Here is a 128,058-nt window from a genome sequence, read left to right as displayed (position 1 = left end):
CTCATCTTCGCCCTCTCGGCGCTGGGCAACGGGGCGGTGGTGCTGGTGATCGCCTGGCACCGGCAGCTCCGCACGGTCACCAACGCCTTCGTGCTGTCCCTGTCGCTGTCGGAGCTGCTGGGCGCCCTGCTCTGCCTGCCCCTGGCCTTCCTCAGCCTGCTCAGCCGCCCGCCCGGCGCCTGGCTCTTCGGGCAGCGCCTTTGCCTGGCCAGCGCCGCCCTCCACGCCGGGCTGGGCATCGCCGCCACCCTCACCATGGCCCTCCTCTCCTTCGACCGCTACTGCGCCATCGTCCGCCAGCCCCGGCACAAGATGGGCCGCCGCCGTGCCGCCCAGCTCCTGGCCGCCGTCTGGCTGGCTGCCCTGGCCCTGGCCGGACCCTGGTACGGGCTGGCGGGCGAGGGGCAGCGGGAGGCCCGGCCCGGGGCCTACCGCTGTGTCTACGTGCTGCCCTGGGGCTCGTCCCGGCTGGGGCCGCCCTACGGCGCGGCCCTCATCGTGCTCTGCTACCTCCTGCCCTTCGCCCTCATGTGCTTCTGCCACTACAACATCTGCCGGGCCGTGCGGCTGGCCGAGAGCCGCGTGCGGCCCCTCACCACCTACGGGCACCTGCTGCGGGCCTACGGGGAGATGCGCACGGCCACCACTGTCCTCATCATGATTGTCTCCATCATCTGCTGCTGGGGGCCCTACTGCATCCTGGGGCTGGCTGCTGCTGCCGGCCACCTGCCCTTCTCACCCACCATGGATGCTGTGGCCAGTGGGATGGCCTGGGCCAACGGTGCCATCAACCCTCTCATCTATGCTGCCCGCAACCCCAACATCTCTGTGCTGCTGCGGCGAAGCCGTGAGGGCGGCTACCGGACTAGGAACAACGTGGCGGCCTACCTCTCGGTCCCGGGCCGCCAGCTGGAGCCCCGGAGCCGGGCTGACCGTGTCCGGGAGCGCTACGTCAATCGGCACAGTGGACCCCCAGGCAGCGCCCCGTCCTCCTCCAGCCCAGCGAGTGGGGGAGAGGTGGCCATGTGGGCCTGCAAGAACCCCGCTGTACTCTTCTGTCGGGATGGGCAACCAGACACCGTCTCTGAGGCCACCTTGCAGGCCAAAGCGGACACCGTTGACACCAGCCTCTGAAGGGATGGGAGTCCGGGATGGAGGCATTCGGCCCTGGAGCTGTTTCCCTGAGGAAAAGCGGGGAGCCCAGGCGCTTGGAGCCCTTTGCAGCCAGACTACCAGGAAATGGGACTGCGTGAGCCACAGAGTAATTTCTCCTCCATTGTGTGAGCTCTGATTTGGTGATCTGGTCTGCAAGCAGTGAGAGCTCCACAGGGAAAGGAAGTCCCCCTTCCCTTTCAGCAGGCCTGATACACTGGAGATAGCTGCTGAGCCCAGCCAGCACAAGAACTTGACTGCAAGAAGGAAACAGTATTTGCTCCAGTCCTGCAGAAAATGCCACAGTGAAGCTAAGAGACAGACACACAAATACAGCCCCAACCGACTGACTGTGTGAGCTGGTTGTTAAGTGCCAAAAAAGCAATTGAAAGCTGAGCACTGGCAGCTGGAAGACACTCTGAAAACACCACACTGTGAAACTGCATCATGGCGGTTTTGTTGCTTTAACCCATTATGTGTGGAAGTGCTGATAGTCAGAAAGTCGTAGACTATAGGACAGGCTAAAAAAGCAATCTGTTAAGATTTTTATTTTTTTTTTAACTCCCAAGCATAACAAAACAGTAATTGTTGTGAAAGGGAAGCTGTATACCAGGAGGGGAGGAAAAGAAGATGAAACCTCACCTGTCAGAATTTCAGCAACTTTTTTTTTTTTTTGCAGGTACAGTCTGCTTAAAATACTATGAATATGAGAAATGAGAGTTCATCAGGCAGACTGAGGAAAAGCGTGTGGGCGTAGACTATGGTATTGCTGAGTTTGTGGACAAGGTGTGTGTTTTCTTTTTGAGTTCATCCAAAGTGTCTCACATCTCTAATCATGTTTAGAGGAGCCATGCGAGAGAGGTGAAGGGAGAGGTAAAGCAATATTGTGTGCTCTTCGTGTGCTCTTAAGCATGTGAGAATGTGTATATGCAGAGAACATATTACTGTATTAATGGCAGCAATCCATCTGGAGTATAATATTTTAAAACCAGCTCTGTTTGCCATTGTAAAAAAAGGAAAATAACACAGTGGAAGTGTGATTGCACAGCACAAATTCATATGAATTTATCAGTATAAATTTTTGTCCGAAGGCCTAAAGCCTTAAATGAGTATTTTGAATCAGGAACTAAGATTGGGCCTTCCTTTATCTTTGTCAGAGTTAAATGTGAAAGACAGGCAATGTTTTTCCTTGTACAGGCTTTAAAAATACAATGTTACAGTTTTACGGGCTTTCTCAACTGTTTGTGACCCAAGTGAATATAGTATTATTATTTTGTAAGTAACTGAGACAAGAAATAAACTTTGTCTTTTATGCAGAAGATGAAAGTGTCTCAGCCTGGCATCATTCTCAGCCCAGCCTTGAGAAGGGAACTTCTGTAAAAAATTGCCAGATGAATGATAGTAGAGAAAGACCTAATTGTCTGTGAAATTTGAATGCAGCTGTTTTTCATGCTGTGAGCATTACCGTAATTTTCTTCTGTGATGCTCCTGGAGTCCATGAGGAAAAGATTTGACCCTTGGCCACCTCTCAGCACTGATACTTTGCCCTGCAGATCCTGGATTTTGCAAGTTGAGCAGTGTATTTGTACTGTTCAGAGCGAAGCTGTACAGAAAAAACACAGCTTTTCACAGAAGCTGTTTGACAGCAAGTGAACACTAGTGACTTGTTAGAAGGGTAGGACAGGAATTTCTTGCATACCTGCCCTTCCGCAGCAAGATATGGCTAGTGTAAAGTGAAAGAGGTGGTTGTGAATGATGACATTAGATTTAACTCTTACCTAAGTAGCTGACAGGTGGTAACAAGGAGATTGGTGCTGGCTAACTTGCCATACAGAGCATGCTGGTGTTTGAACAGCTTCAAGAGCTTTAGCCTCAGTTCCACTAGTCGCCACCTTTTGTATTATCTATAGAAAACTTTACAATTCAGGAGTTGGCAAAGAAAACCTGTGGCGTTCTGCCTTTCCAGAAGGGACGTTTCTCCATGAGTTGTAGCAACAGTCCTTAGAGTAAGTTCCAGTGCTCTGTAACGCCAGGAGGACAGAAGCAAGGAAAACTGTCCAAACTCAGTACTCATCAGCCTTGTGTAGTACGGACAGCAGGCAAAGGCAGGCCGCTTGTAGTTCATGTGTCACCTGCAGAACAGCACCCTAACTCCGATCCTCTGGCCACGGTACCGCTGGCATGTTTGGCGTGTATCCTTATTGTGGTTTGAAGTCCGTGTTGTAGGAGAAGGGATGTCACCAGTTTTAGTTTGACTCCTCTGCAGCTCTGAAGCAGAGCCTGTACTTTGACCAGAAGTGATCATTTAGAGCCTTCCTGTCTTTAGCACCACACAGATTTACAGGGGGTTTTTTTGCACTTTTTGCATGCAAAGAAGAGCTTTCTCTGCCAATTGGAACAAACTTGGTCAGAGTAGATGAACTAAGGGATAGTTCTTGGGTTAAGAAAATGTGGAAGATGAAGGTCCAGCACCGCTGTGCCTGACGTGGTGTGCTCCTCAGTGCTGTCTATGGCTGCCTTGATCTTACGGCAGAAAGCCCCTGAAAAGGGCAGCCCTGCTGCCCTCGGTGCTCAGCTCTGGCCACCTTCCCAGTCCCTTCTACCCCCACAACTCCAGCTGACCCTCGCTAACCAGCTCAGGCACTAAACAACAGAAAACCACTGATTCCCACTCCTGCATGCTGGGTGAACTTTCTACTGATTTAATGCCCTGACCAGCATACCACAGGCCAGGTAAGCACCTTTGTGGCAGTTCCTCCTGGCAAGGGCAGGATTGGGGATGCCAGGCCTGAGGTCGATCACGGGAACTGCACCAGGAGTGAACTAACACGACTTTCTAGGAAGGTGGTAGTGAAGCTGTAACAACACATTTTTTCAACATATTTTTAACAAGAGTATTTAAACATTTTTCAACATATTTTTAAACATTAGTCTTGTGTGTGAAGAGCTGAATGAGGGCAGCTGGCTGTGGTCTTTGAGCCATCACAAATTAACACATTTCTGTCAAACACTGGCTTGGGCGGTAGCACGGGGACATTCTTGACCAGATCCTTTTTGACATGGACCTGCTGCAGCTCTAATAGAGAGCCGGCCTGTGTTTTAAAGCTATGCCTGTTCTGTACTCCTCATAATCATAGAATCATAAAATCATTTAGGTTGGAAAAGACCTTTAAGATCATCGAGTCCAACTGTTAACCTAACACTGCCAAGCCCACCACTAAACCATGTCCCTCAGTACCACATCTACACTTAAATACCTCCAGGGCTGGTGACTCACCCACCTCCCTGGGCAGCCTGTTCCAATGCTTGACAATCCTTTCAGTGAAGAAATTTTTCCTAATATTCAATTAAACCTCCCCTGCTGCAACTTGAGGCCATTTCCTCTTGTCCTATTGCTTGTTACTTGGGAAAAGAGACCTACCCCCACCTCTCCACAACCTCCTTTCCAGTGGTTGTAGAGAGTGATAATGTCTCCCCTGAACCTCCTTTTCTCCAGGCTAAACAACCCCAATTCCCTCAGCTGCCCCTTGTAGCACTGTTCAACAAGTTAGGTATATGCGTCTCTACAGTCATGTTTTTAAAAGTACGTTTTAAAAAATACAACCAAAAGGTAAAGTGTCTTAAATAAATCACAAACAGCAGAGAGAGAGACACACACAAAACACAACAAAGCCTGCAGGCTGCCTGCCAAAACAGTACTTGAAATGCTGCTGTGTCCCAGCTGTGTTAAAGGTTGCTGCCTCTCGCCAACAGTGCAGAGTGGGCAAGAAGGTCTTGGCCATGCTTTCACACAAGCCAGTGTGTCAGTCTTTCCTTGTACCTCACAATAACTCAGTATGTTCATCTAGGAGAAGGAAACCTGAGGTTTACCTCGCTCTTTTACTCTAGCTCTGAAAATTCTGCCCATGGTTGCAGCTGCTTGTTCACGGGTAAGAAAACATTACAGGAGGTGGCTCCTGGCCAAGCCACTATGGAGACATCAGCTCCTCATCTCTTACATGCCCGTGCTGGTGTCACCCCACTTAGAGATCCTCTTTCTTTGGGCTGAAGGAGAACTCAGAAGGCAGCAAGACACCGAGGGTTTAGACACTGCAAAATTAGCGCTGAGGCTCCAACCCTCCAGCCATAGCTCTGCAATACTTCTGTCCTTCTTCCTCCCTTGAGATAAGCCTGGATACAAGGTGAACTGCAATGTCATTTGCAGAAGGGCTCTGCAAAGGATGTTGGGACACTTTTTAGCACCCCAGTTCAAAAATCGCATGGGTTATTCGCTGCAGGATATTCTGCATAAGAGAGATAGCAGTTCATATGATTCAAAGACCAGTTCAGCCTTGGATACCAGTGGCAACGTTAGTCAAAGCCAAATTAAATTTAGTCCTTGGGCTCTTTAGTCCCTCGTTGGCTTTCCAGCATACTTACCCTCAGTTTAAGAGTGCCATACTATCTGGCAGTGATACGTATGCCACTGGTATAACTAATGCTTCATATCTTAGAAGGAAAACATTAAGTCTTGATGAATGACAAGCATTTTAGAAGGTACTGTTACAACTGGAGTTGATTAAATCATCAGTTTCATTCAAATCATTATTTTCCACTCCCTTCCTAATCTCTGGATGAAGTCTTGGTTCAAAGCAAATGCTTTGTGCATAACTTATGAACTGCAAACAATTAGCAATTTGTAAGTGACAACTTGATGGGCTGTAATAGCTGACAATAATCACCAGAACTGGAATAGCTCATGTGAATGAGATCCCCCATTCCTGCTTCTCTTTCAGCACTGGTGTTGGTTTGTGTATCTAGTAGACGCCATCAGAGACCTGAGCAGCCAGCATGGTTTTTCTGCTAATGATCCTAAGAAAAGTCTCCTTCTGTTAATGAGAGCAACTGCTCTGCCTTCAGGACTGCTGCATCCCAAATAAAAGCATTCACAGTAAGGGTTGTGACCAATGCAGTGCAAGCCCTAAGTGTACCTCTCTGAAATCTAGTTTCATCCTTAAACTCAACATGTGCTGCTCTTTGGAAGGTTTGTTGTAGAGACTGAAATGAATAATTTGGAAAGCGTGTCAGAAAAGTGGAATTTTGTGCAATGCTGCAAGCTCTCTAGAGCTGCAAAAGCTGCAGCCCAGATGCCTGATGGGATCAGTCCTGATGCTGGCAGGGCACTTAATTCAGTGGCAGAACTGCATCTTCACTCTAGCTACATTTGTATTTTTATATGGTGACTCTGATTACTAATAATAAATGGGTGCACCTTTAGATCTGCTTGCAAAGCATTACACAGCCACAAGGTAGTAACTAAGCGCCAGAAGAATAAAATGGTCCCAAATCCTGCAGGAGGAGTAGCACTCAGTGGGATCCAGGCTTGGGTGACCCCATGCCCAGCTGTGCTGTGCTGCTTTGCTGCTGCAAGCCATGAGCTTGCCAGGACCAGTGACTTCACTGGGGCTGGGTATGGGAGCTTGAGGTACTATCCATTCCATGGGCAGCCCTCTTGCTGTTCCCAATTTGCAAAGGAGCAATGGGTTTCTAATGCCATGCTGCTAGCACCACACTAGTGTCTTAAGCATCTACAGTCACCCCAGCTGAAGTGCTTGGAGAACAGCTCTGCATTTCTAGATACTTTTTCCTAGGAAATCACTACTGTGAGAAGCAGGAGGAAAGGTGACATGGAGAGACAGACTGTAAATCCTGCTCAGTGGCATGAAATGGATGAGTCACTGGGGAAATCAAAGTGAAAGTAGCAGAAACCCCAGGGTGCAATACCAGGGCCTGCATTAGTCTAGCTGGGGAGTGATGGATGATCTGCTCAGCCAAGAAGACCCCAGGAGACTGTGACTGAAGCCAGAGGAGATTTAGCAAGGGGGGCTCAAAGGCGAAGGGAATGCCGACACAGCATGATGTGTGCTGGGGGTTGGCTCCTGCACTGGATTCACTCGCAGAGACGCCCTTCTCACCAGGCAGCTGTGCCAGAAGGAAGGCAGGTAACGACACCCTCCAGCATTTCTGTCCTGAGGAGCTGGCAGCACTGTGCCAAGAAGGTCCTGGGCCAGGCTGGCATGTCTGCACAGCTCTGCCCTGCTCCTGTCCCATCACTGTGGGCATGGCCACTCTGTGCTCAGCTCCACACACCTCAGAGGTGGGTTTTTGGTTGAGCCTTAAACCCATGCTCTTCTAGCGCAATCTTTAATAGCCACAACCAAAGAACAATCAGTGCATTTGCTGCAGGGATCATGGCATTCATCCTGCCACCCCAACTGGAGGGGACGTGTTTGTGCTTGCTGCTCAGGCAGCAGTCAAGCCCTTGAAACCTCGCTTGGGCTGTTTGTACTGGGTGAAACAGCACACCAGTGTGCCCACAGCCTTCTGGGGTGATCGTGAAAGATGAGCTGGATCAGTCTATGATTCAGCAGAGGAAGTAAATTCACTCTGAGAGGAGCCATTTTTTATTTGTGCTATTTCTTGATTTGCTGGCGCTGAGCTCCTCCAGGTTCAGCTGGTTTAAAAAAGGCAAACACTGGTGGAAGCCCACAGAACTGACCGGGGAGCAATTTCCAAATACTTGGGATCCTTAGTTTTATGCATCCATTATTCTTGCCTTTATAAACTATTTTCAACCTTATCTCTTACACAAATAGTCAGCTCAGAAACTAATAGAGCATCTAAAGGGATTCGTAAACTGAAAAAAAAATTTTTAAAGCTTTGCTCTGATGAGAGGATCGCACCCTTTCTCAGAGGGGATTTTATTGTTGTGTGCACTAGAGGAGTTAAAGGTGTTTGCAAACCTCAGTGCTTCACACATTGTCTGCTTTCTTTTCAGACATGGGGACACCCTCTCCTCCTTGCCACCATAAGGAGAAGCAGAAAGGTGGAGCAGGGGTGGCTCTGGGGAGGTCAGTTAGGAAAATGACACTCTTCAGCTTCCGGGGTGAAGATCAGGAGTGGAATTATTCAGTGCTGCCCTTCCACATCTGGAGGAACATCCCTGTTTCTCCCAGGGCCCAGAACAAGTCTGGCTGAAGGCAGCAGGAATCTCTCCACCTGCTTCTGCCTGGAGTACTGAGCCCAGGCTTAAACAACGTATATGCCCAGGGGCTTGACCAGAGGGCTTCTTCACTGAAGGGTGCATGCTCAGAGCAGGTGGAAATTGCCCCCAGGTTGGGGTGCATGTGGGTGCTGGCCTGGCTCCTAGGTGAGGCTGACAACTAGCCCACCCCAGCCCACCACAGGGGAGGGCAGCTGGGGAGGTGCTGGTGCTGCAGCTGGTAAGGAATGAAACCCCCTGGATGGGTCCTACAAATTAAAAACCCTCAGCGTCATAGACGTGGGCAAAAACAGCAAGATAAATTTCTCTTAAATCACTCACCCAGCAATTCCCTCACAACCATGTAGATGTAATTTGCCTACCTGACCTAGCAACATCCTCTGAACTAATCTCAGCATCAGGGGAAAAAAAAAAATGCTCTGAGTAACCAGGTCACTTAATTCTCTGGTGAAATCTAATGTGCCGCAGCAACTGTGCTCCTCTGACCTGTGCCTGTGGCTTCTGTGCTCAGTCTGGTGCATTTTACGGAACATTTGGTAATATGCCGTCCCTGAGGTCACATCAAGCTTTGAATGGAGCGTCTGAATTGTGGATTCTTTCCAGAAAATGGAATTCAAATGTTGATTGCCCCCAGCTATTAAATTGGAAAGATTTGCCATAGAAACTAGGTCTTGCCTGAGTGCTTCACACTGATTTCACAGTAAAAAGGGTCTCAGGCAGAGACTGGGAGCTGGGCGAAGCACCAGGCTGGGGCTTCCTCATCTTTCTTCCTTGGGCCCAGGGGATGCTCTGCACAGAGCCTGGCAAAGTAAAGCTATGTGAATGTACACAAGCACAAATTCAAGCGGATGGAAAAGCTCCCGGTACCCCGCAGCACCCAAAGCCCAGGTAAAGCTGCAGTCACCGTCCCAGTCTGGCTTTGCTTACAGCAGCTTCCTGGAAAACCAAAGGGATGGATTAGGCAGCAGGAACATAGCTATGTTGGCCTGTCCCTTGTCCTCCAGACTTCTTGTCATGGTGCCCAGGATAAACCTGGTTTAGGGCAGCTCTGCTTTCCGTTGCCCAAATATACAGTGCATGTGTCCTACCCCTCCTGCAGAGCCATGGCTGAACTGAGAGCACGGGCATGTGAGCAAAAGCTGGAATATGGGCCAGTAAAGAAAATGGAAATATGACAATTCAGTGACTTATCTTCACAGAGCTGCCCTGGGAACCGGGAAACTCTACCTTAATGCTGAGTTCATATAACATCACAACAGAGTTCAGGGAAAGCTGGGTTTTTGGCAAGGGGAACCTGCGTGGAACAAACTCCCAACACAGACCCCAGTGTTGGGACACGTCCTGGGGGACACGGTAGTGGGGCGGGCCACTCTATGCTTTCAAAAGCCGTGGAAGTAAGCTCAGATGACCCATGAAAGTATTTTGAGTTAGTTTTTCTTACACATACATGCATTTGTGTTGCCTGAAGCTCAGGCAGTGCCAAAAGTTGCAGTGAAGCCACACGTTGTGACCTTTGGCTATTTGACTCAAATTATGGTGGATAGCATTAAAATTATTCCTCCTCAACTACATTGGGGGAAACATATATAAAATTTAGCATTTTGACTATTCCACAGCCAGAGAACACTGAACAGACCACAGTAGAGATCTGGCAGAGGAAAGCAAGAGGCAGGATTGATTTTGTACTTAAGACAGCTGTAAAAACATGAAGTCTGGAAGGTGCCAGCAGATGGTGGTGCTGCTTTTTCTGAGGCTCTGCTGGGGCCCAGCAGCACAGGGTCCTGGCTTTCTCCCTCGCTCACCAGCACACACTCATCAGGCTGATTTAAGGCTAAGAATAATATAAAATGCCCAGGGGTTTCAGGTTAGAGCACCTTTGGTTAAAAGGGAGAACTCTCTTTTTCACATGCATATATTGCAAGACCCTGAGCGATGCCAGGGAGAGAGCTCAGAGGAGAGATGTCTGCAGGATGTGCTGCAGGAGAGGGGATGGGGACAGGGATAGTGCTGGCTCACAGCCTCCCTCCTGCACCCATCGGCCTTCGTGTCAGCTTGGTCTCTCCCGTCCACCCCAGAAACACAGCTGGAAGGACATGGTCACCCCACAGCACAGGCTGGTACAGAAATACCCAGGTGCTTTTATGGGGTTTTGTTGCTATGCTGGTCTCTGCATCGAGGGGTGAGTCTGTTCTGGGGTTCTCCAGCAGTGCCAGCCCTGCACGAGGGCCACGGATCTCCTGATTGTGCTATGCGAGATCGTGATTGGCAAAGTGCAGTTTTCCCCCAGAACAGCTGCTTGAGCTGTGACACAGGCACTGGCACTGGGGACAGAGCCAGGTCCAGCCACAACACAGGTGGGAGCAGGACTGGCAATGTCCCTGCTTTGCTTACCCTTTCCCGAGGGTCTCCAGGAGGGACGTCAAAGCCTGACAGATCCATCGGTCCCATTGTACGCTCCCTTGGGAGTAAATAAATATTTTTGAACATGAAGTCCAGCAAGCTCCTGCCGACCTGGCACCCTGCAACCCCTTGCCAGTGGCACTGAAGCGGCAGTGCTGCCAGCAGTGCCGGGAGCCTGGTGTCTCCCCGACGAGCTGTGTCTGCCCTACTTGCTGAGCTGAGTTTTGCATGCAATGCCGTGTCTGCATCAGGTCATCGCCCCAACCTCTTGACTCATCTTTTCCAAGCCGGGGCGTGATGCCAAGGATAACAGGTTGAGTGCGGGAGGTGACACCTGACACTCCTCGCTCCAGCGGGACTCCCAGTCGCCCTGGCTTTCGGCAATGGGAAAGCTGCTGGGCTGGAGTGAAGCACAGCCAAGGCTGGCTCAGCAGGTTTGGTGCCACCAACCCGGGTGGCCCCATGGGGCAACTCCTCTGGGAGCGCCACACCCCACAGCTCCCCTGGCACTGCCAGGTCTGGCCCATCCAGCACACCCTCCTTGTGGCTTTAACTGGAGGGAGAAGCCAGGATTTGGGGCACAGAAGCCCTTTTTCAAGTGAAAACCTGGACAGCCAGGCCATCAGTAGACGAGCTCCTGGTGACATGGGAAGAAATTTCTACTGCCAAGAAAACATCTCTGGTGTGTCTAGATAGGCTTGCTAGAGGCACACTGGCCAGCCCAGCCAGCACTGGCTTGGCTCTGTCAGCTGGTAAAAGGGAGACGATCCGATCCCACGATGCAAACTGGTGGCTGCCTCAACGTAGACTTCTAGAACAGCTGGTCACCAAGGTGGGAACAGGCACTAGCAACAACACAGCAGGGAGAAATGAATGGGGTCACTAACTGGGAGGGTGTTTCAGAGCCCACAGGTAGGTGACCGTGAGGATGCTGCGAGCCAGGAGGGTGGAAAACCCCCCCGACTGCCTAAAAGCATGCAGAAAGGCAGTGGGGTTATCAGCCAACCCCAGCAATGCTTGCAAATACACCCAAAAAAGAGCAACATGCGGAGGGCCTTTTCTTCAACACCTGTCTCAATCCCCAAATACCCCATTTTTTTCCCCCCAAAAAATAACTCATGGCTCTGCCATGTACACTCACCGAAATCGTTTTTCTTTATTGCATACTGCCGTCTTAGAAAATGTACAGTCTCATAACATTACACAGCATTTCCCGCTAGCTAAGACTACTAACATCCTTGCACCTAACAGACTACCTCAATCACTACTAAGCTAATAAGGTCCAAGACATATACTTCAGTTTACAAATTATTATGGATTTTTTTTTTCTTTTTGGCATTATTAAAAAAAAAAATTGTCTTTAAAATACACACCCAAGAGAAAAGAGTGGCTACTTACACCAGCACCAATCTAAAAGTAGTTTTTGACAATGGCACATGGAATTACCTGCACACAGCCTTTGTATTTATTTATAGAGATATAATTTTTTTTCTTTTTTTCTTTTTTTTCTGGAAAGAAAACAAAGACATGGCAAAATCAGCCCGATAACGAGGCTGTTGTAAAACAATTAAAAAAAAAACCCAAACAGGTTTGGAAGGGCAAGAGGAAATCTGTCAGGAAAGGTCCTGATGTGGCACTGGGGTTGCAGAGGCAGGAGCCGGGGGTGGGTGCTGGTGGCCGAGCCCTGCACCCAGGGACCCCAGGAGGCAACTGCCCTTTCCGACTCCCACCACCTTTCGAATTAAACACGTGTGACCAACCATTCCTTAAACCATCAGAGGCCAGACTTTTTTATTAACCTTTTTTTTTCTTCTTGTTTTTATATTTTAAATTCCCCCCAAAAGTCCATTCCCTCAATTGTATGAGCCCCATTTTTTCAGCCATAAATAAAAAATATAAATAGAGGCACTTTAGTTAAGGAATAGTATTATCATTACCTTTTGTCTTTATTTCCCCCTCCTTCTTAAAGCAAAGTGCTTAACTCCACCTTTGAACATAATCTGCAGGTTTTGCAGCTGCTTGGATACGAGGTGCTGGACTTTTTTTTTTTTGCACTTACCTGCTTTATTTATTACTGCTTTAAATGCTACTCAGAAAGTCTTTTTTTTTTCTTTTCTTTTTCTCTTTTTTTTTTTTTTAATCTACAGTGCGTCAAAAGTTGCAATGAAGAAAAGAACAAAATGGTAAAACCACAGCTCTTGACAACTCTGGTTAGAGAGAGATTTCACAGCTTTCATTCAGCACGCAGACCCCACGGCCTTCAGGTGCTTAGAACCATATTTTTTCATACAAATTAGTTTAAACAGCACTTTTGCTATACAGTACATCTAGTTAACTGACATCCCATACCCCACCAGTAATACCGATTATCTGACCAAAAAAAAAAACCAACCAACCTTATTTCAAATAGTGTTAATATCTAGTGCAACAGGGACAAACTCATCTCTCCACAGGAAAAAGAACAAACAAACAAACAAACAAAAGGATCACAAAAGTATTGGTGGTATAAAAAGGTTTTGTTTTCTTAAAAAACACACCACAAATAAATAAAAGTAAAAAGTAACAGTCCTCTATATACTCAGCATAATTTAAGAATAGAAATGTTAATATGTTAATGGTGGTTACTTTTTATTCTCCAATTCTTAATTTTCTAAACCTTTAAATTATTACTCCCTGAGAGCTTTGAATTATTTTTATTATTTTTTTTGTCTTTTTTTGGACTGACATTTGACAGGTAGTTCTGCTTACAAATTTGCAATGACAATGAACAGCAAACCAGTCGAAAAAAGGACCTGGCTAAGAGACGAGCATTTCTTGGCATCGCTGCTTCTGTGTGTCCGATAAAGAAAAGAGAAAAGAAGGTGGGTGAAAGCCGGTGGGTTTTGCACCAGCCCCTTTGTATATCAGTGACCTTCGGTCCTGACCCACCTTGACAGAGGATACAGTTTGTCCCATTGAACAGAAAGCAAGAATAAAAATTACAACACAAAAGTTTATGCTCCTCCTCTCCTCTGAGAACCGACCTTTCCCACCATCTTGGGCCAGAAAATGTTATAAAAGTATAAATACATCTGTGTGGTGTTAGAACAGTAAGCACTTTGGGGTAAACTTTCTCCTTTAGCACGGTGGCGGTAAGAGGAAAAAGAGCGTTTCCCAAGGATGACGGGAAGAGCATTGCCGGGAGCGCCTGTGGCGCCGAGCTCGGGAACCAGCACGAAAGCATGGATCTGCGAGTTTTTTAGAATGATCACAACAATGAGAAAAAAAAAAACCAACGGATTAAAGTTCAGTCAACTTTTCTTCTTTAAACCGCTCGGCTTGTGTGCAAGGCCTCCCGTGCAAACAGCCCCGGGGGGTCCGACCAGGAGAGTGGTGGGGAGCGGCTTCCCATTGCCTTTGGGGACCATGGGGACTGCCGGCGTCTCCGGGTTGGGTCCTCTTGCTCCGCAGATGCGGCATTGTGCTTGTGCATGGGGAGAACTACTTTTCGGAGTGGGTCAGAGGGGAGGAGGCAGCGTTGGCACCCATCAAGGTGGGCTGCCCGCACATCTCCATCTGCGCCCCCAACCCAACTATATACACAGTATATACACACACACACTCACCTGCGGGGAGAAAGAGCGTGCCACTGTTTCGCTTTGAATTGCAAGGCAGTTTAATGGGAATAACCCCCCCCCCCCCCCAGCCACTTCAAAAAGACTAACCCACGTTTTTTTGTTGGGTTTGGTTGTTGTTTGTTTTTCAGAAGTTGAGCTTGGTGATGGGCCTCTCGCGGCCACAGTCGGCCAGCTGGCTGGCAATGTGCTTGCGGTTGCGCTTCAGTTTGAAGAGGTCCTTGTCGAAGACTTCGCCCGAGCGCAGGGCCGAGACGAGGTCGTCAAACTCGCCGCCTTCCTCCCCACTCTCCTTCGCCTTCTTCATCTTGCGCTCCCGCTCCCGCTGCTCCTTCAGCTACATGCCATGGCAGGGGAGGAAAGAAGACATCTCACTCTCATGCAGGTGGTTGTGGGGGTGCCCAACACACACATGGTCACCCCCAAACTCATGAAACAAGAGCGGTTTCCCGCCCCAGTGGTCAGCACGCAAGAGCTGCTCAGGGTTACTGATACAACCCATGGGCTGAGGTCCAGAGCTCCATGGCTGCTGCTGGTGGGTCACAGCAGCCCACAGGCAGCACCAGCTCTGCTGCACATTTTAGTTCCAAGATCTCACCAACCTATGGTCATTAGTTAATTAAGCAATCAACAGTGAAAAGACAGTGGGTCTAAGAGAACAGAAGCTCCTTGCCCAGTCATCAGTGCTCCCCAAGCCACCACAGCCACCATGGGGACAGCACGGCATGGTTGCCATCCTTGGGTGCCTTGGGGGTGCTGCCGAACTCGCTGGTGCCCACTCACCTGTGCCTCCATGCGTGCCCGGCGCTCCTCCTCCTCCTTCCTCCTCTTCATGTTCTCATTCTCCTGCTTGGCCTCAGTCACAGCTTGAAGGAACTGGTCGAAGATGCCAAAAAACTCATCAGGCTGCATTTTGCCCGTGTCTTCTCCAAAGTGCTTCACAGCCTTGGAAAACTGGGAGAGAGAAGACAGGGGTCCGTCAGTCTCAGAGATACCCACTGCACTGGCGAAAACCTCCATGGGAAGCCTTTGACCTGATGGCCATGATGGAGAGCAGGGCTTTACTTCATGAAGCCTTGACTTAAACATGAAATAAATCAACTGATGTTTTACCTGTTGTCTTGCAAGAGCCAACCTGGATAGCTCCTGAGCCCCCTCTCCCCTTCTCGCCTCTGGCTCTGCTGAGCCTCCCCCCACCCCAGCTCCACTTTATTAACTAAACAGCAGTAAAAACAAGGAAGCAAAATATTGTGGGACCAAAGACCGAAGACATAAAACTAATAGTAAACACGGCAGGGGAAGGGAAACTCGCACTTTTAAGTTTTTCTTTGAAGTATTTTTGGGGTATTATTTATCATTGCCACATGCTCTGCTATTGGAACCAAATGTGTTGGTGAAACTTCTAAAAGACATTTCTGCCCAGGCTGAGGCACAGCCCTCGGTAGGGAAATAGGGAGTTTTCCGGACTTTCATGCTGTTTGGACACCATTAATTTAAGAGAGTCAAATGAGGCCGTAGCAAAGGTCGGGACAGGACATCCACGATCTGCTGATGTGTCCCAGTCCCCAAGGACCCCGTGAGTCAATCCCTAGGACTGACATCCTTTGTTCTCACTTCCAACTTGTTCTCACTTCCAGTTTGAAGGAGACTCTTTGTACACAGAAGTTTGTTAAAATTGTGATGGCGCATTCTGGAGATAAGCATGCTTAAAAAAACGCCAAAATCAAAGCACAAACAGATTTATTAGTTGCTTTGATTTTGCTGGATAGACCAAGAGGAACGTTTTTAAAGCCTGCCTCTATGATTTAGTTTTATTTGCTGGGGGGCCCCAGGCTCTTCAAAAGACATTTAGGGAATTTTTATTTCTTTGTTTACTTAAGAGACTTAGCACTTCAAGATGCAGGGAGGACTCTGAGAGGTGCCACTATATAAGTCAAAATAATTGAGGTTATTCTTGTTGATTTTCATCAAGATATTAAATTCTCTGCCATGTTACATGAGATTCTGGTAGAGGGGGAAAGGCTGAAAATGTTATCCTCACAGGATATAAAGTTTATAAAACAGTGATGTTTCACTTTCCTAAGAGAAAGCAGTAACACAATTTGAAATTGGACATGTGTTTAAAAAGTGAAGAGCTGGTGCACTTTGCACAGCCCATCCTATCCAATAACCATGGGAACAGCTGCACATTGCTTCAGAGCGGACTTTGATGGGCACTGGGGACCACAATCAGACCTTTTCCTCCAGATCCAGTCAAGTCAGCAGAAGATGATACAGTTTGCAGATCATTTTTCAGCATCTCCACAGTCCTAACTCACTGCAGGAAAGATCTGCCAGGTTACCGTCAACAGTTTAAAAGAGTGCCCTGGGCTAGCCATGGCCTCGGGAGGGCAATGGTCAATCATAATGCCCAAGCATGGATGGATGGTCTGGAGGACAGTGCCAATTGGACACTGGTACAACCAGGGAGAGGAGGTGGTGATACTCAGTAACTTCTGTCTTTGGAGAGGTAGCTCATGCTGTGGGACAAGGATAGGACCTCTAAAACGGCCTCTGCTGGACTATCTCCTTGCCACTTCAACCAAGATGAAGGCCAGGCCAGGGAGGAGATACTGGAGGACTGTTCTTGGAGGAAATGGAAACCAGCTGTGTGTCCATTTGCTGAAAGAGGGGAAGCAAAAGGTGCTTGGGGATCACAGATGTCAGCCAACAGCCACACCTCTGCTGTGATTTAAACCAGCCTGGTAGGGAGAAAAGGACAACATGGCAAGAGGTCATTGCATGTAGCTGCAAAGCACTCACCAAGGCATTACTCTGGGGAAGGAGAACCTTTTAAGTAGCTTCTCTAACCAGGTCTGAAGTTGGCCTCAAGTCATGTCACTGAGGTCCAATTCCTCTTCTCTGGAGAGAAGAGCTGGGTAGGTCTCAGACCAAAGTTACACATCAGGTATTATTTTGCCCTACAGAAGTGGGGTCACTCGAGCAGCCTGGGTTGTCTCTGATATCAGCGTCTGGGTGACCTCATGTCCAGCCTGAAGACCTGGTTGCATTTTTAACTCCTCTTCATCAGCACCAGACAGAACAGCCTGCTTCCTTGCCACCTTCAGCTTTCATTGGCCACGATGCCCCAGCTGCCACACTCCTAACTCTAAAGTCACCAAAACTGGGATATTTCCATTTTAAGACACAGAAAGCAAAGCAAGCACTCTAGGCTTGAGTGAAAGCTCTTTACCAAAACTCAGATCCTCACAAATGACCTATCATCTCTTCCCCTCATGGACACAACTCTCCCATGGCTAATCCCTGCCTTGCACTTCCAAAAGATAGACAGGTATCTCATGGCTTTCTACAGCACATCTTGCGTCCCAGAAGCAGTCCATTGGCCTGACCTGTGATCCCCTGGCATGTTGGGTTGTGGAGCAGGTAAAAGGCCCTGGGGACAGACAGGGATATACCCACCCCCACACTCCAAACAAACCATGAAAAGAACCTGTCTCATGTCAGGGTCTCAGGAGGACACACATGATCTCGTGGGGGAGCTATCTGAGATGTTAACACACAGCACGTCCTCTGGGAAGGCCAGGACCATCCCTCCCCTGTTGGCTGGAGGAAAGGCTGAAATGCTACCCAAGAACTCAAGGATGTTGGTGACCTTACCAGCTCTTTTGCTTCCATTAGAAGATCTTCGACATCTGAGAAGCTGAAGCTGGCTAATGTGACGAACTGGCTGACCACAGACACAAACTTGTCGCCTGTTTGCTGAACCTGAGACTTCTGGAAGTCCAGCTCCTTTGAAGAAAAAAAAATATAAATCTAGTCAGGCTCTGGCTGACGAGGGACACACATACCATCAGTCTCTGGTAGTGCCGCTGGGTGTGTGCCTGCATCAGTGCCACAGGTAGTGGCTGCACCACCACTGCTGCTCCCTCCTGCCATGCGTGAGACCATGGATTGCCCCCTTTTACAATGTCATGCCTGCAGTATGCTTTTACGGCCAAATCCGGCAGGAGAGATGGTGGAAGCAGCATGATTTAGCAAGACGGTGAGTCCTTTGGGATACCTCCACCATTTCATCACTACTCCAGCCAGGCTGCAGAGCGCTCCCCAGCCTGAGCCCCAAGCCCTCTGCGGTTTTACAGCCAAAGGGAGACTCCTCGGCACATCACAGGTCCTCCACGGGCATCATCACTAGACTTACTCAGCGTCCCTTGGCGTATTAGATATAAACCATGCACGTGCCTAACCACACACATTAACTTTGGTGCCAAAACAGCCCTAAGAGGACAGGCGCACGTGCAGGGCAGGAAGCAAAGACAAACAGATCTCCAGGATGTGAGATAAAAGCAGCTTCACTGGGAGCTCCCTTGCCTGCCTCTCTAAGGAGGGATGCCGTGGTGCTCAGAGCCAGGCTGGACTGTATTTGATTTAAATAATACTTACATTCTCCACTGCTCTCAGGCCGGTCCTCAGAGTGTTTATTTCTTTCTCCAGCTCGGTCATGCTGTTGGAAATGGCAGGATGTTAATTTTCAGCCTTGCCCGGTAAATTCTACAGCTCTCTGACCAACTTGACCATGTTTTTCCACTGAAAAGACCCCAGTGCTGCACATATTGCCTCCTGTTTGCAGAGCAGCGTGTCTCGAGCAGCAAATTGGGCTGACAGCCTCTAAGCTAGGACAGCTGCCTATCTCCAAGTGGCTGCAGTTGCTTGTTTCAAAGCAAAGCACTTTTCTGTATTTTTAATCAAGGGGACTGTGAATGCTTAGCAAGCTCAGCAGCCTCCAGACCTCTCCAAGGAAAACGAGAGCTCAGGAGAGGGCTTTGCTGGGCACAGATTTCTCTTCCCCTCTCGAGGGCCAGCAGAAGATAGGCTTGTCCCAGTGCACAGCGGGCAGTTTTTCAGGGTACCATGGTTAGGTGAATGCCATGTAAAGCATCCTTCCTAGCAGTGAGGCTTTCATAAAGGGAGATAACTCAAATATAGAGAAATAAAAATAAATCATCATGTCTGGCACTGACTTTGTTTACACAAGGCTCACGCCCCCAGTGTGCTTTGAGTTCAAGTGCTTACGGGTTTCTACCACTGTATCTGAGGGGAAGATTTCTCACAAAGACTCGATGACCACAGGCTTGACGTCTTTCCAGGGGTGTCTGTCCTAGGGCTGGGGTCCCTGGAAACACTGACGTTGGGTCATGGGGCAAGCATTCCTGGCAGGTTTAGTCTGGGAAAAAGCAGTTTTGGGAGCCCTGTGCTCCAGCAGTTCATTACTAGCGGGGGGATTGACAGAGGCAGAAATTTTGCTTCACAGCTGCAGGGCTGGGGGGAATTTAGGGTTTTCCAGAGCTTTAGAAACTTTTTGGTTTCACTCTAGATTGGACCAAACCCAAATATTACATACGGTGTCCAGTTTAGAGCAAAATGATAAAGTTTAGGGGGGGGGGGAAAACCCTCTGTGTAGACGTTTTCTTTCCCATACGTGTATCTGTACAACAGCTGCAGATACATGAGCATGAGAAAGCCAGAGCCTCCACTGGCGAGGAGTGTGTCCTGCTCAACCACATTCTCAGTTGATGCCTACGAGTGCAGCCATCACACACTCCTCCCTGCACATCAAAATGTGTTCTGTCACTTTGTTTAATCCCTGTGGCTGATAATTATTTTACATTTTAAATGCAAGGATGCTCGCTTTGCACGTTACAGATCTTCCATGGGGAAGCCACTATTGCTACGAGAGCACTTTAAAACTTGAAAGACCCTCGAGCCACTATAAACTCTCTGCATATTTGCCATCCCCCCTCTAAAAAGGTGAAATTTCATGTCCATGGCTAACACGAACACGTGCTGACTGCAGAAATGTGTGATCTTTGCTGCTCAGGTCCCCAAAGCAGGAAAGCCTGTAAGCTGCTGCTGAACTTTAAAACCAAAACAGAGCCTCATTGATTTCAGGAGGACTTCAGCACATACCTGAGGGCTTTGCAGAGCAACAACAGATTCCTTCTGCACTTAAAAATTCAGCGTGTGTTTAAGGGCTTTGCTGAACAGGGCCTCCGCCGGCAGAGAGACAGCAGCAGCCTGCTCCAGACAGGTCACCGGGAGGCAGGCAAGGCTTAAAAGCTCGTTGCAGATACCAGAAGCTCCACGTTGGTGGCAAAACAAGGGCCAGGCAGGACCCAGAGGCAGGTTAGAGCCCCTCACACTGCTGCCTGGTCCTGCCCATGCTGCAGGCAAAGCCTCCCCACCACACACAGATAAACAGCTGCCCTTTATCTGCAGCCACACCACAACAGCTTCCTCCCGGATTATTTAACGTACCATTAGAAATTAATTAAATGCTTCTGTGGTGAGATAACAACAGGAAATGACTACTCCAAGCAGCTCTCCTCCCTCGAAGTTGGAGGCTCAGAGGCTCGCAACCCTTTGCTGCAAGGGCTGAGATTTAAATTCACCAGGTGATGTTTCCTTCTGTGTCCCGGGCTGCTCCTGGGCCAGTGTGGCCACAGCACAGGGCCCAGCCCAGCGGCCGGGATCCAACTGGGAGTGCGAGCAGGGGAGAGCAACACAGAAAGGCAGGCTGAAGCGAGGGGGGAAAACACTCCTGGCGCTCCCTAAGTGCCACCTAAATCCCTGCTTACTTGACTTTGGCTGCCTGCGGGATGTCTCGCAGCTCCTCGTGCAGGCGGAGGACTTTGGGGTATTTCTTTTCAACGATAGTGATGAGATAGTGCAGAAGGGTGATATTCCTAGGAGAGAGGAGCAGCGAGGTCAGCATGGTGGCACCATGGGGAGCCAAGAGCTTGGTTGAAAACCCTGGTTAAATCCCAACCCTGGTAATGAACTATTTTTGAATTTCTGCAAAGATGATGCTCGCTGCCTGTCTGGGGACATGGGATGGGTCTGTCCCATGCACCGCCACAGTGCAGAGCACCCTGGTCCCTGCAAGCAAGGGCCCTCCACAGAAGGGACCCTGGGGAGGTGACTTGAACATCACCACTCCTGTCCTCCACTGTCTTTACTGATGGATGAGACCAGGCAGGTTTGAGACCTGACCCAGCTCCTCTCGTTCTGTGCACAGAGCTCGGAGGGTGAGAGCGAACCAGGAGATGGCTGTGGCAGCTTGGGGGGGGCTGCAGAGGGTGTTCCCATGCAGATCCCTCCTCTGGCCCACTGTGCCACAGCATGACGGCTCTTGGCTTCTCAAAGGGTGAAAAAAGCATTTGGAGGATGATCCTCCTAATCAGCCTTGGCTGCCATTTAGCCAGCCCAGGAAGGAAAGCCCCCATCAATCCCTGTGCTGATCTGCAGCTTGGCTTCCCTTGAAATCTGTCCTGCTCAATAAATGGATGCTTGCATCATCGGATGCACCAGATGGGACAGCAAAAGGGTGGGGACCGCTCCCACCTACCCATGTCCTAGAGACAACACTAATGGCCCCTCCGTTCCCCCAACATCCCCAGGTTCTGCAGATGCTACCGAGGACGAGGGCAGGAGCTGCTCACTTGTCAATGCTGGACTTGGTGTCCGCGATCTTGTTGAGGCTGGAGATCTTAAACCCAAAGGCGTTGCCTCTCTGGCCCTTGTTCATGTAGTTCCCGAAGGCCAGGACCACCTCCAGCAGCTGCTGGAGGCTGCTGCTCTGCAGCACTGCCTTGGAGCCAGCGCGGATGGCTGAAAGCAGAGAGGTGTGGGACATTACCCCCTGCCACAACAGCACACCAGTCCCCTTTTCTTCCAGCAGCCCCTTCAGTGCCCCCATGGCCAAAGAGTGACCACCATGTCCCTCCCTTCCCCTGTATCACTGCAACCTCCATGCAGACCAGGCTTGCCCTACGATGTTCGCCCTACGATGCTCTTTCCCTTAGCAGGTCTGGTCACTTGCCTTCCACCTTGGGTTTGACTTCTGCAACTCTCTCGGCAAATTTCTTCTTGAAGTAGAGGGACTGCAGCCTTTGCTGATAATGGTTTATCCTGGAAAAAAAAAAAAGTGCAGTTTGAGCTTTGCTTGTTCCAGGCAGAGCTCAGTTGCTCTGCTGCTCACAGCTGTGCTTACAAAGCACGCTTGAGCCACGGCGATTAAAAAATAATGACCGCATTTCTCCCTGAAACTATGCTGGGATGGGAAAAAATGACAACTGAAGCTACAGCTGTCCTGGGGTGGATCCAGGTGGGCTCTTAAGCACATGCTTAAGCCTATCCTTAACTCAGCAGGTTCAACAAGTGCATTTTTACATCCTATTGCTATGAACAAACAGCTCTTTTTACAACCACTCCTTAGCAAAGATGCTCGTGAGGTCTGGGCTCCCAATGGATTTGTGATGAGCTGCAGCTGAACACAGGCACACCAACTACTAGCGCTAATGAAACTGGACCTTCAGATCCTCAAAATGATGGCCTGGGCTGGAAAGCCACCAACACAGCCCAATCCAGCCCTTTCCTGGGCAATTTAGGGACTGCTCTACTCGTGTCAGCTGTATTTAGGTTAAACAAGATCTCACTTGTATGCAAATGGCGATCTGATTTGAGTCATTTGGACCAAGGACCCATGGGACACATGCTCACAGACAAGGCCATGGGCTGCGCTGTCATTGTACTAATCAGAGGTGACAAAGACATCACACTCGGTTACAGACCACAAGGCAAATTAAAAAGCCGTGCCGGAAATCAAGGAAAATATTTGCATTGGCATGTTGTGCTTTCCAAAAGATGAAGGCACGGGAGCAACACTTGGGAAAGAGGCTGTGAAGAAGAAAGGTGACCTGCGACAGGGAAGCTAATTCTGACATCTTCCAGCCCTGAGGGCTTAGGTCTGAACTTCACAGCTCCATCCTGCCTGTCTCTGACACTCAGCAACTACACGGTGCATTGCCCTGGTGTTCATCAGCACATTTCTCGGGGAGGACAGGAGCACTTCTACTTTTGATTTCCCAGTACTACCTCAGATTGTAAAACTCACTGATTTTGCAAACAATGATGTGCTTGAAGTTCAGCTAAGAAATTGAAAGAGCTCAATACTCAGTTGGATTTAAATAAGGAGCTTCAAGATTTTAAACCAACATCTCCAGAGGATGTGCATGCAAAAGATAAGGTTATTCATCCCTGAAGACTTCTAAGGCTTAAATGATTGCTACCAAGAGCAGGAAGAAATGACATTTCCTTTCCATCTCATATATTCTCAGGAGTCCCGGGGATGAGTCATTCCTGAGGTGAGGAGTGGGACTCATCTATGCAGCAGGGCAAAATTTACATATATCAGTCTGGAGTATTCACCAGGATATATTCATGTGAAGGGAAAAGAAGCATTGCTACAGTGTTGTTATCATTCAAACAGTACTTCCCACCTGGGCCATGATGCAGATGATGCAGTCTTTCACAGAGTTGTGCCAGACTGAGCTTTTCTCTCCTAAATGAGAAGGGCAATGTGTTGGGACATGACCTGGGAAGCCAACACCTCTCTGCTGAGGATCCATCTCCCCATCTCTCCCCCCTGCTCTGCCCAGCTGCTGCTTGTCTGGGATGTGCAACCCTGATTTTAGGAGCACAGCATCACGAGCAATCCTTATGGATGGGAGCACGTTGCTTGCCCTCCCGTCCATTTGGCCCACTCATTTCTCGATGTGAAAAACAGTCAGCAGGGCTTATTTCCCAACCAGGCTCCATGAAACAGCCACCTCACAACCAGCCTGTGCAGCCACTGGCCAAAACACATGTTCCCTGGGCCACCAACCTGCTCATTTCAAAGAGGAACCGGTCAGCCTTGGCCATGCGGTCCAGCTCGTGCTTATGCTCTTCCAGCAGGTCAATGTCACCCTTTTCAGGAACAAACTTCAGGAGCTAAACAAGGGAAAGCACACTGGTGGACATGAGGTCCATGCACAGTTTTTCAGGAGCAAAATGGTGATTTACTTGCTTGAATGTACTACCTTTTTGGCATGTACAGTGACCCCAAGGCACCTGTGAAGTAAGTATTATTGCTGGCCCTGTGACCTTCCTCCCATTACTCCATCACATTAGTGTCTCTTGCTTCTGCCCTGCCATCACTCTGGTTTTACAACAGATGTACTACATCTGCTCCAAGGAGGTTTCAACATCAGCTCTGCCAGAGGAGGTGTCAGGGACTCTCATTTGCTGCAACTCTTACCTATTTGCAGATGGAAATTTTGTGCAATGAATCCTCCCACGTTTGCTGAAAGTGCAATTACCAGCTCAGCTTTAAGGACAGGTGAGTAATAAGCTTCCAAAGGAATTCAGAGGGGGTCAAAAATGGGATTCCCTTTTTGAGGACTGCACAAACGCTGAATAAGCTTTCAAAAATAAACAGCCACCAAGCACGAACTTTAAGCCACAGCCACAAAATGGGCAACTGGCTCAGTCTTGGGGGTCCCAGGGCAGACCTAGGTACAGACATGGCATGTGCAGGCCATGCTGCTCCCAGCGCCGATGCTACAACTGAGCTGCTTTCCTGTTGCTCCATCCCACTTGAGTGGTTTTTCAACATGCAGTTGGTAAATAATTTGGGCCCTAACACACTCCTTTAAGCTGTGGTTTGGTCCCAAGCACCTTGCACAGTGTGGTCTCAGCATTAGACAACCATGGAGGAGTGCGAGACACATTACCCACCTGCTCCAGCATGTCTTTTGGGAGGTCCTCCTGCTCATCCATTGTCAAAATTGCTCGTTTGATCTCCTCATTTGAGAGTTTCAGCCTGGGAGGTGGAGGGGAAGGAGAGTTATTCCCAGCCCAGCAATCAGCCAAGTTTCAGGAGCATTTCCTTACACACCCATGCAACACGAACAGCTTAACTCCCTGCCAGCAGCAGCATCACAAATAACACTATACAGTGTGTTATGAAGAAGGACATGTGAGAAACATGGTAGGACCGTGCTCTGCCAAGGCACAGCACAGAGCAGTCCTGGCCCCGCTGTGAACGGCAGGTCAAACCTCATCGGCCAATTCCCTCTCCCCTATTTTACAGTATTTTATATAAGTATTGTAGGTAGTTTATTATACATGTATTAAAAATATGTAATTTTTATACATAGCTCTTGCCTGTAGCAATACTGCTCCTGCAGTGCCAGCACCCCTGAGGGCCATGGGGCCAGGGGAAGTCATGCTCCCCATCAGCAGCATGGCCCAGCCTGGGCTCAGGGGCACAGCTCAGCAGTGCTCCTGAACCCATCGCCACAAGCCCTAAGGAAAATTTGGCCAATTTCTGCTGCTTTTCTTGGATTTGAATGTTGCCTCCCCCACCTCTCCCAGCTGCCTTTGGTTGGAGTCTCCCTCGAGGAAGAAAGAGAAAGAAATCCAGAATTTGGGGAAATGGATGCACAGCATCCCAGGAAACCTATCAAGTCTTTTTTTGGAGGGGTGGGGATTCAATGGGCTTTGAAGCATAACAGGTTGGAAACCAGATCCCCATCTACCTTTTTCTTCCTCCACTTCGCCTAACAGGAACTCAAGATGTAGCCTCAAATTGGAGATTTTTAAAAACACAGACCATTGTATCACAGCAAGCAACAACAGGCTGGTCTTCCCCCAGCAGCCTTCACTGAGCTGAGACAACAGAAAGATAGAAAGACGCCCTCAGCTCTTCCTGGGCTAGAGCAGCCATTAATTACAGTTTAAAACATTTGCAGCACTCCCTTTGACTGCTCCCTGCAACGACTTTGATTGCAAAACCACACACACTTTTCTTCACGTTTTTGCATTGCAATTGATAAAATAATCTAGATGCAAAAGAGGGAAAGCCCAGAAACTTCTGCAACTCTGACTGCCAATACCCTATCCCTTGCCCAGCTTCCACTGATGGTTAAAGCCACTGCAATAGATACAGGTTAAAAAAAATTCCCCTGTTCTTGCATGCAGGAAAAAGTCACACAGTTGAAAAGACCCACTTGTGGGCTTTAAGGAAACCCATCATCCTGGTCTCAGTGATCAGTGCTGCCAAGGGATGCTGAAACACTGGATGCGGCTCAAAGGAATGAGCTGAAACCAGAAACACATCCTCTGGTGGGATGTGAGACCTTGTGTCAACCTGATCAGCAGATCAAAAAGAAGATCGGGCACTGACTTGATCACTCCAAGTAATTAAATGAGGAGGGTATTTTTCATCCTGGCACCTCTTCAGGAAGCAGACTGAAACTATAGAGCTGGCTTTTGGAAGATGACGCAGAAGCAGGAAGGGTGCTGGTCTCTTAAGACCAGGGTAGCAAGAGCCTGGTTTAGCCTGAAATCTTTTGCTCAAGACCTGAAGTGAATGATTAGCTTTATAAAGGCTGGTGGATCTTACAGACCTGGCAAGTAAATATTTGTTCCTTATGAGCTCATCCTGTTTCTCATCCCGTACCCGGTCCTCTCTTACCTCCTGCTTGAGGGAGCTCCCAAGAGAGAGTTTGTTAAATGAGGAGTTTAAGTCTCACCGCAGCCAGGGGAGGAAGCACAAAGGTTGCACTGAGCAGCAGCCAAGACAACTGCTAGGTTTACCTCACAAGGAGCAAACTAAGGATCCATGGAAAATACCCCCTCTGATGCTTGTAGTGACGAGCAACCATGTTCTGGGGACACCCTACCTGTCCTGTACGAGGGCAGTGGCCGGGATGGACACGACCTGAGATGGGATATAAAGCTGCAGGAGGACTCCTTACACCCAAGCAGCGACACAAGAGCTCAGACCGCCAACAAATGTCACATCAGTCCCTGCCTCAGTGAAAAGCAGACATTGGCTGAGTTTGGACATTTGGAGGATCCCTGGGAGGCAAAAATGTTCCTGGGAGAAGGGGGTGGGTATGCAGCTACCCCCCACCCAAAGCCAAAGCGAACACCTAAAGCGCACACTTTCCACAGTGATTATCTCCAGGAAGGTGGTGAAAGATGAGTGTGACTTTTGTAAGCCCTGCTCATTAAAAGCAAAGTCAATAATAGAATATATTAAAAAAAAAAAAAAAAAGAGGCTGAAAAAACTTTTCTCAGGAATCATCAAAACCCGGTGCCAAGAACAAGAGCCTGTCCCGGTATCGGAGAGAGCAAGTGCGGGGCGCCAGAAGAAAACAGCTTCTCAGACAATTTGATGGGAAAGGGGCCAGTGAAAGCTAGAAGCTTATCTATAACCACAATAATTATCATTGTTGGCAGCAGCTGTCGAACGTGAGCCGTCTGAGAAGAACGGGGTCACAGGACTTGCTGTCACAGGGATTTAAAGCCAGCAGCCTGTCGATGCGAAGTGACAGCTCGCCAGCCTGACAAGCGCGGGGCTATTTTGCGTGGCTTTTATAGGGTCCCGCGGAGGACGTAATAAGTGTGAAGGGGAAAAACGAATTCCACCGGGAAAGGGACGCGCCCTCTTGAAAAGCCACATTCATTTAAGAAAAATGCTCCATGCCGCCTTGCTGGAGAGAGGAATCAAACGAGCCATTCACTGCCAACACAGGCAGAAAGCGATGGAGCAAGGGCTTGATTTTCATCTTGCAGAATGCAGCACTAAAAATACACACACGTACACAGGGAGCAAAAGCAAGGACACGGTGGGTTCATGGAGGAAGACCTGATAAGGCGCTGACATCGGCAAACCATTCTCCAAAAAAAAAGAAGAAAAAAGCAAGTGTTAAAAATATTCTTGTACTGCATTACAAGGCGGAGGAAAATCCAGTGATCTCACTGTGCAGTAATTTCTCCCAAAGCAAGGGAAACAGGCAAAAAAATAAATCTACAGAGAGAGATAAATTATCTCGCTGGCTGTAATCTTTCCACGCTGCAAGCCAGACAATGCCTGGTGAGCTTACAAATGTCTGGGCTAAACCAGGGGCCAAGCTTCCAGGTCCTTTCGCATGTGAAAGTCTGCTCGTCCCCGTGGTGGCCACACGAGCGAGGCAGGAGAGCAGCAGCCCAGCTGCAGTGAGCCACCCTGCGAAACCAGGTTAAGCCGAGCCCTTTGCAACACCAGGGCCAGGGACCCGCTGCTCCATCTGATCAGGGATGGGCAACTGGGACAGGCAGAGAGGAAAGGATTTACCCAAGGTCACACGGAATCTGCTGGAGATGCAGGGGATGGACCTGAGCCCACCAGCTGGATGCCTGGGCTTCATCCTGACACCGCCCTTCCTTTTAGCTGCTTGGCATCAAGAATAAATCACCTAAAAGGGTTTTGGGGAGAGAAACTCGATTGTGGTCCTCTGCAGAAACGGGGGAAGGAGCAGATTTGGCTGCTGCTGTGCAGTGCTAGAGAAATGCCCTGTCCGGCTGGGCCCTCCGCCTGCGCATCCCCAGGAGCACCATGGGATGAACCCCAAAGCATCTCCAAAGCAGTGGCTGGCAAAAGCCACTGCTTTCCCAGAGCCACTTGTCCCTGCAGGGCTGCGGGATGTGCCCAGGAAAAGCTGTATGAGAGGCCTGGGGACCACCCTGCTGGGCAGGTCCAATCCTGCTTCTTCCCTTGGAAACAACCCAAAGGGGATGGCAGACAGCCAGAAGCCTCTGTGTTGCCCTTTTTGTGGGATTAATTACTGGCGACCCATTTCCAGCCATCGCTTTCTTGGAAGAGAAAGGTTTGCTGGTGAGATGAAATTAAGACCTTTACTCAGTAAGATACGGAAGATGCCTTTGAAGTTCAGCGCTTGGGCAGCTCCCCTTCCCACCGAAGGGGCTATTTGTGTGCTTAACTTTCAATTACACATTTAGACCTCTGGCTGAATTACACCTAAACCCACTCTGATTACGCTCAGCCTAAGAACGCTGGGGAACAGCCCAGCCAGTGCCCTGAATCCCATCGCTTTACTTGCTAATAGCTGGCTGCCATAGACGTACTCACTTGCCTGCTGCTTTAAACTCTGCTTTCATCGTCATCCTTTTTATTTGGACTGTTCGGAAGTACAAAAATCCCCAGAAGCAACCCAGAGCAGAAACAGCCATAAACACGGCAATTTTACCACTGAACGCTACAGCTCATGGCTCGCTGCACTCATCGCTCCCGCTGCCTGTGGGGCTGCAAACCACCTCCGGGAGAGTGTGAAGAATCACCAGGGACTGTGAGTTACCCAACCAGAGGGGTTTTTTGCAGACATCAGCCTCTGCATGCTTTCCAGGGAAGGAAACCAGGCGGGCTGCCCAGACGAGGCACCAGCTCCACTGACCCACGGTCCGGGAAAACACAGAATTTGGGCACTGCGGCTGCAAGCCCAATCTGCCAGGGATGCTGCTCCATCCCAGCCAGTCCCAGGTGGCACAAAAGCTTCTGTGCTTCCAGGCAGCAGAGTAAATATTTCTGAATGGAGCTATATTTTACTACTGTTGGGATTTTTTTTTTCTGGGTGAGTCAGATACAAGTGGCATTTTCTACTGCTGTTTGCTTTGCTTTTTTTTCAAGTAGCTACACTGATGGTTCATCCTTTCAGACCACCACAGCCTGGCTTCTCCTTTCTCAGGAGTCAGTCTTACTGGTGTAGTTTATCTTGCCAAAAAAGGCCCCTTTTATCCTCTTGGCAGCTAGCCAGGGATCGGATTAAATTGCTGGTAGCAGTGCTGAGCCCTCCTGGTGAGGGGCGTGCGGGAGGCTGCCATCCAGTGGGGCTGGGCAGCTGTAAGAGGGGGATGTCCCCTTCCCGAAATCCAGATGTGGCACAGGAGACCTGCACAGGCAGCCAGGCCCTGGCCAAATTACACTGCTGCTCCCCGCATCCTGCCAATACCCAGTGCTTTCCCCAGCCTAACAGAGACCCTCTTCAACCGCCACCAAGGAGCAAACACAACCCAGGCCAAGGAAGATGAGAGGTGAAACCAACCCCCTCCCACCCCCTGTAAAGGCTCACCGGGTACCCCAGCCCCTCTGGGACTTTCCAGGGACACAAAATTGCCACGTACCCGGTTAAGCACATCTCCCCCCCTGGGCCACCCTGCCACAAATGGTGTAAGGCTATAGCTGGGTTCAGGTGTCACTGGCTCTCCTCCCACGCTGGCTCCTGTCATTAAAACCTCCTTGGGGATAAGGAGCACCCCCCAGCCCAGGGCAGGGTATCAAGCATCCCCCCACTCCCTGGAGGGCGAGAAGGCATTAACTGTACCTGGAGAGGAGGATATTGCAATTCTGAGCTCTCCGGCCGTCTATGACCGAAAGCTCCTTGACTTTATGCCGGGAACTCAAAGTGTCATTGATAGCATCTTCCTTCTACAAAAAAATAAGGAAAAGAAAAAAAAAGGAAAAGCCTGGAGAAAAGCCTTGAAGAAGCAAAGACATTTAGTACTCTCAGCACATAGCAGCACGATACACAGCGGGTCCCCATTAATCAGGAGTGTCACCATGGGTTACGGGTAAAACCCATGGCCTGTAACTGAAACACAGTAAGTCATTTCATAAACCAGAGCTGGCTTTGAAGCCCCTGGTTAGAAATGTAAATATTTTCTCAGACAGGGAAGATTTAAAAATCTGCAAACACACAGGCGCTGCTGAATAAATAAAGCTGGGCTTTCTTAGCATACATATTTGTGATACTTCATTAAATCCTTGCATGAAATATTTCATTACGGGCTGCTGCACACACTCAGCATCACTCTTGTTCTTCACCCCCGCTCCAAACATCTGCAGTTGCCCTTCACGCAACAGTCCTCCCCAGCAAGCTAACCAGTGCAAGCTACCAGACTTGCAAATGTAACATGAAGCATTTGCAGCAATTTCAGTTTAATTCTCCCAAAATAAGGGATTTCAAAGCAGGAATCAGTGTGGCATAAACACCTACATCTCCTAAGCAGCTTAAACACGTTACCTTCATATAAGTAACAATATATCAAGTGGTGGTTGTGGGCAAACGGGCAAAAAGCAATTTTGCAGGGTTGCCCAAGGGGTTCATGTTGCCCCTGGTTTTAATTTACCATATCACATGTTTTAGTAAGGTTAATCAATTAAAAGCCAGCTATTCAATCCTCCTGGAAGGAACACAACCTGGAGCTGCAAGGTCCCATGCACTACAGATCTGCACTAAACGTCTATGAGCGTAGACCTGGCACACAGCCATCGCATGTGTTGGGAGTGAGCACAGAAGTTCCCATTTTTTACTCTTTTTCTTCTTTGAATGAAAAAAACCTACAGCTATGAGAAGCGGGAAGCTGCCGGCACAGGTGGTGTCGAGTGAAGGAAAGTGAGCCCCATGTCACCTACTATCAGCTGCCCCTCTCGTGTGCCTTGCTTGCTCTGACTGTGATGAAGCACAGAGCTTCAACCTGTACGTATGAGTTTATTTATTTCCATGTTTTGACAAGCAGAAAAGCCCAGTGGTAGGAGCTTCTCTGTGTTAGTTCAACCCCTGGATTCAGATGTTGGCTTTGATGTCTCATCAGACAGCAGAGAGGGCAGCTTCTTACTTACCAGCCTCCCTGGCTCCAACTTTCAAGCGGCTCCTCCTGGTGATCTTTGTACCTCTCTGATTTAACCCCCACTTTGCCACACGTTAACCACCCCCAGCACCGCACCGTCCCCAGTCCCGCGCTCGCCCTGCTCTCGCCATTCGCAGGTGCCGAGCTCCTGCGGATGCTCACTTACCTGTCTGGAGTTACCGTTCACAAAGAAGTCCTACGGCCATAGCAGAAGCATGGAAAAAGGCAGTAAAAACACATGCAGTTCAGTGATCTTGGCAAAACCAAAAGGAATTGAAGCACAGACAAGGGGAGGGTGCAACACAGGGGGTTTGGCAGCACGGGGTGGCACGCGGGGTCTGCCAGCGCTGAAATAGGGGGGATGGACATGAAAATGTGGTGAAGATTAAAGGATGCTCAGAAGGGGAGGGCTGATGGGAGAGGTGGCTCCATGAATGGATCAGGCCAAGGTGTTGGTGTGCAAGGAGGTGAGGAGGGGATATGGGACGAGGTGGGAGGATGCTGGCCAAGCCCTGCCACCGTTCTGCACGAGTCGGCAAGTGGTGGCCCAAAGGCATAGCACTGCTCAGCCCGCCGTGCCGGGGAAGAAAATTGCTAGTTTTTGCAAATCTGAGGGACTGAAATGCCAATGCGACTGCCAGGAAAAACAGGGCTTTCAAGTGGAAATAATGAGAGGCTCATCCCGGAGCAACTCTGGCCACAGCAAAACTTTACCATTTGCCATGGCAACACGTTTCCCCTTGACTTCTCCTCTGACAGGGACAACCTCCCTTCTCCAGGGCTCAGCAGCCTGGCCAAATGCCACCCTGATGCCCACCAGCACCGCACTCCTCTGAAGACCTGATTGTCCTGCCGGGCTCCCCTCACCAGACTGGAAGCACGTGTGGCAAAGCCAGCACCACACACGTGTGCACACACAGAGGAGGTGTTTTCCCTCCTTGTTCCCTGGGCTGCATCTTTTTTTTTTTTTTTTTTTGGTGCTTGGCTCAAGAGACCAGATGGCAGCTCCATGATGGAGAGGGAGGTTTCAAAGGTGCAAAAATGGTTATTTTTTTTAAAAAAAAAAAGAAGACAGAGGAGGTAAGTGGGTCCAAACACAGTTGGTTTACAAGGGTGCTTCCCTCCAGCCCCTCTGTGCCGAGGTGATCGATGGCCCATGTGCCTGGTTTGATTTGGTCATCCCCAAACAGCCCATCACTGCTGCCTTTTTAAAGGAAACCTTGTTTATGCAGGTTTTCCCCTGATTGGCTGCTGAAGCTGGATCAGCCCAGGACCCACATGTGGCTCTGGGCAGGAGGGTGGGAAAGGGCTCTGTTAGATGCCACCCAACACCCGGGGCTGGGGGACTGGCACCCGCTGGGGGCTGAGCTATGCCAATCGCAAGCCCTGTGGCTAAAAACCAACACGTCAGGCTTTCCTCGAGCCCACAGAAACACTGCGGCCAAGCAGAACAAGATGTGCCAGGAGGCAAAGAAACACCAGCCAAGAAAAAGAGCGACTGACCCTTTCTTCACCAGAGGGATGGGCACCCATGGGGTGTGGTACGGGCAGCCCGGCACGGCGTAAAGCGTTCCCCGAGGCAGTGTTGCACCCGTCTGTGTAGAAACATGTGTTGAAGAGCTGCCACGACCTTCCCCAGGAGCAGAGCTCTGGCAATGCCACCACAGTAGAGTCTTTGCAAGGAAAGGGGGACCTGCAGACCCTGAGTAAGGACACCCAAGCTGCCACTGCTATACTTCAGGGAGGTTAGATGGAAAACTGTACGATTTAGCTGGATGTGAGGCTGTTGCAACAGCAGAATTTAACTCTGTGAATCAGTTGAGGTTGAGGATCGGTGTTTCATAAAGCAACCTCTTCCCAGCAGGCTCCTTCGTGGGACAGGCACAAAGCACATCCACAAGCTGCAATGGGTATCTTCTTGCTCGTTTAACTGGCCTTTAATTAGGAAGCCTTCCTTCCATCCTAACGCTCAGACCTGCCCCATGATGCTCAGACCTGCTCCACACTGCTGGAGAGGAGAAGGATGCGGTGGTCCTCCTGCAGTCTCCTGCTCCAGGAGAAGGAGGGCTCCTCATACATTAAGGTAGAGAAAAGGCTCATTACAAAAACCCTCCCTCTCTGCCTCAAACCAGCCTTATCCCTGACCCTTTTCCTCGCATGAATGGTGATCCAGCCTCTGCTGCAGGATGGTGGTGTAAGAAGGAGTAGCTTTAAATCTGCTATCACCATCCCCACAAATGTTCCCCACCCTTGTTGCCCCTGGCCACTGTGCAGGTCACTCTTATTTGCATGGAAGAGCTGGAGGCTCTTCTTTCATCCTTTTTTGGGAGATTAATTCTTACCCAGCTCACTGCTAAGCCCCTGGTTCACCAACATGTATTTTTCCACTTGGCCCTGGCTCTTATACATCACTCACCGCTGTGGGACTTGCCAGGACTGCCCTGGCTGTGTCACTGTCCTTTATCAGCATCAGTCTCTCAGTCTCTTCCCCTTGCAGGCTCTCAAAACATCTCCGATGAAGGTGCAGACCCTGCGTAGCACACCTAAGCCCTGATAGCCTTAGACTTGCTTTTCTCCATCACCGCATGCACATCCTTAAGGAGCTACCCCCAGCCCTGTCGGGTCCTCACACCACAGCCTGAAACGCAGAGCTCCCGTTGGTTTTTCTGTTACATCTAGCAAGATTGGTAAATGCTGGTATCTTGTACAGGACAGGGAGGATATGGGCTCCCCTGACAGCTCAGGGCAAGCGTCCACTCTTTGCCCAGCACGGGGCAGGGATGCTCCCAGGCTGAGCCCCAGGAAGCCCAGAGGGCTCCTGTCCTTCCTACATGGAAAGGACCTTTCCCAAGAGCTGCAGACCTCACTTTACAGTCTGCGTTTACATCCCAGCCTGTGACATGGGAAAAGCATTTAAAGAGATGCTTAAAATTAAGTACATCATTAAGTCTCAGAACTGTGCACTACTTAGGGAATCCCAGGCACTATGGCAAGAAAAATAACCGAGTGCCATCAACAACAGCCCCGCAACAGCTACTTGTGGGGGGTCTGAGAGCTCTCTGCACCACACGCACCTGCCCCCAAACTGTGCTGGGGTGCTGGCCACAGTGATGTACCACCCAGCCATGCGATTTCAGAGCCCTGGTTTGCTCAGGGCATGGGCAGGCAGGCAGCCCCTGATGTTCCACACTGTGTCTGAGGACAAGTGAGAGGTGCAATCACCAAGGGAGTGATTTTCAGTCAAGGGCTCAAGACAGGGAGCAGGGAGGAGAAATCCCTGTTCCTCCACTGCTTGCTCAGAACAGAAGGCAACTTTTGCTAGAGCTCAAAAACACTGCAAATGATTAAGGCATCTTTCCCTGCAGGGACAGGCCATTCGCATGGAGCTCCCCCAGCCCCACACCGAAGCGCCCTGTGGTGCACATGTTATCTCAAGGAGCGCATCTAACCCCACGTGCCAGCAGCTGTCTGCAGAGCCGTGCTGCCAGCAACTTCAGGGCACACAGTCAGGCACCCCCTCCCCATGCTGAGACTGCAAGTGGGGGCACCCGGGGGACTCACAGGTGAGCAAGCATGCGCCCTCAGGTCCAGGGGCATGTGCCCCATCACTTAACTTGCACAAACCGGTGCTACCATGAAGCATGGATGAGCCACAAGGAACTTGTGTGACATGCTCCCAAGGGTGGCATCTCACAGGTGAACTTTCACTTCCTCTTTCCCAATCTCCCTTCCAGACGCTCTCACAGCATCTTCTGTCAGTCCCACCCCAGTCCCTGGCTCCCACATTCAGCTCCCATTTGGTTCTCATCCCATCTGGGGTGAAAGCCTGTGTCACAGTGCCCCTTGCAGCACCTTCCCCTTCTTGCTGACACTGAACCTAACCAGCCGCTTCACCCAGCAGGATCTTGGCCAAGCCAAATTATTTTTAAATTCCTGCCTGACAATAATCTGCAGCACACCAGGTGATTCATGGACTTGGGCAGGCAAGCCAGAGGACAAATCATCCTGCTGACACACCAGGTTTCTATTCTTGCTTCCCTTCCATTTCCATCTCGTCTTCAGACGTGCCCTTCAGCAGGCACGAGTCAAGCTCCAAAAACACAGGAGGAAAGAGCCAGCACCATGGTCACCTATTCCCAAAACACACCGGGGCAGCACACACTTTTGGTGGGTTACTCTTGGTATTTGCCCTGCTCTAAATCTGCCCTAATCTTTCCCTCAATTAGCCTCTGGAAGAGATTAAACTCTCACGTTGCCTAAGGAGCTTATGTGTTGGGTCCACTCCTCCCCAGCACCGTCCCTCCGCCTGAGCCTGACGAGAGCAGGACAAGCTGTTCTCTCCTCCCAGCAACGCAGCCAGACATCAGCAGGTGAACATGACTTTTTCAGCCTATTTCCTTGCTTTTTCTCCTGCCTTCTTGAAAACCTCATTGCTTTTGCCCATCGTGGTTGTGTCTGGGGTAAAACAAGTGTCTAATTTTCTTCGTCTGCTTTGATGCCTTCCAAACTGGGGCCATATTGCTTGAGCAGGAGATTAAAAAGCAGAGACTTTTGCCTGCAGTGTCATTATTTTGATTTGGGATTTGTTTTTTTGTTCAAAGCTCACATTTTGCTCTGGGCTCACTACAAAAATAAAAGAAGAGATCCACCCATGGTAGATGTGGGCAAAACTTAGTCCTTCTTGGCCAGAGAGGGATAGAAATTTTCCACCCAATACAGAGACATGAAGCAGTTGCTGTTAAGAGCGATCCAAAAATATCACCCAACTGTGGCCACATCTTGGGGCTATTTTCATACATTCCCTCTTTTTTTGTTGTTTTTTTGGTGATCCATCTTCATGATGCATGTGGTCAGGTGTGTGGGCAGGGGTGAAATCAGGCACACTGAGCCGTGAACGGCCACTTCAATGCAAAGGCACTAGCGTGCGGATGAGAGGATAAAGCAGATCGAGTTGATCTGGCAAACATGTTGTTGGTATGAAATAATGACGGGAGACATGTTTTGAGACCACAAGAGAAACCGCGCGATCTTGTAATGGCGGAGCCTTGCCCAGATGCCCATGTGTGCCCTGGGCCAGCCATTACCTGCTGTCTTTGGTAGGCGGAGAACGTCCTTTCCAGGTCTTCAAGGTCCAGGATTTTGAACACTTTTGTGTCATCTATGTCAGTCCACACAGTGCCTGCCAGCTTGTTCTGCAAGACAGTGGGAGCACTTCAGGCTGGGGGTCCCCTGCCCACCTGCCCTTACATCAGGAGGTGGCCATCTGGCACTTCTGGTTTCACTGCCCAAATTATTGCCCGGCTTACCTCTGGCAGTTTGGACCAGTTGAAGGACTTGAGGGCGTTCGTTGGCTGTGGGATGCTCTTCTTCTTAAAGGCCATGCCCAGAGGTGCTCCAGGGGGAGGCATCACCCCATCCAGGTGTGGGAGACCGGAGAGAGGTGGGGGACCGCATGGAGGGGGTGGGGGTGGGGGAGGCGGTGGGGGACATCCCCCTGGGGGTGGCGGTGGTGGTGGAGGGGGAAGAAGGGATCCGGGAGCTGGAGAAGGTGAAGGGCCACCAGGAGCTCCTGGTGGCATGGGAGGTCCTCTGGGGCTGGCAGCACAGATCGCCCTCTGGGAGAGAAAGAGGAGGGGAGACTGGTCATACGGAGCTGGGGGACACCACCCAAGAAATGTCCCCATGCCAATTTTTTTTTTTTTTTTCCCAAAATTTAACCAGCATAGGAAGCACTCAAAAGCTTCAGCGCTTCCAACTGAGGTCTGATGCAGCTGGAGAGGCAAAATCACACCATCACTAGGGATGGACATCTTGGTGGCCCTCCCAACAAGCACCTCTCTCAGCCGCCTGTGCAGCTCAGCCCCTAGAAATCACCTCATGGTGTTGCAGGGGGTTTGGGACTGGGCCATAATGTGGAGGAGGTTCAGGGCCTCACCCTGCTCATCTCGTGGAGCTGCGCTGTGAGATCTGCCACCTGCTGCTTGACCTGCTTGTGCTCGCTGGACTCCTTCTCCAGCTTCTCCTTCATCTTATTCAGCGTCTGCATCATTTCTTCCTTCTCCTGGGCCTTGGCATCACACTCCCGCTCCTTCTTCTCCAGCTTCTGCTGAAGCTCAGTGTGCTCTGAAACAGCCCCATGAGATCAATTTTGGGTGACAAACACTCCCTTTTGGCAAACAGCAGTGTGCAGGGGACTAACCCCCATGCTGCCCTGCAGAGAAGCTGCACAGTTAAGAAAAGGGAGCATGTGCTGTGCCTTAATACCCCGGCCAGGGCCTCCCCATGAAAAAATGAGTATCTGCTTTGCCCATTTCCTTTGGAAGCCCCATAGAGTGATACTGTCTCAGCCACTCAAAAAAGCCTGCAGAGTCCATGCAGATAAATACACGCATACGTTCTCCATTTAGCTTACCGCACATGCTAAGGTTAAAGTTAACACCATATATCTCTCCATCACTCACCTTTTCGCATTTTTTCTGCTTGCTCTTTCCACTGTTTCACTTCATTTTCATTGACTAACCTAAAAGGAAAAGACATGTAGCACATGAGACAATCCTACCACAGTAAAGAAGCAACCATCATCAGCAAGAAACAGGATTGAGCAAGCCCAGGCAGTGGGATTTAAAGCTCCCAAACTGGTATTTCTAACACCTCTGCTCTGCCTCCCCTGGCAGGGTTTTGCAGTCTGGGATGCAGCGCTGCCTCAACAGCTCCAGGGATGCTGGCTTGTCCAGCCGACATGCAGAAACATCACCGGGTGACAGTAAGTAAGTGATGAATAAGGAACAGTGACAGCAGCAGTCAGGGGAAATAACTCACTGAGGACACAGAGGCTGAGCTTAATTCACCTGCACATTGTGCTTAAGAGGCCAAAGTGATGCCACCTGGCAGGGATAACCCCCAGCCCTGGCCCTCGCCAGAGAGGCTGGCAGCAAAGCCACGGTGGCCCATGTTGGTGCTGCTCAGCAGCCAGCCCCAGGAAAGGCGGGCAAGCACTTACATTCGGACAACATTTTTAATATTGAAGTTTTCCAGGGGAGTGGCGTCGGGGTCCTGCCCTTTGTCACTCTGGATGACGATCTGCTGCACGATCCTGTCGAGCAGCAGCCAGTACTGGACAGTGTTGCCGCTTCTTTTATCTGGAGGGGAAAGAGGGGACAGAGTGAGGGGAGCAGCAGGGAGGTCTCTGCCATCCCCAGGGAGGAGACGTGGGCTGCCAAGCCCCCGGCAGCCGTGGGTTTCCTCGCCTCCTCCCGGGACTCACAAGGCATTTGGAGACAGTGGTGCAGGATAGACATAAAGTGCGGGTACGCCTCGGTGTGTGTCAGCCTCTTCCTCGTCAGCTCGAACATCTGAGTCGCACTTTTGGTGTCGATGTGGACCTGTGGACAGGAGTGAAGCAAGGTCAGGCCATCAGACCACTGACAGCACCGCCTGTTTCCTGAGACTCAGGTCCAAACCCCACAAGCCATCCCATGTCTCAGGCCATGTAGAGGCTTTTAAAAGGAACCGTGACATCAAGTGCCAGTGTCTGTCATACTCACCAGCTCAAATCTTTTGGCAAATTCCAGTTCATCTTCATTTCTAAGCATTTCAAAAAAATCTAAGTGCCTGAGGAAAGAAAGGGGGAAAAAAAGACTGTTAAAAGCAGAGACAAATGTGATGATTAATAAATTGCAGGCAGCCAGTCTGGCAGTGGCCCAGAGACAAGCAGGATTTGAAACATCACCCGGATCTTCAGTTTCGAGCTCCCAGTCATTACAGTCTGTCCAAGGAGCCTTTGGGGACGAGGAGGGGAGGAGGAGGGCTGAGAGCATCCCCCAGGCCCCTGATGGCACATCCTTTCCAGATCAACCCTATGTTAGAGTGCAGCAAAACTATGCTGGGGTTTTCCCCTCCTTCACTGGTGACAGCAAAGAATTTCCTCAAAAGGGGCGAGTCTAGACCCACATGCCTTCCCCAAATGCCAAGTCCAGGAACCAGAAAGCAAGGGTGCAAGGCAAGGGCAAAAATAACCAGCAGGCTGGAGGTCACTACTCACCGGTCAAGGGTTGAATTTTCATGCTCTCTTAGTTTATCAATGACTGGCTGGATCCCAAGCATGAGAAATTCGTATCTCAGATGGAGTCTGAAATCCAGGCTTTCCTGCAAAAGACAGTTGTGGGGTCAACACAGAAAGATGCACACACCCAGAAAGCTCACTGAAGTGAAAACACCCAAACCCACCAAAACACCTCCCTCTCCAAGAGCCCTGGTGCTCACCACGCCTGCCCCCTGGCTCAGGACTGCATTGATGAAGGACATGATGGCTGTCTTGAGGCTCACTTCATCTCGATACCGCCCCGTGCTCTTGTCCAAGTCATTGATCAGCGTCTGCCAGACACACAGCATCAGTTAAATGCCCAGTGACAGCCCCAATGCTGCACAAACAGCCAGGGGACACATACAGGAACAACTCCCCGTGATGCTCCTATAGTCCTGTAGCAACCTGCTGGTGATGGATCATCAGCTGCTGCCCTGCTGTAACACAGCCCACCCCAGCACCCATTTTGGCTAACATCAGGCCATCCAGGTGTGTTGCAACACCTTGCAGAGCTGTGATCCCAGCAACCCTGCACAAACAAGCTTTTTTTTATTTTTTTTTGTGGGTGCTCCCTTAAATAAGGGGTTCCTTACCCAGCTGCAGACCTCATCAGACATGGTTCCGGGGTAATTCCCAGAGTATCTGAGTTGCAAACGGCCATAATAAATCATTTAGATAATAAAGCATTTAGGTATCCAGGAGGAGGAAGAGACACGAATGCCCAATTTCGCGAGCTGAGGGGTGAGTTGAGACCCACCTACCTGAAAACGAGTCCGTTCGCTGGCGTATTTCTGGTAGTGCAGCATCGCCTCCAGTACCTTTTTGTGGCCCCCGGGAACCAGGCACACAGCGCCCATGATTTCCAGCACTGCCACCTTCGTCTTAATATTCTCCGTGCTCAGACTCTGAGCGATTACATTAATACTCTCTGAATGGGCCAGGACGTGAGCCCGGCCCAGGGAGTTGTTCATTAGTGCTTTTATACATCCAATGAGCGAGGTATGTATTTGAGACTTTGCAGTCTCATAGTCCATGCTTTTGAGAAAGTTCAGAATACACGACAAGCCATCCAGGTCGATGAACCGGGTTACAAACCTGTCAGAAAGAGGGGTTTTAGCTCTAAAACCAAAAGCTAAAGGACCCTTTTACCCTCAAACAGGGCTGAGTCATCTGTTTTTGTAAACCCAGGACCTTCTTACATATTTTTTCCTGGACTTTGAATAGCAGAAAGTCTGCAGGACTCCTATGGCCCAGAGACAGGGATAGGGTTGCAAAAATCCATTTAATCAGTGCCCAGTAGTGTAGGCAACCAGGCATCATCTGCACAAGGTTGTCCAGAGCTAGGATATTTGGAAGAGGACCAGCTAACCGAGCCATCAGCACAAGCCCCAGGGTGGAGGTTAGGAGTTTGCAGCCATGCAGCTGCAAAACCTTCCCAGTCCCCAACCTGAGTTCTAAATTTCACTTGCTTGCGACCAGTTTTGCACAGGACTGGAAGAAGCTCCCAAGCTGTGGAGTCACCTCCTTGGTCAGCTGCAGACACCCCAACAGCAGCCGAGACCATGTCCATGATGCCTGTCAGACTCTCTGCTTCCTGCTGCCTCTCCTGCCTCACCATCCACATCCTTCTCCTCCCTTAGGCACATCTCACCAATTTTAAGGGGTTTCTGATTTTTATGATGACTTATAACGCTGCTAAACAGAAAGCAGACAGCAAATGCATGGCAGTGCCTCAGGCAGATTCACTACAGCAGGCTGTAACACTGCATGCTGCTCAGGCATTTTAGGACCTCCCTGCCCGATGCCATCCAGGCTGGGTGTATTCTGGTTTGGCAAAAGGCACAGGCTCGGAAAGCAAATAAGCCAAAAACATCCCAGCACTGGGATGATTTTAATTCGAAACAAGCCATGCTGATGCACAGCAACAAAAGGGGTAATTGCAGGCTCAGGAAAAACTGATTTCTCTGCTTCAAAGCCTGTTCTTATAGCCAAAGTCAATAGGAAATCTGATGTTCACTTCCCTGGGCGCAAAAGCAGGTCCAACAGGTAAAATTGTCTATAAAGCCTGCTGGATCCTTCTGACTTCCAGTGAGACAGACTCACAAACCACTTTTAAGGTCTTTGGAAAGTTTCATGGCTGGATACCAGCCCTGCTTCCATGGGACAGCAGGGAGACAGAACCCAAGACGTCGGGGTTCCATGGACATTGGGTGCTCACCCCTGACCCTGGGAATTTCTTACCAAGTACCATCACCAGAACCATTGCAAAAGAGAAACAGAAGAGGGGAATGCAATTACAAGCACTAGTTGTTTCTTCCATAACCAGACCAGGTCATGAAACATTTTCCCATCAGAAAATGTTGACCTGAGATATCTTAAAGGTTTTGCAGATGTGTGCATGCAGACTCCAGAGAAACTGAATTTAGGAAAAACTACAGACATTCAGAAAGAGTCCCACCCTTTCTTTATCCTCCCCATCAAAACCTCCCAGAAACATTTTTTTTTTTCTTGCATTTTATAAAATCCTGAAGATTCATGTGATTTTATTCCTTTAAAAAGTGCAAGAGAAGTTGAAGTTGAAACAAAGGGCCTGGTTGACCAACAAAAACTGGATTTAAAAAAAAAAAAATCAATCTGGAAGGAATTTTTGCATTTTGTTCCAATGAGAACAAAAGCAAATTTGAAAAAAAAAGAAGCTGCCTGATTTGCCTGAACAGATGTGAAGGTCCTGGTGGCTCTCGGTCACTAAAAGGACCAAGGAAAAGGAACAAAATGGCAAGAGGTGAATCAAAAAAAGCAAGTAGCGTTTCAGTGTCCTTGCCTCCTTTGTTCTGAGCAGGCCCTACTTATATTTCTACTTAATCCCCTGCCCCACCAAAGGACATGAATCAAGAACCATGACCGCGGTGATAAAGCCATGAAATCGAAGGGAATTGCCTCATTGGTTTTGTCCGCAGTGCAGTCTTCAAACTTTCGATTGTTTTATTCCTCTCCTCCTCGTCTTCTTTTTCCAAAGCGATCAGTGACTTTCTCTGCAAAAGCAGAAAGGCAGATGTGAGAGGGGAGGTTTCCCTGTGAAGTGTGTGCCCGAGGAATGGGAGTGCCCACCGCCTGCCGTGCCAAGCCATGGGAGCTGGGGACCCTAAACAGATTCTGGAAGTCTAAAAGTCCAGATCCTTATGGCAATCGCAGGACTCGGGAAAAGGGGCAGTTTGGCAAAACCCCAGCAGTCTGCAAAGAGACGGCCTGGACTGGGGACAGCAGGGTGAACGCATCAATTTAGGCTGAAGACGCTGCCTGCACGCACCCAGACAACTCACTAGCACATGTGAAATTAAGCTGCAAGTGTTTGGGGCATCACAAGCCAGTGACACCCCAATCCACATGGGCTTTGGAGCAGAGTCGCTGGTGGCCTTGCATCTCCCCGGCCACTTGGGTTTTGTTTCAAAGCAGCAGGAAATGAACATTTCCTGAGCGAGGCCACAGGAGCCCAGTGCTCTCTTCCCCAAACCAGTTCTCACCCCCCAGCAAGCCCTGGCAAAATGCTGGGCTTCAATGCCCCGAGACAATCGGGACAGCTGGATCTTGAGAGGACACACTTAGCATTGTCCTGCGTGATCATTAAGTTCCAGAGTTAATGCCCTGCAGATAGGAGTAGTGTCACCCCAAATTGCTAACCTGCAACTCATCCAGACAAGCCCATGTTGGAGGTTGCTCGTGACTGTCCCCCCGCAACCCTCAGACTCAGAGCACAGAGAAAGGCTGCAATTCAGGAGAGGAGCATCACAACTCATGGGCTCTGGATGTAAATCCTGGCACGTCCCCTATGACCCATGACTCTCCAGAAAACACACTTGGTAAAAGAAAGAGGTAAATAAGTGCATCACAGTATGTCATGAGCAAGTGTCCAGCTGAATTCTGCTCAGAGATGCTGCAGGTGACATCCGGAGGATGTGAACCTTGGTGTGTTTCCAGGGCGGGAGGGGGCTGTGAGAATGCAAGGGCCTAAGCCAGTACTAACTGGGGGTCCACAGAAGGAAGGTGCTAAATTGGGGTAGGGGAGAAGGGGTGCATCCTTTAGCCTCCCCTGGTACCCATGCATCCCAAGAGGTACCCATGTGCCCCTGCAGAGAAGGTGGGGGGCTCAGGGGATGCCCTGCAGCCAGGAGGGGATGGGTTGCTGCATCTACGCTCGGGGTCAGTCAGGGGGGTCCTGCCAACCCCGTCGCTCCCAGGCCTCCCAGCGTAACCTACCAGTGTGCTCCTGGGTTGGGGACAGTGGCTGCGTGCACAGGATGCCCTTTGCATCTCCCACACTGAATTTCACTATCTGGCTGGTGCTGGGGGCTGGGACCCTGACTCCTGCAGCTCCACCTGGGTAGCACGGCTGCCTGCAGCCCCGTGCATGCAGGCTTGCTCACCCCAACTCATGCAGCCAAGGCCACAGCTAAAGCAACACCCCAGGTGCCTCCTGCCCCATCCGATGGTGCTGGGCCCTTGGAGGTGTCAGGGTGAGCCCCGCCAGCACCAGCTGAGGCTAAGCCAAAGAAGAGAGAAAGGGTCCCAGGAGATATAAAGAGCTGTGCTGACCCCTGCATTTAACCCAGCTCCTCTTTGGCAGTGTGTCACAGAGATCAAAGCCACCTTCCAGGCATCTGGCAGGCTTTGCTCACAAGCTCTGCTCAGGCTCAGGGCTTTTCCTGGCTGGTAGCCCGTGGCCAGCCCTGGGTGTCCGTGCCTTCCCAGAGGGGAGCAGCACACTCCTTCCTGGCTTGCAGCCCCCTGCTCGCCCCTCTGTCCCTGCTCCCCCACCCAGCCCTACCTTCCCTGTCACCCTGGCCCCATGACAGGAGGGCAAACATTGGGGGGAAAAAAAGAAAAATACTTTTCTTTCTCATTTTCCATGCTGCTCCCATTCCTAGTGCAGTGGCCATGAACCTCGGCACCTTCAGCCTCCAAAAGCAGGAGTGAGGATGGAGGGGCTCTGAACTGGGCAGCTTTGCAGGAAATAAACTGTATTTCCTACAGAAAACAGCACTATTTCTGTCTTGCCTGGCACGATGCTGAGAAGAAAGCATTTCATAAAATTACACCTAAACACATCCCTCGTGGGACAGGCAACTGGCAGAGTCCTGCCTCACCGTGGCTGCCCAGCACAGAAGGGTGTCTCAGGAGCAAGGCACTAGCAGGCATCCATGAAAAAGCACAGGAGCTATCGGCTTCAAAGCAACCGCAGCAGCTTGGTGGCCCAGCAGCATTGCACAATCAAATGGGGACTTTAAAACCCAGCCTGGTGGATTTATACAGAAAGCTGCTATTTGCCATCCACCTCCCAGCCTCCCAGGCCAGGGCAAGATGAAATGCCCTTCCTGCCATAGAAACTGCCTTTGTTTTCCAGCTGTATCTGTTGGTCTAATGGAGGATATCCTTAAATACTTTTATCAGGGGTTTCTGAACTGCTGGGACAAATTGCAAGCTAATGCCAACTCCAAATTATTGAGAGGTCCACAGACTCAAAAGGCTGAAAACAGCCAGGTCACAACTTTGTGGCTACAACACTCATCCCCCCCACAGGCACAACGCTGGCCATGCCGCAGACTGTCACCATTACGCTGCTGCCCCATACAGGGTTCGCAAGCACCAAAGTGTTGGGGAAATACTTACAGCAGCCATTGAATTCAGCTGATCGATATAAAATTCCGGCCAGCTGGTGGCTCCTTTATTTTCTTCCTGGTCCCGGAGGGGGCAAAAAAGTGAAACAAAGACAGCAGATTAGTAGAAATAGTGTTAACATCCCCTGCCATTCATGACCTCTGAAGTGCCCTTAAGCTCTTGCATTACTTTATATCAATATAAACGTGACTTTCTACATTCTGAGCTCACCACCAAGAGCTCCAGCTATGGGAACATTACCTGATTTACTGAACTAGCATATTTTATATACGATCTGTTACACCACCTGCCTGTGACCAAACTTGCCCCGCTAATACTGCATCAGTCTTGTGGTTATCAGCTTTGGAGAAACCACACTGAAATTTTACATCCAGATTTCTCTTGTACCAACAATACAGTGCCCTTGAAGGTTTGGCTGCACAGCCCCAATGAATGTGCTTTGGGGGAAAAAAAGGTGTCTCTTACAGGTAATGAAAAGTGAATAAACATGACATGAACTAGGCTCCACTCTTGCAGCAGAGCCATGACTTACCAATGTCCTAAGAGAGGCTCCAGACACAACAGACAACTCCTCTGGGGGCTTCATTAGTTGTTAGGAGGGAACATGCACCTGACAAAGTCCCCTGTTAAAGGATGTCACCCCTGGGCCCATGATCTATGACACTGAAAGGTGCACAGCCTCATTTCATCATCCGGTCTACAATGCCCTGCATCTGGTGGGACTCACAAGGGGTTTTCAGGTTCTACCATGTTCTTTTAGGATGTGACTGAAGGACCTCTGAGCCCAGCTCAGATAAATTACACTGCGTATCCCCAAGTACTGCTTGGAGCGAGTAGGCAGATTTTGAGGGAATACTTCAAGATCAACCCTTTCCTCCCCTGTATTTTCCTAAAAACTTACACCAAAAGAAGAAAAAGGGTTCACAGCAGAAACGCCATGCAGGTCTAGGCTGTAGAGTCAACCAACACTACACAAATCCCAGGCATCTCCCCTCACTAACCATCTTCAGTTCATAGCCCAACTTGCTGCACGGCTTTTCCCATTCCCTAAATTTAAGAGACGTTTGCAAAGGTCATCCTACACCGCAATCGCCTGAGATGGTGGGAGCTGGATGACCTACTCCTCTGCTCCTACGTCTGTGCGTGCAGACAATTACTGATCCTCCGGCTGATTTCAGCAAGCCCAAGAAGTAGAGTCCCAAATATTTACTGTGGTTCAAGAGGCATACGTGGGAAATGTTCATGCATCCAAACTTCCCAAGATGCAGCTTGCCAAGATGAGAAAACAAGGAGTCAGCGATAGGTAATGTGGATGGGACCCAGCTCCCCCCCAGCAGAGCAGCCCATTCCCGCAGGCCTGACCCTTCACTGTGCCTGGCTCCACGATGGGGACAAAGGAAGTTTAGGAGCAACAAGGGACCTGGCAGACCCTTGGGCATCTCCTGTGACATGCGGATGGCCAAGAGAAGTTGCTCGTCCACCCTCGTGCCACCTCCAGCCCTCTCCAAGTGGTGTGATCCATCCTGGCAGTAATCAGATCACCCCAGTAGCTGTCCATGCCCTCGGGCAGGCTGCCACTGACAGATGCACATCCACAAGCCTCACTTTTTAAAAATCTTCTATAGATCTGGTAAAGTTTAAAGCAAATAAAGTAACTTTCCTGAGCAAGAAGACTGAATTCAGCCCTCCCTTCCCTCTGCTTTAATAATTTGGGTTGTTCTTCCCTCCTTCTCCTGCCAAGAACTGAGGTTTTGAATAAAACACTTGATTCACCTGCCCTCCACATTTGATTTTATTTTCACCCAAGTGGGAATCAGCAGAGAGCAAGAATTTTTTTTGCAATGTTAGAAAAATAACAAAAAAAATCTGTCCTACCCATGCTACTGCCAAACCTAATAAACCTGAAGGAGGCCCCACTGCCTGCCTCTGTGTGGATGGAGGTCCATTCATAGTCATGCTCTGACAATTAGTTTTTGCCAGCAACAAATAAAACCATCCCCATCCTGTCCAAATAGTGCTTAAAAAAAGGGAAATGCTCATCTGCTGGCTGAGCATGCAACACACAGCCTCATGGAGAGAGACAAGGATGTCTTTGGTCTTCTTGCAGCCAGGAAAAATGGGATGCACTGGCTTCTCTCCACTTTCCCCTCTCCTGAACACTCGCCTCCAGCAAAGGCAAGAGGATGGAGGGGCAGAGACCTCTTGCCATCTGCTGGCAAACGGACTTGGTGAAGCAATCCTCCCCAGGAACATCCGGCTGCCCATCCTGACTCATTTATGGCCATGTCTGGGATCACATGCAGGGGCTGTCACCTGCTAGCATAGTCTGGCCACCTGAAGCCATGGCCAGGGGGAGGTTGCCACTGTGGTGGGAAAACCCAATGTCTTCCCAAGGGGCTGGGAAGAGGACACTCGCTTGAGGCTGTCTGGTCAGTCAGAGCTTCCCACCACTGGATTGTGTGGAGAAATACCTGCCATGTCTGCAGGAATCCTGGCAGCTGGCATGTCCGCTCACACACAGCCTGGTGAAAGACATCCAGATTGTCAGAAAGATGCTCAGGAGGGTGCCAGGAGGCTTGAGAAACAGGGGTGTAATTTATATTTACAAGTAGAACGGAAAGACACAAAATATACCACCGCCCCCTGTGGAGCTGAAGGAAGACCTTCTGCTTCTCCTGAGGGGTGGGCAAAGTAAACTGTCATATTTTGCAAAGTATTTGTCACCCCAGGGAAACACACATCATTTCTGCAACCTCTGGGTTAGAGCTATCTGTTTAACCCAGGTGGGACCACCAGTCCCTGGGAGCAAGGTGGGAGCAGGATATGGGGAACTGGCCATGGCCAACCACCAACGGGGACGTGGGGATGTGAGGTCAGGCTGCACCCGATGGCAGGTTCAATCTGCAGAGCATTGCTTGCATTATTTCCCTGCAACCAAAGGGCAGTTTCTTGGTGCCAGCCCTATTCAGCGCTGCCCACCTGTCCTGCTGGATGATCCCATCTTTCCTCAGAGGTGCCAAGCAGCTGGGGTGAGGCCCATGCCACCTTCCTGTTCGGTGACGATCCCATCTAACACAGGCAGCCAGGTCTTTCTGGTTTCTCAGCTCAAATCTCACGCCTTCCTAAAGGACACTCCCATCTGCTCCGGTGTGCAAAAGCACACCCCTCCCTGGGACACACTTTCATACACAGCATACTGTCTACATGCACCAGAATCAGGAGAGAGCACGTACATGTAGCAGAGGCACCGAAGAAGAAGGGAGGGATGCTGGGGAGCCATGAGCCCCATGCATGTCTGCCAACCCACCCCTCTGAGCCATCCTACATTCTGCCATGTGAAGGCTCTGCACAAACCCTGCAAAGCCTGTGGGCAAAGATTGTGATTTTCTCAGTTTTCCTGCCTCGATTTAGAGGCTGGCATGAAAACAGTGCCCTGGGGGACGGTGGAGTCATGGCACCCACATGCGCCTTGAACATGGTCAGAAAAGGGACCAGGTCCTGTCGCCTCCTGGAGACATCACTGGAGGTCCCCCCATCACTCTGAGATACCATCAGCACCTCTTAAGAGAAGCATCCCTCTCCCTCCAGTGCTCCCAGCAGTGACACCAACTGGGAAAGGTGTCAAAATCCCCACCACAGCACAGCACCAAGAGTTGTTCAGATGCACCCAGCCAGGACATTTGGGCAGGGAGCAAAACCCGTGCTGAGGAACGGGGTGGGAAGGCAGCGGGGCCAGCTCATCCCGTATTCCAGGACCTTCCCGCGTGGTATGAACACCTGCGAGGCAGGCAGGGATCTGGACCTGCTGCTCGTTTAGGGCTGAAAAGAAGCGGTGGAGCAAAAAAATAAAGGTCTCCGGAGGGGGCGGAGGGGAGGCTGAACAACAAAATTGGCTAAACTGCTCATTTATAATTAACGTGCTGCATTATAAATATTTCCCTTTGCTCTGCTCCCTTGGGCTCTTGCATTTCCTCCCTGAAACCCCCAATTTAGAGAGCACTCTCAATTAAGTGCAGCAGAACCTCATTAATTCAGATGAGCAGCCGGGCAGGCTCGTTGGAAAGCAGCTTCCCAGGCAAAGGGAGACTGCACAATAAAGCAGGCAAAGATCAGGGCACGGCTTCCCCCGGCATTGCTCAGTGGTAATTACTGTGGCTAATGGTCTACAGCACACTGATAAGTGTCCTTTAGTGCATTCGGTGGTGGTAAAGAAATCTCCCTACAAAGCGACGAGCCCGGAGGGAAGTGACTCACAAGGCTTTGCTCAGAGGCAGGAGGAGGGAGGAACCTCTCCAGGGCACCACGGGTTGAAAGGGTGAATTTGTAAAATGGTTTCTCAGCAGCCAGGGTGGGTTTTGGGCATGTGAGTTTTGCAGCCTGCCTTTGACAACGGGCGCTCAGATGTGGAGCAGAGTACCACCGCTGTCAGCTCTCCAGGATGCTCCATCGCATTCCGTCCAGCTGGCACCAGGGACACAAACATCTCCCAATTTCTTCTTCTCTGGGCTGTGTTTAGGTCTCTCCTGTGTTCGCTTGCTTCTCAAGAAGCACAGAAGTGAGGGCTGATGGAACCCTACTGACAGCCCAGCAGGCTGATGGCTGTAATTGCACAGTGCAGGGACAGGTATCCCTTCTCATTTGTAACATCTGCATCAACAACCCTCGCTGTCCTCTAGGAAATGGCCCCAATGGACACACATGCTCTGCTGTAAAAATTAGGAAATGCTAAAGCCGTGCAGCCAAGGGCAATCTTTGCCCTGCCCCCTCCTTCATTTTCTACCCACTCCCCCTGACACCCACTTCTTCCTTCCAAGCAAAAATACAAATCACATCAGCTACGACCCCGCATCGCTGCACCTCCTCCTTGCCTCTGCTGCCCTTCACCCCTGGGCTTCATGCACCGGGCTGATAGATGCTGCTGCTTGGCTGTTTCACACCTCGGTGGCAGTGGTGGGGGGCTGTCGTGGTGTGAACCTGATGAGCAAGCTCCATCCCCTCTGTCGGCGCCAGATGCCACAGGGAAAGCAGCACCCAGTCAAGACACCTCATTAGCGGGAGCTTTTCCAACTGAAGGTCACTGAACTGCCAGCTCCAGCCATCCCTTTGCTCTTCCTGGGGAGATTTCAAGCTCCCCAGCCCTGCCATGTGTTGGTGACAAGCCTGACACATCCACAGCCCATGTGTCTGCCCCTTGGGGTGTCAGCAGCTCCCACAGCCAGAAGTGCCCTTGCTCTTCCCAGTGACCCTCCTCAGGACACTGGGCAGCAGCACAGAGGAGCTGGTGGCTCAGCCAGCTGTGGCATGAAAGCCGTTTACGGGCTAGTCTTGGCCCCATTTGGGAACCATTATTTACACATGGAAGGTGCATCTCCATGAGCTCCTGTTGCTCTGACCTGCAGGAATGCAGCTGCCAGGAGCAATGCACTCTTCTGCTCGCAGAGTGTCCCCATGGGGGTGGGGAGAAAGACACCTGTGAAGCTCCTCAGTGCTTTCAAATCAAGCTTCTGGTGACACCTTTTAGATGCCCAGCCTACAGGCAACATCTCCGTCTGATCCAACAGCCTCCTGCCCACACTCACAGCCCATGGTGGTGGTGTTGGATCTGGAGCTGCTCTGGGATAACTGCGCCCCGGAGGGCAGCTGGCTGGGTTCTCCAGCTGCCTGATGTCCAACACACCAGGTTAGATCCTTCAAGGTGAAACCAAGTCAGAAGAAAAGGGCTGGCTTGCAGCAGCCAGATCCAAGGGGTTAAAAAAACACAGCAAGGGGTTAAAAAACCCAGTCCTCTTCATTTGGCACCTGCTGCAAAAACAGAAGCAATCCCCTTCGGTTTTATGCATCCTCCTGATTGCATTTTTATTTTGCACAGCGTTCCCCACCCCTCCTTGCTGCTCCATAACCGTCGAGCAAGGGAAAGCTGGAGGCAGCTGGCAGCCCACCACCTTTCGGACACCCCCCCTCCCTTCCTGCCGGGGATGATCCACCTGGATGCTGTTTGCAAGGTCAAAAAAGAAGCAGACAGTGGTGCGGATGGGTTTTAAAACCAACAGGTCTGCAGTCTGCACGGGAAGTTTAAATCCAGCCCAGCTCTGCCGACAGGCATGTGCCAGCAGAGGTTTTGGCCCACCATAGACCTCTGGGTCTTCCTTGTGCCTCCAGCCACTTGGCTCCCCCAGGTATCCCTGCAACAAAACCCAAATGATGCAACTAAAGCTGCTTCCCCATGGAGTGATGATTCAAAGGGCTGTAACTTCATCAGATTCTCCCCGAGTTGGGATCTTGGGGTCCGAGCCATCTCATCCCAGACCACTCTGGTTTTCCACATGCTAACACTTCCTATATCCTCTCCTCTACAAATACACACATGCCCTTGTACAGTTTTCCCAGGGTTTAAAAATTATGCTCCCCATAAGCAAATATAGCATGACCAGATGCCTTTCGTAGTCAGCTGGTTCATTGTTTGAAAAGCTTCACTTTAAAATCCAAAAAGATTGCTAACAGATGCATTTTTTGGCCGGAGAGGGAGAAAAACCTCGCTTAAACAAAAGTGTGTTGTGATTGGAACTAAAAAGAGAATTACCTTTAAAGATAAAAACTATAAACATTTCCTATTGAAAAATACCCCCAGCCATGCAAACAGACTGTTTCTCTCGGTCAGCTCGAGAAAATGACACCCAAGATGATATTTCAACCTGTTGCTGCAATAATGGCAAGTATATCAGGATACTCAGGGGCCATAAAATGTTTCTCATCCATCCCAGGTGACCCAGGAGCATGGCAAAAGGCCGAGCTATTTTTTCCTCCTCCCCTTGCATGCCATCTTTGTCAGCTTTTGCTCTTAGTTCTCCTACTGCAGCTTTTTGCTTGATTTTTTTAAAAATAATTGATGTTTTTTAAATGAAGGCAATAGATGGAAACACAAGGCCCGTGAATGAGGGGCAGGACTCAGTTACAAGTGGAAGAGTGAACTGGAAAGCGAAGCTCTCTGGAGGGAGCGAGTGGAAGGTGCAGTTAGAGAGGAAAGAGGCTGCCTGGCTGGGAAAAATAGTATTACTGGAGAGTCATCACTCATTTCCCTATTTATCACATTTTTTCCCATCCTCCCCTGTAAACGCACCATCATTGCCTTCCAATGAGAAGGGATCCTGGTTTCATATCTGATGTCTGAGGAAATTTTAGATGTAAGTTTTGCTTGCAGGGGACAGCTTAACACTGCTGAGAGCTACACACCCAGCGTTAAGTGATGCCAGTGGGTTTTCAACACAAGCTTAAAGAGTGCAGCATCACTTGGCATCCCTGCAGGTCATTTTTCCCCTACCCTGGCTTTACAGATGCTCAGAAAGCTCAGCTGAATCAAAAGGGAGAGGGGCAGCATCAGATCCTGCATTTGCCTGAGCTGGTTTTCACTACCAATCCTTTCCACTTGGTTATTTATGCTGAGCTTCTGCCTGAACACCCCTTATCCACCCATATTTGGAGGCTCATAAAAATTCCCCGGCAAGCTGCTTTAATAGCTTGACGTTATGTACATTGGCTGGCAGGAGCCAAACCTCCTGTAATTAAGAGGTGCTGCAGAATAAATGCAAAGTGTTAATTATTAACTCCCTTTGGTGAATGGCCTCCTGAGAAAGGCCATCCTGAACCACCCTCTTCCACTGAAGCAAACCCGCAGCCAAAGAAACGATAAAACTGGAAACCCTCCTGCTTCCTCCTTGTGCTTCCGAGCAATATCCTCTCCTGGAGAGCGGGGCCAGCAGGGAGTGAAATATTTCGGGATGAGGTATGAAACGAGTCATCATCCAGAAATACCACTTCTAAAAGCAGATTTCATCCTGCTGTTAATGCATCTCCACCTTCACATTTTCCTGCTTTATTACAGCCGTAGAGGGGGATGATGACTTCAAAGAAGATCTCTCCAATAATCCTGACCCAAGCGCTGCACGGCTGCTGGATTTAATGCAGACCTCAGTTCCCGTTCGGGTCACTGCCGACAGACTCGCCAGCCCCCATCACGAGACGCTTTTTATCTTTTTAACTCTCTGTTTCCCCCACAGCCCCCAGAGCATCACAGGGTGATACAGGTGGGCTGGGACCATGAGGAGTTCATCTAGTGCATCCCCCTGCTCCACAGAGGGTCAGGGCTGGGATCAGACCCAGTGTCTCTATGGATGGAGAATGAAGGAGACAAACCTTCGCCCTGCCAAGCTGGTACTGTGGGCTGGGATAGAAACAGCTGCTTGCAGGGCAGAGAAACCAGGATACAGGGCTGCAGGCCAGGGAGAAATATTCCAGGGGAGGAAATATGCCTGGGGAATAGCTGGTTTTCCCTTATTTCCTCTCAATGAGCAATGCGAAGGCCAGGTGCTGCCAGGTCCCTTTCCAGAACAACCCAGCACAACAAAATGTCTCATTTTGGTCACCTTTTACCAAATCATGGGAATATATAAAACATGCAACAACAGGGATGCACTCTGGAGAACCGCATGTGGTTGATGACACCGCCAGCAAAGCAGAAGCGCCAGACATGGCACACGGCAGCAGGGAATGTGCTGAAAGGACAGATATTCAGATGCTTTCTGTGCTGCACACACCTTTGCTGTTGATGGAGGCAGGGGAGTGCCCTGGCTGCACAGGCTACAGCCACAGCGCGAGATATTTTGGAGCCCAGCAAAACTGATTTTTGAGGAAAATCCCCAGGAGAAGGCTGGGCAGTGTTTCTGTCCTGCCTTGTGCTGCTCTTTCAAGGTGGAGCTTGTTGCAACTGGTCTCTGTGATTGTGGTGGGGGGCACTGCAACCAGCACGAAAATGGGGAAAATGCTAAAAATTAGGAATGCCCCAAACTGGGGCTTTTGGACTCAAAGTCTGACCAAAGTCACCTGACTCTTAAGAGTTTGTTTCCAACAGGAGCCAAAACTGGCAGCAAAGGAAAAAGCAAAAACTGCTCAGGGGTCAATTTTGGATCCTTGGTAAGTCAGGCAGCTGCCTGCGACTGATGTCTACTTTTGCCAGTCCCTGGGACCCACCAGGCGAAACTGGGTGTTACCAGCATCTCAAGTGACGACTTGCTATTAAACACAGGCAGGCTAAAGGGTTTGGGCACATCCTGGACTCCCCAAATCACCGCCGCTCAGACTGCAGCCAAACCAAGGTAGGACCCCTGCCCTGTCTCAGCTCCACTGCCCCAGCCAAAACCCAGCCATTGCTCTCAGCTACAGAAGCCCAGCCGCCTTCCTCAATGCCAGGCTACTCTGTAGGTGATTTGTCTTCATAAAAAAATAGGTACATGGGTAAAATTTACACAAGCCACTGGGATAGCCACCAATGTTTCTGCTGCCTACTGGTCCTCATCACATAGGAACAGGACTGCCTAGAGCCTGCCATGCATACAGACATGTTCTTCAGCCCAGGTGATTCCTGGCTTCCTCCACTGCTGGAGCCTTCGTTGATACAGTCTCGCTCATTTTTAACTAAAAAGCAGGAGAAAAGCATTTGTCTCCACCAGCACATCTCCTTCAGAGCAAGCAGTGGCACATAGGCTCTGCAGCTCACCAAAACAACATCATGAGTGGCTGAGAGCAGCCAGAGGAACAAGGACCAGAGCAGAACAGCAGCCAGGATCCAGTCTCAGATGGGCAGCTGCTCCGCGGACCTCTGAGGATGCCACAGGGAGTTTTTGTGGCTCCCTCCTTCAACACCCCTCAGGAGCAGGGAGTTTCTCAGTACGGTTTTTAAAAAGCCGTGAGCACAAGGACATACTGGAATAGGCAAGAGGCACCATCAGCTCCATCTAAACCTCTCCTTGGGAGATTAGATAGTGTGTAATCTCCACTCACAATAATAATTACATGGCTTTGCTTCATTTAAGTTTCCGTTGTCTTCCCTTATCCAGACGCACTGGAGCACAGCTCTGCTTATCCAACAGGCAGTGACGAGTGAGCATCCCCTGCCCATTTTCTTGTCGATTCAGACCAGTGCCTGTAATTTGTTAACATCTCTTCTCCCCTCCAATTTAAATCTCGGGCATGGCAGGCCTCTGTCTAACAATAATACAGGGATTTCAGGGGTATTTATGAGAGGCTTAAAACTTAATCCTACATGAGCAAGGTAAGCCTGCTCTTGGCCTAAAACGCAGCTGGAAAATCTGGTGCCATTGCTACAGCAGGAGAAAAGAGGCATTAATGGCAGCAAGCGCCCTTCGAGCGGGGCCAGGCAACCACCAGCACTGCCAAGCCAACTCCTGCAACCAGGTTAGGGGACACAGCAGCGAATTTGGGAACTGAATCACAGAATCATAGAATTATAGAACAGTTTGGGTTGGAAGGGACCTTTAAAGGTCATCTAGTCCAAATCCCCTGCAATGAGGAGGGACATCTTCAACTAGATCAGGTTGCTCCAAGCCCTGTTCAACCTAACCTTGAATGCTTCCAGGGATGGGGCATCTACCACCCCTCTGGGCAGCCTGTTCCAGTGTTTTACCACCCTCATTGTAAAAAATTTCTTCCTTATATCTCATCTGAATCTACTCTCTTTTAAAACCATTACTCCTTGTCCTATTGCAATGGGTCCTACTAAAAAGTCTGTCCCCATCTTTCTTACAAGCCCACTTCAAGTATTGAAAGGCCACAATAAGGTCTCCCCAGAGCCTTTTCTTCTCCAGGCTGAACAACCCCAACTGTCTCAGCCTTTTCTCATAGGAGAGGTGTTCTAGCTCTCAGATCATTTTTGTGGCCTCCTCTGGACCCACTCCAACAGGTCCATGTCCCCAGTTGGGGGCATTTCCCTCACAGGCCTCCTTCCATCTACTTGTGAGATTGAGGATTTTTGCCTCATTTCTGCCCATTGCAGTATGCCCTGCAGGATCTCTGCTTTTGCCAAGGCTGGAAGGGAAAAAGAGTCCCAGCACAGATAGCTGGAAGTAACTCCTGCGCCAACATACAGGGACAAAAATCTTCAGTTTGCTGGTGAAAAAAGAGTGATTTTGGCCACTTCACAGGCTGCCTGTACCTCATGCTGCTTGGGCTGCATGCCCGCAGGAGCAAAAGCAAATGTAACTCGGCATTGGGAAGATGTCTGTGCATGTTTTCAGCTTGAGAAATTCGGCCACGAGGGCATCGCAGAGAGGACACGTCAGGTTGGGAGCTGGGAGCTCGGCAGACAGATCAGCAGCTCACATCAACCCTCCTCTCTTATCAGCAGTATCTCAGTTACACCCGTGAACCTAAAGCCCTTCATCGCCCCAGGGGTGACACAGCTTCACTCTAAAAGCAACCTCCACACCACAGGGCTAAACCTCTCACTGGCTTCCCCAGCAGTGCTTTCCATTTGTGCTCTCCTCTGGAAAAAGCTGGTGGGAGGACAAAAATGATGCCCAAGACTGTTTCATGGCAGCAAACTGTAAAGCCAGGGGAGGGGGAGGCTTTCAGGCAGGCTGTAATCAGGCCCCCAGGCATCGGCAAAGAACAGCGGGGCCATGAAAGATGGTGATTGGAGCAGTCTCCCACCACCGCAATGCCAGCCTCAGTGGCCACAGAGCTCCACGCAGCCCTGCTTGTGCTGGCAGGGACAAGCACGGGGTGGGGGACACCTGTGCGGGGACACCTCCTCCAGCATGAATGGGCTCAGGAGGAAGAGCTATGCATTTTGGAGACTGAAGACCTCGCTGGTTGCCCTCACTTCCACAGGGAATAGATGCATTTCTTTGACACTCCAAATACCACTCAGCATCGCAATAGAGCTGTGTTCCTACCCACATTTCCCCAGCCTCCATAGGAGAGAAGGGGCTCAGCTCCCCACCACAGTGCAGACAAGTCTCTTACTTTCTTCTTGCTGCAGTAGATCTGCCACTTCTTCTCCGCCGGCAGCGCGAACATGGCCTCTCTGTGCTTGTCCGTGAGGTCAAGTTCATCCTGGAAAGGGGAAGAAAAAAAACAAAAAACATGCAACATGAGTACACAAACGGGTGATGGCACTGACACAGCCCCCCAGATAAGCAGCATAAATCAATGTGGGGCCACACCACAGTGCAGCGGTAGTCCTGCAGCATCGCCCCGTGACCATTGATTTGTCAGGGCAATGATGCTAATTCTCATCCTGCTGTTGCTGACCTCCCCCTGACTCTGGGCTCCAGCCGGCTGCTGGGAGGATGGGGCTGCAAACCTCCCTGCCTCGTTCCTCCCAGACACTGCCTTCATTGCTTTTAAAGGCAGCAAGTGTTTTAGGAAGGATATCCATGAAGCCGTTACAGCTGCCCGCAAGATAGCCTTGCACAGAGGACTGAGAGCTCCAGATGATAGACCACATCCAAGACATGTACAGCAAAGAACAATTCAAATAGGACTCCTCTGTTTTACCACCACTGATAACTGCTTCCCTGAGCACCCCAAGTGGTCCAACCCATTTCCATCGCTGACACCCTCATACCATTGAAAATGGGGGTTTTTTGGCTTTTGGTTTCTCTTCCTATAACTAAAAATAGACAGCTCTTTTCCTAATATCTACAGTTCATAAAAAGGTACACCCTTTCCATCAAAACTGGACTACGTATTGCCTGGCAGAGATAAAGTTGTCTACTGACTGAAACCTTTATTGGTTTATCTGATGTTATTTTAAAGGACACATCCATTTTCGTCTTGGAGGCTCTGTTAGCAGCATGCCCTCCGCCAGGATGACCGAGTATTATCAAAGCCTCATCGCTTCCTGGAGCTAGATGTAGGTCAAAGCTTTTATCAGAGAACTAAATAAAACATTCAGGCAGGGCTGGGAGGCTTGTTGCTAAAGCCAACATTGATCTTACAACCATGGATGTCTCTTAAAATCACCACCACTGATGACAATCCTTGCGCCGGAGGGGTGTTGGTGCAGCAGTGGGAGCACTGGAGATGCTGCAGAAGGTCACAGGAAAGCCCTGCCATGGCCTCCAGCCAACTCATCCCACCCAGCCAGTCAATTTAATTAAGAAGATCCCTGTTAAAAATTACATACTTAATTCCAGAAACTAAAAAGAGCAAAAAACCCAAAACCAAACAAACCCACATGGAGACTCATTAAAGTTTCCCTGCCTGAATAATAATGCCTATCAATTAAAGCTGGTAGCCCCTGGTACCCCAATCAAAGGTAAAAGCCCCATTTGGTGATGGCTGAGCAAGATGTCTATGGGGAAAGATGGGTCCCTGCACCAGCAAGCCTGCAGGACATGAAGAAATTCAGCTGATCTAATTAAAGCTCATATTGCACCAGTAGTCAAGGAAGGGAGCCTTTAGCTATCTTGTAACCCAAACCCAAGGGCCCTCCAGCACAACACACAGAGACGGAGGGCTGCAGACAGTCCTGAACATCTTGGAAAGGCTTATACATCTACCTCAGGTATTGATTTCACTTCTTGATGAAATTACTCCTCAAAAGGAAAGGTGTTGTGGAGCTTTTTCCATTACATACACATGGAGGATCTTTGCCTTGACTTTCCCCCCCCATATCGACTGACTCCTCACACCAATGTGCTGCACAGAGCTGATGGTGGAGCTCTGGAAACAGACTTGCAAGACACCCTTATGACAGAAATAAACATGCTGCCACAACAGAGACTTGGAAAAAAGTGAGGACTGAGAAAGCCTGAGCCAAATCTGAGACACCTCTCCTCCCCCTGCACCCAGAGAGGAGAACCTGGTTTAGGGACTCCTACAATGAGTGCCGCTTTCAAACCTCCACAGGTCCTTACAATCTGGGAGGTCAGGGATTCATATCCAGCAACCGATCTCCTCCCCCGCCTTGGGCAAGTCTTGTCACCCTTCCATGCCTCAAGACAGAAATTGGACTTGATGTCCTTTGCCGTTGTCTCCTCAGGCTACATGTCTGTCAGACACCCAGGCTCTGCTTCAGCCCCAGTTCAGCAGATCTAAAGGCAGACAACAGGATGACACCTGACACAGGGACCTGGCTGAAATTCAGCTCGTTGGAAAAGGGCATTTGGGCATGTTGGAGAGGACGAAGGTCTCCTGATAAATACTCATCTCTGCAGTGAGGGTTTGAGCAAGTGCAGGAAAGTGCTTCCCCTGCAACCCTGCTCCCCTGCCACATGAATCTGGGATTCAGGCGTGAAAGCACCAGCCACGCACATTTGTACTTAGGCTCGTAGAAAAATATTTATTGAAACTTTCAAAGTACCCATACCCTAGAAGTACAACTTGTGCAAGCATGAAGATTTATTAAACAAGAAAAAAATATCTAAACTGAGCTGAAGCCTATGTGGGAGCAAGAAGGGATAGAGCAGAAGAACATACTAGGTGCCAGTACACAACAACGTGCAAATACATCCAAAAAAGGTGCAGAAACGCTTCTGAGACCCACACAGCCCATTTTGTTGTGCCTCAGCTCTAACATGTTCAGTCATCACAGCCCTGCATCACTCAGCAACACCTACCTAATGATATCTTGCAGGATGCTTGGGAGAGGTGTTTAAACAAATACTATGCAGCACTGAGTGAATATGAAAATCCTCATAATCAAACAGTGACTAATGACTGTTATTCTGAGTTGTAACAGCGACTTAGCCGTGAAGAGTCAGGTCTTTGCTGGTTTTATGTGTATGGGGATTCCTGCACCCACCTCCGGCCCTTTGCTTACGCTCACTGATGGCTACCTCCATACTCCTTGGCCCCACACAGACTGCTCAGAAACTGCCCTTCAAAAGATGAAGAGAGGACAGGAACATCAGCCATCTTTCGGGGGCTCACAGACCACTGTACAAACACAGCTCTGACAAAGCCTTTAGCAATTGCACGGTGGTGTTGTAGCACGGCAGAGAAGCCATGCACAACCTCAAACCAATATGTGCCTTCAATTAATAATCATAAGCTCGATAATTAGGTGATTCTAACTGGCAATTAATTTTATAGGCCATTTGCAAGTCATACACTCCCGCTACAGCGTGCAATGTTGGCGGCTGTTGAAGACTGACAAGACAACCGGTGGGTCTGTGTTCCTCAGCCCCGCAGTCCTCACTCCTCACTTTAGCCACCTTTCACAGCTCTGTCCCTTCCACCTGGCTGCCTCCCATGGCAGGATCTGCCAGCTTCACTATTTTAAATATTTTTCTGGAATCGGGTCAAAGGCACGTAAAATAACAGCCTCATTTTGCTACCAAAAGGAAGTCTCTGCCCAGAGTGTTTTTACTGGAAAGAGATACGCTACTCTTAAATATTTATCCCGTACAGTTAAACTATTCACCTTTAGATCAGGAAACATGTTTCCACATTAAATCTTCATTTGAATATGATTTTTAAAAAAAAAACAACACAGGGGAGATTTGATTCTCAGCGTGTATTTGCTATTTCTAGGAGGTAAAATACTTCCGTGTGGCTTGCTTTCCTGACAGCTCTCCACTCAAGTCAAGCAAACCTCCCCCTCTCTGAGCACGGCATGAACTTCAGTGAAGGTGATCCCACACCGTTCTCCTATATCTACCTTAAGAACACATGGCTCAGCTCAGCACGCTGTGAGCACGATCCTATGGGCCAAACAAGTTTTTATTAAGTGGTCTATACCTTTCCCTTGGAGGACACAGAGCAGCACTCAAGGGGAGATGTTCCCATGGTCTGTACCTCCCTGAGCTGTCAATTGGGTGGTATGAGGAGCCCAGGACACCAGAGGTCCTCTGGTCCAACTGCCTGATCAAGCATGGCCTAGAGGCACTGCCCAGGACCATGTCCAGATAATTTCTCAATATCTCCAAGGAGGGAGACTCCACCACCCCTCTGGTTTGCAGCTACCATAGCCTTCAATCACCTCCTGAAGGCAAAGCCAGATCAAAGCGAGGCACTGCTGCTGGAAAAAATGTTTGACCCTTCCAGCAGAAAGGGCAGCAAGTCCAGCCCCAGACCCACAGTACAGTCCTCGGTGCAAGCTCCTGTCCCTACCACTTCACCCATGCCATGGTGGACATTTTAATGAGCATCTTCTATGGGTTGAGAGCCACAGGCTTTAATGGGAGCAACAGCAGGAAGCCAGCAGGATGCTGCAAACCTTTTGACTTGAGAAAAGACCTCCAGGATGGGCTCTCAGAGCTGGGTGAGCCTGAGTGCTGCCCATCCATGGCCCCAACACCCCAGCACAACCATCATGGGTTCTTCCCCTACATCCCACAGGTCCCACGGGACACCAAACATTCTGCAAGAAGTAGCTGGGGAGTAGAGATTAACTAAGGGACAACTCGCTATGTAGGAGTCTTCACCCTCAAAATTTCTTCAGAGGTTGTAGGAAAAAAGATGAAAAAGTTTTAAGTCTAATGTACCTTTCCTGCTGATAAATTGTGTAACCATAATACATGGAGGAGATGGGGGAAAATAAGGAGGTCATCCATTGCCATAATTGAAATAAAAATTAATTAAAATTTGCTGGCTTGTTCTGGGTTTATATAAACATACGTATGTGTGCATATATATATATATACATGAACGCACACACACACACAAAAAGACATCACCAGATCAATAAATGACCAACATAATAAAGAGCAAGTGAATTTACTTCTGATGGATGTATGCACAGAGTTTAGAAACTTCTGTGAGACTACAGCACGTAAAGGCAAGATCTCCTGCGTCCTCAAACAAAGCTTGAGAGATCCAAGATTGTTCAAAAAAGAAAAAAAAATGGAAAGAAAGAAACAAGCAGGAACTTTTTGGTAACATTTGGCATTAGCTGGTACAGCATGGGAATTAAAAAATAAGTAAGTAACAGCCTGTTGAAGCCTGCATCAGCTTCCTTTCTCAGGGTTCCTATCGCTTTTTCACTCTCTTCCAGGCATTCTTCTACAAGTTCATCAATTTGATTTATCCCAGAACGCTGCAGTGTCAAGGGAAACAGCACTCAGCATTTTTCCCCCTGTACCTCATCTAACCTTCTTCCACCTTCTTCCCATATGGCCAGCTGGGCAACTGCCCGCCCGCTGCTGCCAGCCCTGACTGCCATGAACCTCCACCTCAGAATCATCTTAGCTTGTTATTTTCTTTTTAAGCAGTTTTCCTAAAGAAACAGACTTGATCAGTGGCTGTTACAGTGTAAACTACCGCCTTCACACACATCCTGCACTGTAGGAGGAGCTCCTCTATTTGCAACATTTATTTAGGTGATTACAATTCTCAACCTATGCAGATTTATCTTAGGGGTTTTTTTTTAAACAGGAAGGTAGCGGATGAAGTCTTTTATTTTTAGTATTAGTAACAAAAATGCCTCCTCCCTAGCATGTCTTCTCAGTGATAGGACCTTTAGAACTTAAAAACAACTCCTTAGACAAACCAACCCCAAATATTATCACTGTATTTTTCTAATTTACCCAGAACAACCAGCAGCTGGAATTACAGAACATAAACAAAAATCAACTATTCGTATTTCTTAATGAATAAGCATAACAGATAGAAATTTTTTATTAATTTTGCTTTTATCATGTAATAAATTTTTTGAATAAAGGAAATTACTTACAGCAAGGGAATGAGTAGCAGCAACAAGGAATGACATGTAAGCACTTCTAAGCGCTTACACCTAGTCAGCCTCTTCCCACATTGAATTTTTAGTCCCAGATTGGAAGAGAAAATACCCCAATCCACCCTGCTCTGCAGCTTTCAGTTATTGACCTGAATGCACTGGACAGACGTAAATAAAATATATATTCCTTTCTTCTTCTGCAGGAAAGATTATGGCCATCAATAGCTGATTTAGCTCCTCAATAAACTCTAGCTGCAGCTGGTTCATGTCCCCACCAGTTCAAACACCTAACTGAGGCAGACAGCATGTATTACTTTAATATTATTTCATTTAATTAATTATTTTAATAGGCTAAAGGTTTTAAAGGTGTTCATATTCCAATACTAATGACTTTTAAAAGACAAGTATCTACTTAGGTTTCTCAATCTTTTTTGTTGTAATATATATCTATAACTGCATATATAATTTTTTTTAAATTTATTGAGCTCGGCCTTTTGTGACCTTTTCACCGACATCATCTGGAAAACCTTTCTCCCATTTTAATTAACACAGGGTGCTTTTACAGCCTGAGTTATTGATCTATGTAGTTTTACCCTGAAGAACACTCTCAGATCTAGAAGCCCTGTACATGGATCACACTGCTTTTTTCCACACAATTGTACATAAGCACAGAAAACTAAAAAATAAGATGTATTGGCCCATTACTTACTACTGTGATCACTACACAATGGATTAAAGTCAACCACAGCTGGACATGACTGCCCTTTGGTGGATGGACCACAAATAAAACACAGAGCTGGCAAAAACATAAGAAAGTAGTTTTGGATGTGGATTTCCCACCTATTTATGGACGCAGAGAAGCAGCTCTCTTTTCAGTGTTTTTAGGTGCCACCTTCACTGCTGGTATCCCTGAGAGCTACTGAAGTTGGAAGTCAAACCAACTGGTCAAGTGTGGCTTCAGATGTCCCCTGCCCAATGCCGATGCTCACTTAGGAAAGCGGTGCAGTATTGGTCTGGGGCTAAACTGCTCCAAGGTTTCCCCAGCTAAGGCCCTAGGAAGGGCATTGAAAAGGGGCTGGATGGGAATTAGAAATGTAAGCCAAAACGTCTTGCTAACATTTTTTTTTGTCTTGCTTTTTCACCTTGCTAGAAATTTTGTTACTGAGAACAAATTAGGTCAGTGTCAGTGTAGCTTCTGGGATGTGCAGACACAGCTGAAGGTTGGTGCTTTCATGAAGAAGAAAGGGGTTTGAAGATATGACATAATAAATAAGACAGTCAGGGCCTATTCTTGAAGATAACAGGAACAAGGATGGGACAAATTAAAACAAACCAGCTCAAGATACAACACAGATGCACAACACCTCCTAAACAGACCTCTGTGAGCATGCGTGAGCACTGAGGTCAACCAGCAGACATGGTGAGGAAGACTACCAACGACCCCCAGGGACCCTCGAGACCACCACCCTGCAAGCAAGAGCATGCGTAATTAGGATGTAGATATTGTAATTAGTTCCAGGAAATCTAATGCATATGCAACTCATTTATCAGAAAAGTTATGAATATGCATAATCTCACTGTATATTAGCTGCCGCTTATAGATCTGGGGCGCGCTCACCTTTGCGAAGCTATTCGCCTGTGTGCCCAGCGCTGCCATAAAGAATGCCTGCTTTCTAGAACTCCAAAACAAGTCTTAGAATGTTCCTCTGCCGGCTTTTACGGTAACAGTAACTGCAAAGCCTCACGCCAACTCGATCCTGAAAGCTTCCCAAGATTTATTGCTCTGTGCGTGGGAGCAGGAGCAGGAGCCAGCTGCAGCCTGATGCTGATGGCAACGTAAGATGGAAGTGGACTCCTTACATACCTGTGGCTTGGGTGGGACAAGTGGCCCTTATTTCCCCACAACCGTGGCTTTCGTCACAGCCAGCATCCTTAAGTTATTTTTAAGAATTTAATCAGGTGCAAAGCAGAGAGTCACCCTGCAAGGAGTCAATTCCTGACCAAGGCTTGACATCCAGCAAGATGCCTAGCACTAGCAGGCATGAGATGGGCTACAGATGTTAGGTGTTGTTGGGGAAGGGAAGCTGATCCCTGTAAATAACAGTATTGATTTGAACACTGGAGTTGGTGAGAATTAGGACCACTGGGTGCTCAGGCAGGATCCTGCCTGCGGGGCTGCAGAAAGCCTCAGCTGCCAAAATCTGTCCTCAGTGGTGCTCGCACGCTGAGGAATGCCCAGACACTGCTGGCGACAGATACTACAACAGTATGAACACCTTTCACTTGCATCTGCCAACAGATACAAGGTAGGAACAGGCTATTCCCAGCATGAATGCTTCCTGCTGGGGTTGGTGATGAAGTACAACCCATGTGCTGCTCAATCCTGCCTGTAACTCTAGCAACACCATCCAACCACTGAGCAATCAGGAAGAAGACCACTGCTGGGGCAGATGCCCCATCCAATGAGGCCGGTACCCTCTGTGGTGACCTGTGCCAGAAACACCTGTAGCTAGTGCAAGTGAAAAACCTAAATGCCCCAATTAAGGTCACTGATGCGTTACTGAATGAGCTGCCTAGGCATCTCCCAGGGACGTGGCCTCCTCTTTTACGAAGTGCAAAGTGGAAAGCATTTAGCAAGTAGACCATATAATTTTTCCACTTCAGCTGTACTTCTCCTGGAAACAAAGAGGTTTCTTATGTGCTCTCTGCCTTCAGCTGGGGTTCACATTGTACTGTAACATGGCTCCTTTGTAAAATTATGGGTCGGGAACAGCATGGTTTTTGGGCAAGCCCCCATGCTAGTTTGTAGCTGTAACAGATATTGCAATTACATGAATGCTTCAGCTGAAATACAGCGTTCCTTGGTGGATTACTTCATTCAGGTCCATGGAATGCATGTAGGCAGAAAATCCTTATTTTCTTGCCGAATAGGTGTGTGACTTCTATATCAGATGCTTATCTATCAAAACATACGTTTAAGAGCTTATCTGTGAGTGTATAACACCATGAGGTGATGAAAATGAGTGCTGTGAGCAGCGGGCTGGGACAAGAGTGTGGCAAGTCCAGGCTGTTTGCATCTAATGAGCCAAACCTGGGCAGCCCAGTAAAAGTGTCTATGTGGTTCCCTGCTGAGTGAATTTAAAAGTAGATGTTACTGAATCACTTGGTTTTCTTTCTTAAAAGCGATTCATAAGTTCAAGGGAGCTTGGTCTTGTGAGATGGTGGTGGAACGGCGTCAGGAGCCCTGTGCCACATGTATGGCCCTGGACAGACTGTGCAGAAAGGGGTGTTTTGCCCAGGACACAAGGGCTATTGCAATCTTATTTTTTTGGGGTACCAAAGGCATGCTTTTCTTTGCAGATACAGGGGAAAATGGCTTTGGCCACCATTCAGCGGTTCTCAAAATCCTGAAGTCCTTAATGCTGCAAAGACCAGGCAGCAAAAACGACAGCTGACCTGCAAGCATGAAATGCAAAGCTTGGCTTTGCAGCTGATTCCTCAGCTGTTACTTAAAAGCCGTGTTGTTTTGCAAGGCCTGAAACCTCATACTTTCTCCTTATTGGATTAGAGACTGGGGGAAAAGCACATTACTTAAGTTCCTAAGTAAAACTGGATATCGCTAGCAACAAGTTCCCAACCCAGCACTGCTATTAACACGTAACAGTGCTCACACTGACTGCACCACCACCTTCTCCTTGGGGTTGTCCTCCGCTCCCCGTTCGAGCAGCATATAAAATAACTATCATCCCAGGATGCCGAGAGGGCAGGAAGGCACGGCTTTGTGGGACAGTTATGCATGGGGCATCTTACCCAAGTGCCCCACATCATGAGCCACAGACTGATCGCCCACCATGAAGCATTTCAAAGGTGACACAGAATTAATCTCTCTGACGGGGTATGCTATCTCCTAACAGATAGCATTCAAAGAGTGGCTCTGATGAAATGCATTACTTGCCCCAAGTACAGTAAAAACAAATGCTGTGATAAATCTTGTAAGCTGTCGGAGACCTCTTCTTTGTTCCCCAGGCTCCCGAGTTTCCACTACTTAATAAAGCAGCAGGGAGGGATGGAGCAGCCTTCCATGTCATGGGACAGGAAGGCATAAAGCCCAGCACTTCAGAGACTGTGAGTGAATATCTCCCCTCCAGCAGATCCCAGTGAAGGCAGTCACTAATACCATGCAACATCAGGCTACACCCGTCCTAAGCCCCGGGACACTGCACAGCCACCCACCTCCTGGCGTCACCTTCCCAGGTCTCTGAGACCTGCTGGCTGCTGGAGTCTGGGTGGAGGGACCCTGTCACATCCCACTCAGATGAGGGAGACAAGTGACTCAGATTCGTAACGGTGAGACAAGTCTCAAAGTCCAGACATTTATTAACTTCCCACAATGTACTAACTGGATACACGATAATTGCCTAAGTATATAATGAGTTGTGGCAAGCAATACAGTATGCCTTGCATTACTTAACGGTAGTGAAGGAAAAGGGGAAAAAGGAAAGGAGGGAGATGGAGACAACAGAGAAATAGAGATCACCAGTCTGGGTTCCTGCGACGATCCCGCCAGCAAGGGTTCCAGGAGGCATCTGTCTTCCTCACTTCACTTCACTCTCTGGACCCACCCACCCCTTGCCCCTCCTCAATTTATACACACTTTCCTTGGGTCTGTCCCCTAGGTTGACCCACATACCTAAGTATCCCATGTATGGGGAAGGATAAGGTGTTTCATGGGATGATGTAATTAGCATGATCTTGTTAGTCTTCGTTAGCATATTCAGGGGTGTTAACTTTAATATGCATTTCGTGGATAATGAAGCAAAGGTCATTCACCGGACAGACGGCCCTTGAAATTTGACCAGGTGCACCAGAGCAGAACTGTCCTGTCTCCACAGGGCTCCCCCCCTCCAGCTGCATCCTGTGTTATTCGGGCAGCCTTATCAGCTTCAACCTCCACACCATCCACCCCATGACTACAGTTTCGTTACTTGCAAGTGTTTGAGATATTCCTTAGCTCGGAGGGCCTCCACTCCCCCCACTATCCTTTTATCTCTTTCTCAGGCTGTTTTTCTCAGTCTTTGTCTCTTGCAGGCCTGTTTCTTTCAGGACCTTTTTTTACAAGTTGTCTCTCACAGACCCAGGGAAGGTTACCTGCTCTGGTTTCATAGGCTAAAAACAGGCTGCTGCACATTACAGGTGGGTTGCAGGGCGAGACGGCAGCTGCTCTAATTTCTTCCACAGCACTAACGACAAGTTGGAGGTGAAAAGTCTGAGAAGCCCCACTGGTACCAGTAAATGGAATTTCCTCAAAGCCCAGGTATTTGGGAGGACAAACCTTGAGGGGCAGCACTTCCTCTGAGCCCGCCCCTCAACTGGCAGGGATGCAGGCTAGGAGCGATGTGTGGGACCAGGGAGAGGCAGCACCTCTCACTCCAGGGGCAAGCAAAGCCACGCCGGACCCAGCAGCTCCTCCGAGCATCCAGGTGGTCTGAGGAGTTGCTGGAGCATTGCTCTGATACTGTCAGGACGGAGATGCCCCTGCGATCCGCCCCACCGGGAAGAGAGGCAGTGAGGGGTCCTGAGTCCTGCCGGGCTCCCACTGCCCTCTCCAGACCAAGCCGTTCAATCCCCCCATGCCTCCACCCCCTCACCCGGCGCACGTCCCGTGGGGCCAATGCACACCACCACACACAGAGCGTTTCATTACAAACCTTCGAGTGACAAGGAGTGTTAAGCAGATATAAAGGACATCAGTCATTTACCCATCTGGTGGAAAGTCTAGTTGCTGGCAGAAAATAGAGAGGATTGTTACGGCAAGATCTACCATATGGCACCATTATGTGGAGCTTTGCAAGTGCTTTCTCTGAGCGTGCAAGCAAGATTTCAGCCTTTGAAGAAACGCTGTATTGTTAGCCTGGATACGCAGGAGCCTCTCGAAAGAAGCCGTGGCAGATGGCACAGCTTTGTTCTCTTGGTTCGCTGGCAGCTCGTGCAGCCCCAGATATTCCCCTTCGCCAGGGCTGAGCATCCCCACAGCACAGCGATCCTCCCGATGTGTCCTACGGGAGGACCGATGGCTCCTGAAACGCCTCAAATCCAACGGATGTTGCCTGGCAGGTACCACACCGCTGCACGAGCTCCAGGAAGCAAACACCGCTGACCAGAGCTGGCGGGATGCATCGGTATCAATGCAAGGAGAGCTGCACAAAATCACAAAGCCTTGTCCCAGCCAAGGGAGCTGCAGATCAGTAAAACTTGCTGAAATACCCCACTTTTGTTTGTGCCTCTCTGTCAGCACCTGCTCCTCCCTGGGTGGCTGAGCCTGGCCGGAGCCCCGGCAGGACAGCGGACAAAGAAAAGCCTTTCAGATGGGGCCAGTGCCTGCTTGAGCGACATCCCAACAATACACTGATGAAAATCCATTCAGCCCAGGCAGAGGGAAAGGAAGGGAAAGGGAAAAGGTTTCTCCGGGAAGAAGCAATGATCAGTCATTGACCACAGCAACAACATCTGCATCTGCCCTAAGCTGGGGAAAAGCCCCTGCCTGCTGCATACTGCTGGCTGGGACAGGGTGTATCGTCCCTGCAGCCCAGGTTGGAAATCAGGCATTTCTTACAGGCTAATTGCTTCTGTTGGTGCCCAAGCAAAACAAACTTATTCCTCCTGAGAAACACTCACACAGCCACAGAATAAACCCCTAACTATTTAACTATTGTACTGAACTATTCTAGTTAAAATCCTAAGTGTCCATATAACACATAGCAAGCCATGAAACACACACCAGGAGAGCAGATTGAGCCTTTAGCTGACCTTGGAGTCAGCTGCTCCAAGTCCCTCTGCAGCTCAGGCCCTGGTCTTGTGCTGCTGACATGGGACAATTGCCGATTTCTCATGCTACGGATGTTTCCCTACTCAGAGGAACAGGCACACTTAAAACCACATGAAGCTCAGAGAGTATTTTGTGGGACGGCTCCAAAAAAAAAGAGGGTTTGCCCTTTGATGTATGCAGCATGCCAGGATCTGCAGAGCAGGGACCCTGATAGTTTGTTGGTCTCTGCGGGAGGATTGTCCATCCTGGTGACCAAACGCACTGCTGCAATGTCCCCAAAGATACTGCCCATCCCAGGCCTGAAAGCTTCCACCCCTGCTACTCCAATTTCTTAATGGGAACAAATGGGGTAGAAAAGTCACTATTAAGCTGCAAGAGCAGAGTTGGCCAAGGACCAAACTGAGCTGGCAAAGCCTCCAGATCCCTCCATCCCCTTTGACTTCCCTCAACCCAATTGACCAAGAGCCTGGGGGAGGAGCCTTGGTCCCACAGAGTGGGCACAAGCCATCCTGTCCTGGACAGTCGAGCATGACAGGTTGGGTGGCATCGGGTTCCTGAAGGCGTAAAAATCAGCCCAGTGCCTCTGAGTGCTTTCTCTGTCTCTCTTCCAAATGTTACACAGTGGGTTTATACAGAAACAGTGGGGGGACACTTTCCAAACCATTTAACTAATGCTGAAATTTAATATCCGACACCAACAGGTTACTGAGAGCATGAAGGAGCTGTTGTAATGGAGGGGGGCGATTTGCATCTTCACTCCCCCCAAATGGGAATCTGCTCTCTTGCACTCATGGGACAGAGCTCGGCTTCCCCCTCCCTCCCACCTGGTGCTGGCTCAGGTCGAGATCTGCCTGATGGGTTTTTTGGGGAGCCAGGGGGTTGCAGCTGCTTGCACAGGAGCACGGTGGGCACCCGCTGTCCCCCCTCTCTATATGACTTCAGTCCTGGAGGAGCCAGCACAGCTCCTGCTGCCAGCATGCCCTGGAGCAGCAGCTGCCTCCAAGCCTTATTCTCACCCTTGGCTGAGGGAAAAAAAACAAAATCTGGTCAGCACAGAGCAAGGGATGCAGAGCAGAAGGCCACACCAGTGCATGCCCCGGGGCCTGATTGATACCTGCCAGAATCACTGGGATCCTGCCTCGCCACACACACAGTGGTTCCCTGCAGCATGGCCTCTGCACAAAGCATCTGGCTGAATTTGGAGGAGATGCTTTGAAAATCCTGGGTTAAGACGAGGTGCCAGAGGCTTGGTGGGACTCCAGCACGTGAGCCTCCACAAGATGCCTCCTTCAGCCTGGCTGGTGACATCGAGCTGCAGCACAACAAGCCCTTATGCCGCCTTTGGCTGGGGCATGGGGATAGTTTTCCATGGGAAAGAATTTCCCCAGGAAAATCTGATTTGGCCAAGTTATCAGTGGACAAAAATGTGGAAGAGAGGCAGTCACTCCACCTGAACAAACCAAACCCGACTGGCGGTGTTTTGCAGGACTGCTGCAAGAAGAGTCCTGCTGCAGGGACATCTCGTCCCCACCGTGCTGCGCTGGGTGGCCCAGTCTGTCTTCTCATCTGTCCCATGGAGAAGGACATCTGGGCAAAACCGGCCCTCATAATACAACCTTGAGCTCTCCTCTATCAAGTGGTCTGGCTTACCAAGACCATGCTGCTTGGCATCTAATGGGACACGCTATATATACCATGAGGTGTGACTGACCAGCATCACAACTCCCAGCTCTCTCTACGCATCAAAGGACCGTAAAGAAACCCCATTTCACTGCTGAATCCACTCCAAGTGGTCCACCCAACAAACCACACCAAAATGTTTTTGCTTAGAGGAAATTAAAGCTTTTTTTGTCTGTCAATTTCTTTTTTTTTTTTTTTTTGATCCATGTTTTTCAGAGTTTTGGTACCGAGGGATAAAGAAACAACCTGACTCTCCAAATCTCAATTTAGCCCACACCCAAGGATTTCTGCGAAGCAGAATGCCCAACAAGTAAAGTCACTTTGCACCTACAGCAGATAACCTGCTTTAGCGGCTTGGATACCCCTGCATCACCCCAAAGGTGCACAAAGTCAGACCAGTCCCCAAGCCCTGCTCTAAGAAATCAAGGCTTTCTAATGAGAAAGAGAAACCATCTCAAACTGGCACTATATCAGGGAGGAGCAGAGCTCAAGGTTTAGTGCAGAACTGCTCCCAACAGCAGCCCCTGATGCTCCCTTCACACCAAAGCTTGCCTGAAAACTCAAAACCAAGTCTGGGGAGGCTAGAAAGAGATGAAAAAAAAAATGGGAGCGGAAAATAAAAATAAAAAGCATCCTACTTACCACCAGCTCGGTGAACATGACGTCCAGCTCATCCACCGGCGGCATGGGCAGCACAGGATCCATGGTTTGAAGGGCAAAGCTGCTGTCATTGCGCAGTCGGTACGTGATCTCGGGGTGGTCGCTGCTGCGAAAGCAGCAGAAGATGAAGGAGATCCCTCGACCGCTCCTCTTCCTTGGGGCCATGGCCAAAATCCTCTGCGTCCCTCCCTCCTGGGCACTAGATCCTGGGGGGAAGAGAAGAGAGGAGGCTCGAGCAGCTGCCCCGCAGCGCTGTACTCCCGTCCCGCCGAGGGGAGGAGGAATCAAAGCCACCCACGTGCTCGGCACAGAGGGGAAGAGCAGAGACAGTTTACGTGCCAAATATTTCTGCTCAGATTTGAAGTTTATGGTCCTGGCAACCTTGACGACCGTGCAAATTAAGAAGATACATTTGCTTGCCTTGTGCCAAAGCCGGCAGCAGCAGGGGAACACAGGGATCAGTGGCAGGGATCCCTGTGGGGAGAGGGGTTCTGGACCCCATCACTGCTGCAAATCCCAGAAAATCCCTGTCAATCTCCCTGTGTCGTGGCAGCCAGGCCAGCCCCCATCTCATTCTGGCCGGGGGTATGGCAAATTGGGGAGGCTGCTGCCAGAACAGCTGGATATGCTCAGGGCCACCAGGTACGTGGTCCCTAGCATGGGTGACTCGGTGCTTGAAGAGCTCATGCAGCTCAGGATGCCCCAAGCCACAGAAAGCAGCAAAGCTGAGAAAATATCCTATATTCTCCCCCCAGCTCTTAAACACGTCCCTAAACATCTACCAGCAACCACCGGTTGGGTGGCTCTTTTTCATGGAAAGTTTTACTTGGCTTTAATTAGATAAACCCTACTTGAAATTCCAGTAAATATTTACAAGATGCGATTTCAACTGATAAAAATCACACGGTGCCGGTAGCTCAGACCTTCCTACGCAGTGCTTACGTCGGGCATCACTCGCGCCGATGGTCACTTGGGTTTTGCTGGTTTCTGAAACTCAGGTTGGGAGCAAAGCTCAAGGCAGGAGACATGTGACTTGCCTGACTGATAACGGCAAAGACCAGGCAAATACTGCCCCAAAACTGGGATGTCAAGTCAATGATACAACGATACAAAAGGAGGGCCGCCTACAAGGAAAGAGGATGGCAGAGAAACACCCTAATAGAAAAATCAAAGTAGAGAATTTTTAAAATCCTAAACATTTGTCTTATAAAGTCACACACCCACACATTTTGTCTCTGTGAAACAAGATGCCGAGATGTTAAGAGACAGGACAAACAGCCAAGGTTAATGCAGAAATATGGATGACTCAGATTTATTAACAAAGCTGTGAAGAGACTTGGGAAAAAAGGTCAGCATTTGGAGAGGAGTGTCTGATCTCCCTGGAGCCAGTCATTCCACTCTGACTATGGATTTATACCCCATTTATACCACCATGCCCCACGGAGAGCCAGCACTGGAGGCAAGCTCGAGGCAGACGTGGGGTCGGACCCTGCACCACTGCTTGCATGTCAAACACTGCCCTCCCAGAACAGGGACCTTATAGAAAACTCAGGCTCTATCCACATTACTTTAACAGAGGATCTGACCCTTTGAATGGTGTTTGATGGCATGTTTTTAGCACATGGTGTAATCATCTGCTGAACCACGAATGATGGGAAACAGTTACTGGGTCTTCACGCAGGATAATCCCAGGCTGTGTTAACTGCTCTGTGCCCAGTCCGGAGGGTCCCCCTTCCCAAAGCACCCCAAATTTCATTTCACATTTAGCAACTTGGATGTAGAAAAATGCAGCCGCTGGAGGAATTTCAGCTGCCGTGAAAGCTCTCTCATCGCGGCTCCCCCACAGCCAGCACCGCAGCAAATCCATTAGCAGCCTGCTGGCATCCCTTCAGTGTTAGGATGGTTTGGGGACCTGCTGGAAAGTTTCTTTCCTAAAGGAGGGAGGGAAATAAAAAAACAAAGGCACGGACCTCTGTCCGCTCCAGCACAGAGGAAAACGTTGCAGGTTTGGGTTTTAAAGAGCCACAAGGAGCAGGGCACAGAGGGAGATGCTGGTGGCTGCCCAGCGCTTTGTGTCTGGCACAGGAGCTCGGTCCCAACCCGCACATCCTCAGTAGTGCAAAGTTTGGTTGCTTGGTCCCAGTCCATGCGTATGGCCATGCCGTGCCCAGAGCAGGGCCTGATCCTGTTCCTGCAGCTGGTCCAGAGCAAACAGACCCGTTCTCCTCTTCCACAGGGCATTTCCCATCCCCTTTTCAACACCACATCAACTTCATCCTTGAAATCTGCTCTATGTACAAGCTCTGACTTGGGCTTGCAAAAATGTACAGAAAGCTTTTATCAGAACACCACCTGCTCTTCAGAGATCCATGCTCCTGACCCTGTTTTACGAGGAGTCTGAATGACAGACCAAAATGCAAGATTTTATTTTGGGTTTTAAAGCAGACAGTCATGTAGCAAACGAGACAAGGTATTTTTGGGCTGCTTCCAGCTCTGGAGCTACTAAGGTTCCTCATTTTCATCTATAAACAATTAAAAAAACCAAACCACCCTACAGTGCAGGCTGAGTGGGCTGTAGGTTATTAGCAACCAAGGCTAAAAAGGGTTAGAGAGAGAGTATGTTAGCTACCAGGCAAATAGCATTAAACCTTCAGAAGGCTGATGAATATTCATTGACGTGATGGATCAAAATCAAAACACAGCTCCCTGGCAGGTTGTGGGGAGCTGCAGACAGCACAGATTGCACCGTCAGAACAAAGTCCAGCTATGCAGCCTTCTCCTTCCCTGCAAATCCTACAGAAATCAGTTATTCATGAAGAAAAACTGACAGACTCTAGCAACCTGAAGGCTTGCATTAAGGAAAGCAGAAGGGACCAGTTCCACGCAGCATCACGTTAAGTGTCCTGCTCCCACCTCCCATTTATACCTTTGAGCACTAATTACATCAATAAATTTAAGTCAGATTGTGATCTAATGGTGCCTTCTGGACTTTACTATTGAGTGGGCCAGAATAAATTAAGTTTAATTGCCCCTCTATGTACAGAGCCAGGGAAGATAGGATGGGAAGGGTCATTGAGGGAACTTCTAGCCAAACCCCAAATCCCAAGGCAGGACTGATGGGGCTGAATCATTCCCAAACAAATTCGCTTCCACAGAAACAAGGGTGGAAATGTGTGTGTGACAGGCTCAGCCTGGAAGCCCAGGGAGAAGAGGGTGAGGAGGAGTAGAAGGAGCTTAGCCTACGCATGCCACCAGGACTGACTGGGGGTTCCCACGCAGGACAGAGGCCATGGGCTGCAGCTTAGCGATGCACAGAGAGACAAGTCTTGTTGTTTTCCCCAGCCCTAAAAAAAAATCATCAAGCCTACATTGCCCTGAGCAGTGCTTAAATGAAATCAGTCATCAAGAGAAAATTGGACCCCGGTGTCGCTTCCGCCTTTGCTTTAAGGAAAGGAGAGCAGCAATTACCACTTGCATATTCAACAGCCTCCTCAGCAAGCTAAATTAGCCCGCATGGAGCAACACGCTGCCAAAGCCTGTCTATGACCGATGCCCCAACAAGCTGGTTTAAAGCCAGCACCGGTATTGCAGCATTGCGGTCTGCAGCCTAAAAATACCCAGCAAGGGTACAAACACATGCAAAGGAGCGTGCACACTCCCCTTCACACCCGCCTCCAAACCCACCCAGAAGCTAGGAGCTAAATCCTCAAATATGAATATTAGCGTGTTGTTTTTCTGGCTCCTCTCCCATACCCTCCCAAAACAAGGATGCAAGATCCTGAGTGAGCTCTTTCTCAACGGGGAGCTTTATTTCAGTGCATTGCACAAGGGGAGAGTATTTTTGTGCAAGTGCAGTAATGCTCACTGTCTGTCTCTGACGAGACCTGACTGATTTTGGCATCTTAGGCCACGCCAAGCTTTGCGTCCCCCCCACCCTGCACAGTTTCGGCACAGCCTGGCATGCTCCCAGCCGATGGAAATTTTCTGACTTTTCCATCTCTGCAAAGTGACCTCCTTGGCTGGCAGTGGCTGGGAGGTGCTTGGCCTCGGCAGACAGTTTTAGAAGACACTGTCACCCCCACCAAGTGCTAGAGCCAGGTGTCCTGGACCACTTTTTAGAATGTAGAAGGCAGAAATTTGGCATCCCACACACTGCACCCTACGCTTGTCCCATCCCACCGCTGAGCAATGGTGCACCCTCCCTCGGTGCTTCTCCCTATGCATAACACCCAGCACAGAGCACAGTGCTGGGCTGCACGTCCAACCCACTAAATACCTTGCATCATTTTTTTAAACAAACAATTCTAGACGATTTTCCTCTCGCTGTAAGTCACGTCCAGACCTCCACAGCAATAAAATCTGGATGCTCCCACAGCATTTTTCAGACTTGCTGTATGTTTGAGGCATCCCCTGAGAAGCATCAAAGCCTTCCCTGGGCATGTTTTGATTTTTCACCTTACGAACCCAAGACAGCCAGCACCCTCCTTGGCTCTGCTCACTGACCCGACCTCTTCTCGGGTTTGGTCCTGATTGCGAGCCCTCCAAAACACGTGTGTGGTGCTCTTCCCATACAATCAGGCAGCAGCATTTGGGCTCATCCCTCTCAAGAGTGAGAAGTGATGCTCTGCTTCATGTTTGCACCAAAGCCAGTACAAAGAAACACTTTTTAATGAGGGGGAACCAAGCATTATTTAATTTTTAAAATAAAAGCTTTGTTACTGATCTCTTGTATGGATGGAAAGCTCAGAAACAGGACTGCCTTCCTCTAAGCAGAGCTATCTTCCCTCCACCACAGAAGCCCGGAGGACCTGAGCCCATCACCAGTACCTCCAGCATGGTCCCTGCGCTGAGCACAGTGACAGCACCCCTGGCACGGCTGTTCCTGTTTAAAGCAACCAGGATGACTTTTTGTCCACAACTGCACATGCTGATTTCCAAAAACCTCTTTCCCCAGCGTAAAGCTGTTTTCATGCACAGACTGCACAGGAGGAGAATGCTTGTGTTTGGTGGAAATCCGTGCGTATCGGCAGGAGGGGGAAAAAACCCAAAACACGCGGCTAAAGGGTTTTAAACTGTTTGATGATTGCCTTTTCCCCCTCCATCCACCCATGAAACAGCAGCCATGAAAGGGGATGGGGACAGGACCCTTCCCGTGATGCCACAGGAAAATCAGCTGCCAGGAGGAGCCTGACTCATCACTGAATCACAAGAGCTGTAATTCTCAGCGTAAGCAAATCTCAAACATTTGGGTTTCATGGATTTATAAATACATCTGCCAAATCCTGAATTACCCCAGATCCTCCTTCCCCTTCCCAGAAAACTTGTTATACTCCATGAACCCAACAAAGAGGGTTTTGCATTTCCAAATCTTGCTCGGGCTGCCTGGTACCCAAAGGATGCTGGCAGGAGCTGGCTGCAGTCGCAGGTTCTCAGCTTTCTCCTGGAAAGCCCCATCTGCCAGCACCGTCAAAAACCCAGCGCTTGCCCAAAATGTGTCGCCTCCTCTTTGTATTCTTTCCTTTTATTGTGGCATTCATCACAACCTGAAGTGTACATCTAGGCCTGCTGTCTTGCAAGAAGAGGGATTTTGCACTGTTCAAGGGCAGACAAGCTTCGGGTGCTCGATGGTGAAATTCAGCAAGAAAAATCTAACCAGTTTATTCACAAAGCCAGTAAACACTTATACATTCATTGAGGGCGGGGGGGGGGAGGATTGCACAAATTTGTAACACACCAGAAAAAGCCTTCCTTTTTCAATCTAAACGAGCCTACTACAAGCAATAAAAGTGCTGGGAGAGATTTTTTTTTGCATGTCTGTATGGAGCTCTCCTATCCAGAGGTATTGATGATGTAACCCAGGAAAAAGAGCAATCACCTCCATCGCACTGCGAGAGTATCATGGCTTGGCCTGGAAGCCGCCTCTCCAGCGCGTGAGCAAGCTCCCTGCCAAGGGAAGCACACGCGCTGTTGACTCTGCAATCCAGTTTTCAGGGGGGAAGAGCATGGTGCACAGCAGGGTGAGACGAGATCTGTCTTAACACTCTCCAACTGAAATCAATCCTCGGAGCAGCGCCGCTCAGTTTGGCAAGCCAGCAAAAGTCCGGAGCAGGGGATGGTTGCTGGTGTGTTGCAGGACCACGTCTGTCCCATGGAGCTAAGCTTGGGTCCAAGGAGAAGATGCTGCAGCATCCATCAGCTGCCCCAGGGATCCCTGCACAGCCCTTCAACCCCTGCAGTTGCAGAGACCAGCACAGCTCAGTTCACAGATGAATCCGACCAGGGAAGACACCGCTGGAGCAAAACTTTGTTTCGTTTTTGAGGATTAAAATCCAAACCCTGCTGAAAGTTTCCCAGTCAGCTAGACGGTGAGCGGTGCAGTAACACCGAAGAAGGTCACAAGTTCTCCACTAAAAGGGTAAACTTAACGGGTGACAAGCTAAGTGCCAGCGCCAGATCCTCCAAACTGCTACAGACTGCTTATTACAGGAGCTCCAGCAGATCAGCTCAGGCAAATGCCATTTATTTCAGGAACAAGGACAACAAGCGTGGAACTACAGACAAGACCCAGTTTGGGAACCTATATAAATATATATATATATTTCTTTATACTCACTAGGGTGCTAAACGACCCAATTCTACAAACGCACACATGCCTTTTTTCCAGCAGCCGGGTGGATTTGTGGTCCTTCTTTTGCAGAAGCAAACCAAAAAGCAGAGTGGGTTGGTGGTGGGAGGAAGAAAGAGTTTTCAAGTCACATATTCCTCCCTCAAGTACCCTGAATGATTTGCATCCTGAAACCCAGGCACAACACTTGTAGGAGGTGGGTTAAGCCCAAGAGACTTCTCAGGAAGGCAGAGGGAGGCGGAGGTGGCGGGGGGCTCTTCAGGAAGGATGGTGGAGCATCCCCTTGCCCTCCCTGCGCCCCAGCCCAGCTTCAAAAGGCAGCACATAAAAACCCAGCAGAAAGGAAAGGCAGCACAAGGGGCCGTCCCTCCTGGTGCTCCCCTCACCCCGCTCTTGTTTCGGGGCGGCAGCTGCCGGCGCTGCATTGTGGTGGGGCTCAAAGGGGCAGAGACAGCCCTTTCAGAGTCGAGGTCACGCGCAGGGAGGGATTAGCACAGACCCGGGGCTCCCCTGAAAGCCCGCAGCCTTGCAGATAAGTTGTCTTTTGCCATTTGAAGCAGGTCTCTCAGGAAGCCTTTGCAGGTATCCAGCCTGGGTTATGCCAAGCCTTAGCCAGGCAGCCCTCAAGGCAAAAAAACAGTCAAGAGAGGGATGCGAGACCCCCTGGGCAGCTCAGGGGGTTGCTACAGCCCCACCAAGCATACTCCTCTATTCTGGCCCCATCCCCATCATCCAGCAATCCAGCCCCAGTCCATTTCCATTGCTGGTTTTGGCTCGAACTGGATGAAAACACTCACACAAAGCACAAAACACCTCCAGGACACTGATAACACCATGCTTTGCATCTGACCCCAGAGCATTACAAGTTATATATAATTAGCCAGGAAGAGCAGCTTCAGTAATCAGAAACCTCCTGACATGTTGGGCACTGGGACCACCTCCCAGCCCAGCTACTGGAAGGAGACCTCCCCTCTCAGTGTTTCCCTCTCCATCTGAAAGGACGTGGATTTAAGTTGCTTCATTTCCAAGATCACTCCCAGCTCTGGGTACTCCCTTTGATGGTGCAAAGCTTCTGTCAATAAAAACTCAACAGCCTGGCAAGCAGGGAGAGAGAAGCTGTATTTCCCACTGGAGGAGGATATTTGTTTGCCAATTAGCTTTTTCCTGGAGAACAATAGTTCAATAAAAACCTTCCTTTATTTTAATTCCCCCTTTTTTCCTCCCCCCCCCCCCCCCCCCCCAGCCTCAAGCCCTGCTCCTCCAATGAATATTTGGGCTTCGACTTTGATTTATCGTATGCAAAGCCTCACTGCTGAGCTTTCCATTTCACTGCTTCCCGTTTCAGCAGTAATCCCTGGGGTGAGACAGGCTCTCTGAGTGTAAAACTGAGGGGGCAGGCAGGCAGGGTTTTCCTCTTTTAAAGCCTCTTAATTAATTTGGCTTTGCAAACTGGAGTTTCCAAGTGGCTCAGCAGCAGACGCTTCCAGTCCATCAGCACAGCAACGTCTGCCATGGGGCCACCACCACAGCAAGGCAACGAGGAGCTACTGGCTGAGTCCCCATGGGCTAGTTTTGGGTTATATTTGGAGATTTTTAGGATTATCCATGCATAAGGTGAGGCTACTGGAACCGCTGGTGTTCACACAGCTTGTGGTGCGTAGCAAGCTGGTTTTTTACTCTTTCAGAATGGAAACTGGGTGGAGGCTGCTGTAAATAGGAGTCCTTCCTAACAGGGACTCTGATGGGTAGATACTAAACTTCATGATATCATTAAACTTGTAGTCCAGAAAGTGCCCAAAGCAAACAAAACACATTTGTCAGACCTCTCAGCTGGCCTACCCATCTGCAATGCTGATCTTTCTTTAAAGATTTTTAAATCCTGATGTGATTTTAAATCCAGAGTGATTTTTCCCCCTGAAGTATGAACCTGGGGTTGAGAATTCCTTGATATATATTGTCTGATGGCAGAAATGGCCTGCCAGCTGCTTTCCTTCCAGTACGACACTAATACCTCCCTGTGCTTCAGCAGATGAACACTGAAAAACAATATACGTGAGCTCGCATCAGGCACAACACGACCCCAACTGCTCCAATGAGATGCCTGCTCCCACCCAGCCTGGGAAAAAGCAGCAATTTTTATCACATTACACTAAAAGACTGTTTGCATTTAAACATGATAAAGAAAAGAAGGCGAGCACAGAAAGCGAGACTAATTGGAAGGCTTGATTATTATCTTTTTTATGTGAATGCAACAGTGATGTAACTTACGGCAGAAGCCCTGCTTTGACCAGGATGGAGCTGCACCACCCCGTGCCACAGGACAGCGGCACTCGGGTTGCCCTGGAGAGCTGCTCAAACCCATCATTTGCAATTTGGAGGACCCAGCTCAACAGAGGCATGCTGTTTTAATTGCCTAACTATCCTGCCTCCCACGGATGGCAGGGAGCAAGGAAGAGCTCACTCCAAAGTTGGCTGACCTATAGCTGCCGGGGATGGACTGAAGGAAGGTCCCTCTTCACCTACAGGAGCATTCAGAGGGGAACATCTGTCCAGTGGAGATCCCAAGGGCATGCATTTAAAAATCAATAGAGGCTATTTTAATGCTTAATCCGGGAAAGTATCAGCATCATTAGCATCAATACAAACCAAATTTCATTGTGTACATGCACAGGATTTTCATTTTTTCTTTTGTGCATTGATTTAACCAAATCTGTTTTTCCCCAGACAGTCTGAAGTCCAAACAGGGCATCTATAGCACCCCTAATGCTTCAGGCATCCTGCCTGCCTCCATCAGTATATGCTGCTGAAAAAATGAGCCTCTCCACCCCACTGGACCAAATGTTCCAGTAAGAAAACCCCCTCAAAGGTGCAATATCGCATCAACAGTGGCCACCTCCCCACCAGGGCTATGCACAGAAGTGGATTTCTCTTCCTTGAAGGTTTTCACGCTGCGCTCGCCACAAATTGCAACACAAGCTTCTCAGCCCTGTAGGTATTTATACAATGATCTTCCTTTTCATTAAAAATAAAAAAACAGCCTTGCAATTGCAAAGAACTGCTTGAAAAAGTGACCCAAGGGGATCCTGAGAGGCTCAGACACCCTGAGAGAAGATAACTGTGTTTGAATTTTTTAATTTAATTTCATCTGCTGCAGGAGGGAAGTCTGGGTGTTCATATATTTGAGACTAGCCACACTCCAGACATACCCACAAGCACAGACGTACCTTCCCAGCAGTTATCACAGACATGTCACTGGCTCAGAAAGCCACAACGTCTCCCATTTCTGTTAGGGTACAGCACCGCGCTCTGCCTTCTTCTATCCACCAGCTCCCTCCTGTGCACCCACTGCTATCTCAGCAGAGATGCTCCATGGTTTAACACCATCACTTCGTTCACCTTCCTGAGTCTTCGAACCAGTCCTTGATGCTTCTGACCCCTTCCAAGCTCACAGCTCCTTGCAGATGACTTCTTGATTGGGGTTGGAGTCCACCACTCTGGCCAGCAAAGTGAAAGTACCTCTCCCCATCGACATCAGTCCAGTTTACTCACAATCTGAATCAATGGAGAACTTCACCTCTTTGAGAGTTCCTGAGTCCTGGGGGTGGCAGGGTCTTGCAGAGATCTTCACATCTGCCAGCTGGGCAAGGGTTCACAGTACCGCTGGTGATCAGTGCTTTTGTGACATTTCTTCAAACCTCACCTCCTTTCCTGGCTTCAGGGCAATGTATGTGACTGACACCAGGCCTGCCTAGTTCTCCAGTGAGAAAGCGAGTCCCCAGTACCCCATTCCTTTAGCAGCTTTGAAGCTGAAACACCGCTAGCAGCAGAGATGGTGACTGAGTTTATTGACAGGAGCCACTCAGGGCTGCAGCTTTCCATTAACCAGCTTGCCAGATCGTTCAACATGGCCAGACAACACCACTGATGATAAAGCAGGGCCCAGCAGGCCTAACAGCTTGAAAGGCAGTGACCTGAGCCCTATTCCTCGATTCGTGCTTCCTCACGCCCATGCTATGAGGGTCACAAGCTGGCCAAGTGAAGGCTTCAAGCGGGGTGAGCCATGTTCATTTGGCTTTTGAAGCGGCTAATCAGAGCCTGGACAGCAAAAAAGCAAAGCCAAGCCACTGGCTTGGGGACTGCAACAACATCAGAGCATCTCTGCTGAGACACCCATTGCTCTACACTTTGCCATGAGATGGGGGTCGCCACGAGAATGGGCTGGGTAAAGGTTGTTTTCTGCTTAGCTCTTAACACAAGCACATCCATCTCAAACCCTCCCTACCATGGAACAAGCACATCCAGAACCTCCAACATCCATAACCTCCATCTCAAACCTCTCTCTACAACTGCAGAGAGCCTGCAGGTTTGCTGCCCAGCCACTGCCCTAAACCTTGAAAAACATTTTGTAACACATGTCTAATCTCGGAAGCCCATTGCTCCAAATTAACACTGCAGCTTGGTTGCCCTAAACACACGTTAATGAACTAACTCAAAGAGAGAGTGACCCCGAGATCATCCACAATCTCATCACTGTCCACAGGGGAAGGAAATTAAATGGCTTTGGGATAATAAATCTTCCCAGCATTTTCCAGCACAAGACCCGTAACACTGCAGAGAAAGCTTGAAGAAGCTGCGCATTGGATTTAGGCACCTGAAAACTCCAGATTCATCCCACTACCACCAGAGATGCCACTGGAACAGAAAACACACTGAAATAACTGCCTCTACAGACAAAAACTTTCAAAACTCCATTAATGCAGGTTTTTAGAGCTGGCAAGAGCTACCCATCCCCATCAACTGCAACACAAGCTGTGAGAGCAGGAGAAGGGGAGAAAAAGCATCTTCCAGGCAATCACAGGCATTTTTTGCCCAGCTGAGTGCCTCATAGGGAGAGCAACCCATGCATCAACAGGAGCACTTGAAGCATGCCAGAGCTTTATAAATTCACTTTCAGTAGATTTACTAACACGTCATATGGAAAAGGAATGCGTGCTATGCAAATCCAGCCCCAGACTGCTCCCTGCCTAATCTAGCTTTAGATTCAAATGCTTATTACCATGGCGTCTAATCGGGTAACACGCAATAGACAGGTTTAGTCTGGGCTCCCAGTACTTCAGCTGTGTTCTTACTAACAAACAGAGAGAGAAAAAAAAAAAAAAAGAAACAAAGAGAAAAAAACCCAACACCGCAAAGATTTCAAGCTCTGGTGGAAAGCAGAGAACAAAAACCAGGCGTGGAAAAAAGTATTGACACCTACCAGGCAGATACGCAAACATTTGGCAGCTCACCAGGAACACAATGAACACTGAGTCCTGTTCGCACCCCACAGTATCCGTGCAGGGACGTAGGTGGCTGGTTTTTCAGGGTCTCTCCCTTCCACACCGTGAGACATAACGTGATGCAAGGATCTCACACACCCATGTAGGACCCATCTACCAGCAGTTAGCTCCCAGCAGCACTGAGCACAGCTGGTCACACCGTAACCTCCAGACTACCTTATAGATGCCCTGCGCACCCACGCCAGGACTTCCAGAGCCTGTAACACGTGCAAACCAGGAGCTGTTTACTGGTTTGGGCAGGAAGGGGTTCCCTTACTGCATCATGGTCTGCAGCACGATGTGGGGACCATGGGAACGTCATTTCCAGAGGTCACCACCTCCCTGTTTGCTGGCATTAGCCACACCACAGGGCTCAAGCCACAGCCAAGGTAATTTCTGCCCGTACCTGCACCAGGCAAGGTGATTCATTTCACTTTTAAGTTTGTCAAATACAGTTGGTCTGTCCAAGCCATACGTCGCCCCTGGTACCTTCAGAATACCACCCAGATGCCAACCTCTTACCTCCACCATGCAGCTACAGCTCAGCCACTGTGCACCAGAAATAACCCAGGGGCAGGGACACAGGACCCACCACTCAGGCTTGACAGGCTTTCCTCTCCACCTGCTGCCCATGTGCCATGCTAAGCTTTCCTGCAATGGAAGATGGTGAAGTTTTCAACACCATCGTCCAGCTCCCACCTTCAGGATGCTGAATCCCAGCAGCTTGTCCTCCCCTGACTCCACAACGCCAAATGGCACATAGACCTGCTCCAGCAAAGGGTCAAGACATGCAAATGTTGCTACCAGCCTCTGAAGACCCTACAAGACTGCGTTGACCTTGCTGTGCTACAGAAACCACACTTGGTGGAGTAAGCAGCACTAGGAATACCAACGCTAACAACGAAGAGATTTCCCTCTGTGAACCTAAGCAATATAAGCAACTTTTATATTAAGGCTGCAGGATGAACTTACATTTATTAGACATCAGAGAATTCATGCAGGCGAACATCCCCCCTGCAACACTTATGTGTCTGTGCAGAGTCCTGCAGTGTGGGCTCTCTGGTGTCTCGTAATGTGGTAAATCCAACTAAAGCACTCTTTATGGCTTGGATGTTCATAACATTTATGTGTATTCCCCGGTGTCTAGTACAGACCAAGTTTTCATTGCATCCCTTTCCTTAATAAAAAACCTCCGAAACACCCTTCTAACCTGATGCCTGTTTTGACAAAACCAGCCAATGGACTTCATGAATTGTCAGTGACGGGGAAAGAGGAGCAGATGGACAGACCAACTTTAAAGCTTCCTTTCATTAGGAAATTAAGCTAAAATCATAGGTTAACTTTCAATGATGCACCTTATTACTGAGGAAAGTGAGGCGGCTGATATTCTGCCTCTCAGGCACATGTGCTCTATGCTTCATCATCTACTGAATGAATATTCAATTGTTTTGAAAGGAGAAGGAAAACAAACTCGAAGAAACCTGAGGTTGCAGCTCGCAGTGTTTTCATAAGCCTGTTCAAAGCCCAAGCCAGATTTACCAGTGCCTGTGTTGCTGCCCGGCTGCGTGGGCAGCTGGCTGGGCTCTCCCTCCAGCTCTGCACCCGCCCAGCTCACGGCAGTGCCTGGAGCTGGGCTGGGGGACTTTCTTCCTTGCTCATGTAGCCAAAACGACAGCAGGGATGGTTAAACGAGGTGGAAAGACCCCCTTTCCCACATAGCTTAGTCTACGGCACTGAGGGAAGAAACCCTTTGTGAGGCTCCCCACCAAGGATATGGATGGAGATGGTGGTGGGGGAGTCCTTCCCAGCACCGAAGGAGCCACACGAATAGTATCTACCCGACCATGGGACTAAATACCCCAGCAGTGTCATACTTATTTGTGAAGCCAAAAAAGAAAGAGTTCACATTCCTGTATTTACAGCCACTACCCCTTCTGGAGCTCTGTCTACAAAACAGCCTCCAGGACAGGGTCATTCCCAGTGATGACTGTGAAGAGGTCACAGCGAAGAGATTCTTCATCTCACTGTGGCACAGGGACTCATGGGTAGTTTCAGACACACATATTTCCAAGTGAAAAAATATTTCAAAGCCTCAGAAGCTGCATTTCTGGAGCTGTGGATAACACACATGCAAAAAGCGTGGTTTGCTTATGATAACCCAGGATGGCAACCCACTTGAGATGTAAAAATAATTTAATGAATAAGTATATTTAGATTTATAACTCCACAGCAGCTTTATTTATAGGGATGCCAATCACTTTTACACAGATATAAAATTGGCTGGCAGAATGCCTTAGACTATATCCAGAAACCCATCTGTAACAAATATAAGCCGTGATATCTCTGCATACGTTTGGCCAAACAATAACGCTAATACCAGCCAGCTTGACTTTAAATGTACAGATGGGCCGGGGGGGGCTCACCAAGTCTGCCACACGGCCAAAGATGGATGAATTTTGCTATCACCTACTATAAACTGGTTGGGGAAAGAACCAGATGAAGGAAAACCAGTCACCGTCTGGGCTGTGTGAATGCTAATACCAACGCAATGCTGGCTGGAGAGCAAGCCAGCATCCAGCTGGCTACAGGTGAACCTCTTTCAAAATGTTTCATCACTGAAATGGGTAGCTATAAGCAAGAAAAAAGACCCACTGGAGCTCTGCAGTATGTTTAAAAGGCGAGGGGATTAAGCTAGGGCTCTTGCATATAGTTTTTTTGATCCATTGCTCAAGACACAAAGCTGGGACAGAGAAAGATGCAGGAGAAATTAACTGAAAGTCATCGCTTGGCTCTCGATCTCTAAGCAGATGAGAAATTCTAGTAAGACTTCTCTCCCACCACTGCACAGGATCTTACAGCTTTATCTAAACCTCCAAATGTCAAGGGGAGACGTTGCTGTTGATCTTCATGGGGCTGGCACTGCAGCATCCCAAGCTACCCTGTGTTGCTGGGGTGAATCTGGGGGCTTTCTGTTGCTGCCTCTCCAGCTTGAGCGGAGACCACCTGGAAAACTGAAAAGTCATGTCTAATTCACAAGAAACAAAAAAACTGCTCTTTGTCCCAGTGGGGCTTCTGGGGTCTGGTTGCCTCAAAAAATGGGGCACAATGTGAAATAACAGACTATGGGTAAACTCATCTCATCCATGAAAGCTGCAGTATTTTGGCAAATGCCAAGGAGGAAAAGGTTACTTTGGAATATTACTTTGAATAGCTCTGGGAACAAACCCAGCATTAATTTGCAACGCTTATTCAGCAAACGGTTCGAATAAACCGAGAGGCTTGAGCACACATTCTGACAGCAGTATTCAGTAGATTTTTGCCTCTGCTGCTTAGATAATTTATGAGAAAACAACTCCCAGCAAACTTGATCGCCTTCCAGTCCAATGCATGGATTCAACTGACCCTGCCTTGGGGACAAGGTAATGTCTCAAGATCCCTTTGAGCCCAATTCTAATGCCATTTTATACTGTAAACTGTTTACACGCTGGCATTTGCTCTGATTCATCCCTGGAAATAAGTATGTCTAAAAAAGTAATTGATGGAAAGAAAAAACAGAAACCCAACAGCAGTTCCCTCTCTCAAGGACAAAGCAAAGGAAAACAACCAGATGCAGAGCTATGACATCCTCAATCCGAATGTTTTCCAAAACATTTCCAAATGTTTTCCAAAGCTTCCAGCTGAAGCTTTCACAGCTAGGCTGTGGCTCTACCAAAGCCTCGGGCATTGAGTGCGGCATCATGGTGCACTGCAGCGTGCGCCGAGGAAATGGTTGGTGATGACTTTTCCAATGACACACCCGTCAAAACACACCCAAGACCCTTGTGCAGAAAACACAGTGTTTCAAAGAAAAACTGCCTCTGCTTTACCAACAGGGCACCTTCCAACCTGACAGAGCTCGAATGCTACGTGGGCTTTCAGGAAAAGAGAGTCAGTGAATGTATGAGGCTGGATGCCCTCACCTTCACAGCAGGCTTTTGAGTTTATTCCAAGCACCTTAGGAAATCACTCCTCTGCCTCTTATCCTTTGGAGTTATGGCAAATAATAAAATAAAAAATAAAATAATAACAAAACTATTTAAAAAAAACCTTATGGAAAGTAAAGAGAGAAAAACATGCATTTTCTACACTGAAGTAAGAAATGCTGAAGTTCTGTCCAACACCAACAAACATGGGTATTTATGGTTATTACACAGCCAAAACTAAGACAGTTGTGGGAGATGCTGCTCTGAGCAGCTGACCCCAGCCGCAGCTGCCAAAGGGCAAGCAGCGAGGTCTCAGCAGTGCTCAGCTGCAAGAACCAACCACTTCAGGGACCGGGGGGCTGGCACACAGCAGGTCGCTGTCCCCAGCCTCCTCACCCCGCTTCTGACACAACAGCTTCCACCCACGCCAACGGCCTCATCAGAAACGGCAGCACCTGTAAAGCAGAGTCTCAGAGGTCCTTCAAAGTCCAAAGATGATCACCTCTTTCAATTTGCTTCTGGTCACAATCAAAACCCAGAGCAGACTTTCCTTTCTGAAGGAGCCCTCCTATCAACTGTACGTGGGCTTTTGATTAGACCTTTTGTAGAGTTGAAAAAAAAATACTTGCTCAAGGATGATAAAGTCTAGACACTACAATATATTTTCCAGCTGATCCAGCAAACCCAAAAAGCCCTCCCTTGATCTCAGACTGCCACGATCAAAGCCATTATCCCATTCGGAGCCCTTCTGAAACTTTAGCTTCCAAATGTGCAAGTTATTTTTAAAATCTAAACCAGGCCAAGCCTCTTGTTTAGAGTTTTATGAGGAAAACGGGGTGAGCTCCTCCCAAACCTTCCCCCACCACGTCTGGAAGTGGCTGGTGGGCACATGGTGGAGGGTGAGAGCAGGGAAGTGGCCCTGTGCCTGGGACACCTCAGTGGCACTTGGTAGCCATGGTCTGCTTGCATGTGTAGAAACAGCCCATCCCCCCAGGGGGACTATGACGTGGGGGAATATTCGCCACCCTTGACTGAGATAAATTATTTTGGAGAGCAAACATCCTTTGCATCCCCACCCTTAGGATTTTTGTCTGCCTTTGGCATCCTCTGTCACAGGGGTGTGTTATTCTGGGGCCCAAGAAGAGGAAATAGCTTGAAATATTTCTACAGGAATTAAATAAAACTAAGCGCTATGACTTTCCTTTACCAGGTAGCAGGACACCCAAGCGCACAAAGAACATCCAGTTCTGCACCAAGGGACAACAGGGGAAATAAGGTATTCCAGGAAAAAAATCATTCTCCAGTCTCTTGGAGGAGTGTTTCAGGTGGCTGAAAGAAAAGAGGAAACACACAGCCCTGCAAAAGCATAGGAAAGCCAAAGGGGCATCAGCTCTGCCTTAAGTGGGATGCTCAAAGAGAGGCGATGGAAGACCAGCCAGCTCATCCCAGACCAGCCAGTGCCGCGTGGTGAGCACCAAACCTCCTGGTGTGCAGTGGCCTCCGTGGGAGAGGGAACCCGTGGTCAGTCCCAATCACTGAGGATCACGGTGGCCAGACTGGGAGAAGTCAAGGGATGGGTAGTCTGGAGTGATGAGGAATTTGGGGAGAACTAGAAGGGCTTTTTGAAAGCTGCACCTCTTGTGTCCCAAGGTGGACTTCTGACAGGGGGGTGTTCTTCAAAGAGAGATGGGGACAGGAGGTGACTCCTGCTGCAGAAAGAAGAGAGCAACATGGAGTATTCACATGCTCCAAAGCTATTTAAAAGCCAAATGTAGCTCCCTAGTGAATGTTTCATTTAACTAAGCAGCTTCTAAAGCACAGGGCAAACAGCCACATCGCCTCCTTTTCCTCCCAGCATCTGCCTCCATGATGTGCCCATCTCCCTTCCCCTCCATGATTTCACTCTCCTCAGTTCCCAGCAGCTCTGCTCCTCATCCCGACCTCTCCCTCTGCCCAAACCAAGCAGATCTACAAAAGGCTGAGTGAAGCAGGCAGGCACGCATCAGTAGGATGGGGATTAGAGACCCACCACGCCATTCGGCATCCCTTGCTGTGGCTGGAGGGGTCATGCCAGGCAGGAGCAATGGCTGCGCTGCTCATCACACATCCCCAGCACTTCAGGAGGTGTTGTCTGAACCTCCACCAGCTTTCTAGCTGGGTAAATGTCAAGGAAAAAAATCAGGTCGACAGCCTTCCTTAAGAATAATTCCCTCAAATTGGATTTTTCCCACGCCCACGCACACCAGAGCAGAAAGACCAAAGGCCACTGGCAAGCCAGTGCCAGCTGTGACAGCCACCACATTGGTCCCAGAGGGGACAGACGATTTGCTGGCATCTCCCCAAAATGTTGCTCGGGAGCTGGGTGAGGCAGACAGGACATGGGAAATATGCCCAGCTTCAGCTCTGCTGCAGCACAGAGTCCAACACACGTCCCAGCGCAGTGGTTCGTCTTTACTCTCCCCAACAAATGCAGAAAGGAGACAGACTTCAACCTTAGCCTCCATGCAAACGTGTTTCACTGGGTCTACTGAAGCCACCAAAGCCCCACAGATCCCAATGGTCCCACCTTGCCCTCGCCCTGGCCCCTTCCCTCTAATGAGCTTCTCCCAGGTAAAGGAGAGCAAGACCCCGCTGCACATCCATAATCCCCGAGAAGGACTAACACAAAAGTTACTGACCTCGAAAATTTATGGTCCCCATCATACAGGAGAGCAGAGAAGCTGATGGCAATAGCTGCTTCTGGATTTAAAAGGATCTAAACCCATCACAGAAGCAGCATGCACCCCAAACCCTCACCCCCAGAGTTAACACAGTGGACACGAGAAATGAGGTGGTGAGGGCAGCTGATGAGTCAGCATCCTGGCACCCAATCCCTACCAACCCCTACCACCCCACTTTGGGAAGAAAGGGAAACCAAGGGAAATAAAGCAAATCCTCCAGCCCCATACTGCCATCAGCGCAACAGCCACCCTCAGCTGCTCTCAGCGATAAATATTGAAGGGAAAACATGGTATGATTCATTTAGGTGCCAAGGGTGGGTTCAGCACTACATCTGCCTCGTTGCAAGGCTTTCCAGCCATCCCATCCTCTTCTGCAGTGTTGTTCTGTGTCTTTCTCATCTCCCATGTTACAAAGATGGGAAACATGTACAGCACTGGTCCTCCTTCCCAAACCAAACGTGCAAATACAGGCTGAAAAACACCCATTTCCAATCCTGGCAAACTTACAGGGGTAACTTACTACCATACACATCCCTTTTTAGAAGGGATACCACCGGGTTAAGGAGTCAAAGGCATAACTGTACAAGCGAAAGCAAAAGCCCTTTATTTCTGTAAAGCCTTTTCTTTTCCCCCTCCTGAAATGTCAGAGAGTAACACAGCTCTTGCCAGTTTAGTGGGGTATACATGAAGGCTTGGCTGAAAGCAACCTCATTAAACTGGCTGGGTCGTTAAGCACCAATCCAAACATACAGTCCTCTGATCACTACATGACCCGCGGGGAACCAAAGACAACTCAGAATTAAACCTGTGACAATCAGGAAAAATCCTTACAAACCCCCCCAAGCAGAATGCACCAACACCATCCCCACCCCCCCTTCTATTTTTTTTTTATTTACTTACATAAGCAGCATGACAGATAACTTGGAGGAAATCAGATGCTTAATGATTAAGCGACACTTAGGCAGCACTCTGGAAGATAAATACGCCCTTTGGAAACCCTGCAACAAAAACAGAAGGTATAAACAGACAGTAACTAATTATTCTGATTAAATCTTGGAAGACCTGAAATACCCGACTGCAGCAGAACAAAGCCAGTGCACGCCAGGGCTGCTCGCAAAAATAAGTCACACCCTTTTTTAAAAGAATTCACCCAAATAAACCTAAGTGCTTCTGTGTTGTTTTTGTTTGCGTGCATGTTTCTTAAGGTCTACCCTGGAGGGATCCCGTCGCCTTCAGCTAAAATTAGACTTCAAGGAAAGCAGGCAAAAGCGGGTGTCTCCAACCTGCGCCGGCACGGCGAGGCTCCCACCATGTGCTTGAGGAGCGGCGCGTCAGGGTTTTTCCTCCCCTCCCATCGAAACCAAAAAGAGAGGGTTTTCTGCATTAAAAGAAATGAAGGAAAATAAATAAATAAGGTGTGCTCCTAGGGAGGAAGGAGGGGACAGCAGGTCTACCCAGCTGCTGGGCTTGGAGGGATCTGAGCTGGGACCATGATGCAGGGAGGTGGGGATGCAGATGAGCCACAGGGACAGGACACAATGGGATGCTTGACCTAGCGGTGAGAGGAACCAGCAAAGCCCACCAGCAGTTCGCCCACCATCGTGGACACAGAGTAAGGCACCTGCTTTATTGTGGTCCATGACACCAGTGCCAGGAGCCTCTGTTACAGCAGACGGCGCACAGAGCAAGACAAGGGGATGTGCTCAGTAGACATTCCCCTACTCTCCTTGCCTTGGAGGAAAACCATCATTTTCCTCCTCCCCTTCTCTCTGCCCTCCCCCCACCACATTAAATGCCAGCAGAGCTCAGGGGAATATTTAATCTCAAACCTCAGTAATCAATCAGTTCACCCTCACGCATGAGAAAGAGTCACAGCAGTAAGTACCAAATCCCATTTCTACCCAGCAATACGACGTTTTAATTACGTACATAACATTTCCCTTTTAACATAAATCCTGAACAGATACAGGCAGCCCCCGGGTTGTGGGTGGAGAAGGACACGGTGCCAGGGAAGAACATGGGGACAGGGGGGAGGAAAGGGAGGAGAAAACATTCTAGCAGTTATTTAAAATTACGACTTTATACTGGCTCCAGTTTGCCACTAGCACAACAGTGCTTTGACCTTGCGTTCACTGTCCAGAGGATGGGCAGCAGCATGGCAAGCAGCAAGCCCATATCCAGCCCTGCCACCAGAAGTTGCAACGGCTTTATCCCAACACACCAGCAAATGCGTGGGAAAATGGGGACAGAAAATGCAAGACGGGCACACATGGAAAGGCTTGGGCCAGGCTGCGATACAAATAACAGCAACAGGCCTCTCCCCTGGTGCTGCAAGACTTACTCCAAAGTCTGTTCACATCAGAGGGAGCCCTTCTAGCTGGGTTTGAGCAGTGTTGGGATCACTCCCTGACAACACTTATTTCCAAGCGCCAGCATGGCCAGACCAGCAGGACCATCACATGGCTGCCATTGCAGCAGCTAGGCAGCTGCGAGCAACATCCCTCCTACATCCAACCAGACAAGTCCCGAGTGGCATAGCTCACAAACAGCTATGTTAAAATATATACATTTTTTTTTTTAAATATAAACACATGTACAGACTTTTCTGATATATAGGAACAAAAGAGGGGACACCCCGCTGAAACCCCATGTGCAGCTCAACTGCTCTCTGCAGCAACGAAGGAAATGAGAAGCAGAGACCAGGCACACACCCGCTCGCCGTGGCGTGGTTTGGCTCTGGAAACATTTCTGGATTCCCCAGTGTGAGCTCTGACCTCCAAGAGATGCAAAATGGTCTCGGAGCCACTCTGGGGGAGAAGTGGAGGGGTCCCCGGGAGCTCAGCCAGGCATGCAGAGTGGGATGGAGAGGCGGGCTCCGAGTGCTCACGGGGACGGCTGACCTCAGTCCATGCCCCATCAGCACAGATGTCCCCAGAACAACTGCTGTGCCACAAGAACAAGTCAGGAACTAACCCAAACCCATGGTGCACAGCAGAAAGCAAGGTCCCCTCCTGGGCCTTGGCAACAGGATGAACCACCCATGACCATGGCTCCAGCCTTGCCAGACCACGGTGCTTGGACAAAGCAAGGGAAACAAGCTCAGGATTGAGGGTCTTCGGGTTATATTTTACTTCTCTATGTGTAGCAGAGTTGCGCTTCTGAACTCTCTTTTTTCAGGCAGATCTCATGGCAGGCTTTGTAAACATATGTGCATTGCTTTCAAACGGCTCACAAAAGCAGGTTTTGGAAGGGGAGGTGGCACGGTGCAACAGGAATTTTTCAATTCCTCTTGACGGGAAACAGCATGTGGAGGTGTGAAAGGGAAACCTACCTGTAACCGAGATTTCCACACCGCAGCCTCCTTCCAAAGGCCAACACTCACTCCCCTCCTTTATTTTTGGCTTCAGTTTCCCCAAGACCTGTAACATCAGGAATTGCTTGGCATAATGGACAAAGTCCTCAAGCTCCACACACATACCTAGAGAAACTATTGCACTTACACCCTCCGTGATGTCTTTAGCCCAACGTTGGGAGGTGCAAAATTAGGAAGGACCAGGCATCATCAGCTGCCAGCAGTGTGTTCCTGGAGGATCCAGCCCTATCCCCACCCTCTCCCAAAGAGCAGGACTTCACAGTGCAATTCAGGACAGAGATACTCAGTGCAGTATCTAGAACAAATTAAACCTCCCAGGCACAACAGCAAGCATGGATTTATTGATTCATGGAAAACGTCCTTATAAATTACTTCATTCAGATCAACAAGACAAGGCAAAACAAGGGTTATCCTCAGCAGTGAGAGACTGCAGCTCTATCATTTCAGTCCCATACTCCGGAAGAAACCACTCTTTCAGAGCAGACACTTTAACAGGGCTTCGCAGGGCTGGCAGAGGACGATACAGAGGCCAGTGTGGATTTATGCCATGTCTCACCTGGTCCCCACCTCTCTGTCCCACAGCAGGCAGAGTCAATGGATGGTTTGCAAGTAGGTAAAAAATGCTGCTTGGCATCAGCTTCACATCCACAGAATCTCCATCCACAGCTGCTCCTGCCCAGGTAGGGTGGGACATGGAGGCTGCTGCCACCAACAGCATCCTGTGCACTGCCTGGGCCATCCCTCCAGGGTCTGCTTGCCCTGGGGCAAGGAGGTGGGACTGCCTGTCTGGTGAGATGTGGCACAGATCCATGCTGACCTCTTCTTCACCGTCCTCCTCCAGCCCTGTGAAACCACATTAGAAGTGTCTGCTCTGAAAGAGTGATTTCTCCTGGAGTATGGGACTCCCAAGCATTGCAGTTCATTAATCTTATCCACTTCTCTTGATACTGATGGCTTAAAATGCTTTCATCAAGCTCAAACTCCTTCTAGGGCCACCTGTGGTCTAGACCCAGGATGTTGAGACAAGGCTAAGTCTATTTTCTGCAAGTGTTTGTTCCAATGGTTAAATGTAGCTCAAAAATAAATAAATATCCAGATGTACCTGTGCCTTGTTCTGGATAGCATGCATCTGGCTTCGGCTTCCAGACATGGGCTGTTTGCTGGACTGAAGAGCCACTGGATGCCCACCACCACCCCACTTACAAAGCAACATACACTTGCATTTTGCAGCTTCTTGATGAAAAAGCAAGAAGAGCACTCACATTCCCCAGCACGAAGCATTTCCCCAGTTTTTATACATGTGCAGCACTTCCCCACACCCTCATCAGTCAAACCAGCCCTGTCACCACCAAGGGCAGGGCCAGGTGCTGCCCTTCCACCACAGGCTCAGCAGCAGCTCCACTCCCAAACTGCCTTTTGCAGGAGCGGACACAGCTGATAACGGCTCAAAGCGCTTTCCACAGCTCCAAATCACTTCCTCGGATCACTTCCCAGCATCCTCATCTTCAGATCATCTCCTAGTTTTTAAAATCGGCACCAGTTTGAAACCTACTTTAAAAAACAATCAGTGAAGATGCTGAGTCACATTGTTGGATGCCTCCAGGATGGTACCTGCGGAGGTCTTCTAGGAATGCCTCCACCTCATGTGAACTCCCCCGCTGGTAACATTAAAACTACAATTATCTCTGCAGATTAATAAAGGATACCACATCTCTGGCAGCGATCTGAGACAGGGACTCCCAGCAGCGATGAGTTCAAGTTATCAGGGCGCACAGGCACACACAGCTGTGTTTGCAGTCCCCATCACTTGCAGTCACCCACACCCCACCACACTGCCTCACCCGTTCCCTAAAGCACACCCCATCCCGCCAGCACCGATTGGTATTTTGATAAAGAAACGTGTCTCATCCCATCTATTCTCTTAACTCGCCATCGAGGGGATACCATTCCCATGTGCATTGGCTTTGCAGAATAAAACGCTCATGGGTTTCATATCCCGGGTGTGATGCTGCCCCTTGCCTCCTCCCAGCATCCTTCTGCCTCATGGACCAGGAACTGCTGCCTTGGGTGGACCATCTGCCTCCACACTGCTGTTTGGGGGTGGTGGGGAGAAAACGGCTCCTTTATACAGTGAGAATTAAAAAAAATAAATGGACTTGTATCCTGCAGGGTTTGCACATGCTCCCTTGCAGCGGATGAGCTGTGCATGGCACTGGAGGGACACAGGTAACTGAAATGGAGGGTGCCAGCCGGCACTCACAGCTCCTGGGGGTCAATAAATAACACTGCGGAGCCCAGAGCTCAGAGCTGGGAAGGCTGCAAGCCCTGTCAGCTCTTCCCAGCCCAGGCGAGAGGGAGAGTGAGCTGCCACGTGTGCTTTGTGCAGGTCCTTACATCCCTGGCTGCCAGGTTCAAGCACTTTCTGGTTGCACTGTCTCAGAAATCACCCTCATCGTGATTATCTTCGAGGCCAAGGCACAGCAGTGTTTGGGGATTATCACTCTCCGCTGCAGTGCAAAAACAAGCTCTACAGTCTTGCTGTGGCACGGCTGGTACCCAGATGAGGTGGGTGAGCCCGTGAGCATCCCTGAGCATGAGGCGCGTCCCTTCAGCTGCTGCCCATGCACCCCCGAAGCAATATGGAACAGGCACAGACACCCCTTTAAAGTCAGTGCAACACAGGAATATGCAGCCAGCAAATACATCTTTACTCACTGGAAATTATTTAAAATGGCAAAGAGGAAAGGCAGAGTGCAGGGCTGGAGCCAACGCCAGCAAATGCTGAAGGAATGAAGGGGCAGAATGCTGAGGACATGTCACTACCCGCCACAGTTTTCACCCTCTTCAGAGGACCTTCTTCTGACTGTACAAGTGCTACTCTGCTCCTGAGACACTGGGAAAGCACAAACCACCCTGCCCTTGGAAAGCAGATCTCTGCTTTTCTCAACTAACAAACTCAGACATCACCACAGAAGCCAAACAGTTGATCTTTCAAGGCTAAAGCTGATTCCCCCTGCCTTTTATCTAAAATTTGCCTCCCCTCTCCATCTGTAAGCCAAATCAGGGATAAAGCAGGTCAGTGGCTCATTCTTTTAGGTACCATGAGATTTCTTTATTTATTTATTTATTTTAAATTAAAGGGAAACTCATTCACTTAAACACTTCAATCAGCTTAATTATCCCTCTCCAGGAGTTGGGGTTTTTTTAAATAACAGAAGCAATCAATCATCCCACAGAGGGCAAACACCCATTTCCCCCGGAAGACCCCACCTCCAGTCACCGCTGCAGCCATCCGGGCTCTTCCCGGCACGCCCGGGCGGAGAAGCGGGAGAGCGCAGTGGCATGGCACGGCACAGCACACAGGTGGATAAGAGGGTTAAATCCAGCTGCTCAAGGATAAGCTGGTCACATACCGCAGATAAGCAGATGGTTTGCCAGCCTACAGCAAATACCGGCACAAGTCACTTGCGTGACTGTCACCGCGTATTTAACTCAGAAGTTGCTGATCTTGGAGACCCTGAAGCCACGTTTCATTAAAGCTCTCCTGATGAACTGCTTTCTTGGCTATTTTGAAGCCTGCAATAGAGAAGGCTGAAAAGATAAAGCAACTCTTGGCTTTGAGGCTGGCACTTGGAGAAGATGCAGCAGTGCTTTTTACCTGTTGTTGTGACTTTTTGGTCCTTTGGGTACTCTTGTGGTGCCAAACACAGAAGAGTCTGAGATGCTGTCACACAAGATAGACCTCGGGAGATACAGTAGAGACTCACCCAGCAGCTCCAGCAGAGCACCAACACAGACAGACCGGGATGCAAAAAGGCAGCCCCCAACACACACACTGCACAATTTGCTCATCTTAATCCCAGGCACATAAGTTCCCAGGTGGCACCTTTGGACTAATACATTAAACTTCCCCACTGGCATTTAATTTCCGTTTTGCCTTCCAAGACTAAAGCTTCTTCCAATTGCTGCTCAAGCTAACCAACAGCTTTTTATTCCTTTGCATCCAGAAATAACTGAACTGCTGCCTCGGAATTCTGCAAAGATGTAGAGGGCCCTTTTCTCTGTCCTGAAGCTACCAGCCATGCCCAGGTAGCTGCAACACAGCCACTAAACTTTAAAACTTGTCAGACAATGGAAAGGTTACGGCTATGATGCAAGACCTAATGCTTCCAAAATCTGCATCGCCCAAAACCCAGAGCTAGAGATCTCCATGCAGCTGCCTACTGAGCATCCTGCACCTTGGCCATGGTCCAGATACAGGTTAGCAGGAGAAAGCAAGTCTTGGCCATGGGATGCCCCATTCTGCTCTCCTTCTGGCTCCGTCTAGAGACAGCCAGCTGTGTTCTCTGTTAGCCTCTGTAACCACAACTCGAAGGGTATATTTAACTCAACTGGAAGACAAACGAGATCGGGTCCACCAGAGATTAAATTAGTTGAGCCTCCTTATGCCAGGAGCTTCCGTCTGCCATCGACCACACCTCCCATGGATTTATTTCTCCTAGCTCCATGATTTAGTGGTCCCCCGAGGAGGAACGGACCTGCTCCAACAAAGCTCTGAAAAGGAAAATACACAGCAAAGAAGCAGCGGAGTAGGTCCAACAGGTTCCCAAAGCCTTGGGCAGGACACAGTCTCACAATGGTTTATATCACCCACCTAGACCCCAGAGCCACTGCACAGGATGAGGTGCAGTAGCCTGCGTGGTGCTGCACCTCCTTCAGCTCAAAGGGAGGAAGAAGAGGATAGGGGACCCCCATCAAACCTCCCCAGAACTCAGCTCCAGTGTATCCCCTGCACAATATGGGAGGAAGGTGAGAACATTTCCCTCATGGTCTTTAGGACCTCTGCTTCAGATCTGCCTCCTGGAGAAAATGTTCAGTTTTCCTGCCTAATTTCCACTGATAACATTTCATCCCTCATCTCCTTTACTGTGGTCTCACACAACTGAGAGATGTGGCCAAAGACATGGTTATTTTTACTTTTTCCTCCCAGGAGATGGTTATCTCCACAGGGCACGGCTGACATGCCACATCAGATAACTGCCCATGACAGCAGGATGAAGTCTGGGGGAGACCCTGACTCTGTGTATGCTTCACTGGCATTAAAACTCCCTAGCTTTTCAGTCAAGGACATTTCAAAAAGCAAAACAGCCCCAGCCCTAAAGGTAGCAAGGTGCCATGCCACCCCATCTCTCCATAGCCCCCCACCCAAGCACCAAAACCATCTTCCAGTCACCCCAGTTTTGGATTTTTCTGAGCCTTTTGCATTTGCCATGGAACCCTCTGAGGTACTTGCTTCACACAGATCCAAGTCTTTGTGGATCCAGGACTTCCAAGTTGACCCAAATTTCCCCCCCGACAGCGAGGGATTGGTTCTGGCCTTGCCAAGATGTCATTCACAAGATGACCATCCTCCTCAATGTGGCATATAGGCTTCAGCATGACATGGAATTTCTTTGGACCCACATCTCTTATTGGGCACTTTTCCACAAGGAGAAGAAAAAAAGCTGCTCTTCCACAAGTAATCTAAGAGCTTGTGGCCTTTAAAGAGCTGGGCGATGTAGAGCAAAGCATGAGGCATGCAGGGAGAGGGCAGTTCATACACCCATGGGAGAGGACCAAGCGGTGCAGGAGGATGGTCTCCTGTGTGCTATGGCCCATCTGCAGCAGCTACACCCTTGCAGGAGCACAACATTGTGATCCCACTACCGATGCCCTGTAACCCATCGGCTGCAGAGTCCACGCTCCTGGTCTGGAGCGGCATTGGTGGGTGGCAGCCAGGAGGGCGGGGATGGGGAAAAGTGGATCTTTTTAAAGAAAGGGACCACACTTTACCCAATGTTTTCTTTCCCTCCTTCCCTTGAGATCACTCTGCCCACCATTTGGTCATGACAGAGAAGCCAGGCATTTAGGGAAGAATATATTAGGCTGTGCACTGCGTGTCTGTGGTTACTTTACAAATAAAGGTGATTGTAGCGAATGTTTGCACCCTAAAAGAAATCCCCGTGCCCTTCCCCCACCTACATCTCCCAAAGCAGAGCACAAATCCAGCTGCTCTGCAATCTTATCTTGACACAGAAACAGTCTGGGACAGAGACACAAGGGTTCCCTGAAGGCACAGTTTATTAAAGGCATCTTTATTTAGTCAGTTCTCTTCAAAAACACCCCACTGAAGCACCGTTCCCGAACTGGTTTTCATTGCAGCAGCAGCAAACATCACCTAGGCAGGGTGCCCCAGCCTGGCAATGCGATGTGCTCCCCCGGAAAGTCATGGGGTTTTCCCAGGCTAAAAAGCAACCCAAGAGCAGGGGGATACACCCAGGCCAAGGCACTCTGAGGGACCCAGAGCTGAGAGTCGTGAGATGCTCCCGAACGTGTCCTGGTCTCGCCCCAGGGATGTTACAGGGATGGGGACTGGCACATTAATGAAGTCCAGGGGACATTCCCTATTTATCCAGAAGCTCTGCCTCTGACCCCACGCCAGCTAGCGCAGGGGATTGCACACTAGCAGCTAAATACACCTAATCTCAGGTTTCAAGAATCAAAGCTACAAAACAACCGCACAAAGAGGCAGCAGTTCACAAGCATCCCGGGGAACCTCCCCACAACCAACGCCTCTCTATTTATCCAACATGCGATCTTTACACGTTCAGCTATTTTCATCCCACCCTGCTATTAATGGATGCAAAAGGCAGTTGGGTAATGCGTTTGACAAAAATCTCATTTAGAGATCAAGACAAGCTTAATTGGTTTCTAGCCAGACCTCCACAAAGATGGGTTACTCCACAAATACAGTTGCTAATCTGTCCATTATACTCCCTAAACTCCCACCGACAAAGAAAAAGAAAATAAAGAAAAGATGCACAAAGGAATGCAGTATTTTGAGCATGTTACTTCCAGCGAGTAACACATCACAAGTGATGAATTCTGTAAGAACAAGGGCTTTGCTTTTCTTTGAAAGAAAAGGATAACCAAGTGGTAAACAAAATAACAACAAAAAGACCTAACCTAGATCAAATCTCCATTTTCCACAGGCAATCCCCATCCATTTTGGGTTCTTGAAGAGCATTTCCAGCAGCTATTGTTTCTGAGGGCAGGCAGAAGCAGGGGAAAAGCTTATGCAGCTGAGGAGATGTCATATCACAAGTGACGGAGCAGAAAGGATGGAGAACCTCGTGATTAAAAAGCACAGGACTGAAACCCTGGAGAGTTGAATCCACTTCCTAACTTAGCTGTAAAAAAAAAATAAAAAATTGCGAGTTTCCTGTGTGATCACATCCTAGATGACTTATTCAAAAACGTGGTGTTGAAAAGTGAGGGAGGGGGAGGAAGCAGGAGGAGGAAGGGGAAGACTTGATCCTATGGGCTTTTAACAGGCTTGGAGTTAGACCAGCACTGGCAAGCTGCTAACATCCATCTGCACTGGGTGCTGCATGACCTGGAGCTAGTGCTGGGAAAGCATGGAGCATCCCACGAGCTCAAGTAAGAGATCACCCTGCTCCTCTGCCCAGATGAGTGGCACAGGCTTGCCAACGTCACATCCCCAACAGCAGCATCCCGCAAGCTTTCATAATGTGGAACTCCAAACAGAAATAAAACTACGTGCAAAATGGAAAGGTTAGTGATAACTTCCCATCTTGGAGCTATGCAAGAATTTATAAACAAGAATATAAAGCTGTCCTCCCAACGCAGCATACTATAAATTAGATGGCAAGGCAATTACAGGGCTGCAGAGCCAGCTGCAGCAGCAGCACAGGTAGAGAGGCGATGAAAGGGTCGTTTGGTTACAACCTTCTCCCCTTGTGCAACAGCCTGGGACTCCCAGCTCTGGCATAGGAGGTCTGTTTATTTTCCCGAATCCAAGCCAACTCTGCTCAGCGGGAAGCGCTGCACCCAAGGGAGAGCAGAGCTGCGGATCCTCTGGCAGGACAGAGCCAAAAGCAAGGCCAGCACTAGAAAGGACGGCGGTTGCACATTCTGGACTGCTACAGCAACATCCCTCAAGCTCCAGAGCATCTTTGCAAGAGCCTTTTGCAGCAGGTGGGTTTGCTATTGGGCAGAGAGTCAGAGAGGTGTTTTTCCAAGATCTTCCTCAACCACAACAGGTGCTCGCAAATCCAAGGTCTGGCACAAGCAAAGGGCAGCCGAGTCCCTGGCCTTGGACAAGGGCTGCCAGGCATGGAGATATGGGGCTGGTGCTGTCCCAAAAAGGTACCGTGGGAACCCCAGAGCGAACAGATTCAAACTTTTACTTTCAGCAGCGAGAGAAGCTGTAATTAGCAGCACCAAGTACAGCCCAGAGGCTGGGTACAGACATCCCCGTGACGTTCACTGACAAGGCGACTGTTGGATGTGTTTTGTTTGGCTTTTCTTCCCCCTGGAAAAATGAGCACCCCTTTTTCATGGGACTTTCTCCCCCCTCCCAAAGAGGCCCAAAGAGTTGACTTCCCAGAGGAAGAACATGCATTTCAGTACACACTGTAACAGCCCACTGCCATATCTAGAGCTTGGCCCTTGGTGTCCCCAGGGATGGGTCCCTCCTTAATTGCTCCAACACCCCACAGCGTACTGGGGATGCCAGACGCCAAAGACACAGTCTTGCCCCGACTCCTATCAAAATGAAAGATATAGTCCAAAACATGAGGCAAAGGGAAGAAAATGTGGACATGATGCAACGAAGCTACAGCCATGAGACACATCATCACCACTGTCTCACGCGTCTCTCACCTAGTTCAGCCTCATCCCCGGTGCAAAGCCAACAGAGCTTCTTCTGATGCAACTACAAGCGATCCTTTGGAAATCCATCTGCTGTGTGTTTTGAAGTTAATACTCTTTCTCATGCTGAAAGCTGTCACGCTATAGAGGGCTTGAAAAGCCAGGGAGATACTGTATTTTATGCATGTAAGGGGAGTCCTGGTGCATCAACTAAGGGAATGGCACAATTTCACAACTACGTAACCCAAATCACAGCCCATTGCACATCACTACAGTTTGAACACAACTATGTCCACTGCTGCATCACTTACGAAATGGCAAATTTTGTTGAACCTGGTGAACTGAAGAGCAGCATTTAATAGAAAAGTAAATGTGAGACAATGATGAGCATAAAGACTCATTCCCAGCTCCATATCCAAAAGTCAACTGATGGTATGGATTACAATATTTAACACACTCCAAAAATTCTCTTCGACATCTTTTTGCTCCATGGGTAGAGGTATCTTGTGGCTCCAGAGCCACCAGCTATTTCACATGCAGTTTGCTAAGCAGCACTCTCCACAGAAGATAAAAGGAGCTGGAGTTTATAAATGGATCCAAGTTGTCCCCAAAAAGCCTTCAGCCTCTTTGCAGAATGCCTCCAAAGCCAGGGCGAGGAAGCAGCACATGGGCTGAGGTCTCAAAACCAACCTCTCAAACCCAGAGAGCTTTGGTAAGCAAATGGCTTACATAAAATGTCTGTAGGGATACCCATTTGAAGCGCCGGCTCTTGTAAACAAAGTTGCTCGGGAGGCACCGGGGATTAGCGCAGTTCAAACAGTTCTTGGTGTGACTTACCAGAGTGCCCAGGAACAGATTTGTAAATTCAGCTTTTCTTCTGCCAGACGCTTGCCCAGCACCACCAAGCAACACCCAGGTTCCCGACAGCCTTAACCCTGCTGACTCCTGCACATGGAGGCTGAGAAACAGGGATGGGAGAAGCCCCCTGCTTGACCACAGGACTTGATGGAAGAAGAAAAACAAGGCGGCATCACCGTGGGGCTGCTCTTCTCCCTTTCAGCCGGAGGAAGTCCAACACCAGGCTGTCCGCGAGCAAGCTGGGCGAGTGTCCCTCGGCAGAGGCACGGCAGCCAAAAGTTATGCATGGGATATGCAAGGAGAACAGTGCCAAACAAAACAGGGCAGCTGAAAATCACCATGCATCCGAAAGGCTTAACCTGATATTAAGGCAGAGAGCAGCCTCTCTTCTCTGCACTGGGCACACAGCCGCAGCCAAGACACTCCTAGCGCCTTGGGGGCAGAGAGAAGAAAACCTCAGTAAATGAAGCGTCCTTTGCATGCGAATTCTGTGAAAGCCAGGCACAGCCAGGGTATCCACCTTCCCAGCCACATCTCCCCTGTCCTGGGTGAGGAGGTGCTGCGGTTTCCAGGAGCAGCAGTGTGAAGTTATGGGAGCACAAAGGGTGCCTGGCAGCCACGAGAGAGAAAGCTTTACACAAACAGATTTACAGTTGCTTACATCCACACAAGCATCCTTGAAGGAAACAGCTGCACCAGAACTCAGCTGCTGCAGACTCTCCAGGATGGCACACAAGAGTTTACAGCTCCTCTAAGCACCACTCATTGTAAGATGCTGAGGCCAAGCAAGGAACAGGCGTGCAGAAAAAAAAAATAATCTCAGGACTAAGTGAAAGTCAGATGGATGCGTGGCTCCAGAGAACCGCCTCGGAAAGGTCTGCACAAAAGAAACACTCAGGAGCAGCAGCGGGACAGACCCACCACAGCCTAAGCTAAATGTCATGCAACACATCTGAGCCAGAAAACATCCCGGCTGCGCTGCCTCTGCGGCTGTGCCGCCTCCGCGGCCGTGCCATAGCAAGCAATTCATCTTGCTTGTTTGGGGTGGGGGAAGTTGTCTCCAGACTGCTTCTCCATCCTTCTGCTCCCTGCTGGAGCTGGGAGCAAGATCTGCTGCTCACAGAAGTTACCCATAACAGGCACCAAGCTGCCAGGACATCACCTGAGCAGCATAAAACACCACGGGTCTCTCCGCCACCCTGACCCACGGCGCTCTCCCTCTTACACCCCAGACCTGAGCGACTGCAGGTCCCACTGCAGAATGATGCCCGTCCGCATCCCCCATTCTCACACTCCAGTTTTCTTTGATTTTTAGGACAAGTACCATCCTCTCTTTCTGGCCTAAGTGGTGCAGAGCTGGCTCCTGGATACAGAGCACCGCCCCAGCTCCCCTGCCCTGCAGCCTCGGGGTACAGGTGGTTTTGTTCCTGTCCAAAAATGGTGTGTGCACTTTCCTGTCTGTTGACAGTCTACCCTCAAAAGCTGAACCCTAAAATCTCTGAGGATGCCCCACTTGCTAGAAGGATGTCCATCAGGAAGGCAAGCTGATCCTGCAGAAGAACCCAATGCCCTGCAGAACTTTCCCCAAAAGCTGCCAAGCTCTGTAGCTAAGATTTGCATATTGGTACAGAGTCCAGCTGCTGCTGTTTCATGTGACACCCCCCCCCCCAAGTCAGCCTCTGAATAGCACAACTTCGAATTGCCTTCCTCCTGCTATAGTGCCCTGGGGCAGGACCTGCCAGCAGCCCAGTCCATTGCGACAGGCAGACTGGCATGAAAGCTCCACCTGAAAGACAAGCAGCAGGAAACAATGAACACCTGGAGATCCCACTGTGTCTTCCTCTGCTCTCCTGAGGATGGGCACAGGTCGGATGAATTAACTGGGTCCTCTCCCTCTCTATCTCACCAGTGTCTGGCTGCTCCAGGTTGCTCTGAGCTTTGGTACAGCTGCTTTCCACCCAGGGCCCGTGCAAGAAGGGATGAGGAGCCTCAGTGCAAAACTCCTGGTAACAGCCCAAATCCGGAGGCTGGGAATTGGGTCACTGGGTTCAGCTTCTGAAAACCATCCCTTCAGGAGTGGTGGTAAAAGCAGCAACAGTCACCTTCACCACTGAAGCCACAGCCAAACACTTCTGCTGCTCCTGCACCGCACCCTCCACACATTATTTCATTTACCCTCTTGTAAAAACACTCGCACGTTGACGGAGCAGCCCAGAGAGGAACAGCCCTGATTTCCAGGTGGTGAAGCTGTGTGAACAGGGAAGACATGATTCAGGTAAGCAGCACGTAGCTGAAAGCACATCGCTATGCAATGCTCACCCAGAGGAATGCAGAAGGCGAAACATGAAGCCACTTGTCTGGCAAGGCGAATAACCCTTCAATCATCTGCCAGGCCCTGAAAGCGCTGGGGAGCTCGGTGCTCTGGGTTGAGAAAGATGAGGATGCCTCCAACCAGCAATGTACCACCTTCAGTGCCGAGTCCAGAAGAGTTCAGTGAAAGACCTCCAAAACGATGTAAAAGGAAAATCCAAACAGCAGTGAAGCAACTGGTATGTCCTCCAGGAAGAGACGAAGTGTGAAGAGCAACCCTGCTCCGGTGGTTTGACACGTTAGCACCAAACAGCACTGCTGGGATGATGGGCTGATGTGTGCCGTGGTGGGTGAGAACAGACCCGGCCACCAACACTGCCCCACTGGTGGGTCAAGACCATGTTTTGAACACAAAGACTCTCAGGGCAATTCAGTCCATGAGAAGTAATATATTGAGTAATACAGAGTCACGATAATACTGACTCATCAATGACTGTCACTAGGTTGGGCCACCCCATCCATTTGGCTGATTTAGGAGGAAGCCACGAGCAACCTCCTTTCCCAGGTGCTCCAAGTAGCACAAACCTCTTCCATTTAGCAAATTCACAACAAACTCACCCAAAGGGCTGGGGGATGAACGCAGGAGACAGCACGAACAGGACAGGGTGACTGGAGATTCACACGGAACGCAGAGAGGTTGCTCCAGACCTGGGTGCAGCGTGAAACAGGACGCCCTTGGGAATGACCCCACCCAACTTCACCACAAGGAAAACATGGGCCAGATGTTCAGACAACTTCACTCATTAATTTGGTTAATTCGCTATAATTCAGGTGGCTGGTGCTCAGGCCACACCAATCATGAAACAAAGCACTGTCAGCTCAGATCGTGAAACTCTCCAGTCAACTAACCACAGCTTCACGGTGTGCCAGGCTGCTTCTCTCATCTCCACCTCCATTGGTTTTCTTCTCAGTGGCCACAAAGATTTGAAAGCTTTATGACTCACTGAGCTGAGATTTTCTACGCTACCCCAGAACTCCTGGTTCTTCAGCATATTCCAAAACGTTGCAACACGCCACAAGGACAGGAGATACCAAGTGCAAATGATCTCCCGAGAGGGCAGGAGGGTAAGAAGGCATCAGCACAGCTTTTCTCCTAACTCAGCTCAGGTTGAGGAAGCAGTAGGGGGAGAGAAGAACCAAAGGCAAACAGTAAATCACAACCAGTGTCTCACAAGGGGCTGAGGACCCTCTATCTTTTGCATTAAATAGGAAGTTGGAAAGTTGAAAAGCTTCTGCTGGCATATTTAACTACTTTCCAACCCTTTACTAGTTGTTTCATCCCCTAGTATGGTAAGCACATACGGTAAGTAAATCTATATGGTTTAGCATCTAGATTAACCAATGCAGAACTCAGGATCAGACATTCAGTATTTCTTCCCCTATTTACAGCCCTTTGTTCACATCACCTCTTTTTTCAGCACAGCACTGACGTCTGTTGTGGTGCAGAAGTGAAAAGTACACATATGATTATCTTAAAAGGGGGGGAAAAAAAATCAATACGGACGCGATTTGAATTTTACAGCATTTGGCTGCCACGACTTGCAAATAAACAGCTGTCCCAGCAGGTCCATGCAAGCTTAACAGCACAGCAGTAAAATGTGAGCTTTTTCTTCCCCTTTCAAAAGAGTATTACTTCTATAAAAAAGTGTATTTAAAAAAAAAAAAAAGAGCAGGCTGAAGAACTGTAGTTAGGTCACACTCATTTCCAGCAGAACAAGCGCATCCTGCTTCACATGGCCTCACCAGTCACTCCACGGCAGTGGCAGCTTTCCGAAGCCAAGTTAAGATATTTAATTACCAGCATCAAGTCAGAAACCAAAGCGTCCAACAAAATCCTCATTTGTGAGCGAAGCCTGCAGAAATGTCGTTGAGCAAGCTTTGGCAATCTCCAAAGCTGACAGCTGGATGCCCTGGCTTATCGACTGCTAGAGCACACGCAAAAAAAACCCTCTGAATACTTGCAGTGCCGAGCAAGCCTTCTAAGCAGGCCTGCCAGCCTCTTAAAAAGGCTCACATAAATAGGCAAGCTTCATTTATTAATACTTCAGAGATAAAAGTGGCCATGTAGGAGCGGCTCAGTGCGTATCTGCGCAGCAGGAGGATGGGCAGAAGACCACCTGCTCTGGGTGGTGCATCTATCAGCATCCCCAGCCAGTTTTTAACCAGTTCAGGTTACAAATGCAGCAGGTACATTTGTTACCTGGGCATGTGGCGGGCTGCTTTAAGTGCAACAGCCAAAGACCTTCAGGCAGTGACTCAGCACCGATGGTCAACACACGCAAACTGTGAAGCAGGAGGATGGAGTGAGAGGAGCCACGCTCCCGACCGGCCGGTAAACAGTATTTGCGAGGAGCCCGGCCACCCAACAGCTCCGTGCCTCCCCTCTGCTGGGTTCCTCAGCTGTGACAATGACAGCGCAGGAGAAGAGGGGGAAGAAACCAAAACAAAGCACAGAAGCAAAGGGGGATAAACATGACCCAGTTAGAGTGGCTGTCCCCAGCTGCTGCCCACCCTCATCAGGAGGGCTCATCTACCACCGGAGGAGCCGGCCCACCATGGCTGTCCCTTTCCTGCTCCCTCCTGCACCCCTGCTGCAAACAAAGGGTCAGATAAGGAGCCAGCTCAGGTCAAGACCGGTTTGACTCCGTTTCAAGCCCAGCGGAGCGGATTCGGCTCTGATTTTACACCTCACCCATCCTGTTTGCCTCCCCCGGGCGGAGGCCAGGACGCAGAGCGGAGTGCACGCCTGGCTGGCTGGACCCAAAACCCCGGAGCCATGGTAGGGGCACCACCAGCAGAGCCACACGCCAGCCCAGAGCTGGCCGGAGCCAGGAAGCGTCAGGGCTTCCTGCTGTCCCGGTGTCACACGTCGTTGGGCAGTCGGAGATCACGGACTTTGGCTTTTGCTTCCTGCTCCTGACAGAGCAGGGGCAGGTCCTGGCGTACAGCCACGGGGAGAGCAAGGCGAGTCACCCATTAATTGAGAAACAGCAAGGTGGATGTCCAACCCGCTGGGCTCGGGGGGCAACACATACTGAAATGAACCCCAGCACCCACGGAAAAAAGGTCTGGATGCTGCAGGGACACGGTGGGACCAAAAGAGGGGCAGGCAAGGGAACACCGATAGCTTTGGCATACATTGTTTTCAGCGAGGGAGGATAACGAAGTTGCATCATGGTTCACCATGGTGCCCTTAATACACACCACCCCTCAATTTTGTATGCAGTATCAGAACTGACCTCTAGAAATGGAAAAAAAAAAAAGAAAACGCCTTGTTCTGCTGTCCTTCTCGGTGCAGCCAGGAGAAGCTGGCTGACTGTACAATGCTGAGTGTCTGCAGTACTCGGGTCTGGCCAAAACCACCAGGGCAGCCCGTGCCAACGGGCTCCCCTTGCCCCGGCACCTGGAAAAGGGAGCTTGGCTGCACCCTGTGATCTCCCACCAGCCTCTTATTTCCATGGGGAGCTCCTCATCCCCGGTTTGGCAGCACACAGCCCTGTCAGTTCAAGCAGCTTTTGTCAGGAAGAGAGTAATCATCTGTTTTTGCCTTAAATTAACCTTGATCACTTAAAGATGCAGAAAGCCTGTTTCACACAGGCGCCGACGCACGACGCAGCACAGCTGTCTGCAAGCAGTGCGGACCCCACGGACAAAACCCCGCTGTTAATACCGATGACTTTGTGCCAAGCAAGTCAAGATCAGGCAGGATCCAACCGCAGACATCGCATGCCAACGGCAGTGGGTGCCAAGGGCATCGTCCTTCCTCCATGCAGGCCCCCTCACCTGAATCTCCCTGAATTTCCAGCCCAGTGCAGCCAGTAACAGACCTAATCTCCCTGTCTGGCAGCTCTCCAGCTGGTGCCCACTCCACAAACCCACTCATCCTCTGTCGCTGATGCAGCCGTTGCCTGACACCGAGACACGCCAAAATCCTACTCGCATCCCAGCTTCCACACCAGAGCATCGGACCGGACCAGAGCGTGCCCGCAGCAAGGTGTTTTACACCAGTGCTGGTGGCTTGGCACGTACAGGCGATCAGGCAGCCCCAAATGGCTGTGCCTGGTGGGGAGGGGAGCACTGACCCCCAAAACCTGCTTTGCTCAGCCCGATGAACCCATCCCTGGGGCTCTGCGGGTATGCAGGGGGTCACATCCCACCCCTGCGGGGCCCAAACCCGGTTTGGGAGGTGCCGCAGGGGTGGGAACCGCCGTGCCAGCAGGAGCCGGGGACGAAGCAGCCCTCGGAGGCGTTGCCATGGAGAAGGCAGCGCAGCAGCATCCCGTATCCCAGGCCCGCGGGTGGGCGCCCCCCGCCCGGCGTCCACAGGGGCGGGCACCCCACACCCCGCCCAGGCCACAGCGGGGCCGGAGGGGCACGCCAGGCCCCGTGGGACCGCAGACCTGGGATGCCAGGGTGGAGGGGAAGGGAGGGGGGGGTGGTGGGCGCCGTGGGGCCCCGCCGCGCCCCGCCCGAGGGAACAACCCCACGCAGCGCCCCGGGGTGGGGTGGGGCGTGGGTTCGACTCCCGTCCTCCCCACCTCCCCGACGGCGAGGGAAAAGCAGCCCCCGAGCGGAGCGGAGCCGCGGCCCCCCGCCGGCGCACCCGACGTCCCCCCCCCCCGCCCCCGGCACGGCCAGCGCCCCCGGGGCACGGCAGATAGGCAACTCCCCCCCGCAAAAAAACCCACCCAGCCGAAATGGGAGGGGGAAGGAGGAGGCGAGCGGCGGCGGAGCCGCTTACCCGGGCGCGGTGCACTCACCCCGCGGACCGCCGTACCTGCCGGCGCGGCGCTGCGCTGCGCGGCGCGGAGCCCGCCCGGCCCCTGCCCACAATGGGCCGCGGCCGCCCCGCCCCGCCCGCACGGCCCGGCCCCGCCCCGCCCCGCGCGCTGACGTCACCCCCTCCCGCTGCCGCCGCGCGCTGTGGTGGAGCCGGGGCGGCGAGATGGCGGCGGCGGCGCTGCTGCCCCAAAGTCCGGGGTAGCTGCGCCTGGGGGCGGCCTTGCGCGGGGCGGGAGCAGCTGCGGGCCCCCCGGCGTGGTTCGTGCTGCAGAGGGCCCGTGGGCCGCCTCCTGGAGGCGGGGTGGGAGCAGGGAGGGGAGGGTCCAGCTCCCCCCCTCTACTCCGGGGCAGCGAGGAAGATAAAGTTTCATCCGGGCGGCGACACGGGTGACCACGGACACGCAGGGTCAGCGTCCCAGCTGCCTGGCAGAGTTCTCCCAAGCGACAGCATCCTCCGCTTGTCAGCTCGGATTTAAGAAATCAATTTTCCAGGGGTTCCCGTTTCGCGTAAATCAGAGCAGCAATCTGATCTATGGTTGGATTTCCACATGCACTGGAATAACCTCGTTGCATGAGATAAGGCTGTGGGCTTCCTGCAGAAGGACTAGTTATGGCTTTTGGTGCAAATCAAAACTCCAGATCAAATTAATAGCCTGTAACATTTTAGCTTAAGTAAACTTTTTTTTTTTTTTTCCTGCATAAGAGGTCAAGCTATTTATATCCTGTATGAATTTCTTTCTCAGCAACAACCGTATGGGAAGGTCTGAAAGGCTGGAAGGGATTTACAGGGATTGTTTTTCATATGAAGCTCGCACAAATTGATACAGAGACAAAGGAAGAGCCAATGATGGGAAAGTAAAGAAAGAGCACCCTTAGGGGAGTTGATACCAAAGCATGGAACAAAATGTAACGTGAGAACCAGGACAGGTTATACACAGCTGTCCAGACTTCTAGGTGGCCTTCTGTACAAGGGAGAGAGACGGAGATGTATGTATGTATAGAGCCCATGCAAGCACTAGACAGGTTAAGCAGCTACAGGCCTGACAGTAGCTTTTTCTGCCCATCTAAGCTCCATCACAGGGTATGATCTGCAAAATAAAACCAGGGTCGAACCCACAGAGTTCCAGCCCATCCTATACGGCTTCTGTCCCAAACCCCACACTTAATACCAAAATCCAGGTTCCAAACTAATGGTCTATACCAACCCTGGAGGAAAATGCAGAAGGATCTCTGGAATTGTATGCCTATTAGAGAAACTTCTTAAGAAGTCAGCTGAACTTTTGTTTTTAATGCAAGAAGGTATATGTTATCTCAACAAAGCCACAGTTCCACAAAGTGGATTTTCTCCTTCTTCTCACTGTGCCCAGTCCTTTTCCTAACCTCTTCTGGTCACCTGTAGCAATGAGCTCCACAGGATAAGTATGACTTGCCAAGGGAAAAAATATTTCACTTTATTGGCTGTGAATTTCAAAGTCATCCCAATTCTCTGTTACTGGGCTGGCTTCACCTCTAAGGTTTTTTAAGTCGCTCTTCACAGCCTGGCCTTTGGCAAGCAACCACCAGCCCTTGAGCTGCCATCCTGAGAATGACTCTTTCAGCAGTGAATCCACCCTGCACCTTCCTGGAAACTAGTCAATACTCTGAAAACTGACATAACCCCTTCTGAAACCATCGACACCTTTCTATAGACATACTTGTCTTGCCAAGGACTTAACCGTTCCCCAGAAGTGCAAGAAGATGCCAACTGCCAGAGGTACCCCAGAACCTGTCTCTGTGTCCGTGCCAGCCCACAGCAAGAGATGCATTATTGTAATTCCTGTTCTAATGTGATGTGATGCATGAGGTGTCCTATCTGGGTCACGGTGGAGCTTGAGAGGTTCCCAGTGCTGGGACCCTTCTTTGCAGAGGGACATGTCGGAGGCTGCATCTCAAGCTGAAGTACTAGAAAAAGGGCTCACAGATCATACTAGCAAAAGGAATAATTACGAATTGCCACAACCAGCTGGTTTTTGCACAGGGGTACTGCAGGCACCCAAGGTGCAAATGGCAATGTACTCATCATAGTGTGCAGGTGCTCTCTTAATGTTAGCTTGGTGTTGGAGCAATGGGAGGTGTCAATCACAGAGACAGTTTCGGGATAGAAGGTGTCAAGGTCAGGTTATCTGGAACAGTAAGCCCAATGATGGTGCTGTGAAACTGGTGGGACATGAGGATAAGCATATCTGTACTGGGGAAGAGCCAGCACAGCTTTTGCAAGAGAAATTAGAAGTCAGAAAATCTGCAGTCCTTGGATGGAGCCAAAGATTTGGTGGAAAACGGAGATCTAATGGATATAACAGATATGGATTTCCTAAAGGCTCTGACAAAATACTTCATCAAAGGCTCTTGAGGAGAGTAAGGAGCCATGAAAAATTTAGAGGTTTAAAGACAGAAACCACAAAGGCCAGACAGGGGTGGTCAGTCTCCACAGTGGAGGGGTGCCCAGGGGAATTTGGTGGAGATCTGTGCAGGGGTCTGTGCTGCTCAGTGTCTTCATCAATGATGTGGGAGGTGGGTAGGGAGGTGGTGATGGGTGCTAGTGACACTGAGCTTCTGCAAACTGCAGAAGGACCTCAGGACACTCAGTGATAAAATGACAGATGAAATTCAGTGGAGATAAATGTAAGTGGTGAGACTCAGAGGAAGCACTCCTAACATCATGCACACAGTGATGGGCTCTGAACTGACCATCACCCCACAGGAAAAGGATCCTGGGTTATAACAAGAAATTTGATGAAAGCATCAACTCATTGCTGAGCAGCAGTCAAGAAAGCAAAGAGATGGGTAGTAGTTAATAGGGAAAGAGGAAAAACTACTGTACAAATTCCTGGTTTGCTCTCCTCTTGAATACTGTGAGTAATTCTGGTCTCTGTTCTCACCAAAGAACTAATGATCAAATATACAGAGCGTTTTTCACCCAGGTAACTGGCTAGGCTAGGACTATTCAATACGGTATTTCTATACAAGCCTCGCGCTCAGGAAGTCCTGGAGCTGCAGCCTGCTGCAGGCTTGGAGAGTTCACAGGAAAATATCCCTGTATGCTTCTCATACCCTTGGTTTATCCCCATTGGCTATGAGAGAGGATGCTGGGTGGGATGGTCCCTGCGTCCAACCCAGCACAGCTTTTCTTACATTCTGGTATTCACCTTTTTTCCTTCAGAAAATGTCTTCCCAGGACTCCCTTTCCCACTCCCCTCCTCAAGGACATTCATTAACCACATAGTGATGGTTTGATCTGGAAGCTCCCAGCCCAGGCAAGCAGCTGTGTAATGGTTGGCATCTGGAAGTGCATCTTCCTCATCAAAATGGCTCAGCCATTTTCTTGTAATTGCCTCCTCAGAGCTTGTTTGGAGGCTGCTTATCAAGTCCCATTGTGTTGCTTTCCTGCTTGTTTTTCCAACAGCCGCCTATTAAATTAAGCTCCTATATTCAGGCAGGAAAGCCCAATAACCAGCTGCCCAGAGCCTCTCTGGCTAAGTAGGACACATGCAGTAGTCATCCCATAAGACAAATGAACATACAGCCCTGAGAATGGGAGAATGTGGGTACCAAGCCTGCCTGGAGAATAATCCCTATAATACTTTGTAACAGAAGGTTTTTGATAGGGTTTGTTCGTTGGATGCAAAACTAAACCAGGACTTTCTCTGAGCTGAGGGAAAGAAAATGGGTTTCTTGTTCTAAATCTGTAAGAATATATTTGGTATTGTTCATCGTTAGCTGCTCACTAGACCCTATAAATGTCCTCTGAGTTCAATCGGTGTGAGATCAATACCGTCTTATCCCTGGGGGAGAGTTTTTAGTGTCTGCTCCAGTGAAATTTAAAAGGACGCTCTTGATTCAGCTGAGAGTAATGGAATATGGAACCCATCCCCTTACAAAAATTAAGTAAAATTGATTTTGGAAGAAAAAAGCCCTCTCTTCTTGAGGTTATAGTCATTCATGTTGCACAGATGATCTGCTCAGCAAAAAAAAAGGGCTGTAGCTTTTATTTAATTGTTGTTTTGGTCTAAGCTGAAGACTTGCATCAAACAAACAAAACCACACTCGGAGCTGCTACCACCATCCTGCTCCACTGGAGCTTAGAGGAAGATTTCCGTTGACTGCAATCAGGCCTGGTTTTAGCTCAAAGGTAGGAGAGAGCGTTATGCTTTTTGCCCTTTCTTTAATATGAGGCTTTTAGAGTATGTAGAGGACCTTTTGTGGCTCTCTAACTGAGCTGGAGGTTCTGCTTGAAAACAAACCGCACCCTAAACCAGCATTATCTGTAACAGCGCCGAGCCCAATCTCACCCCAGGATTCACATCAGCTCCCGGCAGCTGGCAGGGGGAGGCGAAGCCTCAGCATAATGTTTTATAGCTGCAAAAGGGAAAATAAATGCATTTCCAAGGCAGGACTCAGCCATGCCTGTGTTGGCTGGGAGCGTTAGCAGAGACTCAGTGGATTTAGGCCCTGATTCTGCAAAGTCCTTAAGCTTGTAAGGAATTTGTAATTTGCTTGTAAGCAAATTCCCGTTCACTTCAATGACATTTAATCACATGCACATAAATGCTTTATGGCACAAAAGGAAGTTGTACATTGGTGGAGGTGGGGATATTTACCCCAAGCAACCAATGTCTTTTCCAACGTGTTCAGAGAAGGGTAAAATGTAAGAAATATTTAGAGAGCAGATTGTGAAACTTCTTGCAAACAGCTGTTGCCTCTAGTTGAGGCCTTCCTCCAGACCTGCCCTGTCCAAGCCCACTCTCTGCTGGGAGATGCTGGGAGAGCACAGCCTCCTCCAGCCACTTCCCCTGCACAGATAGCCGTGCCCTGTGGGGAACGGATGACTTGGATGAGTGGCAGTGAGATATAAAGCACTTGCTGGCATGCTGGGGGTGTAGGAAGCCATTAATAATCTCAGTGCCTTGGCCAGGGTCTTCCACCCCATGCCTCTCTGTGACTCCGGCGGTGGCCTTCCTCCCCTCTCTGCTTTCTGCAGCTGCCAGAAGCGCGTCGTGCTTCCCTCGCCATCCATCCTCCTGGCTGTCTCCCAGAAGATGCTGCGCGTGTAGCCATGCCCTGGTTTGGATCATCTTGCTTGTGCCTGGCCTGTCTTCGGCAGGCTCCTGCCACGCAGCGCCTGACTGCTCGTGAAGCCAAGAGTGAATCCTCCTCCCTGGATCCTTCTGCCAGTGCCAGCATCAGATGCCAGGTCTGGTGGGAAATGAGAGCACTATCTCTTTCCCCCACCCTGACTCCTCAACACCTGCTGGAAAACAAGCCATTACTGATTACAGATCTCCAGCTTTGTCCACGTCTTTTTTCTCCCCCCATCCCTGTAGGTGATTTTTGTTGCACTGAATGGCTATTGAAGGTTCCAGACCAAAAAAAAAGCCTGTTTCAAGGTAGATGGAGCAAATTCTCAACAGATGAACATTCAGTGCCCTGTTATCATCCTTACATCCAGAGTTATTTGTCTTTTGAAAGCCAGGAAAGAGGTAAGGTGAGGGGTAGCAGCCAGGGAAGAGGTGAAGCAGGAGGAGAAGAGGAGAGAAGGGGTGGGAGAGGGGTGTATATCAGTGCCTCTCTCTCAAGCCCAGAGACCACTACAGATTTACACCAGCTGTTGCCTGGGCTGTCAGAGAAGGCTTTAACAGGGATGCATGCATACACAGCCTACAGGGAGAGCTGGTTTTATTTGTTCACATCTAGCAGGGGCTGAATTTATTGCCTTTTCAGAGAGGCCAGCAAAAATCCAGGGTGTCACTTAAATCCCATTTAAAACCTCGGATTAAGGCTTTGCAGGAAGTGCAAATGGGGAGGTGGAAGTAGCCTGGCCAGATGCTGGCTCCATTGCGTGGGGGAGTGGGCTACAAACCCACCTTGCCCTGATGGCTAGGGAGCCATGTGAGGCTGTTGCCTTATCAATAGAGTGTCCTTTGCTCCAGAGCCGTAGCAGAGACAGCGAGGAAGTGCCAAGTTGCCTTAGGCTAATGCTGAGCTTCCATCCTCTTAATAAAACAGTTAACCCCCAGGTCACCAGGTGGGTTCCAGCCCAACTCATCCATCCCTTAGGGAGAGGAGTTTATCCAATGGGAATTAGGAGCCCTCATCAAGGGCCTAGCTGCATTTGAAATATCTTAATCCTCCTGATTTTTGATAAAATTCGGTCATCTAAGCACCTATCTTACTTTTGCAAGATGCCTAAGCCAATTCTTGGCAGAGTTTGTCCCTAGTGACTCAGCCAAGGTCACGCATGGAGCCTGTGGTCAACCTGGGAACAGCTCCCAGATACCCCAAGTCCGAGTCCTGGTTGAGCACATTAAATCACAAGACCACCTCTGTCCTGCTCACTATTTTTGTCGCCCTGATTTGTCCTGCATCATTAAATTTTTACAGCGCCTGACTCCAGATGACTTCAAGTCTGTGCCTCCTGTCTCCAGTAAGTGCAGAGCTAAGAGGTTTTGTTCCTCCCAGCACAAGGGCTGGAATGTGAAGACTCAGCGACCAGCACAGGCAGGAAAATTTCTCCCATCCCTGACGGCTGTGTAACGGGACATATACGCTCCCAGTATCTTCCAAAGCACCAGTGTGGCTTTTGCAGGTCCTGGTACTGCATTTCTTTCTAATAAGCAGAATTTGGGACTGATCTGATACAAGACTTGAACAACAACGTTACAATCAGCAGAGCACTGGATCTTGTCGCATCCCTGTTGAGAGATCACAGGGCAGTGTCCTGCATGGATGGAGCGAGCACAGGATTGCTCCAGCCTCCCTGTTCCATCGCTGGGCGCTCCTGGGGTGACATCAGCGCCCAGAGATCACCTCATTTGGCTGGGTATATTTGCTTATGGGTTTTCCCTGGAGGGCTTCTGGTTGCTCTCTGGTTGCAGTTTCTCTGCTGTGAGGACTTTCACAGGCTTGCACGCCCTTTTCCTTGGTGCCCAGATGCTGCTCCACCCCAGGGTCTCTGTGCTGCCGTGGCTTCATCAGCTTGTCAGAGCCACTGTGCTGGGAGCAGTGTTTGCGATGGGGAAGGAGATGGCTGCTCCAGGCTGCACCCACAGGTATAGCCCTACTGGAAAGTTTTCCTGGCTGGACATGGGGTTGGATGCTGCAGGAAAGCTTTTCTCTTTCCTCTGCTCAGCCTTCTCCCTGATTGCCCAAGCACACAAACCTCTCCTTCTCCTCCGTCCGCCTTGCAATAATTTTGAGTCCATGCACAAGGCTCTGGCCGATACCCTGGTAGGACTGATGTCCTCAGTATCTAAAAGCTGTCCATGGCTGGTGCTGCTCAGAGGTCTCAAACTCAGATTGCAGCCTTGTGAGAGCACCACCTACTCAGCACAGAAAGAGCCCTTGAGAGAACAGGGTGAGTGATGGAGGGCTGGGGATGGTATGAGATGCAATGGTGTCAGCAGCCTCCTTGTACCACCCTCCCTGGCGAGCCAGATGGACCCTGACCATACCCTCCCTGCCCCGAATCACTGGTGACACAAGGGTGTTGCCAAGCTGGCAGAGCGGGAAATCACGGTCACAGCAACAGCAAGGGGGACCTCCCCAGTTGCAAATTCCTTAGTCACAGCTGGATTACTAACCCCATTCTTATATTTTCCACGGGGGCGGCATGAGTAAGAGCTGACTCCTAGGGCTGGTTGTTGCCTTCAGAAACCCTTAAGGAGAGAAAGGCTGACAGGACTATCAGGCTGTTTAAGTTTCGGGCCAAATCAGGGGAGCCGAACGGTTGCACTAAGAGCAGGATGCTGACTCAAGCACAGGACAGAGCCAGCCCAGGGGGCCAAGATGGAGAGGGCTGCCCCACACATCTTCCAAGGCAGTGTCACTAGGAGGGGGTGGGCATGCATAGCTCAGCCTTTTCTGCCATCTCCGAAACGCCTCAGCCCCTCCAGAGATGATATCTGGGACATGGACTTGTCTTGGAGAAGAGCCCCCAGCTCCTGCAGCAACCCTTGTCTGTTCATGGTTCTGCCCGTTTTGACCCATGGCGAGTTGGGGATAAGGTCAGGTCTTGGGAGTGTTTTTACATTTCCCAGATGCCTGACTTATGTATAAAGGACAACGCAAATGATGAGCATAGGTTACAGGTTTCAGGGCTCAAACACGTGCCAAGTCTCACATGTCTCCTGCAGCTCCCAGCCGTGGGTATTGCAGCGGCCCCAGGTTCCTGGCTGCAGCCTCCCCACAGCTGGCCGGGCCCCCCCCAGCTCCCTCTGGGGCTGCAGTCAGGGTCTGCCCCAGACCCTGGAGCGATTCCCCTCCCTGTGCTGACCTGGGAAGGGGAGGAAGGGGGAAGAAGAGCTTTCCCACTTGGACTGAGACATGGGAACAAAACCTCGCTCCCCCAGCACTGACTGCCGAGGTGGTGGGAACTATGAGCTCAGCCCCTAGGCGACTTAATGGGCTTTTAAAAAAACCCTTTGTATCGGATCCATTCTTCCTCCCAAAGCTTGCTGGCTCCGCTCCAAGGGGAAACCTTTGATTCTGCAGATACACCACAATTATCATCCCAAGGAGTCTCAGCTATTGGGCTCCCTGCCTCTGAAAGATCAGCAGGATGCCGGAGAGGTGCTTAAATCATTTCATCCTAAGAAAGCCTTGGGCTGTAGCAGCTTCCCTGTTGCTCGGAAAAAGCCACCCCTCTCCCAACAGCTTGGCTCCATTTTTCTTCCAATGATCCCGTCGCTAGTGGAGGCAGGGCAGGCAGCACTGCGGAAACCAGGCCACCAGGGTTCCCGGTGATTTCATCAGTCCTGAGACTGGGGCTTGCAATGATTTATGAGCTCACAAGAATCTCACTGTGGAGTTATCTCCCCCTCCCTGCTTTTTATCGCTGTACAGATAGGGATTCAGCAATAGAGCTCTTCTGGGTACCGTAGCAAGCTTGGTCTGTTTGACAGTTGCAAATATTTTTCTCCAACATTGCACAGGTCCATATGCACAGGCTGCTTTCGCCAGCATTGCCACCACCCAGCACTGAGAAGCTCAGCTTGGCCTGGGGGAACCCAACCCCAAATCTTGCCAAGCACAGCACCCACTCCCTGACTCCTATCCCTTGCTCACGACTCCCCAAAGTTCTCCCCATCTCCTCAAGGTAGGTTTTTATTACTTTTAAATTGCTGCCTTTTTTTTTTCCCCAGAAGCATTTTTATTTTCTTTAGATTATACAAATACTGCCTTTCTGCAGTGCTGTTCAGTCCAAGACTAGGTTTTTTGAAGGGGATTTAGGTGAGTTAGGTGCTCAGCTTCCAGCAGGAGCCCAGTGCTTCCCTCCTTGTTGAAATCCCGCTTTAAAGCAGGTCATCAGTATTTTTCTGCAGATGTTTTTCTTAGCAGTCTAAAAGCTTTCAAGTTACAACTCACTGATCTGAGGCCAGATTCAGAGGCTGTCAGTTCCTTTGTGTATCCTCAACTTGTCCGGGGGTGTTTTGTTTTATTTTGGGATGGCTGCTTGCTTCTGGGGCTTGCTGCAAAGCTGTGCATTTAGCAGCCCTGTCCTGCCACGTTCTCCTGCTTGCCGGTGATGGCGTAAGCTTGGAGCACTACTGAATCTGGCCCCTGCAATTCCCTTGCACTGTGCCTGCCTTTCTTCAAGGGCAAAGGATTTTGCAAGCAGGAATTTGCTCTGGCCACGGGATCACCCTCCCTTTGCCATCACAGCAGCCCCAGGGAAAGGTGCGCTTCACTCCGGTTAAGCAGCCAAGGCCAGTGTCCCTCCCAAGCTGCAGTCACAGCCCTTGTGGCCCCGGGACACAGATGGAGTTTCTTCCTCATGGAAATTAATTATATGGGAAATGCTGATGCCCTTTGGTGACACACAGCTATTGCCATGCAGGTCCAGCAAAGGCTGAAAAGGGGACTGAAATGACATGGCATCCCCTTCTCCTCCCCATCCCCATCCTGTCTCCATATGCTTGCCCTGGCCGCGTGCCACTCGCTTGGTAACGCTGGTGTGGCCGCGCCAGCCAGTTCCCCAGGTCAGCCCAAGATGACGGCAATGGGAGCACAGGAGGCTGAGCCAGCTCTGTCACCAGGTGAAACCTGGACCCACAGCTTAGGGACCAACACAGTAGCTCACCCCAGAAATCTATAGGCAAGCAACAGGTTGAAACCAAAAATCCACTCCTATCCTTTATCAAAACCACTGACGATTATTTAGGATGTTCCAGGCATGATTCAACATTCATTATCTTCATTGTGCTGGAGATTAGGCTGCAATCTTTCCAGATAATAGCTTTATTAGCTCTGTATTATTCTTTCTACATTATTTATTTACACTAAGTCCAGAACACCCAAAGCTTTCACTGGGACAGTAAGATCAGTTCAGCAGACAACACTTTACACTGTGTTTTTTATATTAGCAAAGATTCTGTTTAGAAGGAGCTATCCCAGGCCAGACGTGCTTTTGCCAATGAGGTCTCTTTGGCCCAAGGAAGCTGTACATGTTATGGACGTCCCACCAGATGCTAATAGTGAGGGAAAGTTATTTCCTAGGGCTTCAGCAGAGGCAATGGACTGTTGTGTCCCTTTACCTGCTGCGCTGGGCAGATGGCTCTGCCAGGGCTGCTCCTGGCCAAGGGACAACCAACACCCGTGGCACAGCTCACTGGGGGCTCTTTCTTGGGCTCCCATGACCTGTCTGCCTCCAACCATCCATCCTGCTCTGGCACAGGCTGGCACCAACCCTCTTTTGACTGGGACAAGCTTGCACTCTCCCCCACCTCTGCCAGAGCAAGACCTGGAAAAGAAATTAGACTCTACTAATTATTGATTTAACAATAATTGCATGAGCTTCTGGTTTTGGCCTTGCTCTGCAGAAAAGACAGCACGTGGGCCACCGTGGCAGCCCAGTGTACCAATCCTGGGTATGAGGGCTGGTTTGAGTCGACCTCGGGAAGGACTGCCTGGAAGGTCCTGCTGTACAGGCTGGCGAAATTACCCAGCCCAGATTTTCCTGTAACTTGGCATCACCCCAGAGAATGACTGGGCGGGATGACAGCAGATGAGTCTCCATTCACCTTTGCCCTGTCCTTGACAACCCTGGCATGAAAACCAGGAGCTGGCAGCTTGACCCACTGGACAGCCAGCTCCTCTCTGGGATGCAAGGGTCTTTTTCTGGCACAGGGTACTCAACTCCCTCCATTCTTTTCTAAGTGACTCTCTTTGCAATCAGAGGTGCCAACCATGCTATTAGCACACCTCCAACTCTGCATTAAAGGGACCAACATGAGGCTGGCTGTTTTTTTGGCTCACAGTCTCCCTATCAGCTCTTGGTACCCATTGCTTCTGGCACTGAACACTGCTCTGCATGACATCTGACATGCTCCCTGGGGAGGATGCTCCAGGAATGTCCTACCACCCACCTGAGATCAGTAACTGCAAAAGCAAAGCTGTAGACAGACGCTTCATGCGTGTTCTTCATAGCCCCAAATGGTCCTGTTCTCCCTGTTCACTCCTGGAAGAGGGATTCCCACTCAGGGAGTGAATGCTTGTGATGTACCCCAGACACAGGTGCTGCACCTCCCCCAGCAAACCTGGAAGATGCTGTGGACTAGCTTTGATGTGTTTCTTTGCTATTCAAAACAGTCTCTCCTGTAAGGGCATGGACTGGAGGCTGTATATAGAATCTATGAATCATTGAGACCTTAAAGATCATGTAGTTCCAACCCCCCTGCCATGAGCAGGGACACCTCCCACTAGACCAGGTTGCTCAAAGTCCCATCCAACCTGGCCTTGAACACTGCCAGGGAGGGGGCAGCCACAGCTTCTCTGGGCAACCTGTGCCAGTGTCTCACCACCCTCACAGGAAAGAACTTCCTTACCTCTAATCTAAATCTACCCTCTTTCAGTTTAAAGCCATTACCCCTTGTCCTATCATTACATGCCCTTGTAAAAAGTCCCTCTCCAGCTTTCTTATAGGCCCACTTTAGGTACTGGAAGGCTGCTAGATAAAAGCTGCCATTGTTTTCATTGGGCTACCATCCATCTGTTTAAAACACGATGCCCTGAGCGATTCTGCTGGCGGGAAGCAGAGGTGAAGAGGCTCCTTTGGATGTGCTCAGAAATCACCTCTGCATCCAGGACTCCTTTTAGAGATGTTTAACATCATCCATCTTTTAAGCCTCTCAAAGCACTGACACATCTCTGGGGTTTGGTATAAACACTCGGCTTCAGAAGCGGTGAGAGAGAGTGGGGCAGGCGGCACAGTTACGAGATGTCCTGCGTCAGAAGTGGTTTAATTTGTAGCTGCATGGAAACGCCTCAGCAGAGAAACAGGGGATCTTGGAGACGCACCTCTCCATTCCTGGCCCAGCCCAGAGGCAGCCTGCCAGCCCCAGAGCTGGTGCAGCAACGCTGCCCACTGCTCTGGAAGCACAGGGACGAAGCTCTACTGGAGCTACAATAGAGACTGTGCTTGTTTGTCTTTGCTTGCTGTCTGTACTCTGTATCAACCAGAGCTGTCTGGAAGCAAGCTCTGGATAATATTTCCTAGTCTGCTCCTTTTCAAAAGCCCAGCTCCAGCTTTATGGAGCTGCCAGCAACGTGCTGCCCCGGCACTGTCTCTAACTGAAGCTCTAGTCAGCCAGGAAGGCACGAGTTGGCTGGTACGTCCTTTTGAATCATAGCAGGGGAGTCTCCATCCCTCTCCCCACCTGTGGTCCACCCACCTGTATCCCACCTTGGTCTCTGCTACCCAACAGCCGGCTGCCACCACCCAGCCCAGCTTCATCTGCTCCCCTCTCCCGTACCCATCCCTTTGCCCTCAGGACATACTTTCTCTGGGCACAGATGTCCAGGGAGGCTTCACAGCAGCACGAAGAGAGTCCTGGTCCCCCTTATGCCTCCTGCAGCCACAGCTCCTGGGACTCAGACTGCAACTAGATGACTTGCCCAAGACCAAAGAGGGGATCAGTGTCAGAGGAGGGAGCTGCTGTGCCTCCAACCTGGCCTCATTCTATGTGAAAAGTGCACAAACCGGACATTCAACTTAGCACGTCTTTGCACAGGGCTGTCCATGACTGGGGCTGCCAGGGAATTATCAGATGCTCTTGTGGCTCTGCAGAGAAGCCAGGAGTCTAAGGGAAGGGTTACTAATTGCATTTTGGCCCTGGGGAGCTGTGTTGGACAAACTGCTGTATAATCACTGCACAAACCAGACTGCAGAACAGCACTGTAATATTTTTCTCTTATCATCGTGCAGCTTTGGAGTCTCATATTTGATCTCCTTTATCCATGTGAATGTGTCCAAGAACGCAGCAGCCTCTGCCTGCAGAATGGCTCCTATTGTTCCCTTTGTTCGTGTGTCTGGGCTGTTCCTCAGCCTCCTCTCTCCCTTCATTCAAAGAGACAAATTGCGTGGTCAAAAAGGATCTTTACAGCTCAATATTAAATATGAGCTCAGCCACGGAAAAGACAGAGGGCATATTTTCCTGAATATTACACTTTCTGTGATCCAGAGGGGAGCACGCTGAAAGGTACACTGAGCTCACGTGGTGGATTAGCTGCATGTAACTACAACCAGGATCTACTCACCTGTGCCCACTGCAAGCTGCTCTGAACTAATGCTGAAAATAGACGGCATTGGATTGGGCATTGTGGCTGATCTATCTGCTCCTCCTGATGTGCTGACCTTTTTTGTTTGAATAAATCCACATTAACACAGTAAATCAGCTTGGAAGAGAAACAAAGAATCTGAGGGACATGAGAAATATAGCTCTGCATTTCAGGTTTTTTTCCTGCTTTTTCTGATACAAGAGCTTTTACATGCTTTCATGCTGAAAACAGGCTGGAATCAACTTAGATTTTTAAAAGTATTTGACATAGAGACTTTTTTTTGTGAACATGAAACTGAATTCAGTGCTTTCCGAAACTAGGCCTCCAGCTTTGCAAAAGAGTGTCTCGGATTTCTAGATCAGCCCTTTCCACTTCTCGTTTTAGACAGGTGTGCAGCAGTTTATCCTAACGCAATCTGCACAATCTTTACACCCTGTTGAGTGTGCAGTTTCAAAACAAACCTCAAACAAACCTCAGCTCCCTCTGAAAACCCATCTTCTCTTAATACTCCTCACGGAGAACCTGTAGGAAGATGTCAGATTATACAAATGAGAACTTTGGCGCAGCTGGGTTAGAGTAGGCTGAATTAGTCATCAAAGTTACAGCTGGAGGTTGTTAATCTGTTGGTGAGTTCCAAGCAAATTATTTTTATTTTCTGTTTACAAAATAAGAGAATGAGATTATTGGTTAGGCCTCAAGGCATGATGCATTACTAGCGGTGGTAAAACAAAGATGACGTGGAGCTTGCTTGCACACAGATGAAAGTGTGCTCCTTCATTAAGCCAAGCCTGAGTCATCACTTCCATGAGGACCAGGACTGAAGGATGGTGCAGAAAGGCTGTGCAGGCACCAGAGCTGCTCGTTGCCATGGGGCTGCTGGCAGTGGCCAGTGCCTGCTGAAAGCCCTGATCCTGCATTTTGCAACGCTCCAGCTGTGGCTCGCACAACTGGGGAGACAGGTTGGAAATTACTGGCTCAAGGCTGGATGTGTGCTTCAGCTCTCCCATCTCTCTCACTGGGAATTGCTCTTTAGACTGAGCTTGTGTGGGCTGGAGGCTAAAGACTTTTTTTTTTTTTTTTTTTAGGTCTTGTTACATATTTTTACTCAATTAAGCAAGGGAAATCACTTACTGCTGTTCAAGTCTCATAGATATGCAGTGCTGTTAATCTCAGACTTCACAAATTGTAAATTAAGCTTCCCCAAATAATGAGATTTATTTTTTGTTTAAAATAACAGAAGTTGGCTTTCTTCATTGGGGTTTTGTGCTTTCAGGACATGTCTTGGCTTCTTTCCCTGCATATGTAGCAACAGAAACAACCCCTTCTGCAAAAGTTAAAACCTGTAACATAATTGCCTGACTCCAGAAACAGGAATTTAGAAAAACACTCACTTCCTAATGACTCAAATTAAACCTCTGGACATGGCCAGTATAGGTAGGAGCAGTCATCTCGGTGCCCAGGGTCCAAGCTCTTTCTGACCTGATCTCATTGCTCTTAGCAGAGGACTCTTTTGAGACTGCCCTTGCTGGGCACCCATTATTTGATTCACAATCTGAGGAGAAAAAAACCCCAAAGAGCAGCTGATTTTCAACATGGCCTCTCCTCTGCCTTGCGGCAAAGCCCCTTCCCGCAGTGCAGAGAGCAGCAAAACCCTCCCAACCTGGCACTTCTATTTTCAAGCAATGCCAAGGTGAACTGTTCCCTGAGATAATGTGGTTTGCACGTTGGCCACCCAGTTTTTCACACACTTGCCTGCCAGCAGGGAAGAGCTGATACTGCATTCTCCAAACTGGTTACTGGAATGGGAGCACCAAGTCAGGTGAAATGGCTCAGCAGATGGACAAAGGAGCAAATAACCACCAGCCAGCCAAGCCCTTTCCTCTGCTCAGCTCACAAAGCAAGAGCGGAGAACAAACCTCCTCTCCCTCTTACCTCCCCAAATCCCTTCTCATTAAGGAAAGAAAAGGTCAATATTGATGGTGTTGAAATGAAGCACAAGGACCGAAATGCCTCCTGCGCCTGCTGCAGGGCGCTGAAAGAGCCAAGCGTGAACCAACATTTTCCAGAGCCTCTATGAGCTTGGGGTGGCTGTTTTGTCTTGCCAGCGTGCAAGGAAGGAGCCTGACTTCAGGAAGCAATTTGCAAACAGGCTCTTAGGAAGCTAAGGAAAAAAAAAAAATCTCCCCAGACAGAGGTTCGAAAAGTGTCTGGCAATTTGGGAAATTCAAGGAGTGGTGGACAACCCCCACCAGGAGGATGTTGAAGAAATCTGAGGCTCATTACACCAGAGAGCCCTTGGCAAGACTTCCCCAGCTCAGCCCAAGGCATCCACTTCCCTTATTGCAGCATCTGTTTGCCAATCCATCCATGTAACAAAGCCCCCAGCCAGGCCTGTGTCATTCTCAGCACGAGCACATCTTCTCAAAAACTGCACAAAAGAGATGATGTTTTCCACCCCACCACTTTTCCCACCCACCTCATCTCTCTGTGGCTGACTGCTGGCTCCACTCTCTCCAGCACATCATAGCTTCTTGCTTCATCTCCACAGCCCAGTAGATGCTCTCCTGGCCAAGCGTGGATTCAGTCAATGGTAACCGTCTTGTTCCACGTTCATCCCACCACCTTCATGTTTTCTCCTGTCCTGCCCTTTACACTTCCTATTAACAGCTCATCACCCTCTTTGAGACCTGCCCGCAGAGCTCCTCTCTACAGTGACAGCCGCAAAGATCACAACTGGTAGCGGCACCTAAGGCTTTGAGGCTGTACCCTCACAGAGAGCAGACTCTTCTGTGTCCTTGTGCGTTTCTGTCTGTCCATCTCCATCCACCATTCGTCTCTGCTCTTAAATCCCTCGGCACTGTGGGTGGAAGGAGATGCCCCTTTGGTCTGTATGTATCCATCATCGCTTACGATGCTGTCCTGGGTCTCAAGTGGAGCCTGTTGGGCTCTGCAATGTAAACCTCAAGGATCACTTGAAATGGTGGAGCGCCTGGCTCACACATTTGTTCTGGGCATTAGCTGGAGCTTGCTTTCTCCTACAGCTGGTCAAGGACTTCCTGCTGAAAGGCATCTGTGAGGGAAAAGCCTGTTACTGCAAACAGATACATCCTATGGGATGGTGCCAGTTTTGCTGACATTTTCCCATTCCTTATCTTAGCCTGAAAATAAAACATCCCCCCCCACACACACACTTTGGTCATTCTAGGCTTCACTGTTTCAGTTTGGCCAGTTGCTCTTGGCTGCTGTGATTTTGATGTTAATCTGTGTCCATCTGAGTTGCTTTTTACTTGGGTGCACTGTGAGAGATATTGCCTAAGCCTGAGTGAAAAATGGGGGCAAAAGCCCCTTGGGACCAGCATTGCAATGAACAAAATGTATGCTGCAAACTCAGCAGGGCTGGAAGGTTTGAACATGTCCAGAACTTTGTGACAAATACTGTTCTGTGAAAAATAGGAATATTTTTCCTCTTCCTGCCCTGATTTGATATCAAAACAAGCGTTTAGATCCTGACTTTTCCCTAGGAATGGGAAATTTGATTTTCGATCAACCTCCCACCTGCAACCTTCAATTAGAAGGACTCTTTTTTTTTTTTTTTAATTTATTCAGTGAAAACAGACATAATTGGTATACCCCCCAAATACTCCTTGTGTACCAACAATGCAAGACATTTACCTTGGCCTAACAGGTACAATGGTGCCCCAAGGGAAGCTGAATTAAGCCCTGGTGATGAGTTACAGTGCATAACACTTCCCAAACACAATCACTGTGATTTATGACCGCTGACACAACA

General features: G+C 49.7%; 2 protein-coding genes across 5 annotated transcripts in view; one reads left to right on the top strand and one right to left on the bottom strand.

Moving 5' to 3' along the window:
• Nucleotides 1–2,465, top strand: part of GPR135 (G protein-coupled receptor 135) — a 2,609-nt gene extending 144 nt beyond the window's left edge. Inside the window, exon 1 of the mRNA XM_074868968.1 lies at nucleotides 1–2,465. This exon is cut by the window's left edge and continues 144 nt beyond it. Within this exon, the coding sequence (XP_074725069.1) occupies nucleotides 1–1,134 (1,134 nt within the window). The 3' untranslated portion in view covers nucleotides 1,135–2,465.
• Nucleotides 2,466–11,726: 9,261 nt separating this feature from the next.
• Nucleotides 11,727–110,717, bottom strand: DAAM1 (dishevelled associated activator of morphogenesis 1). 4 transcript variants are annotated; one of them, XM_074868965.1, is made up of 28 exons: nucleotides 110,657–110,682; nucleotides 93,915–94,002; nucleotides 91,484–91,581; nucleotides 71,941–72,164; nucleotides 57,134–57,223; nucleotides 45,308–45,373; nucleotides 42,581–42,675; nucleotides 40,405–40,738; nucleotides 39,823–39,933; nucleotides 39,602–39,705; nucleotides 39,105–39,171; nucleotides 38,825–38,942; nucleotides 38,561–38,699; nucleotides 38,022–38,080; nucleotides 37,496–37,683; nucleotides 36,867–37,175; nucleotides 36,645–36,752; nucleotides 31,727–31,756; nucleotides 30,255–30,358; nucleotides 24,823–24,907; nucleotides 23,930–24,036; nucleotides 22,085–22,173; nucleotides 21,705–21,873; nucleotides 20,841–20,948; nucleotides 18,649–18,709; nucleotides 17,866–17,997; nucleotides 14,992–15,162; nucleotides 11,727–14,545 (listed from the first exon to the last, which is right to left on the bottom strand). In XM_074868965.1, exons 4-28 carry the CDS (start codon nucleotides 72,121–72,123, stop codon nucleotides 14,336–14,338), a joined length of 3,237 nt encoding a protein of 1,078 aa, XP_074725066.1. In that variant the 5' UTR covers nucleotides 72,124–72,164; nucleotides 91,484–91,581; nucleotides 93,915–94,002; nucleotides 110,657–110,682; the 3' UTR covers nucleotides 11,727–14,335. The 4 variants fall into 4 exon arrangements, with proteins under 4 accessions (XP_074725066.1, XP_074725067.1, XP_074725064.1 ...); XM_074868966.1 differs by lacking the exon at nucleotides 93,915–94,002 and having other exon boundaries at nucleotides 110,674–110,717; XM_074868963.1 differs by lacking the exon at nucleotides 93,915–94,002 and having other exon boundaries at nucleotides 110,657–110,714.
• Nucleotides 110,718–128,058: the final 17,341 nt, after the last annotated feature.

The sequence above is a fragment of the Strix uralensis genome, chromosome 4 (genome assembly GCF_047716275.1).
Source record: "Strix uralensis isolate ZFMK-TIS-50842 chromosome 4, bStrUra1, whole genome shotgun sequence".
Classification (NCBI taxonomy): Eukaryota; Metazoa; Chordata; class Aves; order Strigiformes; family Strigidae; genus Strix; species Strix uralensis.
Note: the sequence above shows the minus strand (reverse complement) of the source record. Positions and strands in the feature narration are given on the sequence as shown.

What these genes read in the sequence shown, in the direction of transcription:
- DAAM1 (XM_074868966.1), bottom strand. Translation starts at nt 72,123, where the DNA reads ATGGCCCCAAGGAAGAGGAGCGGTCGAGGGATCTCCTTCATCTTCTGC. An exon ending in TCTACTGCAGCAAGAAGAAA is followed by an intron (nt 45,374 to 57,133) that starts GTAAGAGACTTG and finishes CTCCGGGACCAG; the next exon opens with GAAGAAAATAAAGGAGCCAC. An exon ending in ACTGGTCCAAACTGCCAGAG is followed by an intron (nt 36,753 to 36,866) that starts GTAAGCCGGGCA and finishes ACTGTCTTGCAG; the next exon opens with AACAAGCTGGCAGGCACTGT.